Source organism: Spermophilus citellus, assembly GCF_964194105.1.
Source record: "Spermophilus citellus genome assembly, chromosome: 4".
Lineage (NCBI taxonomy): Eukaryota > Metazoa > Chordata > Mammalia > Rodentia > Sciuridae > Spermophilus > Spermophilus citellus.
In genome coordinates this window covers 99689731-99833909 of record NC_138185.1, presented here as the reverse complement: position 1 = coordinate 99833909, position 144179 = coordinate 99689731, and the positions used below count along the sequence as shown (strand labels likewise).

Below are 144179 nucleotides of genomic sequence, written 5' to 3'. Positions count from 1 at the left end.
GGAAGGCAGCCTCAAGGCCCTGGATGGACACTTTTTGCTGATAGATTGGACGTGGGAAAGAAGTCAAGGCTGACTCCCAAAATTAGAGAGCTCTGCAGGAAGATTTTTCCTCTGACTCTTGGGTCAAAATCAGGCATTTCAACGTGATCGCAATTATATTTCACCTTATTTTTTACTAAGTGATTTCAAACTCTCAAGTTAAAATTCAAAAGAAATATAAGCATTTGACTGCAAGATCAATTTAATCAAAGGACACACCCAATATTTAAGATTATATCACTATTAACATCTTTTTTTAAAATATTTTTTAGTTGTTGATAGATCTTTATTTTTTTATTTATTTATAGCTTGGTGCTGAGAATCGAACCCAGTGCCTCACCCATATCAGTCAAGTGTGCTACCACTGAGCCACAGCCCCACCCCAAGATTATATCACTATTAGATCTTTATACTTTAGTCAATCATCTATTTGTCTCTGTATGCCCAATCTGCCCATTCACTTGGCCTTAAGTTGACTTGACCATTAATTAGAGCAAGAGAGACAGAAGAGAAGGGAGGAAGGAAGGAAGGGAGGGAGGGAGGGAGGGAGAAAGAAGGGAAAGAGAGAGAACCTCTTGGCTTAACTCTTATGACCCAAGCTTTAATATTCTGGTTACTTGGAAAGCACCAACTATGTACATCTCTACTTTAAAGGGGCTTTCTTTTGGAGTTTAGTTTCAATAATTATATATCTAAACTTCTTGGACTTTCTCGTATAACCCTCATAGCTGACAGTTCACCAGGCACTTTTACAGAAATGTTTTCTAGTCCTTTACCTTCCCTTCCAAAGTAGGTACTGTCTTCATAATATACTGTATATAAAATATATTACTATGTTATAGCATATCATATTTTATTATAACATGCATTATTTAAGGAAGATGAGTCACAGGTACTTCAGTAATCTACTCAAGTTTATACCTGTGATAAGGAAAGAAAATTGGAATTCAAATCTCCTGTTCCAATATTAGGTCACTGATTCATTCCATCCACAAATATTAGTTGGGTACCTTCTATGCAAATGGCCCTGTGCTAAGCATGAGGTATGTAGTGATGCATTAAGTAGACATGATTACTCCTGTGTGAGCTATGGGCTGAGAATTCTTTCCACTCCAGGAGTACAGACAAGCGCAGAAGAGTGCTCCATTGAAAGGAGTGAAGGGAGGAAAGTTACCTGGCTCAAGAGGAAGGGTGATCCAAAGGGGCAAGACAAAAGTTGCTGTTCAAAAACATATTTTTTAAGATAGGAACTCGCTAGGTAATCCAGCCTAGTCCTGAATTCCTGGGCCTGCCCTGAGCTGCTAAAGCACATTCTAATGGCTTCTACAAACCAACCTTTTGGCTGTAGATGTAGTTCAGTGGTGAACTTGCCTGCATGCAAAAGATCCTAGGTTCAATCCCCAGCACCACGCAAGGGAGAAAAAAAAATTCTTCTCTCTCTCTCTCTCTCTCTCTCTCTCTCTCTCTCTCTCTCCCTCCCTCCCTCCCCTAGGGATTTAACCCATGGTTACTGAACCACTTAGCCACATCCCCAGTCCTTTTTATTTTTATTTTTGAGACAGAAACTCACTAAGTTGCTTAAGGCCTTGCTGAAGTTGCTGATGCTGACATTGAACTTGTGATCTTATTGCCTCAGCCTCCCAAACTGCTGGTACCAGAGATCTAAATGCTGAAGACAGCTAAAAAAATAACACTAACTCTTCTAACAGATCTTGTGAGAACCTATCCGTTTTCAGTACTCCAAATTAGCAGTGAGGATGGAAAATAATAGTAAATGTGAAAGAGGAAGAAAAAGAGAGATGAGACATCTGGAAGGAAAGAAGGAAGGAAGGAAGGAAGGAAGGAAGGAAGGAAGGAAGGAAGGAAGGAAGGAAGGAAATTAAAAAGGAAGAAAGGAAGAAAAGAAAGTAGGTCAAGCTGATTTTAAAAAAGAAACAATAAGGAATGAGATTATGATTCCTGTTATTGATACACTGGCCTTACTTTTTCCCTTTAGTGCACCTGTTTTACATGGTGGTTAATAAATAATTGTAGTTGGTCATATAACTTATGGAAACTAAATACATTTAATCAAATTCTTTCAATGGAAGCGAGCTAATACTACTACTGATAAGAGTAACTCAAGTTTTATATTGGGTTCTTATTTGCAGGATTCTTGCTTTGCATTAGTGATTTGATTCTTATATCAGTCCAGAAGATAAGCTGCAATATTCTCCTATAGTTTCACAGAGGAGAAAATAAGATTTAGGGAAGTCATGTAATTTGTTCAAGTCACACAGTAAGCACTGGAGTCTAGAATGAACCCATATGTGCTGAATCCGCTCTTACATGTGTGCTGTGCTCCCATACCACATTTTTTTCTTTTCTTTTCTTTTTTTTTTTTTTTTTTTTTGGGGGGGGGGGTACCAGGGATTGAATCCAGGGGCACCTAACCTCTAAGCCACATCCTTTTTTTTTTTTATTGAGACAGGGTCTCACTAAGTTGCTTAGGGTTTCCATAAGTTACTGAGACTCTATTTGAACTTGAGATCCTCCTGCTTCAACCTCCCGAGCCCCTGGGATTACAGGCGTGCAGCATCACACTCAGCCCCATACCACATTTTTGATCCAAGAATTTTCATAAAGTCTCTGGACATGTTTTAAATGTAATTAGTTCATACATTTTGTGTTTTATGATCAGTAGGGGTTTTTTTTTAGTTTTTCTCAGAAGGGAAAAAAGGGAGAAGTCAGTGCTCCCTTGATAAAATTGTGAATGCCTTTTTCCTCTTTTTATGGGCCACCTGTCTTAACTAGTGGTAAGCATGTGATTGCACATTTCCCATGAAATGAATCATTCAAGAGTAAATTCATTCATTTAAGCATATTTGTCAACAACACTATGAAAATAATATCAGTTTCCCATGTCTGTACGACTGACTCAAAAGAGCTCTATCTGTCATTAACAGAATCAATGTCTCCTGAGAGCTAGGAACAAAGTATCAAGATTGCTTTGAAAAGATCTCTTAGCAAGTTTATCTACCACATATAACACCTAAGCTACTCAGGTGTAAAAGTGAAGAGCTGGGAGCCTGCACAGAATGTTACAAAGGGTGAGTATGTGTGCAAGCAGTTATATATATTTATATCTCCAGTCGGGGGAGCTTTCTTCTGCCACATGTTTGCTAACCCCAGTACCACCCCCAAAATAAGAGTACATTTCTAGACATTCTAAGGAACCATTTTTAACATCCTCCATTCACTATGAGTTCCAGGAACTCATAAAATTCATTGTGAAAAAGTTAAATTTTTAAGTAACATGCATTCACTGTCTGTGTGTTGCCAAGTAGCATGTCAAGCACTAGGAACATAGTCCAAGCCTATAGAGAGAGCTTGCAGGCTCATATGTGGGCCTCTGTGCTAGAGAATAGTTGCCATCACTTGAAAGCTATAATAGTATGCTGAAATTTTGCTCAGCCTTTCAGTACAGCTTCCCACAGCCAGCTAGAAGAAAACATGGCTAAGCATCTCACATGATTCACCCAGCCTTAAGTCAGGCTGAGTTAGAAAGAAGAATTCCAGGAAAAAGAAGATGATTTAAAAAGAAGACTGGTTGCAGTAACACCATCCTTAGGCAAGAAGGCCTTAAATAAAACGGAAATGGTATCAAGTAAAAGATTTATCAATCTGATTACATCAAACTTTTTTTTTATACTGGGGAATTGAACCCAGAAGCTCTTTACCACTGAGAAACATCCCAAGCCCTTTCTATTTTTTATTTTGGACATGGTCTTGATAAGTTGATTAAAGCCTCACTTAGTTGTTGAGGTTGGCCTTGAACTTGTGATCCTCCTGCCTCAGGCTCCTGAGTCTCTGGGATTACAGGTATGTGCCACCATGCCTAACCTGAATCAAACTTTTAAATATTTATAATGACTAAAGACATGAATAGTTCATTTTAAAAGATACTCAACAAACTAGAAGATAACTGTCACATATAAAAATAAATAAAAAATATCCAGAATATTCAAAGAATTCCTATAGATCAGTAAGAAAAAGTCAAAATGAAAATGGGCAAAGGCTATAAACAGATAAATCCCTAAAGAAGAATTAGAAATTGTTAGTAAACATCCGAAAAGATGCTCAAAATGAAAAGATATTTAGCCTTATTAAAAAAAAAACAAGAATTAAAACAAGATGTGTTTAAATATATATCTATTTTAACCTGACAAGTTGGGAAAATTATGAAAGATTGCTACAATGTAATGTTAGTCTTCTGGTATGTAGGGAATTGTTGGATACTCTAACAAGCTCCTGATGGAGTGTAACTTCCCAGAACCACTTTGGAGGGCAAGGATCCAGTAGATTAAACAATAGACATGTACCACAGCTCAGAAAAGCAACATCCACCCTAGAAAACCCACACCTGCAGGAGGGAAGGTACACATAAAGATTATTCAGTGAAGCATTGTTCATGGTAGACAACTCTGGAAATAACCTAAATTTTCACCAACTAGACATGGCCAACTATTCGACAGCATTTACATACAACAGAATATATGACATACTTTTAAGAATACTATTTTAGCAGAACAGAATGGCACAGGCCCATAATCCCCAGGAGGCAAGAGGTTAGCAATTTCAAGGCCATTGTCAGCAATTTAGCAAGATCTGTCTCAAAATAAAACTAAAGAGAACTGGGAATGTAGCTCAGTGGTAAAATGCCTCTGGGTTCAATCTCCAGTATAAATGAATAAATAAATAAATCCTATTATAAATAGTCTTGGTTGAAAAAAGATAAGTTGAAAATTAAGTACCATGTAGAATTTTAACACACACACACACACACACACACACACACACACACACATAAATTTTTTAACAAAGAAATACTATGAGGCCGAGGGTATTGTGCAGTGGTAGGGTGTGTTATTAGCCTGTGGAAAGCTCTGGGTTTGATTCTCACCACCAAACAACAGCAATCTGTTAGCCAGGCATGCTGGGCCATGCCTGTGGTTCCAGCTACTTGGGAGGTCAAGGCAGAGAATTGCTTGAGGTCAGGAGTTCGAGGTCAATCTGGGCAAAATAATAAAACCCTATCCCTAGAAAAAAGAATGCTAGGTATTTCCTATATATATAGCATGTTTTGCATGTGAAATAATAGACAAGAGTAGTTATCACTTAGGATAGATGAGAGTTTGGATTGGGCCTTGAAGAGAAGCTCCATGGGCACATAGGTGCTTTTAAAAACTAAGAATGTAGTGTATTGGGACATAAAAGGAAGCATATACATCCAGCTGTAAAAGGCTTCTTTTCTGCAACCAGAAATTCTCTGCTCTTTCCTGCCAGAGAGGATGTATTTCCCAGTCAACCACTTGGACAAGGAGAGAGTTTCATTTCCACATATAACTTTGTCGAGGCATACTCTAAATTTTATATAATGGGAAGGGAGTTTTTAAGAAGCTCATTTATCTTCACTACCAGAAACTCATGTCTTAAACATACCATTTCAATCTCCTGTATTTGAAAGAGATCCACTAAAAAAATTAAAAATACCAAAATAAAAGTTTTAAAAAGGGTTCTTACCAACATGAATTCTCTCATAGGTCCCTACACAGTCTTAGCTTTTTGAGGTACTGATAATAATGTGAATTTTTATTTTAAAAATATTAAGTAATGGTTCTCTTTAACCACAGTCCAGAATTTTTATATTAGAAAACTGACAAAAAATTAATTTGTAAGTAATGAACTTGCAAAAATATACACTTATCTTTTTCAACATAATAAATACCTACATATGACAACATCTAATACCAAGTGTTTCTGTACTAATTCTACATTGTTGTGACAGCCCTAGCAAAAAGTAAGTTCTAGATTGCCTGTGCTGTTGATTCTGAAGATGCATTAGAAAGCTGCTTTATAGGTCCCCAGACCTCATTACTGTAATTCATACTGTCAGAAATAAAAACTGTAAGGGTTTTCCAGCTAAAAAGGTCTAGTATTAACTGGAAATGAGCCAGAAAGATGTTAGGTTTTTTTAAATTAAAAATTTCTAAAACAAACTATCCAAAGAAAATTAAATTCTTAAGTAGGTGTTTTGTGATGGTGGCTTCCATTAGCAAGGAAACTCTGAATTCCTATTTCATAGTACAAAGAATGAAAAAAATTTCCATCACACATACCCAGCCTCCATTTTGCCTTATCCATTCTCCTGCATTATTCATAATGAACTCAGCCACAAAGTAAGAGATCTCCTCGTCGGAATCCACAGCAGGGGCAATCCGCTCTCGCAGAAGTTTCTTGACCAGAACTCCTCCGAAGGCAAATATGGTCACAATCCTTCCCCAGTTCATGATGCCATCTTCAAATTCCTTTTCCATCACTTGATTGAATATTGTTCTGGCAGTATCAGCAGATACCACATCAAAATTGTCCAAGTATGGTTTCAGATTCTTTTCAACTTCTTTTTGGACTGAGAAAGCCACATTTTGTAACACTTTGGACGTTTTGCTGGGACTTGACCCACGTTGCGGTACCTGCAGGACGTGCTGCAGGTAGTCCTGAGCCAGCGTGTGGATGAACCTGAACTCACAGTCATTCATCTTCCACTGGTGCAGAGCAGCCCGGAGCAGGTTCCTCTGGAGGCCGTGGAGGCCAGTCGAAGCAAATGCTTACAGAGCTTGGCAGAGGCGTGACACATGTTATCTGGAGGCTGGTGGAATTTCTGTTTGCATCATGGTATAGTATCCTTCCTCCTAGTCACTTTCGAGTGTAGGCTGCATGTGAAAGAGAAAGTTCAAATGTGAAAGAGGAAAACATTTCAGAGAGGCCACTTCCTCATCCTGTGAATTCAGTTTTAAAAGTCTCAAGGGTGAGGATGTGGAGATATTAGGATCCTCATACATTGCTCACCGGAGTGGAGATTGAGTACATATCTTGTGAAAAGGTTTGGCAGTTCCTCAAAAAGTTAATTTTAGGATTACCAAAACAGCCAGAAATTCCATTCATAGGTATTGAAGGAGTGGAAGATGTGTCATCTCAAAATATGCCAAATTGGCCTGTTATTTCAGGCTGAAATCCCTTGAGGAACTAAAACTTCAGAAAAGGCCATTTGGCTTCTTTCGCTATATGCAACAAGCCATAAAGATTCTTTCAGACAGGATGTCCTTTCCATACCAAGGCCAGAAAATAGGTTTGACCACCAGAAGCTGGTAATTGAGGTTGCAGTGAACCTGAATAAACAAACTCTTTCAAGTATTTTCCACTATATCCCCACCCCACCCCTAAATACCTCTTAGTAACATCCCTACAATTTAATGTCCTAGTCTACATACTCATTTGTCCTGTCATTCCTTCACAAATTTATTTTTCTTTGTGTAAAAGAATAAATACAAGGCACTTGGACCATTTCTTCAGACTTGGTTCTCTTATGAAGATCCCCGAGTGTATGTGACCTAATTAAAATTTTTATGCTATTCTCTTGTGGATCAGCTCTTATAGTAACTGGATTCCTAGACCAGTCAAAGAGAGCACATAGAAATTAAGGAGAAAGTAGAGGAATCTCTCTGTCTCCCCCTATAGTATATACCCAAAAGAATTGAGAACAGGTATTCAAAGACTTATATATCAATGATCATGCAGTGTGACTCATAATAACCAAAAGTTGGAAATATAACAAATGTTCATCAACAGATAAATGTATAAATAAGTTATGGAACATTATTCAGTCATAAAAAGCAAAGTACTGGTACATAACAGCAATATGGCTGAACCTCAAAAACATTATGCTAAGTGAAAGAAGATAAGCAGAAAGTCACCTATTATATGATTCTATGTGTATGAAATAGGAAAAATAAGTAAATCCGTATATAATGGATTTATCAGGTAAATCTGACAGTGTTGCTATCAGAGAACAAACAGATGATAGCCAGAGATTGATGGGGTGTGAGAACAACTGCTTATGGGTATAGAGTTTCATTTTGTGTGACTCCAAATGCCACTGATTTTAAAATGGTCATTTTATGTTAGTGAATTTCACCTCCAAAAAAGTCTCAAATACAGCTCAGGAGGTAAACCAGATTAATTAGAACTTGGAATGGACATGAAGAACAGCCTGGCTGCCAGGGCACAGGGCCTCTGAACGTCACTAGGGCAGTACTGCCCTTGAGACTTTGGTCTGCCATGGGGAGGGAAGAAGATGGTTTTTTGGTTTTCACCCCCCATTTATCTTAGAATTTCTGATAAATAGAAAACAAAGTCTGGCTTTAAGCCTTACTTAATTCATATTTTTAAGTCAGGTAAGTTATCCAACGTATGGGTCAGAGATTGTGGGAGTGGAAAGAATACTGGCTTTAGAGTCTGAGAAACTGAACTTGGTCCTGGCTAAATCCCTCTCCCTGTCCAAACCATGTGTCCTGCTCTGAGGATTAATTGGTAAAAGGAATCAATCCATACTGATCACAGAGGGTTGAAGTGAAATTAAAAGAGATGATCAATGTAATACACCTATCACCATGACTGGTAAAGTATAGGCACTTAATCAATGCTAGCTCCCCATTGTTTCTGTATGGACTAGCAAGAAATTTGGCTTCCTAGTCATCTTTTTTCCAAGTAAGTGCATAACTTCGTAAGTGCACAGTTTGAAGTGAATAGCAAATCTGTCATTTTATTTAGCTTTGGCAGCAGTTCTGAGAAAAGCTTGGCAGAGATGGTGAAATTTGTGGCTAAAAGAAGCACTGGGGACTTTAGGGTGGATTTCAAGCCTCCTCACCCAAGAGCATAGCAATTAAGGCAGCAACCAAATACTTGGGGGAGGTGGGGAACCATTCCTGACTGACAGCTGCAAGCCAAATAGTCAGTGGTTAGAGAAAATTCATGGTCCTCGGAAAAATTGAATTCTCTTCCCTCCACCAGCCATACATGGAGTGATTTTATTCTTTGCAGTAGTGCCTATGAACAGCTGAAAAGAGGGGAGATTTTTTCAGATATAACTTATATTCCTGAACTATCACCACAGAGCTAAGGAGGAAGAAAGAGGGGCTACTTTGGGTTCTAGTTAATGGGGACTTTTGGAAGTCATGAAAATGCACCTCTCAAACCTCCTACAGGAGAGTAATTGACGAAGGGCCCAGCCACTGAGCTTTGAATCTACCACTGACTTTGCACTAAAGCCACATGGCTCACAGGCTGTTCCCAGCCAACAACAACTAGGCAGGAATATTGAGACACATTCCTTTGACAGGTAACTTTGATTCAAGGACTCTCAACCAGCTTGCAGAAACTCTGTGATACTGCACCTCAGTCTAGGACTCTTCCTACTCTTCCTTCCTTCTCTCTTTTCTTCATAATGGTCAGTCCTGTGTCGCTATCAGACAGCTCACCAGTTTCTTTTGCCCTTTCCCTATTTTCCCTCACAAGCATTTTCCTCAACAAAGAAATCTCTTATACGTCTATCCAACCTGCTCATGGCATTTGCTTCTTAGAAAACCCAGGCTGATATGGGATCCATATAGAACAAAGGAACACGCAGTTAGGTAGCCAAGTTACTTCTCCAAAATTTCCCCTGGAAAATTCCTCCTGGTCTATGCCTATTAGCCCACAGGAGCATGAAGCCAAGGGAAGGCTGCTTTCTCAACTCAAAACATCTTTGAGTATCATAGGAATCACCAAAGGACAGGAGGACATTCCCATGGTGCTGAGAATTTCTGAAAAAATAGTAGAAGCATGTAGCTTGAGAGTTGCAATCTAGCATTCGGAGGCCAAGGTCTATCTCCTTTCTCTTTCACTCAGTGTCCAAGGCTGGACCCGTGGAAGGCAAGTAGTTTATCTTTGTTGAACAAATGAAATGCCCTTACATCACAACTAGATTCAATTACAGTTAGGACTTTATATTTCTGATCTTCTAGATGCAAAAAGGAGTCACTTTAAAATTCTTAAATATTGTGGCCCACTTTACTTTATTTGGGGGAGTTTCCAAATAATCACTTTTCATGAATGGGTGGAAGAAAGAAAGAAAGAATCCTTTCACATAAAGTGCAAAAGGACTGGAGCAGAGCACGGTAGAGGGACATGTGGATCAGAGGTAAGAAGCTGACCAAGAAGCAGGTGTGAAGACCAAGGGTGTCCATTGTCAATGCCACTGCAATCTGAGTCTGTATTCACAGGGACCTAGTACAAAGGATCTCAGGGGTCTGCTTATGGGTCTTCATCCCCTGAGCTGCTCACATTACAATGTAGAATTTTGTATGAAAATGAGTCCCCCCACAAGTGCACTCTGAGTAAGTCAGTGTATGAGATCCAGAAAACATACAGGTATTCCATTACTCCATTAAGTATACAGTAAGGTGCTACTGTGTACCAGGGACAAAGAACTTTCAGTTTAGGAGAAAATAAGGCAATCAAAGGAACTGCCAACAAGAATAATTAGAGAAGGACACTGCAGTAGCTTTAAATGCAGAAACATTCCCTGGAATTCCATACCAAAGCCATGAAGCCCAATTTGAGGTCCCATAGCAACACTGAGGTTCTAGAAAATGCACATGTGTGACCCTAATCTAATATGAGCTGAGGTGAGCAGGCCAGCTAGAGACAGGGTAAGGATGGAAGATAATTTACCAAATCTTTCCATTCTTAACAAGAACTTATGGCTGGGCTGGGGATGTGGCTCAAGCGGCGCACTCGCCTGGCATGCGTGTGGCCCGGGTTCAATCCTCAGCACCATATACAAACAAAGATGTTGTGTCCGCTAAATACTAAAAAATAAACATTAAAAAAATTCTCTCTCTCTCTCTCTCTCTCTCTCTCTCTCTCTCTCTCTCTTTAAAAAAAAAAAAAAAAAAAAAAGAACCTATAGCCTAGAAGGTGGGAATGTAACTCAGTGGTAGGCAACATGCCCTGGGTTTAATCCCCACCACGCACGCACACACACACACACACACACACACACACACACCCAACATACAGCCTGTCCAAGGTTTTCTCCATGCTTGTTTTATCCAGAAGTTTCTATTAAATAAGCATGAAGTTCTGGCTAGGACTGAAAATGTCTTTCATGGGAATAGCAACAAGAAGAAATGTACCATCCTGATAATGAATTAACTTCTTCCACCTGTAAAGTGCTTTGGACTTCATTGTAATCATTATCACTTACATACATGTGAACTCATGGGTTTGCATTATGCTAGCCTAAGTTGCCATGCTTATATACACGTGTTCCAGTTACATACCACTTTGTGACAAACCACTCCCTCCAATCTCTGTGGCTTAAACAATAATCATGTATTTTTACCATGACCCTGACATTTAGGCAGGACTCAATAGGGCCTGCCCTAGGGCCTAAACCTAGAGCCTCAGTGGGGCCTGTTGCCTGTCTGGGGTTTATTTATTATTTTTTTTAAGAGAGAGTGAAAGAGGGGAGACAGAGAGAGAGAGAGAGAGAGAATTTTTAATATTTATTTTCTAGTTCTCGGCGGACACAACATCTTTGTTGGTATGTGGTGCTGAGGATCGAACCCAGGCCGCACGCATGCCAGGTGAGCGCGCTACCGCTTGAGCCACATCCCCAGCCCCCTGTCTGGGGTTTAGCTCGAAAGATTCAAACAGCCAGGGCTCTGTTCTGTTCTGACCAGTGAACAGAGAGCAATGACTGCCCAGGGATAGGTTTTGATGGAGAATGAGAGAGCAGAACCAGGACTAGATATGTGACCTCTGGCAGAGACCACTGACGTCAACTTCCCGTTTTGCTAAAGGTGGAACCTAAAGTTTGCTGGGTTTTTGGCGGCTTCCGAGGAGGTGGCTCGGGGAACTCCCACTCGGTTTGCTCTTTAGCTTCTCTGAACTTAGCATGCATACTTCCCTATTCTTCCCTATTCTGACCAGGGCTAATTCTCTGCAGAGAAAAGAATGGTCTTCAAGAGTGACACCATCAAAACTCCAAGGGGAGTTAGGAAATAAGCTCAAGAAGTCACTTGCATGCCCCCTATCATCTCCCCTGGTCCTGTGGGACAGAAAGCCCACTGAAGGCAAGTCAACTCCACCCGAAACTCCACCAAGAAAGCCTTCAGTGTATGGGAAGTCTTGCAGGGTCCTGAGCTTGTGAGCAGAAGGAGCCATAGCCATTAAAGTAAGTTACAGAGCTGGTAAGGGAAGACCACTCTGATTACACATTTGCACATACACATGTGTGAGAGGGGATATGGGAGGACAGATTGGTGACATTGTTGCCTGTTGCACTCAGTCTATCTTATATGGGGTCATCCATAATTTTCACCTCTCTCCTAGCTTCTTTTCCCCTTTTATCTCCTTTGTAGCCTCTTTATACTTAATTAAAAAATTATGTCCCACTAGCCAGGTTTCATGGCACTTTTCCCCCCACCCCTGCCTTTCAGCTCCCTTGGTTCACAACTGGTTGCTCACTCCTGTATACACTTAAAACTTGCTTCCGAATACAAAAGAAAAATTAGGAGGGCATGCTTGTTTGTTTTGCTTGTGGGGTTCCCTGGAGATTAATCTCCTTAGATAGAAACCAAGCTTCTACCAGAAACCTTGCCACATCAGGACCCTGCAAGACTTCCCGTTGCCTGTGAGATGGAGCCCCCAACTCCCAAAAGCCTCCAAATCAACCTAATCTCACCCCACTCCTGTCCCTGCAGCACCTGCCCTGACACTGCCACTTGCTTTCCTGGTGCCAGCAATTTATTCTTCCTGTTTTATCTAATTAAAATGGCTTTTCCCTTTCGTTTCTCTGTCTCCAAAATCTTCTCCATCTTCAATTGCCAGTCAAAGGAAGCCTTCCCTATTCACTATTACCCTAGGGGGAAAAATGTCTTAGTGAGTGTTCCCACAGGCCTCTGTGCCTGTGTGATAGCAGGTCTCATACTGCAGCTACTGTACTGACTCAGCAGGCTCCAGACTGCCAGCTCTCCAGAAGACAATGGCCTACTTATCTCTGATTACTCTAGAAGGCCCAGTCCAGGGACTGGTACATGCAAAGCACTTGATAAACATTGACTGGATTCTGTTCTTATCATTGTCTGTGGTGGAGAGTATTTTACAAGTGGAATGCTTCATAATCAGGCTGATCCTGTGAACAACACTACATTAGCTTTTCTGTTAAGTTTCACTCAACAAAGCAAAAGCAAAATTTTCTTCTTTCCCCAAATGTCAGCGTGGGGGAAGTACAAGAGGAAAGCCTATTCTAGTAAGAGAATGGTGACTGGGGCAGAGGGCCTTGGACTTTCCACTGCCCTGAATAGTATGGCAAAAGACTCAACCATATCCAAGAAGCAGAAGTACTCAGTGACAGCAAGTGAAACTGGGCCCCTTGAGGGCAACTCTGTAAAAGTCAAGGCCTGGAAACACACCCAGGAGCAAAGTACAGACAACTGACAGCAAATCGCTCAGTTAATAATTCAACTAAGTTACTGAGCACTGGCCATATGTCAGGCCCTGAGCTGGGCCCAGGGCTATGTATACAGGGGTTTTGTTCTATTAACACTGTACTCACAGTGTAACAGGGTGTTGCACAAAATACCAGAAAATTCAGCTGCAGAATGTCAAGGACCACAATACAAAATGACAGGAACGTTCAGCCTAGAGGAGACAGAGTCCTTTCCAGAGGCTACCCATACAAGCTGGCTCCTAGGGTCAGAAAAACTGTTGCCAGGCAGGGAACACAGTGTTGTAAATATACATTGGTGTGTTGCAAGAAGATGCTTCTGGTGTCACTAAAATATAGACTCCAGGGTGTGGATAAGTTGCAAGAGATAAGCGGAATTCAGGGTACAGCAACCCTGTACACTAGGTTAAGAGTTTGGAAATGATTCTGAAAGATAAGAGAACCATTAGAAGGATTTTAAGCAGGAGAGTAATGTGGTTAGATCTGCATCTTGGGAAGTTATTAGAAAGTACTGTTTCTAGTGAACTGGTTTCTGGAGACACTAAAGTCTGGAATAACATATTTTTCAAAAATCAACTTTATTGAGACATAATTTCTAAAAAATAAAATCCACCACCTTTTGGAGTGCACTTCAATGAGATTTGATAAATGTAAATACAAATTTAAACATCCCTATGAAGACAAGAACATTTCAACCATCCCGGAGTGTTTCTTCACACCCATTTGCAGTAGATTCCTTACTACCCACTGGCCACAGGCAAGCATTGATCTGACTCTCATCACAAGGGATTATTAGCAGTTTTTCCTATTCTAGAATTTCATATAAATGAAACCAGCCAGCACATACTCTTTTATGTCCAGCTTATTTTACTTGGCATAGTGATTTTGAGATTGATCCATGTTGCTGAGTAGAGCATGTTCCTGTATATAACCGAGTAATATAATATTCCATTGTATAGATATACCGTAATTTGTTATCCATTCTCCTGTTGATGGACCTTTGGGTTTTCACAATTATGGGCTATCATGAATAAAACTGAAATGAACATGAAACCCTAACATATAGGGCTTCTTATTGGTACATTAAAATTATACAAAATAGTGGGATCCACTGTGATATATTCCTATATGCACATAATTTGGTCAGTTTCCTTGCTGAGTATCCCCCCTTTCTGTTCCCTCTTTCCTTCCCTCACCAACCTCCCCCCTACTCTAGTGGTCTCCTATTTTTTTTTTTAAAGAGAGAGAGAGAGAGAGAGAGAGAGAGAGAATTTTTTAATATTTATTTTCTAGTTTTCGGCGAACACAACATCTTTGTTTGTATGTGGTGCTGAGGATTGAACCCTTCTATTTTCATGAGATCCATTTCCCCCCTTTTTTCTCTCTAATTTACACATTCATATATCCACTTTTAAATAAATGTAAGTATTTAGATGTCATAAATATGTCATAAATGTATGACAAAGTATGTCAGTTGACTATAGCTATAATATTTCCTAATAAAATTCCCTAGAAACTGAGCACCACATCCCAATAATCATTCAGTATTATGCCCACCATTTGCAGATCAATAGGGGGGGCAGTTTTGCTTAAAGCTCCAGAGCTGCAGGTCAGCTCATCTGCTCTGCTCCCATGTCTCTTGCTCCCCCAGCATGCATGGAACAATTTGTTTTTAGCTTTATTTTATTTATTTATTTTTATGTGGTGCTAAGGATTGAACCCAGAGCCTCACACATGCTAGGCGAGTGCTCTGCCGCTGAGCCACAACCTCAGCCCCTGGAACAGTTTTTTTCATGGGTATGGTGAAAGCACAGCGGTGAGAATCCAGCCACAAAACTCATGTCAGGCCTCTGCTTGTTACATCTGTTTACACTCTCTTGGACAAAGGAAATCACAGAGCCAATCTTTTAGTGAGGGGGGCATGAATATTTGCTGAATAATCCCAAATAGTATGCCAGCTACCTTGAAATTCCCTCTATTGGTAAAGAAAAAAAAAATAGATCTCTCCTGATCTGGTTATTGTAGTGAACATGTATTGTCTGTCTGCCCTGCAGACATCCCTTCATATAGAAACCACTTCTCTTTTTCTAATAAATTTTCCATTCTCCAACTCTAAGGTTCTGACTGGAGGTATCAGATTTACTACAAAATCTTCCAGAACACTGATTATATTTGATTGGTCCAGGAGTAGGTATCTGACCCAATCAGAGTTCTCCTCAAGATTTTTTATTTTGATAACATAATGCTATAGTTTGATGTGGTTTACATCCCAGGGTCCATGAGCTGGAAGCTTGGTCTTTAGTGTGGCACTATTGAAAGATGGTGGGACCTTTAAGAGGTGGGGCCCTGTAGAAGGTAATCAGGTCATGGGAGGCTCCACCTCATGAATGGATGAATACGACTTTACAGGAGAGGTCAAATCTGCTGGAGTGAGTTATTTCTCATAAGAGCAAGTTGCTATAAAAAGAGCAAACCTGGCCCTTCCGGTTTCTTACTTCCTTGCTTGAACTTGTGCCCCTTTTGCAGGTGACCAGTTCCCTTTCTGCTTCTCTGTAATGTTATAACACAGTCAAGAGGCCCCTGACAGGATGCAAGCACTGTGCTATTTGGAATTTCTAACCACCAGAATCTTCAGCCAAATAAATCTCTTTTCTTTATATATCACCTAGTGTCCGTTATTTTGTTATACTGATACAAAATGGAATAAGATACTCAACAGGAATAATTCAGTTCTCTTAGCATGCAAGTTCTAGACATGGGACCCAAGAGCTTTAGTGACTGTGTCTCTCACTTTGGGAAGGAAGTTGATAAAAGTCAATGAAGCTCATATGCAGAAGGAGAAGAGATGACAGATGAGGAAAGAGTCCTCATGGTCTCCAAATCCTTGGTTCAAATTGTTCCATCCCATATTAGGTACAGAAACATTTCAGAGCCCTTCCAATATATTCTTGTTTTTATCATTTCTGACTGAATAGCTTCAAACAAATGTATTTTCCCAAGTTGGTGCTGTTTCAGGTGAACAGGCTTTGGCTTTAGTGAGGAAAATCTTGAAAGAGAACAAAAAGTCCCTGAGAAAGAAACCCTATTCCTAGTAGATACAGTGATGAATGGCTACAGTGAGTTGAAGGTACAGTAAGTGAGCTCCAGGTGTTTCCCACTTCCAAGCACACCTGCTCCATCTGCTTGATAGAACTACACTTTCCTGGAGATACAACACCATGTGGCCCTGGTGGAACTGTTCTTGGCATTCCTTTCCTGATCCTACACTCCCAAACAGCAAACGCACTGAATCCTTCCACTTTTTGCTCAGAACTTTCTCCTGCAAGTATTTCTATAATCTACCAGACAAAAAATTTGCTCCTCACTTCTGTAACATCCCATGAGCAAGACAAACATTTTGGAATTCTTCTCATCATAAAGAGAAAAAACAAAATCTCCCTTGACTTCCATTTCCCAACAACTGCCACCATGTTTTTCTACTCATCACAAGATTTTCCTATACTTTTTTATACTTTTTTGTTCTCATTGTCTCCCATTCCACCCTTCCTTGAACCCACTCCAGGTAGCCCTTTATCTCTACTATTTCACCAAAACTGCCTTTGAAAGGCATGATTGGCCAATGCTGAAGTGGGAGGTGTCAAAGAAAGTTCTGGATTATCTCCTGACTCCCACCAATGAAGATGTAGCAGGTGTGCAGTGGGGTTTCTTCTTCCCACACAATCTGTATCTCCAGCATGTCTTTCCCCTAATTCTGGACTTGTATAACCATCTCTATTTAAATATCTAAAGGGCATCTCAAACTTAATATATCCAAACCAATCTTTTGGTTTCCCACCTGTCCCCTAACCTCTTACTCCTATGGTGTCCCTCATTTCAGAAAAGGCTGCACCCTCCATCCCAACCAAAATATTTGGAACACTTAATTGTCTTCACTACTTATGTCACACCCCATAACTCATCTATAAGCATGTCTACCTTCAAAATATGTATCAAATCTGACCACTTCCACTGCTACCAGTCCTTGTCCAAAACACCATCATCTCTTGCCTGAAAAATGCAGTGACCTCCTAAGCAGCGCCTCTGCTTCCATTCTTACCCTACAGTCTATGCCACTGAAGACCACCAGTCCCTTCATTCCCTTTACACACATGTGCCTCCCCAATCCCTCCTGTCATCACTTTTTCCCATCACCTAACCCCAAGACTAGTAAACTGCTTCTTTCCCTTGAAGAAGATCAGCCTGACAGATAAGGGATAAGAGCAAGAAGGAGATCTTCTAGGAATTTCCAGTGTCCATTAAAACGGAAGTAGCTGCCACCTGCATGGAAGATGAACCATAGGGAAGAGGAAAGAAATTCACAATTGTGCTCCATCTTTCCCATCCAATCCCATGATATTTGGCAGCAGTTTTTGTTGGACAGTGAGGATATCTCTCCCAGGATGTTCAGCACTGAAAACCCTGAAGCCTGTGTAGAGAGATGGGCTTTATATTCCAGGTTCCAGCTTCATTGCAACAAGTGACAAAGCTGGACCTGAAAACGAGGTGAGGCAATTGAATGAATGTCAATTTACAGAAGCATGCACTTCTATGGCTTCCCAGGTCAGTGGACAACATGCATCTAAAATGTAATCTATTGGCACGTGAAAGATCCCAGAGAGAGGGTCCTTCTCTTCTGCCATGAAATGATGCCCTGTGCAAAGAGGACAACAAAGAAGCTACTTGTGGAGAAGTCCTTGTAGCAGTGCAGAAAATCTCTTGCAGAGTTTTTGCACGGAACTTTGGCCTCAAGAAATGAAAATCTATTCCTGGACTTACATCTGCCCCTGAAATTATAAACAGAGAAGAGACTTGGTCTGCCTGATATCTGAACACCTGTTAGGCAGGCCTTCCAAGTGAAAAGTAAACAAAACAATTATCAGTGCTGTCAGGCATAGAACAAAGGTTCCTAACTGAGGCCTCCTTGAGGTTTGCTAGAATGCATTGCACTTTAGTGAGGTAGTATGTGGGATTTGTAGCAAACAGACATGCTAGAACTGAATTACAGTCAAAATTTTTGAGTAGAAAAACCATTTGACTTTTTGTGATATAATATACAAAACATAACATTTACCACAGTAGCCATTGTCAAGTGTACAGTTCAGTGGCATTAAGCATATTCACATTGTGCAACCATCACCTCCAGAACATTTTCATCATCCCAAAATGAAGTTCTATACCTAGTAAACAATGACTCTCCATGTCCCCCCACCCCAGCCCCTATAACTATTCTTCTACTTCCTGTCTCTGTGAATTTACTGATATAGACACCACAGGTAAGTGAAATAATACAATATTTTTCCTTTAGTGTCTGGAACACATTTTGTCCCTCCTTTCATCTGCTGATGGACACTTGGGTTGCTTCTGTGTTTTGGTTGTTGGGAATAGTGCTCCTCTGAACATTGGTGTATGAGTATCTGTTTGAGTCCCTGCTTTCAATTCTTTTGAATATATATCTGGCAGTGGAATTATTGGATCATATCCTTTTGACTTTATGAAAAATATTTCATGGAAAGCAAAAATTAACTCTCTGGAGAAAAAAGTAAGAAAGAGAGGTAAGAGAGGGTAGAAATAATGTCTAGTTCAACAGATAGCTCTTTTACCCTGTAAGATAAGCTTTTGGTTTTACTGAGTTTCTCTCTCTCTCTCTCTCTCTCTCTCTCTCTCTCTCTCTCTCTCTCACACACACACACACACACACACACACACACACACATACAGAGAGAAAGAGAGAGAGAGAGAGAGAGAGAGAGAGAGAGAGAGAGAGAGAGAGAGCTACTTTAAATGAATTAAGACCAAAATCATGAACTAAGAATATAATAGGAACAATCTGTGTTATTGGTATCTTTGTAACCACTTCAAAACCAACCCAGTGTGAAAAGCTAGATTGTTATGTTTTCATGCTACTTTGGAAATGAAAGTGTTGACAGTGTGAGCCTTGGCAAGCAGTCTGACTGTAGATCTTGTCTATAAGAGGAGAGACCCATAAGCTCATCTGATCGACCCTCAAACTAAAGATTAAATACTTGGTTACTACAAATTGGAAGATGTCAACTTCGTTACTTCAAAGCAGACTTTAAAGTCTGTTTATTAAATGAAGTTTACCTAACATCTATAAAGTTTGCATTCAAAAACTGGCACTATGAATACAAATTAATATTTTTGTACTGCCATAATATAATGTGTGCATATACATAGTCACGTGTTGTTTAATGATGGGAATATGTTCTGAGAAATGCATCAGTAGGTGATTTCATTATTTGGTGAACATCATGGAGTGTACTTACACAAACTGGGATAGTTACATCACTAAGTGATATAGCCTTCACCACCATATAGGCAGTCCATTGTTGGCTGAAATGTCATTATGTAGCTCATAACTACACTCTCTCCATCTCCGTGATGTTGGAGAAGTTTCCTAACCTCTTATGTCAGTTGCTTTGTCTGTAAACTGAGATGAATAATAGCAACTGTAAGTATGTCTTAAGATTACACACACACACACACCAAAAAATACCATTAAAAGCTAGCACAGTACATGGGACCACAGCTAAGCCTCAATCAGCACAGGGATCCCCACTCCCCACTCACACCTAAGAGCAAAGTAGAAAACATCTGGCTGTCTCCTGCAGGCTGTACTGATGTCCCCAGACCCTTTGAAAATAAAACATTTGGGACTTAGAGCAAGGGTGACCATACTACTTTACAGGACCCTGTGGGCAGAGTGATAGGCCCTTGTTGCAGCCTAAGTGCTAGTCAGCTCCTGCAGATCAAGAAGCCACCTGCCCAGCAGCCAGTAAGGGAAAGGTCACTCTGAACAAGCCTGCAGCCCTTCATGCCTGAAGACTTCTGGGATGCTCTAGCCCAGCTCTGCCTCTCTCACCTTCAGCAGATGTCCCTGCATTGTGGGAAACTCCCTGCTCCCTGCTCTGAGCCAAAGTCAGTAGCAGCTCAATGACTGGATCTTACCAAGGGGACATATTTCCTCCCTTCACAAAGCCCCTGTGTTTGTGGGGATTTTTTTCCTCTTCAGGATAAATCTGCAAGGGATGTTTGGGACTCCAAGGCCCCTGGATTTTAGAAAATTGGGAACTCAGATGTAGGGCACCCACTTTCCACTTTTTGGTGGGGATACTACCAAGCAAAGGAAGGACTTCAGGCTGGAAAGACACTCTGATTCCTGGTTCTGCCACTGGCTTAAACCCCTTTCCCTCACTGAATCTCCCATGATGTTTTAATGACAACACCTGCCAGTCATTTGAGAACATCAAATGACTTCATTTTGTCATTTGATAGCAAAAATGCAGGTGATTTATGAGCCCTAACACTCTGTGTGACAGGAGTAGCTTCATCATGCTCTTGGCATGTGGGGATCTTGCAGGGTTCTTGGACCGCTTCCCTTCGTGCAAGAGTAGGTTGTGCTGCAGCGTTGAGTAGCTGTTCAGGCCTGGAGTGGACGAGTTGAGATACTGGGCATTCTGAGGCCTGGTTTCAGCCCAGACTCAGCCTCAGGCGCCTGTGCTCATTCTCCTCTCTCAACTCCGTTTCTCTACCTATAACCTAAGAAAGCCCAGAATATCTCCAAATTTCCTCTCAGCTCTATAAATTCTTTGTTTCTAATTGTAGATTTCTATAAAGGCTTGGAAGTCTTCTAAGATAATGAGATATTTCTACTCTAGGGGAAAAAAGGTGGGGAGAGAGAAAATAAGAATGGGCAAAATATTGGAAATTTGTGAAATTGAGTGAGGGACATGTGAGGATTCATCATACTACTTTCTCTATCTTGTGTTTGTTAAGATTGTTCTATGATTTAAAAAAAAAAACAAACACAAACAAACAGAAGCACCTTTGAATTTGAATGTCTCCATAGCCTTTGTTTTCTAGCATTCTTGGGAGGCATCCATCTTTCTAATGAAAGGTAACTTCCAAAGGAAACCCCCTTCCTTGGCATCCCCATCTCCATCCCTGGTAACAGACAGCTTCAACAGCCATACTGCACCAGCATCAGAAAAGCCTGGGGGGTTTCCAGAATCTTCTATTCCCACTTCCCATTTCTCAAACTACTTCATATAAAGAAAAAAAGTCACAGACAGGAGACAGAAGACTCAAACTCATGGCTTGGCTGGCAACGTCAAGAGGCCTCCCCCCGAGCAAAGCCTCATCCCTAGAGTTGAGTCCCCATTGCAGATCTTGTCCAGGTGCAGAGGAGTTCATGGTCAGAGGTTAATTCTCCCCGTTTCATTAAATGGATTGTGCTCGGTAGCACTTTGGACGTTTGAAGGAAGTGAAAGGCCTCATGGCAGAGGTTTGGGCCTGTGCATAAAGCATCTCCTCACATTTCAAGTGCAGCTCCAGGTGAACTGTTCACAGCACAGGGTCCTTGCACAGGTCTTCCTTTAATCAGAGGAAACTTGGGGCTGCTCCTTTTCCAGCCTGGGTAGGCCAGCATTCTAAAGAAATATACTGATCATCCCAAGCTTAGGAAAAGCCTCTCTGGGAGATGTCTGAACCTCTTCCCAAAGGAACAGAAGGGCTGGCAGGATTATAGGAACTCAAACACAAACACAAACCAAGATAGGGCAATTCCAGTTCGTCTGCCTTATCTGTCTCTGTGCCCTTCCTACCAGCCATGCCCCCGTCTCCTGGCTTCTGCCCACAACAGGGGATTACATAGCCAGTCTACATAGCCAGTCAGCTGGGTTAGCCCCTGGAGGCCAGCCTTTCTAACCATGTGACTGCAGGCCTGCTGCCCAACTCTGTCCAAACTCTCTAGATGGTACATGCAGATAGAAAATCCTCTGGAGTCACAGAGGGCAAAAGGACCAGTTCAAGTTTTACCAGACCTTTACCATTGTTTGTTTTAAGCAAAAATATTCAAGAACTTCCACCAGAATAGCTCAGGTTTTTTTTTTCCTGGCCCAGGAAGAAGACATAGGGTGAAGGGTGCTAACTTAAGCTTAGTCATGCATCAACCTTTTATCAGATATTTATTTTTTGAATTTCTGTACTGAGCTAGATGTGAAGATAGAGAAAAATCAAGCAAGTCCTGTTCCCAAGGAGGTCCTAGACTAGGGTAAGTAGCAATGAGACACATGTAGAAACAATTATAAAACAAAATAGAAATCAAAATGTGTTGACATATATCAAGTGATACAAGGATTTTTTTAAGGAAAAATGAATATTTGCTGAAAATCTACTGTGTCAGGACTTATGCCTAGAAGTTTGCAAACCTCATCTTGTTTAAAGTTTGTAAAAGTTATTATTGACTGTTTCACAGAGAAGGAATCCAAGATCCAAAAGTTGACAAGTCACATAGTTAGTAAATAATACAGCTAGGATTAAAACCCAGAGCCATCTGATTCCAAAATACATAGATAAAATGCTACTTATATAAATTTTTCTTAAATCCATATGTGGACAGAAATGAATAAATGCAATCATTTAATAGCTCTGTTTATCCTAACACACAAATTGGGACTTAATTTCATCATTGACCCTGGAGTATTAGGGCTCCTGCTGCTGCTGCTGAGCTGGTCAAGCAGAGGGAAAATGTCTAGGGTGGACCTCAACAGGCCTCCACAGGGCGCCATCTCGTGTTGGCAAGTAGAATTGCAGCAGAGAAGCAGAAGCCTGTGTGGGCAGGAGCCCCTGGGTCTCTCTGTTTAATATGGGGCTGGGAAGTACTCAGTCACCATTACCAAAGGCTTAACAGAGACTGAGAAACCACAGACCTCTGGCAACTCTTCATAGGAAAACACCAGAAAATCAGAACAGCTGTGTTGGCTGTGCTTGCAACAAATGTCCTTCATATAATAAGGAGTTCCTTGTCTGTGTCATCCCTTAGCTGAGATACTGGGGATTGCGGAGGAAAGATGTGGCCCATGAGTTGCTCACAGTCTAATGAGGGAGACAGTAAGTGTATGGAAATCACAACCCCATGTTCCAAGTGCTCTGATAGGGAAGAACACAGAGGGAGTTGGAAAACCTCCAGGATGAGATTATAAGAAGCTGACACTTTAGTATGTGTAGGAGTTTGCCAGGCTGAGACAGGAGCACAGAGAGATGATCCAGGCACAGGGATGGGGGTGGAACAGTTAACTGGAGCTGAGAGAAACTGCAGCGTTTCAATTTCAGCAGTCTAGTCAACAACCAGGGGAAGAAAGGCTACAGTGGGCAGGGGCCAGGTCACAGTGTATGTAAGGCATGCTGAGGGCAATGGGGCATGAAGCAAGGCACTGACTCAGCCAAATTTGCATTTTTAAAATAATAGTACAGGAACAAAGGAGAATCTGCAACAGGGGAAGTGATACAGCCTGGTTAAAATGCTTTCATAATCTTGTAATGCTTTTGTAACTAGGAGAGACATGTTTAGGACCCAAATGAAGATAGAGAGCATAAGAAAGAAAGGAAAAGGTGGATTTAAGGAGTCAAACTCAGGGGGCTAGAGTTTTAACTCAGTGATAGAACACTTGCCAAGCATGAGTTTGATCCCCAACCCCTCAAGAAAAAAAAAAAAAGAAAACAAACCCTCAGTGATCAGTGGCATGAGAATAAGAAACTGGAGGAGTTAGGTAGGTAGGGGACATAGTCACTAGAGAAAGAAAACTGAGAAGAGCATGTTGGTAGATTGGGTAGAGAGAAGAGATGGGAGGGGAGGGGAAGGGATGGGGGGATAGGAAGGATAGTAGAATGAAATAGACATTATTATTACTGTGCATATATACTGTATATACTGTGTGTATATATGTGATTCTGCAACCTGCATAATCAGAAAAATGAGATATTATATCCCATCTGATTCAAATGTATGATATGTCAAGATCATTGTACTGTTATGTGTAACTAATTAAAACAAATAAAAATTTTAAAAATAAAATAAAATTTAAAAAAAAGAAGAGCATTTTGGGTGGACAGGAGAGATCATGCTGGATCCAAGGAACGAAGGGATCATTCAAGAGAGGCAGTCCAGAGGGTCTGGAACTTGGAAGAGATGTTTCAGGTGGAGATTGGGTGTCACTAATATATTTATGATCCTGGAGTCTTGGAAGAGGTTGAACTCAATTATGAGAAGGCTTGCATGGACTAGAAAGGAGCATGGGGCAGTATCCCAGGAATCCCTGATGTTATCTTCCAGCTTCTTGAAGTGGAGCCTGTATAAGACCAAGAGAGTGGGCCAAGGACATAGGAATAGAAGCCAGGCACAAATGGAACACAGACTTCTGAGGGTACTGAAACTTTCCAAAGGGTAGCAGACTCACACTTCAGGAGGATCCTTATCCATTCTCTCTTCCCTAAAATCTACCTGTGAATGAGCCAGTACTTGAAGGATTGAGCTGCTGGTTTTCTTTTCCTATTTCCTATTCCATACACCCTAGTCTCCCACTGTGGTGAATTTCCTTCAAGGGAAAGAAAAGGGTGCCAAGGCAAAGGGACAGCTCAAAGTTTTGGTGTAGATATTGGGAACATCACTAGGAATCAATTAAATAATCAGCTGATCAATTGTCAAAAGCAATTGTGATTATAGATCACTGAGTGATTTTTTGGCAGATCACTGAGTAACACATAATAAAATTTTCATTCCTATCTATTTAGTTTTTTTAAAACATTTTGCAGTGCTTATTGTCATAAAAACATAAAAGGAAAATTGATGCTGAACTCTAGGGAAAAAATACTTATCCATAGACATGTAAACAAATAGATCAAGTAATTTTTAAAATCCCATATATCTCATTAAAAGATGCATTTCCAATAAAAGTGTGCATCCTGGGCCTGAGATTTATAATATATTTGCTATCTTGTGTACTAAGAATGATGGCAATGATAACTGAAGCCAAAAGAAATTTTTGAGTTAAAAAGTTAAAATCATGAGAAATTTCAAGAATTTACCTCTGAGCTGAGGGTATCAGACCAAACCTGAGGGCAGAAGTTGAGCTGAGATATGGGTTGTCCAAGCCCAGGGCGACTTAGACAGCTAGTATAAGTGGGCAGTGACCTGTCTCAAGGGGCCCTGGGTAAATTGTGATGAAATAAGATTTCCAGAATCCAGAGAAACAGACAAAACATTCTGTTCTCTGAGAAGAGAAGCGTTACCCCAGCAATGGCTTCGGATATGTAGATGTTTGTACAGTTTGAGCAGAAACAATCCTGCCATCTGCCCACCCCCTTCCCACCGTGGCTCAGACAAACAGCCAGTCAGCTGCAAGCTCCAGACAGGAACCCCAGCATCCTGCCTCCCCGCACCGTGTGCCTCTCCTTGTGCCACCCTCTGCACAAATGCCACTTCTGCTCTGAGCAGGGCCAACGCCTCCTGCCTGGCTTTCAACTGCCTGACTGATGAGGACAGACAGGGTGTGGGTTTCAAACTTTCTTCCGAGCTCTTCTTCCTTTTTCTTTTAATCTCATCCTGAGCCTTTTCCCTCTCTTTTCATTGCACTCCATTCCTTCTCCATGGTTAATAGCGTCCTGACTCTCAGATGAATTGCCGTTTGCCCCTGTGGATCCCCAAATCTACAACTCTAGGCCAAATCCTTTTTCTGGGCTTCAAATCTGCCCAAACCAGAATCCTGCAGGGTGGGGCAAGAGTAGGGCTCAAACTCCACATCCAATTGGTCAAAGAGGAAGTCCCTCTCTAATTTCTCCACGCTCACTGGACTGAATTAGTGCCATGGATCTTTGGAAAGCCACCTCCCACCTCCTGTCTCTGGTCTCTTTCTGCCAGAGCCATCTGACCAAGTCACTCCCCTACGTGAGACCTTTTGGAGTCCAGAGGGAGGAGGAGGGATGAAGTCACCTCCTTGGCTGGGCATTCAAAGTGCTAAATGTTATACTTCTGGCCCTGCCCAATTACTTGTAATTCTCAAAACAATGTATCTCCTCTTTCAGGCCTTGGCATCTTGGCTCACCCCACCCCTTTCTCTCTATGATACCCTTTCTTCTTCTGGAAACCTACATTCTCTCCATTGCTGACTCAGGTTCTAGTTAGCAAAGGCTTTGCCAAACTACAAAGCAATTTGATGTCCTGCTCTTCTAAGTTTCTGTAGCTCATCATTCATTCAGTTCAACACACTTTTGTCATAGGACTTAACACTCTCTGCCATAATTGATCCCTGTATCTATTATTTTATCACCAACCAATGTCCTCTTTGAGGGGAGGGTGGAATCAAATCTCATTAATGTCTGTAGAGCCCTAGAAGGGAGAAAACGGCTTGCTGACCCCAGGGTAGCAAGTTTTTGGCCACCTGAGTTCCATGGCACTGCTCCAAGAAAAAAAAGCTTAGAGGGAAAATATAGATCTTTTAGTCAACTTTGCCACAATATGTAGAGGGGAATCTAAGGAACAGAAGTGAGACTATCATTGGGACAGTCATGGCTCATCCTGCCCTCAGCTCATGTGTGAAGCTGTGGTCCAAGTTAACACAGAGCATCACAGTACCACGGGCAGCCTGAGCTCAGGACTGGCAGTTTGATGATTTTAAAATGAGTCTGTGTCCATATCTACTTACTAGAGTGCTTTCTGCGTTTTAAAATTTTTAAGACCATTGCAAATTCATTTAGAAATTAATGTCTGCCTTTCTGATTTTCGATCTGCTAAATCAACACTTTGCTGTGTCACCCTATCCACTGTAAAGGATAAATGTGGACAATGGCCACACTACCCTGAGAAAAGAGAAAATGAAGAGGCTGGCAGAACAAAAGTGTGTCAGAGATTCTCACCAGCCCAGCCAGCAGCTGGAGGTCACATGAGTCATGGCACTCCCTCTTTCCAGGCTTCTGGGCTCAATCTATAAAAACAGATGACTGGACTAGATTCACTACTTGCAACCTGATCTTCAGGGCACTAAGTTTCCATAGAGATGCTTCAGGGACTCCTGTGGGAGGGAGGAGGGTTTGAAGGAATGGGGCTCTATGTTCCATGGATGATCTCACTTTTATCAGCACTCCTCCACTTTTATGGGTCTTATATGGTAGTTTCTGCATACGAGACCATTTGAAAAAAAGGTACTGTTGCTTTAAAAATATCTCAACAGGGCTGGGATTGTGGCTCAGCAGTAGAGCGCTCCCCTAGCACAGGTGGGACCCGGGTTCGATTCTCAGCACCACATAAAAATAAAGGCATTATGTTGTGTCCATCTACACCTAAAAAATAAATATTAAAAAAAGAGTTTTTGAAAAAAAAATCTCAACAAAGGATCTAGTGACCTCTAGGGCTTTTCCTGTTCTGCTGCTTTGTTGTTTTTTGTTTGTTTGTTCTTTGGGGTTTTTTTGTTTGTTTATTATTTGTTTGTTTGCTTTCTTGCTTGTTTTTGAAGAGTTCATTAATTATATTCACACAACATTCACTCAGCACACAATATTTAACAATATATATTATACAATATATATTATAAGCTCAAATAAACACAAAGATAACCCCACTGTGCCCCTCAAGGGCTTAAAATCCTGCAAGGGAGACAGATAAGAGAAGGAATTAAAAATAGAGTTTATTTTTATCTTTTCTTCTAAGACAGAAAAGGGTTTCAGAGAGGTGACTTTGAGGGAGTTGGGCTTTGAAAAATCTATGTTCGGTGATGATGGCTTAGGTGATTTAGACCAGTTCCCCTGCCAAAGATAGCTACTACAATACCTGCTGTAAGGCGGTGGGGAGGTAAGAAGGCAGCGAATATGATCAGGCCCAGATATGAAAGGAGGCAATCCAAAGAGGTGAGAAAGGCATTTAAGACCATTCCCACCAGGATACATTAATTGATTCTGGAAGGAGAAGAGTAATTCTGATGTCTACACATAAGTCTCTCTCCATTCCCGTCCCAAGTTCAAAGCTTCTTAACAGTCTTATCTGCCAGCCTTCTCTTTGCTGGTCTTACCGCTTGGCGGTATGACTTTTTGTGTCATAAATGTGTCCCTTTGGGTAGTGTTATAGTTTGGATGTAAGGTGTCTCCCAAAACTCATGTGTGAGGCAATGCAGAAGGTTTAGAGGAGAAATGATTGGTTTTGAGAGCCAAAACCCAATCAGTGAATTAATCCCCTAGTGGAATTAGCTGAGTGGTAACTAAAAACAGGTATGATGTGGCTAGCAGAGGTGGGCATTGGGGGCGTGCCTTTGGGGCATATATTTTGTATCTGGCAGAAAAGTCTCTCTGCTTTCTAATCATCATCTGAGCTGCTTCCCTCCACTACACTCTCTGTCTCGATGTTCTGCCTCACCTCTCACTCTAAGAAATGGAACCCACAGTGGATGGACTAAGAACTCTGAAACTGTGAGCCCCCAACTAAACATTTCCTCCGCTACAATTGTTCTCGTCAGGTCTTTTAGTCACAGCAGCGGAAACACTGACTAAAACAGGTGCAGAGCATTGAGACCTCAGGCCTGGAGTGAGAGGATGTGGGGAGCTGCACCACATTCCCAGTCCCCAGGACGGGGGTTGGAGTAAGTAGGCAAAGGTGCTCCTGGGAGTTAGGCCTCTTAGGAATTTCCAAGGGACCACAGGCTCTGCTTAGACAGGGTCTCCTGGGAGGTGTCTGTCCTGGCCTGTTGGAGGAAAATCAGAATGACAGACCCAGGATCAGGACTGTGAGGACTCCGTGAGATCTAGAAACTCTGCCAGCCCACGAACCTCTGCCATTTGTCACTACTTTCTGCTTGCAACAAAGATAGGAGGAAGCACCTAAAGCCCACATCTGGCAAGCTTGTCTCTGGAGGTGATGCACCAGGATGCTGGGGAGTGGTTCCCACCCCAAGAGAAACCCAAAAAGAAGGTTCTGGAGTTGGGCCATGCTTCCAAAGAGGGAGGAGCATCAGGACTCAGCAGCATCAGGACTTCTGTGAGCATTAGCAACTCATATCATCTCTTCCTGGGAGCAGGCATATTTCAGCACCACTTCTCAACAGGCCTCCCTCCACCATCCCCTTCCGTGCACACACACACATCACATACCACACACAATGTGGTCACCCATTCTGGGTGAAGGAGAAGACACAGGCACAATGATCTGGTCTCTCTCTGTCCTGAGTGAGCAAATCCCAGAGAGCACAGACTCCCCAGAGGTGAGCATGCCAAACCCCATGGATCCTGTTAGAACAAAGATGGCCCTGCTGTACAGCCTAGAAATTCTGATTCAACAGATCTGGGTGAGGCCCAGAATGTGTATTACTAACAAAAATGGAAATTCTTTCATGATGCTAATGCAGATGCTGGGGTCCTGGGCCTGTACTTTGTTTTCTTGGGACTACTACGGCCAGCCTGCAGGGAAATTGTTATGGGGTATTGACTTTGGGAGTGACCTTAAGAGTGCCTAGAGCTCCCCCAGTGGCTGGGAAGAGCCAATGAAAGTGGTGTGGGACACTGAGGCAGGGGCCTGGATAGAGATTTTGGTGGTGGGTAAGAATGGGAAGGTCAAACAGACAGCAATCTCCTCTGTCGGTAAAGGGTATCTCCTAGAAGCCCCTGAATCCTCCAACCACAGCACTTTCACACCTCCTAAGAACCTGCTTCTGCTTCTCAAAAGTCAAATTCAGTTATTGCAGGACTCAGGAATTCCACTATTAAGGATAAACCTAGAGTATTAAAGACACAGCTCAAACAAAAATTGGACATAGAGGACGTAGCCAAATGGGCAGAAATCTTGCTTAAAATGTGTGAGGCCCTGGGTTTGATCCCTAAACCTGAAAAAAAATATATTCTAAGTGGAAAAACAAAACGACTTACCAAAAAAAATCTTATAATTTCATTTATATGAAAGTACAAAACAAGCAAAACTAATCTATGGTGAAAAAATTTAGAGGGGTGGGAGGTGAGGATTGACTATAAAGGATATAAGAAAACTTTCTGGGTGACTGCAATATTCTAAACATTGGTAGGGGTTTGGTTATATATCAACACTAGTCAAAATGGAGTTAATGCACACACATCATGGGAATCCCATCCCAATTTAACTGATTGTAAATTTTATATTGAAATCAAAACTATAAGCAGGGGAAGTGTACTAATATCTATAATTTACTTATAATTTAGTTCATCAAAATAAAATGCATAAACTAATGGATAGAGGATGAAAATATGTGTAGTTCTGTGATGAAGCCAGTATAGTAAAATATTAGCAGCAGAATCTAGTTGATGGGCATACGTTTTCATTCACTATAAAATGCTTTCACTTTTGTATATGCTTAAAATTTTTCATAATAAATGTTAGGGAGGAAACACTTTGACCCAGCAATTTTATCCCTATGCATTAACATGATCAAAATGGAGATATATGTCCAAAAAAAGGTCTGTGCAAGATTTCATACCTGTTTTATTCATTAGAGCCTAACAAAGGAAACAACTCAAGCTGCAATTCAAAGGTGAAAAGGATGATCTTTTAATTAACTGGTAGTAGATAAAGTGGATACTGTACGTGGAGATCAAGGGAATTTTAATTCTTACCTCACAACATACATAAAAGCTACAACAGAAGAATATAGAAATAATGCCGGGGGGCGGGGGTTGGGGTTGCGGCTCAGGGGTAGAGGGCTCGCCCAGTATGCGTGAGGCACTGGGTTTGATCCTCAGCACCACATAAAAATAAAATAAAGATATTGTGTCCGCCTATAACTAAAAAATAAATATTTAAAACAAAAAAGAAATAATGTGTGGTATGTCTAAGCAATGTAGTATGGTTTGGATATGAAGCATTCCCCCCTCAAAGCTCCTATTAATACAGGAATACTCAGATTTGAAATGATTGGGTTATAAGAGCTGTAACCTAAAAAGCCCATCTTGGTTTGAATGGACTAATGGGGTGGTAACTGTAGGCAGGTGGGTCATGACTGGAATAGGTAGGGATATGTCCTGGAAGGGTACATCTTCATCTTCCCTGAGGACCCTTTCCTCTCCCTCCCCCCACCCCCTTCTCTCCTTCTCTTCTCCTTCTCCTTCTTCTTTCTCCTTTCTGATCCCACCATGAAGAGAGCAGCTTTCCCCCACTGGAAGGTTCTCCTGTGATTTTGTGCCTCACCTTGGGCCCAGAGCCATGGAGTCAGCCATCTATGGACTGAGACCTCTGAGACTCATGTTTTTCCTCTAAGTTGTTCTGATTGGGTATTTTGGTCAAGCGATGTCTCAGAAGCTGACTAAAACACTATGTAACTCTCATCAGCAGTCAAAAATAAAGGACTACTGATACATACAACGAAAAAAATCTAATGGACATTTGCTGAAAGAAAGAAACTGAACATAAAAGAAAGAGTCCATGCCAGTATGATTCCATTTATGAGAAGCTCTAAAACAGGCAAAACTAAGGTGAAAAAGAAATCAGAACAGTGATTGCTGTGGGTCAGGGAGGCTGCCTGGGAACTTTCAGGAGTCTCTAGGCTCTTGACATGGGACCCTTTACATGAGCATATCCATCTGTAAAACTTGCACAGAGGAGACTGTGCATTTCAATGTGGGTAAATTCTATCTCAAGACTAAAGAACTCTAAGAAAATAATGACTGAGTGGAGGTAAGGAGAGTGTAGATGAAACAAGGGACAGAAAGTCATAAACAGAAATAGAAGAATATTGACTCTTGTTAATGCTGAGTGATAGGTGTTTGGGAGTTCATTGAACTCTTCTGTTTATTTTATATGTGTTGAAATTATTTCCAAAATAAGATACTTTTTCTACAGATATGATTTATAATTTGTTAGCTTCAAGAACGTCAACTATAGGGCAATAATCTAACACAAGATATACAAAAACCTCTCTGCAGGACTGGGGATAGAGCTCAGAGGTAGAGCACTTGCCTATGGGCCTGAGGCCGTGGGTTCAAATCCCAGCACCACAATAAATAAATAAATAAATAAACCTCTCTGCAGAAAATTACTTAATATTGAGACAAAATAAACTCAAACGGGGATATATAATGTGGTCATAGATTGGAAGACTGTATTTTAATGGTGTGTATTCAATGTAATTTCAATAAAAATCCAAATTGCTTATTTTCTTATGGAAATTTTGACAAGTAAATTCCAGTACATACATTCACATACACACAAATGACCTAAATAGCCAAGATGTGGTTGAAGAAAAACAAAGTTGGAGAACTCGCTCTACCAGATTTCAACACTTACTAAAATGCCACATTAGTTAGTGCAGTGAGGTATCAGTAGAAGAATAGGAGATTGACAAAGAGAACAGAACAGAGCTCCAAAATAGATCCGTATGTATACATCCCTTGATTTAAAATAAATGTACCACCAAAATAAATAAATAAATAAAATGTACCACCACTCCAATGGTAGAAAGAATGATCCTTTAATTGGATGGTTTAGATACAGTGAATGTTGTTTCCGGGAGTAAAGGGTGAGCTTTGATTCTTTCCTTTAATATACATGAAGATAACTTGAGCTAGGTCACAAACCTAAATGTGAAAGGTAAAACAAAGTTTTTAGAAGAAAGCATAGGAGAGTCAGGTGTGGTAGCACACACCCAAATCCCATCAGCTCCTGAGGCTGAGGAAGGAGGATAACAAGTTTGAAGCCAGCTCCGGCAAATTAACAAGAACCTGTCTTGAAATAAAATAAAAAATTTGATGTAGCTCAGTGGTAGAGTGTCCCTGGACTCAGTCCCCAGTACCACCCCCCAACACACACACACACACACACACACACACACACAGAGCATAGGATAATATTTTCATGAACTCAGGGTAGGTAAATATTTCTTACACAGTACACAAAAGGCTCTATGCATGAGGAAATAAATTGATAAGTTATACTTTATTAAAATTAAGAACTTGTTTAAGGGCTGGGGTTGTGGCTAGTGGTAGAGTGCTCGCCTAGCATGCATGAGGCACTGGGTTTGATCCTCAGCATCACATAGATGTAAAAATAAAGATATTGTTTCCATCTAGAACTAAAATTTTTTAAAAAAAAAAAGAACTTGTTTAATCAAAAGACACTATTAAGAGAACGAATAGACAAAGCATGGATTGGGAAAGGATATTTGCAAAACACATATGCAACAAAGAGCTCATAACTATGAAATATATAAAGGATTTCTAAGGATCATTAAGAAAAAATGAGCCACATTTTTAAAAAATAGATTTGGTTAGGAACTTCATTATAAAAACCACATGCAGCTGGCACAGTGGTACACACCTGTAATCCCAGCAGCTTGGGAGGCTGAGGCAGGAGGATCTGAATTCAAAGCCAGCCTCAGCAATTTAGTGAGGCCCTAAGCAACTTAGCAAGACCCTGTCTAAATAAAAAATTAAAATTAAAAAATGGGCTAAGGATGTGGCTCAGTGGTTATGTACCCCTGGTTTAAATTTCTAGTACCAAAAAAAAAAAAAAAAGAGAACAAGAGATGCAAATGGAATGGTCAATAGATATATGAAAAAGTGCTTCACCTCATTACTCATTAGGGAAATGTGAATTCAACCATAATATGATATTGTTATATACTCAGTAGAGTGGCTAAAATTTAAAATGCTACACGTGTAAAGGTAAACAACAAATAAAAAATAAAAGCCTGGCAATACCAAATACAGAGGATATATGGCAACTGGAATTCTCTTACATTGCTTTTGGGGTATAAAATAATGCAATCACTTTGGAAAAGGTTTTGCATACAAACAGCGTGGCCTGGCAATCCCATTTTTAGGTATATACCCAAGAGAATTTGTGCCATGTCCATCAAAAGACATGTTTTTAAAATGATCATAGTAACTTATTCATAATAGCCCCAAACTGAAATAACCCAAATAGCTAATAACAGACAAAAAGGTAAATAAAAGTCAGAGCCTTGTTTGTTTTAGAGCAGGGTTTTTACTAACTGGGAGATTTCTGGTTTGCTATATACATTCATCTTGATCTAAGTAGTGGGCATGTACACACATAAAAATCCATTGAGCTGCACACTTAAGCTTCATGCTTCTTATGCACCTTATGCATATTACATCTCAATTTTTAATATTTTCAAAAGCTTCTACCAGATATTATAAAAGAATATATTCATGAAATTTTTCTTAAGTAGGACATTAAGCATCAATGATATAGAAAAAAATAGAGATTTAAGAATGTAACAATTAAAAACTTCCTTTATCAAAGGATGACATTAAGAGAATGTCAAGGGGCTGGAATTGTAGCTCAGCAGTTGAGCACTTGCCTTGTACATGTGAGGCACTGCATTCGATACCCAGTACCACATATAAATAAGCAAAATTTTTAAAAAGACCATCAACAACTAAAAAAAATATTAAAAAGAAAAGAAAATGACAAGCCTCAGAGTAGTACAGATATTTGCAATTCATGTAACAGGCAAGGCATCATAACTATATTACATAAAGAGTTAACTAGTGTGTATGTGTATTGTGTGCGTGCGTGTGCGCATGCGCGCATCTTTCCAGGACAAGGAGAGAAAATGACAGCATATACACCAGATAAGTAAGCAAAAAACTAGAATCGGGGCTGGGGTTGTGGCTCAGTGGTATAGCACTTGCCTAGCATGTGTGAGGCACTAGGTTCAATCCTTAGCACCACATGAAAAATAAATAGACAAACAAACAAACAAATAAAAGTATTGTGTCCATCTACAACTAAAAAAAAATACTTTAAAAAACTAGAATCAGCACTTTGCAATAGAATATACTAAATGGCCAATAAATATATGAGAAGACGCTTAATTTCCCTAATCATTAGGGAAATGCAAATTGTATTTACACCCACCAAAATTACTAAAATTTAAAAGATCAACAATATTAAGTGTTGGTATATGCACAGAGCAGCTGTAACTTTCTTGTACTGCGTGTGGGAATGTAAATTGTGACTATCATTTGTTTTCTGTATTTATTAAAATTCTAAGATCCAGAAAATCCATGCCAAATTTCATACCTAGCAGAAATGTATATACATATAGTGCAAGTGATATGCAAAAGAATGTTCATAGCAGCACTATTTGAAACAACAAAAAAAGAAGAAGTAACCTAAATGTTCATCAGCAATAGAGTGGATTGTTAATTTGAGGTATACTCAACAGAAATCTGTAGAACATCACAAGTTGTATTCATTGCACACAGCAGCTGCACATGGCAATCTAGATGGCTCACAAATACAAAATTGAGCCAAAGAAGTAGAACGTGAGAGGGCATTCTGTATGATTCTATGTGCAAACAGTTCAAAGCAGACAGAACTTGCATGCAGAAGTTAGGGGTACTTCCTATGTAGTAAAAAGAAAAAAGCAGGGACTGAATATGGTGGCACACACCTATAATCCCAGAAACTCAGGAGGCTCAGGCAGGAGGATCACAAGTTGGAGGCCAGCATCCTCAACTTAGTGAGACCCTGTCTCAAAATAAAAATAAAAAGGTATGGCGAGGGGGCTGCAGTTGTAGCTCAGTGGTAGAGCGCTTGCCTAGCATGTGTGAGACACTGGGTTTGACCTTCAACACCACAAAAAAATAAATAAATAAAATAAAGATATCATGTCCATCTTCAACCTAAATAAATAAATAAATAAAGGCCTGGGGAAAGAACCCCTGGGTTCAATTCCCAGTACCAAAAACAAGAAGGAAAAGCAGGTAGAGGAGAAAAAGGAAAAGAAAGAGAAGGGAGAGAGAGAGAGAGAGAAAGAGAGAGAGAAGGAAAATGGTTCTATAAAAATTAGCATAGAAATACAATAGAGAAGGCCTTTGGGGTGAGAGAGAGCTTTTAAAGTGAGAGGGGGAAATAGTTGAGTTCTGGGAATGTTCTCTTTTTTGTTTCAAGGGTTGGTTACTTGAATATTTGCTATATAATTCATGGAGTTGTGAGTTTATAGTTTATGCACTTCTCTGAGTGCTGCATTTCATGATATTAAAAATGAGAAAGAGGCTTTACAATTATCGGGGGGCAGGCGCGAACCTATAGGACTCAACCAGGTAAACAAGAGAGAAGGAAAGCAGGGGTTTTCCAAACTGGGAGGAGAGCATGCCCACAGAACGAGGGGCATGGTGAAGGGGAGGATTGTCTAAGGGTCCCCCCACAACAAAGAAGGGAGCAGTGGGAGATGAAACCAGGGGGACAACTTGAGGCCAGGTTCTAAAGGACCATGACTAGAGCCACCACATGACTATGAAAATTGAACTGCACATGGGCACCCACCCAAGAGGGCAAAGGTGTCTGCCCTGGCACATGCGGCATCTGCCAGAGGAAGAAAAGTCCCTTTCTATTTTGCACAAAGCTCCGTGTCCTGGAAGGGATAGTATCTTCTTGTATTGTCTTTTTCCTACAATTTGGAAGCTTCTTTTTTGGTGAGAGGACATGGGCCTTTACTCCAGGGGCACTGCTAAATAATAATATGTAGTAAAAATCTCCCAAATCAGACTCAAGTCTGTGTAACATTTCCTTCCCTACCCTGCCCAAATTAGAGGGCTCTGGAAGAGGAGCCACTACCCAATCTTTGGCTTCTTTGCCATATGTCTGGAAGGTTTCCCTAAATATCGCAGACTGCCTGGCTCCATGCCTCCATTCAGCACCATTACTGAGACTGGGCCAAGGCTGGCAAAGGATTCAGCAATTATGGTCATTAGCCGGATGAGGCCATCTCACAGGTGAGGCAGGTTCCAACTGCTTCAAAAAACAAAAAGGTCAAACAGTTGCCAGAGATTTTTACACAGGCAGGCTTCATGGAGTAAAGAGTCTCCAGCCAGATGCCAAAGGCCTGTGGTAGTCCAGGTGGGTTTCCTCCGTCCCTCCTCCTTCTCCACATCCTTGCATCTCAGTTCTTCAAGTCCATGTTCTTAGATTGGCTGACTACCTTAGAAAACCTCTTCCTACCTTCATTAGGTGAATAATAAAACTAAATATAATCAAGCGTCATTCAGTCACGCAGGAAGATGCACTAAAGAAGATACGCACTCAACAATAAGCAGGAAGTCCTATTATGTTGACCACTGGTCTATGAACAGATCAGCACCTGTCAGCTCCCTGCTGCCTGCCCTTCCTATACCTGTGTTCCTCAACTCCCAGCTGCAAGCTCTTTCTGTGCCCCAGGCTCCAGAACAGGGCATAATCACGGGTCCTCAGGCGTATTAAGGTGCTTCAGTAATAAGGGAGACTGGCTATTGTCTCTGAGTCATAAAGACCTGAATCTCTTTGCCTGTCTTTCTATCCTAATAACCTGCCAGGCCCCTAGCCCTCCTGGAACATATGGACCTTTCCTGGGTTTCTGGATACTGTCAATCTGAACTTCCCATTCCCAGGCACTTCACTGGTGAGAACTTCTGCCATTTTTTGCAGGCTCTTCTAGGAAAAAAAAAAAAAAAAAAGAATGATATCCAAACTGGGCACAGTGATGCACACCTCTAATCCCAGTGACACTAGGAGTGGAGGCAAGAGAATTGCACGTTTTAGACCAGCCTCAGTAATTTAGCGAGGCCTAAACAACTTAGTGAGACCCTGTCTCAAAAAAAAAAAAAGGAATTGGGGGCGAGGAGCCAGCGATGTGGCTCAGTAGTTAAATGTCCCTTGGTTCAATCCCCAGTACTCTCCCTGCCAAAAAGAAATGATACCCACACAGACTTTATCTAGGCTTTTCATCTTAATCCTGACTGAACTAAAGCAAAAACACTGTAGCTAAACAATGGAATCCAGCTGCATATTGATATTATCATGTTTTATATCTAACCACATATTTCAACTATATATTCCTTCCCTGTTTTGAAAAGTCAGATATTGGTATGACATGCTGAAGTTAAGCTGAAATGTTGAGAAAGGAATGTTTTTACATGGACAGGGACATGTGTGGCCCCATCCATGCCACACCACTGCTCCCAGAGGCCAACCACTCATTCATAGGGAGCCACCCCCACCACTTGTAAACATCCTCTCTGGTTTCCACAGTCAGGCACCCAATAAGCATATCTAATTGCAGGTTCTTGACACTTTTGACCTGCTCCATTTAGGTAGAGTTAATTGCTCCATACCCAATCATGTCATAAGAAAAACCAGAGGTGATTGTTACTATAGTTCAAAAGCTAGGCCTTCCTAATTTGATGCACTAATACATTTTGCATGACATTGAGGAAAATGAGGCATTAAGAGGCTCAAAATGAAACTCAGTCATATATAATTACCATGTAATGAAAAGAAAATAATTTAAAACCATTAAATTAAAAAAAAATTGTCCACATTTAAAAGTTAAAAAGCTTCCATTAAGGATAAATCCTCTTAAAACATATGGATTATTATGGCCTAGGGGTCTCAGTTAAGCCTCACCTAAGGTGAGTTCAATTTAAAGTTCATCTCAGCTTCAAATTTTATGAAACCTTTGACTTCATTAATATTTTCCATAGCTTCTCTCTCTCATTTTAAGCCCTTTGGGCTTTGTCCCTCTTAAAGTCTTTTTGTACCTCAGATCTTTAGAGCAGTATTTTAATTATATACAATAATTTTCCAGTTCCTATTTTCTATCCCCTCCTCTGTTATTGTCAACTATGTTTAGACACACCCATTCTGTGAAGAAGAAATCAGTCACTGTTCTGACACTCTGAAGGAAAAATAATCTCAAAATATACATGTTTTTCTTACAGCTTAAAAAATTAACTGAAGGAGGCTGGGGTTGTGGCTCAGTGGCAGAGCACTTGCCTAGCACTTGAGGCACTGGGTTCGATTCTCAGCACTACATAAAAATAAATAAATAAAATAAAGGTATTGTGTCTGTTTAAACTAAAAATATTTTTTTTAAAAAAATTAACTGAAGGACTGAAAAAAAATTAACTGAAGGACTGTGGTGTAACTCAGTGGTAGAGCACATTCCTAGCATGCGCAAAGCCCTGGGTTCCATCCCTAGCACTGAAAAAAAAAAAAAAAGAAGAAGAAGAAAGAACAGAAAGTAAAACATTTTCTCTCTTCAAATGATCTTTTGAAGTATGACTCCCCCATGTGATGTTTTCACATATTTGTAAAGAAGGGAGAGCAACCCCACCTGCAGAAATGGAAGCACAGAATCTGCCCTCCCGTCTCACTCCTCCAGTCTCACTCCTCCAGTCCTTCTCCTGTGGGGAAAAAGCAGTGGGATGGAGAGCCCCATAGAAGGGCCCCTCAGAACTGGACACAACAAGGTCAATGAGCCAAAATGGTATGAAAAGGCTGGAGGTGGAGAAGGAAAAAGAAGATGCACACAGAGGGGCGAAGTCCCAGACTGAGGGGGGTCCCAAGCTGGAGTGGAGATGGACTTGGGGATGTGGGGAGATTTGATGTAAAACCCCGTGAGAATACTCCTGGGAGCTCAGGTCAAAAAGCAAGATCAGAAGCCTCTGCTCGCTCGTTCTCTCTCTCTCTCTCTCTCTCTCTCTCTCTCTCTCTCTCTCTCTCTCTCTTTCTCTCTCTCTCTCTCTGCTGTTTTTTGCAGGAGCTTTATATTTTTGTGTGCCACAAAAAGTTGCTTTGAATCTGGTAGCACCAGAGGTTTGGTTTAGCTCCCCTTTAGGGGGTACCCGAGCGGCTTATTGACACAGAAGCCTGACTGGTGCTCTGATAAGGATACAAACGGGCATTCAAGCAGTTCCCCTGCAACAGGTTTTGGTCAGCCTACTGCCTGATACCTATCAGTCAGCACCCCTACTTGACCTGATTCAGCAAAGCACGATGGGTAAAAGCCATGAGCCCAGCCATATGGATTCAGTTCCTGGCTCTGCCACTTAGTGGTTGTATAACTTTGGGCAAATTCCTTAATCATCATGTGACTCAGTTTCCCTCTATGTAAAATTGGGATAATAATAGTACAGGTTCCACAGAGTTGTTGTGAAGATTGTGTGAGTTAATACATTTAAAGACATTACAACAGGAACAAGAACATAGTAAGCATTCCATAAATACTAACTACTGTTATTATTTCTACTGTCCTAGTTCAAGGTCCTGACCTTTGAAATCTCCCGCATGTTTTCTTCTTCCCCAGGATCCTTCAAATTCCTAACCCACATTTCTTTATCTCTGGAGAGCAAAAGTCCTCATTTTATCATTTTATCTTGCCCTAGAGTTCCTATCAGGAAGAGCCTGATCACTTTACAAAAAAAGTCAGCCCATTTCATAAACTACAAAAGAAAAAAAATCAATAAATTGGGCTTCATCAAAATTAAACTATTCAAAGAGTATTGTTAAAAAAATGAGAAATTGAGACATTGTGAGAATGTCTATGTCTGACAAGAGACTTGTATCAAGAATACATAATGAGCCAGGCATGGTGGCTAATACTAGGGCTTGGCAGGCTGAAGCAGGAGGATGTTGAATTCAGAGCCAGCCTCACTCAGCAACTTAGTGAGGTCCTATGCAACTTAGTGGGATCCTGTTTCAAAATATAAAAAGGGCTGGGGATGTGGCTCACGTGGTTAAGCACCCCTGGGTTCAATCCTCAGTACCACAAACACACACACACAAAAAAAAACCCCTAGACATAAACTTATCAGATACCTTACAATTCCACTGCCAATATTCTACTCAAGACAAATAAAAATAAGTCTACAAAAGAAAATTTACTCAAATTTCATAGCAATTTTATTCATAATGACCCCAAACTGAAAACAATCCAAACATCTGTCAATGGAGAAATGAGTAAACAAAGCAGTGTATTCATACTTGGGATCCTAATCAGGCAAAAAAAGAAAAAAAAAAGGCATGAACTGCTAGTACATGCAACAACATAGATGCATTTTTAACTTCTTAAAAGAAGCCGGATAATTAATTTCATACCACATAATTCTATTTATGTGAAATTTTTTAAAAAGGCAAAACTAATCTTGTAAGAGCAGAGAAAACAAATTAGTGGCTTACCAGGGGTAGGATTCGGGAACTGACTGCACAAGGGTAGCAGGGGACTTCTTGAGGTAATGGAAATACTCTATATCTTGATCATGCTGGGTTACCTGGGGGGTTTACGCTTGTGGTTATGTGGGGGGTTTACACTTGTGAAAATTCATTTAACTGTACAACAACAACAACCAAAAAAAAAACCTATATGAAGTGTACACTTAAAATGGGTGTATTTTATTGTATGTAAATTTTATCTCGACAAAATAATTTTTTAAAACAATCAGTCCCTTTCTTTAGAAACAAAAATAATCTGTTCTTTATGCCTGGGGTAGCAGTTACAGGATAATCAGAGGCAAGAGAGGGAGTCAGTTGTTTCTTCTTAAAACAGACTTCATTTTTTAGAGTATTTTTAGGTTCCCAGCAAAATTGAGCAGAAGGGTCAAAGACTTCCAATTTTCCTTGACCCCCACATAACAACCCATACCCAAGTGGTACCTTTGTAACAATTGATAAATATATGGACAGATCACTTTCATCCAAAGTCAATAGTTTACATAAGACTCATATTTGGTGTCAGACTTTTTGTGGATTTGGACAAATAAGAGTAGCATACAGAGTGTATTCACTGCCCTAAAAATCCTCTGGGCTCTACCTATTCATCCTCTGTTCATTCCTTCCTATCCTCTAATCCCTGTCAATGATTAATCTATACCTTTCCTTTTTCAGAGCATGGTATAGTTGGAATCATACATGGTAATTAGCCTTTTCAAATTGACTTCTTTTACTCAGTAATATTTGGTTCCTCCATGTCTTTTTGGGGCTTGATAAATCATTTATTTTTATTATTGCTAAATAGTATCAAGTTGAATGTAACATGGTTTATTTATCCATTCACCTACTAAAAGATATCTTGCTTGCTTCCAAGTGTTGGCAATAATGAATAAGGTTGTTATGAATATTCATGTGCAGGTTTTAACTTGTTTGGACAAATACGTAGAAGTGCAGTTGCTGGGTTGTATGTTAAGTCTACATTAGTCACATAAGAAATTGCCAAATTCTCTTTCAAAGTAGCTATACCATTTTGCATCCCCATTAGCAACGAATCAAGAGTTCCTATTGCTCTACATTCTCACTGGCAATTGGTGGTGTCAGTAGTTTGGATTTTGGACACTCTAATAGGTTTGTAGTGGTATCTCATTGTTGTTTTCATTGGCAATTCTCCAATGATATATGATATTGACACTCTTTTCATATGCTTATTTGCCACCTGTTTCACCTGAGGTGTCTGTTCAGGTCTTTTGTTCAATTTTTAATTACACTGCTCATTTTCTTCCTTTTATTTTTTTTAGTTGTTAATGGATCTTTTATTTTATTTATTTATATGCAGTGCTGAGGATCGAACCCACAGCCTCACACATGCCAGGCAAGCGCTGTACCACTGAGCCACAACTCCAGCCCACACTGTTCATTTCCTTATTGTTGAGTTTTAAGAATCCTTTATATGTTTTAGAAAACAGTCCTTCATCAAATATGTATTGTACAAATGTTTTCTCCCAGTCTGTAACTTGTCATCTCATTCTCTTAAAGGTGTCTTTTACATGGGCTGGGGATGTGGCTCAAGTGGTAGCGCGCTCGCCTGGCATGCGTGCGGCCCGATCCTCAGCACCACATACAAACAAAGATGTTGTGTCCGCCGAAAACTAAAAAATAAACATTAAAATTCTCAAAAAAAAAAAAAAGGTGTCTTTCACAGAACAGAACTTTTAAAGATTTAAGAGTCCAGGTTATCAATTATTTTCATGGATTGTGCTTTTGGTGATATATCTAAAAAATCATTACCCGACCCAATATCACCTAAGTTTTCTCCTGTTATCTCAAGTTTTATGGTTTTAGTTTTACATTTTATATTTAGGTTTATGACCTGTTTTGAGCTAATTTTTGTGAAGGATGGAAAATCTGTGTCTATCCTCTTGTTTAGTTTGGTTTTGTGCGGAGATTGGACCCAGGATGTCAAGAACATAAAGCATGTACTCTTCTACTGAGCTACACCCCCACCCCCACCCCTCCCTCTCTCTCTATATATATATATATATATATTTTTTTTTTTTTTCTGGGCTCTATTTTGTTCCATTGGTCTATTTGTCTATTCCTCTACCAACACAACACTGGCTTGATTAGTGACTTTTATAATTAGTCTTAAAGTTGGGTAGCGTAAGTCCTCCAATTTTGTTCTTCTTCAGTATTGTATTCATTTTTTGTCTCTTTATATAAGCTTTACAATAGATTTGCCAATAGAAAATAATTTGTAGGAAGTTTTATTGGATTGTATTGAAACTATAGATCAAGTTGGGAAGGACTGATATTTGGCAATTTTGATTTTTCCTGTCATGAATATGGAATACCTCACCATTTATTTTATTCTTTTTTATTATATATATATATATATATATATATATATATTCCATTTATTTAGTTCTTTTTGTGTGTATATACACACGTATACACACACATTCATAGATGTGTGACATATACACATATTTGTGGGGGTGGGGGTCGTACTGTACTGTACCCAGAGTACTTTACCACTGAGCTACACGCACAGCCCTGTTTTTATTTTTTTTTTTATTTTTCATTTTAAAACAGGGTCTTGCTAAGTTGCTAAGTGTCTCATTAAGTTGCTGAGGCTGGCCTCAAACTTGCAAGCCTCCTTCCTCAGATTCCCATGGTACTGGGATTATAGGCATGCACCACCATGCCCAGCTCTTCTTTATTTCTTTCATCAGAGACTTTTATTTTTTCTCATGTATATTTTAATCATATTGTTAGATTTGCACATAATTATTTCATCAGGGGGTTGCTAATATAAATGGTATTGTGTTTTTAACTTCAAATGCTACTCGTTCATTAGTGGTATATAGTAAAGTGATTTGACTTTTTTTGTATTAACTTTTTATCCTTCAACTATAATTGCTTATAGTTCCAAGAGGAATTTTGTTGATTCTTTCAGATTTTCCACATAGACAATCATTTCATCTGTAAACAAACATAGTTTTATTTCTTCATTTCCAATAACTATACATTTTATTTCTTTTTCCATTCTTATTACATTAGTTAGGTCTTCTAGTACAATCTTGAAAAGGAGTAATGAGAGGGAATTCCACATCTTATCCCTGATTTTAGAAGAAAAGTTTCTAGTTTCTTACCATTAATATGATCTTAATTGTGGGGTTATTATAGATCTTCTTTATCAAGTCAGAGAAATTCTCCTGTATTCCTAGTTGGCTGGGTATTTTTATTATGAATGGATGTTGAATTTTGTCATGTGTTTTTCTGCATCTATTGATTTGATCATGTGGTTTTTCTTCTTTAATTTGTTGATGTGATTGAGTACATGAATTGATTACCACTGCTTCTGCCCACCCCCATACTGAAAATTGACCCCAGGCCCTTGAGCATGCTAGGCAAGTGATCTGCCACTGAGCTATCTCCCAGCTCCTTTTTGCTTTTTTTTTTTTTTTAATTTATTGGATGTTCACAACATTACAAAGCTCTTGACAAATCATATTTCATACATTAGAATCAAGTGGGTTATGAACTCCCATTTTTACCCCAAATACAGATTGCAGAATCACATCGGTTACACATCACATTTTTACATACTGCCATATTAGTGACTGTTGTATTCTGCTACCTTTCCTATCCTCTACTATCCCCCCTCCCCTCCCCTCCCATCTTCTCTCTCTACCCCATCTACTGTAATTCATTTCCCTCCATGTTTGTTATCCCATTCCCCTCATATTGCAGGGAAATGGATGGCACTAGAGCAGATTATGCTTAGTGAAGCTAGCCAATCCCTAAAAAACAAATACCAAATGTCTTCTTTGATATAATGAGAGCAACTAAGAACAGAACAGGGAGGAAGAGCAGGAAGAAAAGTTTAACATTAAACAGAGACATGAGGTGGGAGGGAAAGGGAGAAAAAAAAGGAAATCCTTTTTACTTTTATTTTGGAATCTCATTAAGTTGCCTAGGCTGGCCTCCGACTTGTGATCTGCCTCAGCCTCAGCTGGGATTACAGATATGTATCACCATACCCACACACATCAATTGATTTTGTAACATTCAACCTTAGTACCCCAGGTAAATCCCACTTGGTGATGGTATTATAATTTTGTTGGTAGTAGTGGTGGTGGTACCAGGAATTGAACCCAGGGGCACTTTACCATTAAGGTACATCCCCGGTCCTTTTTATTTTTTATTTTTTTTTAATTTTTTTTTATTTTAAGACAGGATCTCACTAAATCACTTAGGTCCTTGCTAAATTGTTGAGGCTGGCTTTGAACTTGTGATCCTCCTGTCTCAGCCCCCTGAGTTGCTGGGATTTCAGGCTTGTTCCACAGTGCCCAGTTCTTTTACACACTATTGGATTTTATTTGCTAATATTTTGTTGAGTATTTTTGCATTAATGTTCATGAAAGATGTTGGTGTATAGTTTCTTGTAATGTCTTTGTCTGGTTTTGACATGAAGGCAATACTGACCTCACAGAATGAGTTAGGAAGTATTTCCTCTGCTTCTATTTTTTGGAAGAGATTGAAGAGAATTGGTATAATTTCTTTCCTAAATGTCTAGTAGAATTCACCTATCTGGACCTGATCCTTTATGTTATATAAAGCTGTTAATTGTTGTAATAGATGATAGACCTATTCAGATTGTCTTTTTCTCCTCATGTGAGTTTTGCACATCATATCTTTCAAAAAATCTGTCCATTTCACCTAGACTATAAAACCTGTGGGCCATGTTGTTTACAATATTTTTTATAAGTTTTGTAGGACTATAATAATCTCCTTTCTTTCACTTCTATTATTTATAATTTGCCTTCTCTCTTTTTTGCTTAGTTTGACTAGAAGCTTTATTGTTTTACTCATCTTTTCAAAGAAACAGCTTTTGATTTTGTCAATTTTCTGTGTTGGTTTCCTTTTTTTTTTTACTTCATTGAAATAAAATTCATTGATTTCTGCTCTAATTTTTTTAATTTTTATTGATTTATTTATTTTTTAGTCATACATGACAGCAGAATGAATTTTGATATGTAATACATACATGGAATGTACTTACATCAATCATATTGTCTATTCTGTTCTGCTGCCCTCTGCTCTAATTTTTATTATTTCTTCCCTTCTGCTTACTTTGGACTTAATTTTGCTCCGATTTTTCTAGTTTCCTAAGGTGGAAGCTTAAATTACTGACCTTAGTTTTTTCTTCTTTTTTCACATATGCATCCAATGCTATTTTCCTCTAAGCACTGCTTTCACTATATTCCACAAATTTTAGTAAGTTGTATTTGAATCTTTATTTAGTTCAAAATATATTTTAATTTCTCTTGAGATTCCCTCTTGATTCACAAATTATTTATAACTATATTATTTAATCTCCAAGTGTTTGGGGGCTTTCAAGCTATAATTCTATTATTGAATTCTACTTTAATTCCTTTGTGATCTTAGAGCAAATATTGCATGATTTCTATTCTTTTAAATGTTTTAAGATGTGTTTGATGGCCTAGAATTTGGTCTATCTTGGTAAATGCTCATAGAAGCTTGAGAAGAATGCAGATTCTACCATATTGTAGTCTGTAGATAACAAGTATATCTGGTTGATTTATAATGCTGTTGAGTTCACTTATGTCCTTACTGATTTTCTACCTACCGAGTCTGCCCATTTCTAAAGAGGGATGTTGAAGTCTCCAATCAAAACAACTGATTCATCTATTTCTCCCTACAGTTCCATCAGTTTTGGCCTCGTGTAATTTTACTCTCCATTGTTAGGTGCATACTCATGAAGGAGAGGATTACTATGTCCCTTTTTACCCCTGCTAACTTTCCTTGCTCTGAAGTCTTCTCCATCTGAAATTAACATAGGAGCTCCTACTTCCTTTTGGTTGGCGGTAGCATGGTATATATTTCTCCATTCCTTTAATCTATATATGTGTTCATATTTAAAGTGGGTTTTCTGGGCACAACATATAGTTGGGTCTTGTTTTTTGAACCAAACTCTGTCTTTTAACTGGTATATTTGGAACATTGGTGTTTCCAGTGATATAATTGAATTAATATCTACCATATTTGTTACTACTTGTTACCTCTGTTCTTTGTTAATATTTCTGTCTTCCATTCTTTCCCTACTTTTTCTGTTTTAAAATTGAACATTTTATGATCCCATTTTCTCTCTTATCATAAAATTTTAGCTTTTAAAACTTTTTAAAAGATTGCCCTAGTGTTTACAATATCATTTTGCAATTAGTCCAAGTTCACTTTCAAATAAGAGTATATACAGCTGGATGTGGTAGTGCATGCATGTAATCTCACTGACTCAGGAGGCTGAGGCAGGAGGATAGCAAGTTGGAGGCCAGCCTCAGCAACTTAGTGAGGCCCTAAGTCACTTAGTGAGACCTTCTCAAAATAAAAAATAAAAAGGGCTGGGGATATTGTTCAGTGGTTAAGCACCCCTGTGTTCAATACCTGGTACCAAAAAGAAAAAGACTATAAAGCTTCATGGGAAGTACAAGTACCTTATAATAATAAAATATTCCCAATTCCTCCCTTTTGTCCTACATGGCATTGCTGTAATTCATTCCTCTCAAATGTGTGTGTGTGTGTGTGTGTGTGTGTGTGTGTGTACACTATTACTTGAAGAGGAGAGATGTCTTTCTTAGTCATGGAAAAAATTCTGTGTTCCACAAAAGGGCAAATGATACCATCCAAGGAGCATTAAAGATATTTGGAGAAAAGAAGTAAAATTATGGCCAAACATTCATATCCTATTATCCCCTGGATCCTCCTCCCCTGAGAAACTTAGGTTTTGCTGGGGTTAAGTGGCGGCAGAGTTAGCTCAGAACATAGATAGATCTAAGGTCCTAGGTGCTGGAACCAATCAAGAAATGCCTTCCCACCTCTGCCAGCATTACTGAAACCCCTAAGAAGAGGAGCTGGGCTCAAGAGCAAAGCCTGGGGGCTCTTCAAGGGCCTGTTTCTCTAGAGGGTATAGAGCTGGTGGTGGAAGAGCCATCTGCTCTGAGTCCTATTTCTCATGTCCTTTTCTGCTCAATGCCAAGGGCTCTGCAGGTCCAGCTCTGTGCTGCAGAGGCTGAGATGGCTTCTGCTCTGCCCTCCCCAACACTTCACATTCAACCCGTTACCAAGTCCTGTTGATTCCAATTCCCAAACAAATTCAGGTTTATCCTATGTGGTCCCTCTTGCCCCACCATTCCTCTACATAGCACTATGCTCTTTGTAATTGTCTCCCTACTACTCCTCTTGCTCCTATTTTTTCCTTCCTATAATCCATTCATTGCAGCCAAGTGTTTTCTTTTTTTAAGTAAATTTTATTATCTAATTTCCTGCTTAAAACTCTTCCAACAGTTTTCATTACTTTTAGGAAAAATCCCAAAGTCTTTAAGATTCCCCTTTTAAAGCTTTGCAGGATCTAGTCCTCATGACCCCTCTGGAACTATCTAATGCCCACTTCTTACTTTTGATACTTTATTCACTTTAACTCTCTCCTCCAAAACAACCTCTTTCCTGCCTCTGGGTCTTTGCACATGGTATTCTTATCCAAATCATGCTTCAGGTTTGGGTTTAGAAACTACATCCTGCTGTTTTATGTTCATATAGTGCCCAATATTTTTCCATGTAATATCATATTTTTAATTATATTTGTGTGATTATTTGCTTCATGCCCTAATTAGACTTTGTAAAGGCAATGCCTGTGTCTGTTTTGCTCATCACTGGATTCCAGATGCCTGGAATGATGCCTGACATTTAAGAGATCTATGAAGATATTCTTTAAATGGATTGATGAATGAAGAAAAGTGTGTTTTTAAAGGTGTCTTATTATTAATTAGAACGGCAAGGCCAACAGATCAAGAAAAGATAGCTTGTTTTACTCAGATCCCAAGAGAATCTGTTCCCATGCCACACCACTGGGAACATTCAGAGAAGAACTGGCGTCAGTCAGAAGCAGAAAGAACAAATGGAAATGTGGGCAAGAGGTTGTATTGTGGTTTCCACAAGAAGGAACAAAGGAGGTAAGGTAAACAGGCTTAGGATTGGCTAGTTTGAATAATTTCTGGGGCTCTGAGATATAGGAGTTGACCCTAGTTGTCTGGTACCTGGCCTTAGAGTGATTAGGGTAGAGAGTATAAGAGCCCAGTAAAGAAAGAAGTCAGAGATTTGGGATTTGGATTGGTTGGTTTGCACTCTCAGCCAGAGGTCAGACCCTGCAGAGCCAGCAAGGCCCCCAAGATGTTAAAGAATCAGAATACAAAAATGAAACATGGTTATTATAAGGGATAAGACCCAGTATTTAATGTATATAAATTCCCCTGGAGATTTTCTTCTTCATTTACACACACACACACTCTATACCCAACCATAGGACTCTGAATCAGAGACAGCAGTCCCTGAGCCAGGGTTATTGAAAGAGGTGCTCAAAGTACAGCTCTTCACTTTCTTTCTGGGAGCAGACTGGACACTTCTTCCCTTTACGAGGGATTAGGAACAGTAATCATCCCCAATTGGAGGCTAAAGAAGACAGGCAGCCACTCATCTGGAACCAGAGCAGTGGCCCAGTCCTATCCTAGTGGAGGGCAGCAAGTCAGCTTCATGCTCAGAATGTGTTTCTTTGAAGGCCTGTGATTTACCAGAAAGAAGCAAGGTACAGGCAAACATGGGATGCCAGGCATGGGGTGTTGGTCAGAGTTTTTGGTTGCAGACCACAGAACCCACCCCACCTAGTATAAATAGAAAGGTATTTATTAAGGGACAGATCACAGAACCACTGGAAGCACTAAAGAAACCAACACTGAAGGGAGCCTCCCAGGACTCCCAAACCACAACACAGAAATGTGCAGCCATGAGACCTTCTGGTTCTGTATGATCAAGAAGCTTCAGAAGCAGGAAGCTGCCATGTCAGTCACCTCCAGGAAGCCACCTCCTAAATCAGGAAGCCACCAGCAGCCTTCAGCTCTGTACAGCCAATGCCACAATCCTTACCATGTTTCTCTCCTACAGACATCAACGTTACGAGCAAGTACATTTGGTTAGTACAAAGTAATTCATATCTTGTGCTCTAACTACCAGGGAATCTGGAAATGCCATTTGAAGTTCTCTTCTCAATCACAATGGGTGTGAGTAAACCAATGCAGGTATCCACCACTTTCACTGTGGCCTGTGTGTTCCTAAAAGACCAGAACATGTTTGCTTTTTAAAAAATTGTGAATTACTGCTGGGCATGGTAACACATGCCTGTAATCCCAGCAGGTGTGAGGACTGAGAGGCAGGAGGATTGAGAGTTCAAAGCCAGCCTCATCAATTTAGCAAAGTCCTAAGCAACTCAGGGAGACCTTGTCTCTAATAAAATATAAAAAAAGGTTGGGGATGTGGCTTAGTGGTTAAGCGCCCTGGGTTCATTCCCCAGTATGAAAAAAAAATTGTGAATTATTAGACACAATTCTGCCTCTAAATTTTGGTGGCTGTCTCTCTGCTCCCCATGGTCCAACTTTCCAGATGCTCAGTGGATGCTTGGATGTTTAAAAGCTACTATGTTCTTCCTCCCTCTTGGCATATACCCATGGTTTCTTAGACAAAATATTTGTCCAAACTCCAACTAGAGATTGAGAAGTTGCAGCCATTTTATCTAGAACATAAATAATACTCCCCAGCGACAGGAGCCATTCATTTTTTTCTGGACCAGCTCAGAAGGTTTAACAATTGGTCTTGACTTTCTCTTTTCCTTGAAATTCATTAAATACTAACCTATAATATACACAGGTGTCACCTTGTTGATATAGAGAAAGACTTAGGATTTATAATCAAGAATCTGAGTTCAAATCCTGACTCACATGATTTATATGTGTAATTTAGGTCAAGTCATTCAGCTTGTTAGATATCAGTTTCCTCATCTCCAAAACAGGCAGGCCTGGTAACAAACTGCAGTCAACCCTCCATATCCATGAGTTCCACATCTATGGATTCAACCAACCACAGGTCAAAAATATAGGCTTTCTTCCTTGTCATTATTTCTTAAACAATATAGTACAACAACTACTTACATTATATTAGGTATTATAAGTAATCTAAAAATTATTTCAAGTATACAGGTGGATATGCCAACACTGGAATACTTTATATAAGAGATTGAGCATCTGAGGATTTTGGTATCTTTAGGGGTCCAGAATCAATTTCCTGAGGATATCAAAGGATGACTATATTTCATAAAGCTGTTGAGAAAAGCAAATAAGATAATGTATATAAAAATGTTGTATAAGCTAAGAAACTATCTATCGGCCTGAGCTAGTAGACAGGCTACGCTTTATGAACTAACTTGTGATTTATTAGGGCTGTCTAAGCAACATCCCCTGAGCTACCTCTCGTGGATTTTTTAGGACTATTTGGAGAACTGGGTTGAAAACGACTCTGAGGCTGGGTTCATTAGGAAAAAGTATAATTGTTGGGTAGAAATGCCTGCTAAGATTACCAGAGGCTGTTGGTGTTGGAAGGGCATTGGTAAGGAGGATGTCACACATCTGACATGACCATGCCACACTGGAGTTGTAATGATCTGGAACACCCTTAAGAAGACAAAGCCATGTCATTAAAGCAGCAGTAGAGAATGTAACTTGAAGAAACAAGTGACTTACTTTGTTGAAACAGGAGTGGATTTCCCAAACAGCAAACCCCCAAGCAAGGCCTCACTGCCAGGAATAGAGCTCAACAGTTAGCTTCTTTTTTTTTTTTTTTTAAAGAGAGAGAGAATTTTAATATTTATTTTTTAGTTTTTTTCGGTGGACACAACATCTTTGTTTGTATGTGGTGCTGAGGATCGAACTTGGGCCGCACGCATGCCAGGCAAGCGTGCTACCGCTTGAGCCACATCTCCAGCCCACAACAGTTAGCTTCTTTTCTCTCCTTTGTGAGTTCCATCTCATCTGCCACTTCTCAAGTATCCATGAATCGCAAAGGCCCAGATCTTCTAAGCTCTATACCTGTGCTATACCAAATGTTATCTGTACGTTTTTACTTGGTCTATAGGAGCCCAAGTGTCCAGTCATAAGCTAGAAAATACAACTCAGGTAATTTAAACAGAAAAAAAACTATTTTAAAAAAATATTAAGTAGTTCATAGACTCTCTGAAAAGATGACCAGGTTACACAGCAAAGAACAATGTCAAGGATTATGCAACAAAACTGCCACCAGTGGACAAAACCACAGAATCCTAAGCCACTAACATTAGTAACATTGATTACTGGAGGCTGCAGCTAGATCATGTCCCTCCAAGTCCCTAAACACTGGAAGGGTGGATGTTGCTGTCTGCCTCAGCTGAATGGACTCTGAGAGGCTGCTGATTCTTTGAGTTTCCCGACCAAAAGTCTGGGGGGAAAGCACCTAAACGACAGAAGCTAAGGGCATGTACCCATGCCCTGGACTTAAAAAAAAAACAAAACAAAAAAGGTGTGTTTCAAATTTTAAATGTATAGGGAGATATAGGCTCTACTGCACAAAATCTGGAATAAGCTCTAGATGCTAGATGCACTTTGAGATTGAGATGGTACACGCAAGTATGGGTGGAGCCACAGGATGAGAAATCTGGGATCCCTAAACATCATGTCATCATGTTGCCATGCTCATGCTCACCCAGAGCACCTGCATTAGACTGTCATTTATACATAAACGAAAACAAAACAAAATCAAATCAAAACTTCTCTTGTATTAAGTCTCTGTAATTGTGGAGTTTATTCCTAAGGGTAACTAGTAGTGTTATCCTAACCAACATAGTGGCCAAAATAACTTGAAATTTCCACATCATTTCCTCCTCAAACAGATATCTCAAATTCATCAGGTCACCCTCTTTATCCCATACCTCCAAACTTGTTCTCTTTCATTTCCCATCTCTCAGGCCCTTGGTCAGCATTTTGGTTGTCACTTTGCATTCCTTTCTCTGCTTCACCCCTGAGGCAGGCCAAGTCATGAAACCACAGACCAAATCTAGTATGTTGTCTCTGTTGACCCCCTCCTCAGCTTTCCCTCTTCTACTGATGTGACCCATTCACTAAGTCTTATCTTGATCTTGCCCTGACTACTGGATCCATCTTTTAATCCACTCTGCTTCAGCTCCAATCCATTCATCCATTCATGCAGCCATCCATCCACCCATCCATCCATCAACCATGCATCCATCCATCCAGCCACCTATCCATTCAATTTGTATATTTGAATGCATTATGCAGTGTAAATGCTATAATAAATTAGTCCTTGACCCAGATGATTGGGGAGACCAACAATAATGAAACAGTCCCACTAACAAATATATAATTAGAGGTACTATGAAAGAAAATTACAAGGTGCTGTGAGAATATGATACTGAAGCCCTGAATTGGTGAAGAGGCCAGGGAAACCTTTCCTGAGGATGTGACCTTTGAGCTGAGGGTTAAAGGATGGAGGAGATAACTTGACCAAGGGGCGTGGGACTAAGATCCTCTTAGCTGAGGGAACAGTGAGAATAAAGGCTCTGACATATTTGGGAAACCAAAACTCCAATGTGGCAGAGGAGCCAGTCTTTTTTATCATGGTACCCCCTAGGACCTAGCAGCCTGACTGGCACATAATGGGTGTTTCAAACGTTTGCTGAAGGAGAAAATGAATGGAGGGCTGAGTGATGGAGACACATGGACAAGGAGGTAAAACTGTGATTCATAGCACAACCTACTACTAAGAAACAGAGCTGCAGCCTCCATCAGTATGCTGACTTCATGTTCACCCACCTCCAATCCCTACTCCACCAGAGAGCCACAGGTGTTTATGCCGTCCTAGCTCTTATCACGATGTATGTAATTGGATGGTTATTGTCTCCCTCCTCCCCCATAATGAACACCACAGGCACTCATCTTGTTTACCAATAGAGGCCCTGCACATAGTCCATTGCCTGTACAGAGGAAGCATTGCATATAAATATTTAATGAGATGGTAGACAGAGGAGGCAAACACCAAGCATCAAAGTCAGTAGGGCAGGAGAGGGTGGAGTTGATAGTGAGTAAAATACGAGTCAGCTGCCAGCGTCAGCCAGCACGGGAGGGGCTGGAAGCCAAGTAGAGCACATACATGCCAGTAGCCTTCTGCAGTCGTGTCTGGAGACAAGCCCAGAGCCTGCAGGTGTGTGAGGAAGCAGGTGCAGGGGACTCAAGGAGGAACCACAGGGCGGGCCCAAGTCAATCAGGGGATGGCATCCTTCTGGCTGCTCTAAGGGCCTGACTACCTCTGGAAGGTCACACTTAGCCTTCAAATGAAAGCCCCCTCCCCCACGCCTGACACTTCACTGCTTCTGCTTCTGCCGCACTCTGGCAGTGTTTGTGTGAGAGTGCACGCATGCATGCATATGTGCTCATGGGCCAAGTTCCCCTGATATGTGTACACCCCTATAAGGATGTCCAAATTATTTCTCTCACCCTGTGCACCCTGCCAGTGCTCAGTCCAGTGCCTTGAACCATGGTAGGAGCCAGAAAAAAAAAAAGCTGGAGGAGAGAACCCTGAACCTGGCAGCAACACAGGCCCGTGGAAGATTGTGAGTTGTTTTCTGAATGCTTCCTGTTTGCTTGCTTGAAACCAGACTTCCTACACAGTCTATTCTTGTCCTCTCATTTTGACTTGCCACCTTTCAAAATGATCAGTTTCACATATTTCATTCTGTCCTTTTAGCTCCTAGTTTCTGTAACATCTAAATTCAATCTTCATGTACTTATTCGCTGAACACTTACCAAGTCCCTATCATGTGCTGGACATGAAGTCACCAGACTCTGTGGGATTTCGTGGGAGAGTCTGGAAAGAAAGACAAAAAAATGAACATTCACAATCCAGAGTGATAAGAGAACAAAGACCCCAGGGCTCCTTGAGGAGCGGACATTCAAACCAAAATAATATATTATTTGACCTTATATGTTTTTCACAAATCCATTTCCTCATGTGTGACAGTAACTAATGAACCGGAATCAGAGGTATTTGGGTCAGAGATGCCACTAATTAATTGTTTCTCAAACACCCAGCTGCAGCCTCTGCAGCATTCAAACTTCCAGGGATCAAGCCTGAGGGCCTTGCCTTGGCGCCAGCAATGGCTCACTGCACCTGGTCACTCCTCACTCTTAGCTGGCACCTTGCCAGCCCCAGCTCCCTAGATCCAGGCCACACAAACCTCCTGCCTGCTGACTCAGCCACACCCTGGTTGCTGAGTCAGTTCTGGCGGAAGGGGAAGAAAAGCTTGAGCTCCACAGGAGGGTGGAGACCTACTGCTCTAGTTCGATACTATATACCTAGCAAGGAGCACTGTGCTCCTCAGAGCAAGGGATCAATAAGAATTAATAAGGAATGGTCCTGGTTTCTCTATTCAGAAGCCTCTGGCTCAGGCCACATGTCCCCCTCCTCAAGTTTCCTCAGTAGCAATTAAGCCAAGACTCCTGGGACCAGCCTGCAGAACCCATGTTGCCTGAAACCTGGCCCACTCTCATTTCCCACTCCTCCAAGACTATTTAAGGCTGCCCAGGCCCCTTTGGCCAGAACTCAACAGCTCCCTGTGGCCTTTGACCCTGAAGAGTTTTGCCTGGTGGCTGCCAGATTTCCTAGGGCCCAGTGCTGGGATTTTCACCTCCTGGGCAGATCTCCAGTGTATTGTCTGCTCCATCACCCATGATTTGAGGATATATGTCCCAGCCTACATCCCCACTGGGAAATCTGCATGCTGATACTTCTGAACCTCTGAGTTGGTAACTCCTATATGTTCTATTCCCACTCCCTCAGAGCCAGTTACAACCTGCCAGGTGAAGAGGTAAAGATGAGGCAGTCTTTCCTCTTCCATAATCTTTTCTCCTTCCAAATCAAAACATTTACCACCAGCTAGCAGCTGGGGTTCTGGAAAGATGTGAGGAGGGCGTAGGAGGAGCAAGGGGCTATTTGCAGACTCACAGCCTCAGAGCTGCAAAGAACTGTCTGGGTCACTGAACCCTGCCTCCCATCCATGTGGGAAAGAATCTTGCTGCACTTTGCAGACAAATGGACCTTTAGCTTTTACTTGAATCTGCTTTGATGGGCGGCTCCCTTCCTTTCAGGTGTTTGGTTGCTGGTTGGGTCTTGCCCATTTTAGGACGTTTTGCCTACATCTACATCTCTATGAAGGAAATAGCTCCTTAGAGTGCGTGTTGTATTCTGAGGTTGAACTCCTAGATTCTGGTGAACCACTGTGGGTGGGAGTAACATCTCCCCCTAAGGATATGACCGTTCCCTGGTTTATCAATCTGTATCTCAACAAGTGGTGTACCAAAATGAGGACAATATAAGGAAGATGTATATTTATGAAGAGACTTTTTATCAAGTTGTGGGCAGGATATAGGTGTACCTCAGGGATTGTGCAGTGACCTGCTTTAAGTAGCAATAGAGACTTTACTCCTTCAGGCTGAAGGATAAGGGAGGAATGCAGAAATGTTACTGGAATGCAGAAAATGGAGTCATGAACTGTAGACAGCCTATGAGCACCAACTGGGGCTTTCAGTACACTCTCTACCCCCAGACTCTCACAACTTAGACCCAGAAACCAATGTTAGAGTGGAACCTCAGTAGGAGCAAGCTCTCCAGGAGTGTTTTCTGGCACAATTATCTGGGAGTACAAGCTGGACACTAGAGCCAGCAGAACAGAAAAGCTAAATTTTATCATTGTATCTGAAGGCTGAGTTTGGGGCTAAGAAAGAACAAAATTTGAGGACTCAGGATTCAGACAGTCACTGGCTGGGGCAGGAAGCCTGGGAAAAGCATATAGATAGCTCGTGAAAATTCCAGAAGACATGAGTGCTGGCCTCTAACTGTGGTTTTTGGGGCCTATTTGGCTCCCCAAGATTAATTTGCTGTCCTAGAATTCACCTTCTTGAATGACAGACAACTCCTGCTCACCAGGAAACTCCTGTCTCACTGGACTCTCCTGTGTCCTTGTCAGTTCAGATGATGACCCTGATCAACTGAAATGTGTTGTTTGGGCCTGGATTCTTGTTTTGGGAGCCCACCCACTGCTCAAAGATCCAACCCTCATGCTCCTCAAACTGTAAGTGTACAAAAATTCCCTAGGGGCCTTGCGGCTTTATGTTGTCATTTCAAATACATGTGGGGTGTAGAACCAGAAAAATGAGAAGTTGTACTCCATTTATGTATGATGTGTCAAAATGCATTCTTCTGTCATGTATAACTAATTGGAACAAATAAAAACATTATGAATAAATAAAGCAAGCGCATGTGCATGCACACTCACACACTCACACACACACACACACACACACACACACACACAAATACCTGTATGAGGTGAGACTCAGTATATCCCCTCCCTTTGCCCATAACACAACCAGGAAAATCATCTCCTGTTGGGGTGTAGATTGCCATTGATCTCCTATTAACATTTGATTTGAGGGACTGAAATGTTCCCATGTGGGGCACAGGCCAGGCTATAGCTAATGAATCCTTCAATATCAGTCTCTGGAATACCCCTCCTCCCTAGGGGTCTGCTGACATCCTTCCTGCCTTCATCTCCCTTATCTATCTACATGGCAAGGAAAAGAGGACTGATGGACAAGCATCCAACAATTGTTTTCTATATGAAATAGATGAACATATTTTGGCTGCTGAGTGAAAATATTTAAAGGATCAGAAATGTAGTTTCTTGATTGGTTGAAGACTGGTGAAGGTTGGTGAGAAGGAAATGAGATAGCCGCTAGGGAAGCCCAGGGGAAGTGTGATGTGATATCTAACATCCCTCTTTTCTACAGCCTTTTAAACCCAAGTGGGACACCCAGGAAGACTATTAATGTTTCTTTTAGGCCTCTCTTCATCGTAGCAAAGGCACTGTCACCTAGTGTCACTGTCATAAGGGTCTCCTGTAACTTGAACACTTTGCAATCCATTGGATGACTCACTCATCTGACAAATATTTATTGAAGGCTCATGGGACAAGCACATTATCTGCCTGGTACCCAAAGCACTGGTGGGGTTGCTAGGCACTACAGATAAACTCTACCCACATAGTGCTGAGTGAAGGCTGTGCTTTGAACTGATAAGGGATGAAGGGAGGCAGCTCTGGAAAGAGCAGCTGGATTAAAAGGGCCACCGACAGGAGCTGTGGTTTTGGTATAAGAATATCACCAAACTTCTTCGACCCAACGGGACTAGAACCAATAATAAAGATCCCAATCTCATACTCTCCCTCTCCCTCTACCTTCTGATCATGTTTCCCATGGACAAAGCACACTGGAGGCCACAGGAAAAGGATGCTCAGTGAGGAAGTTCATGTGGGTCAACCTCTCAGGACAAGAAAACCCTGTATTTTGCTCATCCATATTGGATTCCCAGCAACAGATAGGCATCTATCCATCTTGCTTACTGAAAAGGACACACCTTAGCAATGACTGGCTGTAGAGTCTATTGGCCTAAGCCTAGGATCTCAACAAATGGTGTACTCTAGTGACATCTGAGGTGTCACTAGAGTAAATAAGTAAAAGAAATGCTTTCTTAAGTAAAATTTTTATTTTAGAATACATTATTTAAATTTTCTTTTAGAATAAATGTAGATTTATAGAAAAGCATGAAGATTGTACAGAGCTCTCAGCTTCCCCTATTATGAACATCTTATTGTTGTTGTTTTGATACTAGAGATTGAACCCAGGGGCAATCTAAGCCATATGCAGGTGCTTTTTACTTTGAAACAGGATCTCACTAATTTGCTTAGGGCCTCTCTTAGATGTGAGGCTGGCCTTGAACTTGGGATCTTCCTGCCTTAGCCCCCTGAGCCACTGAGATTACAAGCATATACCACAGGGATATGTGGGGGTTTTGTTGTTGTTGTTGTTGTTTTGTGGCACTGGGTGTTGAACCCAGGGTCACTCTACAACTAAGCTACATCCTCCCAAAGTTTTAATTTTTGTTCTTTTTAAGACAGAATCTGACTAAGTTGCTGACGCTACCTTGAATTTATAATCCTCCTGCCTCAGCCTCCTGAGTTGCTGGGATTACAGGCTATTTAAAATATTTTTTAAAGCCCAGGGCTGGGGTATAGCTCAGTGTTAGAGTGTGTGCTCTCCATACATGAGGCCTTGAATTCCATCCTCAGCACAACATACACACACACACACACCACGTAAATAAAAGACCAACTAAATAGTTAGGTATAAAATAGATTTATTGAATTCAACACCATGATAATATATATATAATCAACAACCAGTTTGAAAATATGACAAAAATGAAATTTCATCTATAGTATCATGAAAGTGTAATATAAGTGAATTATTAATAAGAAATACAATAGAATGTGGTGGAAGAGGCATTATACAACTTCCAAGAAAGATCAAGCTTAAGCACATATATGCCCAAAAGACCACATGGAAAGGGAGGGCCAGATCAAAAACCATCAGAGCTCAACTGTCACCTCAAGAGTCTTCCTTTAATATTTCACTGTTATATTAAGTTAAGGAACCAAAATGCTTGGGACATTTTATTAAACTGAATAAACAGTGAAAAGAAGACATATTTCTTAGTGGGCCATTCAAATACTGTGAAGATGTAAATATTTCTCCCTGCTTCCCTAAATTGTTTTCAGTAAATGCAATCCCAATGAGTACCTTGGCAGGATATTTCCTAGAAAATGGAAAAAAAATATTCTAAAGTTAACCTGGAGGCATAAGGAGATCAGAATTTCAAATAAAACACAGAAAAAGAAGAGTAAGGAATGGTGGAATGCTATTAAAATGTCCTGGGTGTTGAGTGAAAACACACTATTGAAGCAGATGAGAGGGAAAGCTCAGATCCAGAATCCTTATGTGTACAAGTTGATACAAGGTAAAGGAAGCCTCATACAAACCATGGGGAAGGGGAAGATTGGTATGTTTGTTTGAATAATTGGTTAGAGACTTGGAAATGGATCAATTTACACCCATATTTCACACCTAAATGAAAATAACTTTAGAAAACCAAATTTCTGGTCTAATTAGGGAAAAAGCAAATATATAGACTGACAAATTTCAGTTTAAAATGGTAGATGCTATTGTAGAAAGAAAAATAAAGTGTGTGAAAATTCAGAAGATAGGAGCCCTAATTTTGACTATAGATGTTAAGAAAACCTTCACCAAGGAGCATGAATGTATACTGGATTTTAAGAGATGAGTAGGAATTTAGTAGGCATAAGAAGAGAGTACATGCACAAAGATGAGGTCATAAAAAGGACCAATGTCCTAAGTGTAATGAAAGGTAAGAGATGAGCAGAAGCATATCCAGGAGTTGAGGGAGCTGCTTCTTCAACTGTAGTACCCTTTTAATATTTTAAGACAGTATGTCAACACAATGGTTCTCAAAGTATGGGACATGAACCTGTATGGGTCCTTGAGAACTACTCAGGTGATCTGAAATGTCAAAAGTTATTTTCATGCCAGGCATGGTAGTACACGTATAATACCAGCTACTTAGGAGGTTGAGGCAGGAGGATCGCAAGTTAGAGGCCAGCCTTGGCAATTTAGCAAGACACAATCTCAAATGTAAAAATAGAAGGGCTGAGAATGTAGCTCAGTGGTAGTGCTAGGCTATCTCAATCCCTAGCACCAAAACAAAACAACAATAACAACAAAACATTTTTATATTTATTTTTTAGTTGTAGTTTAGACACAATACCTTTATTTTATTTATTTTTATGTGGTGCTGAGGATTGAACCCAGGGCCTCACAGGTACTAGGCAAGCACTCTACTGGTGAGCCACAACCCCAGACCCCCCAAATCTTTTTCATTATAACATTGCCCTTTTCACTCTTATACTCTCAAGAGTATACAGTGGAGTCTCCCAAAGGCTATATGATTTGTGATATTACAACAAACTGAATGCAGAAGTCAGGTGGGCACAGTGGCACATGTCTGGAGCCCCAGGCATGGGAGGAGGATTGATTGAGCCCAAGATCAGTCTAGGCAATACAGACTCCATCTCAAATAACTAATAAGTAAAAGTAAAAACTTGCAGAAGCAAATGAGAATCGCGCTGTCTTGGGTTAAACCAATATTGAAGAGATGTGCAAAAAATGTAACACAATGCTGTGTGATATAGTCTGAAAAATTATAGTTATTTTTCATTCTTAAAATATTCCACGTTAGCATGTAATAAGTTTGTTATTGTTGTCTTTATAGGAATTTGTATCTTTAAATGTTTCACTTTAATTTCTAATAAAGAAAATATTGACAGATATAAACCCTATAAACAAAAGGCTTTATTTATTTATTTTTGGTTTTCAGAAAATTTTTAAGAGTATAAGGGGTCCTGCCAATCACAGTGGCACACACCCCCAAACCCAGCTACGAATTAAGCAGGAAGACTGGAAGTTGAAGGCCAGCCCGGACAACTTAGTGAGACTGTCTCAGAATACAAAACAAAAAGGGGGCCAGATGTGTTGGTGCACACCTGAAATCCTAGCAGCTCAAGAAGTTAAGGCAGGAGGACTACAAGTTTAAAACCAGCCTCAGCAACTTAGCGAGACCCTATCTCAAAATAAAATTGGCCGGGGATGTGGCTTAATGATCAGTGAGTTTAATTCCTGATACAAAAAAAAAAAAAAAAAAAACCACCAAAACCCCAAAAGGGATGTGAATGAAGCTCAGTGGTAGAGTGCCCCTGAGTTACTGGGATGGGGGTGGGGGGTGGCAGGGAAGGAAGGCCCAATAAGCACATGAAGAGATACTCAACACCATTAGCCATTAGGGAAAGGCAAAGCAAATCCAAATCCACCATACTCACTGGTTCACTGGGGTGGCTATAACAAAGAAGACAGATTATAACAAGTGTTGCCAAGGATTTAGAGATATTGGAAGCCTTATTGCTGGAGGGAGCATAAAATGGTAGAGTCCCTAAGGAAAAGGAACAGTCCGGCAGTTCCTCAAATGTTTAAATGGAAATTTACTGTATGACCCCAGCAATTCCACTCAAGAGAAATGAAAATATGTGATTCCGTAAAAACCTGGATACAAATATTTATAGCAGCACTATTCGAAGTAGGCAAAAAATGGACAACAACCCAAAAGTCCATACATTGATGAATGGATTATAAAATGTGGTATATCAGTATGATGAAATATTTTTGCTATATAAAAAAGAATATAGCATTGATAGACACTACTACATGGATGAAACTTGAAACCATTGTTAGGTAAAGGCAGTCAGTCTGCATATTATAATCCAATATTTATGCAATGCCTACTAGTTGCCTAGGACTGCTAATAATAGGTACAGAATTTCTCTTTGGGGTGATAAAACATTCCAAAATTGATTGTGGCATATTTGTACAACTGTGAATATTTTTGCAACTATGAATATACTAAAAACCATTGAATCGTATTCTTTAGAATTATATGACATATGTGTTAAATCTTGGTAAAACAGTTAAGAATATATTGTAAGAATGAGTTCCTAGCTTTAATAACTGGAATCATGATGTCACCATTAGCCCAAATTGGAACTACTGGAAGCAGAGATGAGAAAAATGAGATTGGAACATATACAGTGGCTGTGATGAACACACACTAAATACCCTAGTCTGGAACTCTGGAAAGAGGATAATAATGCAAATGAGCTGTGATTCATTGAGCATTTATTAGGTAGCTGGTGCTATAAGTATCTTGTTTATGTATACTGCCAGGTAGTATATATAAATACGTACACTATTTATTGTTTCTGCTCCTTCTCTTCCCTGTGTAAACAAGGAGAGGTGGGCTCTTACTGCTGCATCCTGATACCTACAACTGGCAGAAAGATGGTATGGAACATTCACTGGATGAAAACAAATATAGTTCTTTTAACCCTCCTAACAACCCTCTGAGGTAGATTTATGTTCCTATTTTACATGATTTTCCTAAGACCACAAAGCTTATAAGTGGTAGTGGTCTATGAAGTGTCACAATTTCTCAATTTCTTGGTATGGATTTGGAATGAAGAAAAGCAGTAAAGGTAATATAGACCAAATTTCTGCAAATTTATAACATATAGGAATACCTAATTGTATTGGTGTCAGTGTAATACAATAGTAAACAGGACAAAAATCACAACAAAAATGTTTAAATTTTTTTAAATTAAAAAATACATTTAAAATAAAATCCATAAGAATTTGCTCACATCCTTGCTAGTAAGGAAGAGCTTTCACAAATATTATCATAGAAAACCCCAACAATGCTCCTAATGGGACGGTACCATTACTACTCCAATCAGCCTTTTGCCTTCTACCTAAACTACACTCCCCAAATTGACCTCCACCTTACTAAAAGCAACTGAAGGCTTAGTCCTCATTGTACTTGTATCAGAAGCTTTTTACACTTTGATCCTTCACACATTTTCCCTTGGCTTTCAGGTCACCCTTACTCTGTTATTTTTCTCCTACCTCTCAGTTTCCTCCTTTGTTACTTCCTGCACGTCTGTATGAACTTTCAACTTCAGAGCCTCCAAGGCTCAGTTTTTGCTTTTCTCTATGCTCACTTCCTGATTATTCTATTGGTTTTAAGTACCGCCTATGTTATAATGACTCTAGAATTTATATCTCCAGCAGACCTCTGCCCTGAACCCCAGTCTCATACATCCAACTACTAACCTGACATTTCCACTTGGCTGTGCTATAACCTCCAGTTCAACAAGTGCAAAAATAGTCACTTGATCTCCTTCTTACCCCAATTCTCAGTTGCTCAAGCCAAAATCCCTTATTTTAACCTTTGACTCATCTTTCTGTCACCCCATATCTCATGTATCATCCCATATATCAGGAAATTTTGTTGACTCTCCTGAATTTCAGCTAGAAATATAGGTGCTTGACTAGTATGTGCAAGGCCCTGGGTTTGATCCCCAGCAGAAGGATTGAAGGACATATATAGATAAAGATAGATGGATAGATAAATAGATAGATTGGGAGATAGGGAGATAGGGAGATAGACAGATATGGAAATGGAAAGAAAGAAAAAAACACACATCCACTTCTCAGTACCTCCCTCATTGTTCCTCTGGTCTAATGCCCCTGGATTCAGACAGAACCTTCCTAATAGGGGTTCCTGCTTCTAAACTTATTGTCCTTTGGACTACTCTAAACATGGCATCCAGAATGATCTCTTAAAACCTAACTCAAACCACCAAAGTGGCTCTTGCTTCACTCATAGTTAAGAGTAATAGTATACAAAATGGCCCACAAGACCCTGAATAATCTGGTCCTCCCTTACTTGCTATCTTCCTTTCCTATTCCTCCCAGGCCCACTTGGCTATAATAACCCCAGCTTCCTTACTGTTCTCTACTTGAGACCTGTGTTCTAACAATTTTCTCAATGTGGAATGTTCCTCACATGACCCTCACCTCTTATGATTCTGCTCAAACCCCTTCCCAGTGAGGCCTGCCCTGACTACACTGCCTAACACTGCAATCTTCCCCCACTCCACCAGCCTTTACCATGCTCTAGTTTTTCTTCTCTCAATTCCACTTTCCACCTTCTAACTCACAACATATACAAATCTTGTATTAAGTTTATTATTTGAAGTCCTTCCATTAAAAATTAAAACCCTGTAAGGCAATGATCTTTGTTTTGTTCACTGACATTTCCCAAGTTTGTAGGAAAAAATGAAACCTGGGGAGGTTATGCTATTGTTTAATGTCACTGACTCAAAATGTGTCTGAGCAAGAATTTGAACCTCAGAGAAAACCCTAATTTTTTTTTCCATACAGTTCTATTACCCAATGACCACAAACTAGTGAATGAACCCCTGGTTGCAAAGTTATTCCTACTATCAAGCACTATCTATCAATAATCCACCACTTCTTTCCCTTCTCAGTTCTATAGTGGCTTCCGGATTACCACTAAGTCAACTACTCAGTCTGTTTTTTTGTTTTGTTTTGTTTTGGTACCAGGGATTGAACCCAGGGTCACTCAACCTTTGAGCCATATCCACAGCCCTTTTTTGTACTGTATTTGGAGAGAGGGTCTCACTGAGTTGCTTAGGGCCTTGCTAAGTTAAATTGCTGAGGCTGGCTTTGAACTTGCAATCCTCCTGTCTCAGCCCCCTGAACTGTTCGGATTATAGGCATACACCACCATGCCAGGCTTCAATTTGGTGTTTTATACCTGTCATAGCTGAATCTAAAACAACCTCTAGTCTCCATTATAATCTTGTCTCCATTATCAGAGATGATATCTTTAGGCAAAATCTTCTTTTGTTGGGTTAGCACATTGTTTATATGTGCATACTTTAAATAGAATTTGAATATTTCTTAAAAACACACTTTGAACACCTGTAGGCCCTGGGCAAGCACACTCTACAGTCCTGCTCCCATTTCTTGCCGTAGGTTTAGCTTCAGATGCTTCACACTTTCTAAGCCCTTGAAGCACCTATTTGTCACCTCACAAAATTAGACAGTGTTTTTCAAACCCAACTTGCATCTTGGGGCCTCTTTAAGTAGGAATTTCCGTCTTTCCCAGCGGGTGTCTTCACTCTTCCTAATCAGAAACTAATACCAACTACTCCTTGAGGGCCTTTCTGACCCTATCTCCCCTTCCACAATAGATGGCTTTTTATCCTAAAGGCCCAGGGCAAGAAGCCTAAACCCAATGCTGGTCTGCGATGTTGAAATCCCACCTCTCAAACTGAGCCCCCACTACTGGAAAACCAGTGAAATACTTCAGGCATAAAATACAAGGGTCATCAAAAACTCAGTAATCAAGATAAACTTTTTTTTTTTAAATGGGGTACTGGGGATTTAACCCAGGAGCTCTCTACCATCCTGACTCCTTTTTATTTTTGAGACAGGGTCTCTCTAAATTGCTGAGGGCCTCACTGAGTGGCTGAGGCTAACCTTGAATTTGAGATCCTCCTGCCTCACTTCAAATCCCTGAGTCGCTGGGATTATAGGCGCGTGCCACTTCGGCCAGCTTTAATGAGACCCTTTTTTTAAAAAAAAAAAAAATTAATATTAATGCAAAAAATCCATGACTAAAAAATATCAAAATCTAAAATAAAGGCCCAGCCTCCTGTGAACCGTATTCGAATTTCACCGTAGGATTAAAAGACCTCGAACTAAGTATCCTGTACTTCCTGCTTGTATTGCATGAAGTGCGAACAAAGGCTGAGAAATTTCGGAGGAGCCATTCTTCCGATCACCCCTTGCACCAGAGCAGCAGCACGGCCTGCTGCACGCACCTGGAACCCAGAACCCGTGCTTTAAGAAAAGGCTGGAATCTGAAGGTTCTTGTGGGGGCGTGTGCAACCGTGCAAGTGTGTGTTACATCTGTGTGCACGCTTCTAATCGCTTCTCTTTCCAAGTCCTGGTCAGGACAGGACAGAGGTTTGCCTCCTAGTATGCACACAGAACTCGGACTTTGGACTAGCAAAGACAGGGGCAATTTGGTTGCATGTGGGGAATGGAAGCTCAGGATTTCTTCTTTGACTACTGGCAGGTGGATCACAGCTCTTCCTGGCGCTTCAGTATGAGACAGGAACACGCCGCTCATTCTGAGGTACCAGAGGTACCTAACCTATATTACCAGACCATTTTAAGTATCTGCAGGACCCCTATAACTGTCCGCAGTAAAAGAGCGAGAAACTAAGACAGGAAAGGCCCCCCGAAAGCGCGAAAGAAAGGACAGTGGAGGTGGAAAGGGAGGAGGAGCGTCTCTCCTCGTTCCGTCCCGCCCCTCACCTCGGCTCCGACCAATGGTTGCATGCTCCGAGATTTAGCCCCGCCCCTCCCCGCCTCCTTCGTCCCGCAGCTCCGCCCTGGCCGGTAATAATTAGGCTGCGGGCGGGGGATGCCGCGTCAGCGCGGGGCACTGGCCAATCCTAGGGCTTTCCTAGGCGGTCACGTCATAGGCCGAACAACCAAACAGAAAAGTTTAATAAACAGCGGACGGAGGGGTCGGAGGCTGCGGGGCGGGAGCGAGCTGGGGTTCGGCGGCCTCACCTGTCCCCATTCACCGGCGGCGACCGGCGGCGGCGGGCAGCGCGTCAGGCGGAGAGAGCCGCCGCCAGGTGAGGAGCACGGCCGGCAGACCAGCGGCCCTGGGCTGCCCCTCCCCCGCCCGCTCCCTTCCCCCACCGGCCTGAGGCGAGGTCCGCCCCCGGCCCCTCCCGGCGCGGGCGAGCCGGAAGCGGAGGGCTTCAGGCGGGCGCAGCAGGTGGTGGGCCCGTCGTGGCCGCGCGTTCGCTGGCCCGGGCTCCGCGTTAGCCAGGGACCGGGGCCCGGGCTGGGGCGCGACGGGCTCTCGCAGTCCTGGGCCGGCTTCCCGTCGGTGGGCGCGCCGGGGTCCAGGACCCTACTACTTGCGGGCCGCGGAGGCGCGGACGCCAACCGCCCTGTCCCCATTCCGAGCAGTTGGCGGGTGGGGGTTCTGGGACCCCGGGCGTCCTCCGTTGCGCCCCGCCCTCCTCTCAGTCTGAGGTCCTCTTTGGAATGTTTTTCCACCTGCCGGGTTTTAAGAAACCTGTGAGGGGGTTAAAATGGAGCGTGTCAAACTCCCTTCTGTCTGCCGAGGGGTTCGGAAGTTAATCTTTCTTTTCCCTGGTCTTGTTTGGGTTGCTTAGAATTCCGAGTTTTCTTTTTGTTCTTTTGAAATAGTATTTTTCAAGTCTTTAAGTGTAGTTGCGATAAACAATTAACGAAGAATATTGTGTTTCTGATCATTTTAACTTTATTTTAGAATACTCTGCTAACCACACAGTTAAAACTCCTAACTTAACTTCACGACTCCAAAGTTGTTAATTGGCGTGAAGAAGCTGGGACCTGGGGTTACCTACAGACAATGTATATTAAGTTGTTCAGCGATAAAAACTGAGCAGCCTTAATGGTTTTGAATCCTCCGAGAAGAGAAACGAGATTAAATTCCTCTTGACACCCAAATTCGGAATTTGATTTTTTTTTAAAATGTAAAATACTATAAACTGTGTGTGTGTGCGTGTGTGTGTGTTTTCATCCTGTACTGGGAATTGAATCCAGGGACACTACCACTGAATTACGTTGCCAGCCTTGTGTATTTTCTATTTTGAGACAGGTTCTTGCTAAATTGCTCAGGCTGGTTTGGAACTTGCAGTCCTACTGCCTAAGCCTCCCGAGTCGCTGGAAATACAGGCAGGAAAATACCATAAACTTTTAAGATATGTAATAATCATGTCGCCAGTTTTAGGGCAGTTGCAAAATTAACATACAGTCTCCAGAGCATTAGTAAGAATATTTTGTGGAGTGTACATATTTAAATTTCCAAAACAGGTTTTCTTAAGGGTTTTTTGTTGTTTTGTTTGTTTTTGTTGTTTGGGGCTTTTTTGTTTTAAAAATGTTTTTAAAGAAGACAGGGATCACAAATGTACAGGAGGAAAATTTAAGAATTAGTGGATTTATTATCTTCATTGTAGCAATGATTTCCTGCGCAAGTATACATATGTCAATACATCACATTTTACCCTATGCAACTTATTGTATGTCAGATATTTCTTAAAAATTAAGTAATCAAAGCATATTTAATATCACAATTTAATATCACAATTCTTTTCCCTGGTACATGAAACGACATAGTATAGAAAGATATACTAAAAATGCATGACTCCTCCCCTTAAACCAAGAACTGGAACATTACCAAAATTTGCATCTGCTTATGAGTTTCTATCTACCCTGTAACCCTGCTTCTTCTTACTGAAGTAAACATAGTACTTGCATGAATTTTCTGTTTATCATTCTCTTGCTTTTTAAAAATAGTAGTTTAATCACATACTTGCTGCAAACAATGTGGCCCTTTAGTTTTCTTGTCTTTTAAACTTCAGCATATTAGTATATGACTGTGGTTCATTTATCTCATTGCTTTATAATACTCTTGTTAACTTTCCATAACTCAAGGGCATCTAGATGGTGGTGTTTTTTATTTTGTTTTGCTTTTGACAGCTGTGCTATATGAATATTTCTTGTTTCCAGTTCGTGTTGCACAAGTACAAGAGTTTTTCTAGAGCAATAATAAATATAGATTGTATTAGAAACTTTTAGATAATCAGAAGTAGATTAAACACTTAGAAATAAAATGAATTTTAAAAAGGATTCTCTGTTTAAATGAAAGATCATAACCATAGTGATCAGTTCCTAGTTGAACATTTGTATAAGAAACCAATATTCCTGTTCATCTTTATATAATGAATCTTTTCCTTAAAAATTACATTATAAAAAGTTTGGCACAATTTGATATCCTTTTTCATTCAAAAATAGTGTAGTAGAAAAAACACTGCATGTTGTTCTGTCTTACTTCCCTTGCCTCAAATCTCAGGCAAGTTACTCTTAAAAACTTCTTTACTTTTGCATACTCTTGTAACAAAAGAAACTTCCTTAAGTATATCTTACCAGATTCTTGTGGACTTTGGTTAAGGGAAACACCTGTCAAATGGCAGAGCCTTTAAGGGAAAGCATTAAGACCAAGGTGCTACTCTATGCAGTCACATTGTGTGTCTTTGGAAAAGAAAAAAAATATGTGGTATTTCAGGATTTATAAGTATTTTGGAGGTTAGATAATGCCCCAAAGTGTGCTTCTAGTGCAGTCTTTGTCATTCTAAGACACTGCAGAGACAAATGAGGGAGCAATAGTTCCTGAATTTCTTTTTTATCTATTTATATTTATTTTTTAGTTATAGGTGGACACAATATCTTTATTTTTATGTGGTGCTGAGGATCAAACCCAGTGCCTCATACATGCGAGGCGAATCACTCTGCCTCTGAGCCACAACCCCAGCCCTCCTTAATTTCTTGTGTGTGTGAGAGAGAGAAACATGCATGTATAACTTTGAATAACTTGTTTTTATTTGAAGGCATGAGAGTAGAGCATTTTTATTATATGTAGCTTACAGATAAATATCAGGATGTTTTACTTTGTTTTGGTAGAACTCTATTGCCCTGCTTTTAAAAAAAAAAAACAAACCTCATTTTTGTATTTGGTTATAAGGGAAGTAATAATTTGTGTGTTCCTTATTTCCACCCCAAGCTTTAGAAGAAATAGAAAGATAACAAAAGCTACTCATAACACCACCATAGATGACCATTTAACATTTTGTCAGGCATTCCCTTGTTCTTTTTTTTTTTTTAAAGAGAGAGAGAGAGAGAGAGAGAGATTTTTAATATTTATTTTTTAGTTTTCGGCGGACACAACATCTTTGTTTGTATGTGGTGCTGAGTATTGAACCCGGGCCACACGCATGCCAGGCGAGCGAGCTACCGCTTGAGCCACATCCCCAGCCCTCCTTTGGTCTTTGAATTTTTTATTTCCTAAACTAAAAGTTAATTTGAAACAGTGTTAGGATGTCTATATCTTCAAAATTTATTCCAAATATAATTTGTCTCAATACCATTGTTTTATATAAGATGATAATAGTAGTCATGTAATTGGTATCTTTGCTTTAACTTTTCCCCTGGCTGCTGCTCTGGACAACAATAATTTAAAAATATGTATATTAGATTATCATCTTCCCAGGCTCAAACCCCGTCTGTGGTTTTTAAAAACACAAAATAAAATTCAAACTCTTTATTGTGGTTTGTATACACTGGACTGGTTGAGCCAATAAAAATAGTGCAAACTACACATTACAAAAAGAAAGAGGTTAAATATATTTTACTTAACCCAAAAGGCAATGTTTTTACATATGATCAATATAAGAAATTATTAATGGAATATTTTACTTTTTTTAAAATTGTTTTTATAATCTGATGTGTGATCCACTTGCAGTACATCTCAGTTCAACTAGCTATGTTTCAACTGCTCAGCAGCTACATGTGACCAGTGGTTACCAAATTGAACAATGTGACTCCAAAACTGTGTTGTCCTGCCTGTTTCTTAGACATCCCTCCTACCATTCTCACTCTAAGTCCTACGTCTTTATCTATCCTGGCCTTTTCAAGATTCTTGAGTATGCCAAACTTTTTCCCTTAAAAATGTTCCTTCTTCCTGGAGCACTCAGTCATATTTCTCTCCAGTAATCACTCCTTCATAGATGGCTTTCATTGACTACTAATTACCCTGCTTTCTTTATAGAACCTGTCATCTGAAATAATTATTTGTTTTTTGTCTATTCCCTGTTCAAATGTAAATTTCTAGAGGACATGTTTACCACTAAATAATCATGTATTAAAAATACAAATTTTAATTCAGGTACAAAATGGTTCATGCCTGTAATCTCAGCAACTTGGGAGGCTGAGGCAGGAAGATCACAAATTCCAGGCCAGCCTCAGCAATTTAGCAAGAATCTGTCTCAAAAAATAAAAGGGTGGGCTGGGGATGTGGCTCAAGCGGTAGCGCGCTTGCCTGGCATGCATGCGGCCCGGGTTCGATCCTCAGCACCACATACCAACAAAGATGTTGTGTCCGCCGAGAACTAAAAAATAAATATTAAAAATTCTCTCTCTCTCCTCTCTCACTCTCTCTTTAAAAAAAAAAATAAAATAAAAGGGACTGGAAGTATAACTCAGTAGTAGAGCCTTCTTCTTCCCCCCTCCCCTTCCTTCATTCCCTAGTTCTGTTTTTAAGAATTTTTGATTAATACTTTCCTTTTATGGCTTAATAGTTACCCAATTATTGCAGCCCCATTTAAAGAATATTATTTTCTTCTTTCCCTGAAATAAAACCACCTTTTTCTTACAAAAATGCACATACACTTGGTACTTTTTTGCTTATTTAATACTACTGAATTCCGCCCTGCCAAACCCCCATTCCCCAAACAAATTCTTGGTTGCTGGGGATCTGACCTAGAACTTCACTCATGTTACTCAGATATACTAACACAGAGCTACTTTATATATATACACATACACACATTTATGTAATTAATATATTTATGCATTACATATAATTGTATATATTTAATAAGATATATTATTTTAAAAATTCTTGCAGTTAACAATTTTTATTGTTTCGACAACATAAGCACCTGCTTCATTTCACAGTGTGCTAAGTGCCGAGGATGCAACTTTGAACAAGACAGGGTCTTTGCCTTCATGGAATTTACAGACCAACAAATAATTTTCAGATTTTGCCAAGTGCTAGAAAGTAAAGAAATGGAAGGTACTAATTAGGTGTCCTGAGAATGTCTCTCATAGGATGTAATATTTAAATTGATTTATACTACCAGTGTGTTTGAAAATTTCTTTATCTTCCCCAATTGGTTCAGAACATTTTAAAAAAATTTTCAGTTATAGATGGAACATAATACCTTTATTTTATTTATTTATTTTTATGTGGTGTTGAGGATTAAACCCAGTGCCTTAACCTGTGCAAGGCAAGTGCTCCCCTATTGAACTACAACCCCAACCCGAGAACAGTTTTAATAATTTTTTTTGGCAAAAAAAATCTTTTTTTTTTTTTGGTAAAAATTGCTTTACAGTTTTGAACCACACATCCATTTTCCAACTATAGTACTGCCTTCAAAGCTTGTCCTGTGTGGTAAATTTGGAACTCTGATTCTGAGTTGTAAGATCAAGAGGGGCTGGAAGAAATTGCCCAGTGTTGAACTGATAGCTCAAAGGGTACACAGAGTACGTGGCTTGATTTAGAACTTAACAGAAAATTGGAATGACTGGACTTTATTGAGGGAGGAGAATGGGACAAACTTTATTGTAAGACTTATTTTGGACACTTTTATTATCTTCAAGTGGTGGGACTGCTTCCACCTCTCCTCCACCATCCTGTCCAGTTTATTTGGATTCAGTGATTCAAATGGAGTCCTACACATAGTTCATTTTATTTTGCCCCTTTGTACTTTTCATCACTGTTCTACTATATTTTCACTTTTCTCTACTTAAGACTTTTGCATATGCTGTTTGTTTTTTTGTTGTTGTTGTTGGGGTTTTTGGTTTTTTGGGGTTTTTTTTGCTTAATTGTGACTTTCTTGGGGAATCTTCCTTAATACCACAAAATAGGTTAGGTCCTGTTGCTCTATAGTTGTATTTCATATTGGGCATTTCATAAACATTTGTAACAGTTGAAATTCATTAAGTATGTGTGATTTATTTTACTGTCTGTTTCTTCCTCCAGAGCTATGTTTTACAGTCTGGTAGTTACCAGGCACTTATGGCTATTTAATTAATTAAAATTAAAAAATATTAAAAATTTAGTTTCTCACTGGTATTAGTCCCATATCAGGTGCTCAGTAGCTATATGTGACTTTTGGCTGTTGTACTGAATAGGAAGGATCTGGAGTCTTCCACTATAATAAAAATTAATCTTTGTTTATATAGTTAATGGCTACCATGCTTTATTTAAATTAAAATAGTCACATTTTAATCATGAATTGAGGTGTCCTATAAGTATGAACTTGACTTTTAGTACAAAACAGGAATGAAAATATCTCAGTTTTTAAAAATAATTATATATTGAAGTTAAAATTTGCTATTTTGAGTTAAATAAAATATATAATTACAATGAATTTAACATATATCTGTAGTTATATTTCTTTTGGACAGTACTGATCTGATTCTAGAGCAGAAGTTTTTGTTTTTTAAATTTTTATTTGTAGATGGACCCAATGTCTTTATTTGTTTGTTTGTTTTTATGTGACACTGAGGCTCCAACCCAGTGCCTCACACATGCTAGGCAAGTGTTCTGCCAGTGAGCTACAACCCCCACCCCCTCTAGACCAGAAGTTTTTACACAGGTAGAGACTGTTTATTTTGTTGACCATAGTATAACAGCAAATTATACCTAGCACATAGTAGGTTTTCAAATGATTTGGTAAGTGAATAACCTGCCTTTGGTAACTTTGAATGCCATTGTTTAATTGACAAGAGACTCTTATCAACGTTTACTTTGCAGAATTGTTAGTTTTCTTTGTGAGTGAATTTTTTTTTTATTGGTTGTTCAAAACATTACAAAGCTCTTGCCATATCATATTTCATACATTAGAATCAAGTGGGTTATAAACTCCCATGATTTTTTTTTAATTGTCAAGACGCTTTCCTTTTAATATATTTTTGTAAAAATTAATCTTCCTTATCCAATCTTTTAATTGCTTTTCTTCTGGTTTAGGGAGCTAAGGAGACAGAAGGAAATAAAGAAAAGCCTACCAGTCTATTTTTTGTACATTTTTCTATGTCTAGCAGTTTTACTTAGATATCTGTCATATTATTTGGAACGTGAAAAATATTATTTGAGGATTGTGAATACTTTTTCCTTTACTTACACTTTTGTCTCATTATTATCCCTGTTTCTTTTCAGTTTGCATTTATTGGTGACCTTGTTTATTCCTTTAGACTGAAAACAAAGGGCCTTACTGTCTCTTTTACAGAGATCTCTTTTCCTATCAATTTGGTTTATGCTTTCTTATCTGTATGTTGCCTTAATGTTTCCTTTTTATTCAGTGTTGCCTGAATGGACCATAACTACCCTCTCCAACTCCCCAAATACGTGTTGTATATTTTTTTCCATTATGGGTTAGAAGATTTACACCAGAAGTTTCCAAGTTCATATACCTTACTCTTGTAGGAGGAGAATATTTGCCATGGAGATATTTTTTTGAATGGTATTTCTTAAAAAATTATCCCTTGGATGGTGGTTTTCAAACTTCATTTTTATTGATCCAGTCATGTTTTGCTGATGTCAGGTTGGTCCTTTCATCAACTACTGCATAAACCACCAATTGTGTCCAGGGAGAATGCCCAGGATTAATTTCTTTTGTAGGAAGAACAGTTTGAACTATTTTAGTCCTTTAAAATTCAAAGTTTTTGCCTTACTCTGTATGTATCCCACTGAAATTTCTTTCTAATAGTCTCTTTTTTATCAAAAATAAAATGGGACCAACTTGTTCAGTGGCTTCTTCTAACTTGATTTTAGCTGATATGTTTGGGGAAAATCTCTGGGCTCCTGCAAAGATTATACAATACATTCTTTGAATACTTGATGTTAAAAAAAAAAAAAGTGGCATGCAAGCTGGGAGGGAACTTTTGTGGTATCTTATTGTTCCTATGAAGTAATGTTGTTTCGTACTATACAATTTATGGTCTTGATATTGCTTTCTTTTATTTAGTTTTGTTGTTTTCGTCTGTTGCTGATTTAGAATTGGAGTAAAACACCCTTAGTTTTCATCTGCAAGCCACCTAACATAATTATTACCTCAAAGTTCTTTCAAGTAAGTCCTAGACAATCTGAAATCTCTAAGCCCACATCTCCCATCCTTTTTCTTGGTTATAGATTGAGAGTGGTCTTGGTGTTATATTAGTATATAATTTGTATCTGTTTCATGCAAATAATTAACTTTGAAATGAAAAATAGACATCAGAGCAGAGGTTTATTTGGTTCCCATTGACTCTCTGCTAATTTTATGCTTGCTACATTTTAAGAACAAAACTTTTGCCATCTCTTTCTATAATCTTTTTTTGGGGCTGTTTTCCTCAAGTTTTAGACTATAACTCAAATTATGTATTCTTTCTGCTGATTGCTTCTGTACCTCTTTTACCTCCTCTATGTTCTTTTGTAGAGTATGCACACAGCGGGAGGAAAACCTGAACTTGACTCATGAAGTGCTGGGCATTCAAAGCAGTGATTCCTTGCAAAGGATCTTGGGACTAGACCACTGTGAATTGGCTCTTTCAATTTGTCCACTTAAAGGGCATAATAGATTGCGCAGCTGTTTGGGCTTTAGCAGGGTATTGCTACATATTCATGTCAGGTTGCAATTATGTGAATTTTCAGTTTGTTACAAAGACTTCTCTTTGTATTCAAAACAATTTTGTTGATTTTGTGTTTTAATATGTGAGTTTTCTTTCTGAAAAAAATGGTTGCAAGATTTTGAACTTTGAGACTAAATCTAAATTAAAATTATTAAATATATAAACATTAAAAGCATGCTTTAAGAAGCCATGTTAATTCGCTTTAATTTTCCATTTTTATGAATAACAGAACTTTTTTTTTAAAGATGCAGATGGACACAATACTTTTATTTATTTTTATGTGGTGCTAAGGGTCGAACCCAGTGCCTCACACGTGCTCTACCACTGAGCCACAACCCTAGTCTGAGTCAGAATTTTTGATAGAGGTGAAAATTATACTTAACACATTAAATACTTTTGACCTAATCAGAAAACAATTAATGTCAGAGTGATGCTTGATTGGGTCAGGCTACTAAATCATAGCAGTTCTAATGAAAACAAATTTATATCATGAAATGTAGCAAACTAAGTCATGTATAAAGTCACAGCAAATCTTTTTTGTTTAAAAATCAAAGTACCTGTATGGTCTCTTTAGAATCTCTGTAGTAAAAATACCATTTACTGTAGCTTATTGAGTAGTTTAAAAGGAATATGTCTTTCAGCTGCACTTCAGGATATCCATGACACCTTGAAGTGGGTACACAGTAGTTTCCATCCTTCTTTTAAAAAACAACCATGAATGTGAAAATACTTTGTGTACAACCAGTGACTTGAAAAATTGCACTCTATATGTATAATATGAAATAAATTGCATTCTGCCATCATGTATAACAAATTAAAATAAATAAGTAATTTAATAAAAACAACCATTAAGGGGCTGGGGATGTGGCTCAAGCAGTAGCGCGCTCGCCCAGCATGCGTGCAGCCCAGGTTCGATCCTCAGCACCACATACAAACAAAGATGTTGTGTCTGCTGAAAACTAAAAATAAATAAATAAATATTAAAATTCCCTCCCTCTCTCCCCCCACCTCAAAAAAAAAAAAAAAAAGAAAAGAAAAAAGAAAAAAACAACCATTAAGCCTGGCATAGTGGCGCATGTCTATAATCTCAGTGACTGGGGAAACTGAGGCTGGAGGATCACAAGGTCAAAGCCAGCCTCAGCAACTTAATGAGACCCTGTCTGAAAACAAAAAAGGGCTGGGGATATGGCTCCATAGTTAAGTACCCCTACTACATTCAATCCCCAGTTCCAAAAAAAGAAAAAGAAAAACCTTCTTAAACTTTATACCTGGGCCTGAGGGTATAGCTTGGGTAGAGCATTTACCTAGTATGTACCCTGGGTTTAATCCCCAGCACTGCAGAAATAAATAAATAAATAAATACTCTATCCCTGAACTTGTGATTAGAACAAATTGTCTTTTCCTTTTAGAACTCCATTTGTAAGCATTAACCTTGGCAAAACATACAGTGTCACTTTGTTAAATGTACTAATATAGAAATAATATTTCTGCCTAGTTTTTCTTTCAGTCTTAGATGGAAATTATCAATCTTTGATGTTGTTGAAAATTTTACTGTGTTATATTTATTGAGAGCTTGTCAGTGAATTTGATCACTTAGAAATGAATCTTTTGCATTCAGTATTTTAATGCATATTTTCACTCAAATTATCATCTTTAAGTCTTAGAGAACATACTAATACTCTTAGCAAAATTTTATAATGGGTTTTTGTATCCATTTTAAAATTTTCAGACAAAATGTGAATTCTATTAATAAGAATCTGCCTTTTAAAACAACGCAGTCATCTTCATGGCTGTGTAAAAATAAATGATTTAGGTTAAAACTTTTATTACTAAACTTCATGTCAAACGCTCTTCTGTGGGATTTTTCATTGATGTTATTTAGTTTATTTTTCACCCAGACAAAAGAGAAAGCAAATAGTATGTGATGGGAAAACTGAAACATTACTTACTGTTTCTTTAAGAAACCAGCTTATCCAGGGGGTTTTAGTGTGTTTAACCTAACCTGCTAGCAAGGAAAAGTTCTTTAAAATAATGGATATTAGCCGTATCCAATCACAATTATCAGTTTCACTAACAGGGAGGAGATTTTACTCTTCGGCCACTAGAATTGGAGAAGGTGGAGCTTGGTATTCAGGTTTGGTTGCTTTGGAGTACAGCTTCAAGTGAAGTTAATCTGAGGTGAAGCAAACAGAAAATTGTGGAGGTTTTGTTGGTAGGATTTTTGTTCTAATCTCTTAATAATCCTATATTTTGTACTTTTGCTCCTTTATGCTTCTGTGTATGCTAGGTGTTGTTATTTCTATTTTCTGATGCAAACTGAACATTAAAATTAAGCAGGGAAGCAGAACAAAAGGGCTGTTTGGACAGGAAATAGGTGTTCAGAGAATCAAACTTGACTTTCTTTTATCATTATTTTTAGTTCAGAATTAGAGTGACATAAAAAAAAGTCTTTGAATCAAAATCATCTCCAATAACAGGCTTTTCTTTTTGATTGGATGTTGGAGCAATCAATTTTCAGTTTTTATGAGTGACATCTTATAAAGGTCTATTTGGTGTCATTTTCCTTAAACCTAAGATGTTAAGTTGCTAAAAGACAGATAAGTGTGGCAGGTTTAAACTTGTTTTTAAAGGATTGAATTGCCAGCTGTTTAATTTTCTTTTTTTTACCCCTAGAATGTCCTCCTTCTTTTTAACTCCAGTGTATTTTAAATTTAGCAATATGCTGACATTTTTAATATGTTTACAATTTTAGCTTTGGTTTTAAAAAGGTCATTGATATATTTTTATATAGAACAAAGTAAAACTGCTTTCTTCTCCAAATTCTTCATTTCTTTCAAAGGGGGAGATAAGTAATTAACACCTTTTTGAAACAGGAAGTGGATGGATTTGTATTTTTAAAAAACTATAGGTAAGCTACCAAAACTTGAAAAAGAAAGTATCTACAAATCTGTTGACATTTCTTATTTATGAAATAATTGTATATTTCAGTACTATATTTTTTTCTTGGGAAAAACATATGTTGCCCTTTGCTCTCATAGATAAAGATATGAAAGTTCATTTCAATTATCAGTTCAAATGCCAACTGAGCATTTTCAGCCAGTGTCTTTGTATTTACTGTGCTGTTCATTCCTAAGTCAGACAGAGGTTTTTAAATTAATGCTTTCTACTATCTCTGTTGCTTAAACAATAATAATAAACAAGTCACCCATATACCCACAGTATCATTATGTGGTGGCCTTATTTTCTCCATCTTTCCTTCTATATATTATGGCTTTTCCCCAATAAATGTGAATAAGTACAGTGTTGTATATTTTTTCACTAAGCTGTATCCTCTCTTATTAAAATTGTTTTAATTCCAGTAGATATGCAATGAAAGTTGATTTGACCTTAACCTAGTCTTTTGCCTGTTCTATTTTTGGGTTGTTCCTAATTTTTCATAATTTTAAATGGAATTACATTGAATACATTTCTATAGATATCTTTAAAATATTTCCCCTTTTAAAAAGATTTATTTCTTTTGGAACAAACCCCTAGAGTGTGCTTATCTAGATCAAAGGAAATGAACAATTCACTGGCCAGATTGCTTTTCAAAAAGGTTATACCAATTTATATTACCATACTTCATATTTTCTCTAATGGGTAGCCCCTTAAATTTTTTATTATCCTTTGCCTCTGGAGCTCTCTGAGTTATTCATTTAGTTTTTCCTTAAACAAATAACCTATTTAAAACTTCATTTTCCAAGATAAAGATGGATCTAAATCAATTTTCTGGATATTAAAATTAGCTGAAGGAAATTGGGGAAATTTTTACCCACTTAAGTGAACAATTATATATCTTTGTTGGGTATTTTATTTATTACATGTTATTGCTATTAACAAGTACAGGGCTTAATATTTTATCCTGGCTTTGTCGTTAATGCCAGCACTCCTTAGTGTGTGCTGCTTCTGGTAAGGACACAACAGAAGAAATATTTCCTTCTAAGAAAATATATCAGAAACATTTTTAGAGAAGGAGCTGGAATAGTTTCAGTTAACATTACCTGTATCCAAACATGTATGAATAGCCATTGTCACTGTGCATTTCTGAATTTTGGGTTTTTAAAAATACACTTTAGAAACAGAATTCGTATGCATAGTTCTCAGTATTAAATGGTATAATAGCACCTTTACAGTATTTCATAGGTTTTCAGTTAAAGGTAAAAAGATACCTGTACACAAAGTGGTGCTAGTCATGTTATTTCTGTTTCTCTGAGAGCATTCTTTGTTTGGCATTAACTGCTGATTATGTATGCTCTTACTAACTATTCTGCTAAATGGAATAGGCCTTAACTGTTTAGCTTATGAACTAGCTAAAAAATGTTACAGAATAAACTTAAACTTAAAGCAAAATTTGAGACAAAAATACTAATTTAATTAATGGGACAATAAAAAGCCATGGGCTAAGCTGCAACTCATTGGTGCGAGCTATAGTTGAATGTGTGTTATCTTAAATGGTCTAGTCATTTTCCAGTTTAAATAATTTAAACTTATTTTCTGTAAATTTATTTATTTTTTATTTTTTTAAAAAATATTTATTCCTAAGTTTTAGGTAGACACAATATCTTTATTTTACATTTATGTGGTGCTGAGGATCGAACCCAGTGCCTCTAGCATGCTAGGCAAGCGCTCTACCATTGAGCCACAATCCCAGCCCATCTGTAAATTTATTTTAATTAACTGATAATTTAGTATCTCTAACTTTCATAGTTAATGTTGGTATGTTTTTCACTGTTTGTTTTCAGTGGGAAACAATTTTTTTTAAGTCTGTTTTGTTTGTTATGATTGAAGAATGATTTTTCCAGATACTTTGGTTTTTTTAACATTTGGAATAGAAGAGAAATTTTAATTAAATTAAAATTAATTAAAAATTTCCTTATTTACATCACAAATATTTCCTTTATTCCGAATTTGAGAAAATGTAATCTATTTTCTTTTTATCAAATCATTGCTACCAGGTAGAGATGAAGATATGTAAATATAATTTAAAATCATGTCAAATATGACTGTTGATTACATTTTAAGGGATACCCAAGTAAAGATTTACCTACTCTTTTACTCTGGAAAACACTAAAATTTTGAGAAATTATGATCTTTAATGGATTCTCTACTGCAATTCTACTATATTGGCTTGGTTGACAGAAGTAGGGAGAATCCTCTTAGTTCATTGCTTTCAGTGGGAAGAATAAAAATGAGCTTTCTACCTGGAAAAGAGTACTGTTAAATTGACATAGATGTTGGGGCAAGATATGAATAGTGATAGCTCTGTTTTATCCTTCAGAATGGAGGGAAAAAAAATGACAGAGGGGATATGGAGTGCAGTCAGAGTATCCATTTTTAGATTATTCAGGGGAATGTAGTGATACTTTCCCTCTTAATAATATAAGGAAAATTCTTAATAAGCAGTAAGTTGAGAAAACTTGAAAGAACCTAGAGCCAGTGGCTTAGCATTTATAAGGTCTCTTTGTTCTCTGTAATAGGGGAGCTGCACAGTTACGAAATGCTTTTCCTGTCTACCTTCTTTATGAAAGTAGGTAAATGTTCGAAGAGGTGACTTTTGTTGATAATGTAAGAGGTGCTTATTTATGAACTGATGTCTGTGAGCCTGTTTGAATGAATTTGGATTTCTGTTTTTGGGTGTTATTGGAAATAATGAACTTAAAACAATTTTGTGGTTAGCAGTGGTTGGGTAGAAGAAAGCAGATCCATACATTTAAAAAATTTTTTTAATTGTTTTTTTAGTTATATATGACAGTAATATTTATTTATCATACATACATGGAGTATACCTTACTATTTTTGTTGTTGTACATCATGTGGAGTTACATTGATCGTGTATTCATATATAAATATAGGAAAGTTATACCCGATTCATTCTACTGTCTTTCCCATTCCCATCCCTTCTCCCTTCCCTCTTCATACATTTTTTTCTTTCTTCCTTAAGCCCATAGGTCCCTTCTCCCTCTTATATTTTTCTGAGCCCTATACTTGATTTCTCAGTAACATTTAGTGCTCTTGACAGCTTTTTCCTTTTTGAAACTTTTCCCATGAGTTTCATGACATTGCTGTGCTTCTTCCTGTTTATGATTCTTGTGTCCTTTGCAAATGTTTCGTCTTTTCAACTATTACATAATGGAATTAATAGAATTTTTAACACTGCTTACTCTCTACTTTTCTTGATAATCTCCAGTCCCATATCTTTAATTAAAATCCTATGTGTGGTAATGGTTTCAAGATCTGAATTTGAGACCCATGTTCATCAAACTCACTAAATGTACCATCCAAGTAAGAACCTGGGTGTCATTCTAATTATTCCTTCTTCTTCGCCCCCAATGAGCAATTTTTTTTCTTTTTTAAAGATGAGCATCTGCTATGTTGTCTAGGCTGGCCTCAACTCCCAATCTTCCTGTCTAAGCCTCCCAAGTAGCTGGGATTGCAGGTATGTGCTACCCCGCCCTGCTTTCCTAACATTTATAACTCCAGTATCTCTAGCATTAGTCCACTTCTTCTTTTTACCCGTTAGTGCAGCCACATTATCATTTCTCAATTAGATTATCAAAACAGACACCTAACTGATCTTTGCTTCCCATTTTGACTCTGTATAATACATTATTTACTGTATAGTCATGTCTGGTTTTTCTCTGCTCATAATTCATTAATGATCATTTGTTGCCCTTTGAACTTAACTGCCTAGGGTGCATAATGACACCAGCTAGTTCTGGGCTAAATATTCTCTCAGGTAGTCCCAAAATAACTTTAAGTGCTAAGTTTTGTTGGTAAGTTAACAATGAGACAATTTAAAAAGGCTAACTGATTTGTCCAAAGTTGCCTTTGCTCCTAAGTAGCAAACTTACTTTGAACTGAGGTTTGACAAAATCCCCTTCCCTTAAGGTACTGAGCTATGTATCTTTCTTAGCTGAATTCTGCTTTTTTCCTCATACCATTCTACTTCATCCTTTACCCAGCAATTGACAGTTTTTCCTTCCAGAGTGTGCTCAAAATTTGCTAAGTCTAAAAATGCCTTAAGGAAAACAAACATTTTTTTAATATTTATTTTTTAGTTTTTTTTAGGTGGACACAATATTTTATTTTTATGTGGTGCTGAGGATCGAACCCAGTGCCTCACAAATGCCAGGTGAGCATGCTACCACTTGAGCCACATCCCCAACCCAAAACAAACATTTTAAAAATGCATTTCCGGGGCTGGGGTTGTGGTTCAATGGCAGGGTGCTTGCCTACCTAGCATGGGTGAGGCACTGGGTTTGATTCTCAGCCCTACATATCAGTAAATAAAATAAAGGTCTATTGACAACTAAAATATTTTTTAAAAATGCATTTCTGACCATTTTTTGGAATGCTCCATCCCCAGGTTATTAGAAGTTAGAAGGAGATATAGGAAAAGTAAAGGTAATTTTCCATATGTGATTATGGAAAATTATGAATTTCAAAGCTGATGAATTCCTCACATTTAATAAAAGCTTTTGACCAGTCTGTCTTAAGAGGAAGATTAGGCAAAGATTGAAAGCACTTTATCTGAGCTATTTGAAATGCTGATGACCTCCTTAAATGGCTGTTAGCCTGGAACTTGTGTAAAAGGTTCATTTGTTTCCAGGTGTGTAAAGTATCTACCTGTGAACACAAGTTAAATAACATGCTCAGTAACTTACAGGTAGGGTACAGAAGCTACATACCTATATTCTCTGTATCAAATATTACATCATTAGAAAAGTTAAATAACGTAGCCAACATCACATAAAAAGAAAATTAAAGTATGTTAAAAAGTTGATTTAGAATAATTTTTATTTCAAATATTTCACTTCTTTTTATTTTCTCTGCTATCCCCTAACAGTAAAATGTGTAACAACAGCTCATTTAATTTTGAATGTTATAATTTATAACTTGAAAAGAATGTGTTTTACTTACTTTGATAAAGAAAATGCACGACTGTTTTTTTCAAAAGAATTTAAATAATTGCTTAAAGTATATAGTGCATCTTCTCAATGAGTACTAAATCTCAGCAGTTATGAAACTTTATAAAATAATTTACTTTTAGTAGGGAAATTGTTCTTTGAAGATTATTAAAAGTGAAAAACTACACTGAAGTTGTTCCATTAATTGCTTGAAATTGTTGCTTCAATACCAAGTTCTTATTGACTTGCATGCACAGACTCTAGTCAGATAGCTGTAGTAATCTAGTCAGGTAAATTTACAAAGTGTTGTAAGGTGATCCTTTTCTGAAGGAAGCTCACATTCAGTTTGGTGAAATTGGAGGGGTACGAATATTTACTATTCGATAAATCAGTGTTATATATTACTCAGGTTCAAATTATGGTTGGTTGTAAATTATTGCTGTTGAAGTTCAGCAGGGAGAAAGATTACTATAAACCAAGGTAATCAGGAAATTGAAAAGTAAGATCAGAGATGTCCTTGGTAATTTATTTTGATATGTCTGAGTCTGCCAGTGACAAGGAACTGCCATCATCTTATAATTTTGGGTGTAGATCAAAAGCTTAATTTGACTCATCTGAAAAGGAACAATCCTGAAATGTTAAAAATGGAGAGAATAATAGAAATTGTAGATACTCCAACCACAATTTTGCTGGTTTAGCAAGTGCTGTATAATTTTCTACTTGTCAAGTACGCTCCCACTTCCTGGGATTCTCAAGGTAGGCAAAGAGGCCTGGTGGATACTCAAGAATGGTGGGAATGGCATAACTTTGAGTAGCAGTGAACTGTGAAGGCTTCTATGGAAAGAAATAGTGAAAACAGTGTTAGGATTAATTTAATAATTGCAACTCATTTATTGAACACTGTATCAGATGCATTAACTTTCATTCACTAATTTTTCCAGTGCTAAAGATTGAACCCAGGGCCTCAAGCATACTAAACAAGCACTCTACTGCTTAGCTCCTAAGTTGTTTTTAACTAGACAGTTTAGTGGCATCAAGTACACTCATATTGTTGTGCAATCATCACTACTATCCATCTCCATGACTTTTGTTTTTAAAGATGGGAACTTGATGTGTTGCTCAGGCTAGCCCCAATTTTATGAGCTCAAGGGATCCTCCTGCCTCAGACTCCCAAGTAGCTAAGACTGCAGGCATACCGCCATGCCTGGCTTCCAGAACTTTTTTTTTTTTTAATATTTATTATTTTTTAGTTGTAGTTGAACACAATATCTTTATTTTATTTTTATGTGGTGCTGAGGATCGAACCCAGGGCCCCACACATGCTAGGCAAGCCCTCTACCGCTGAGCCACAATCCCAGCCCCCTTCCAGAACTTTTAAAATCATTCCTACCTGAAACTCTGTCCCCGTTTCCTCCTCCTCCTGTCCCTGATAACCAACATTCTATTTTCTGTCTGTAAATTTGACCATTGTAGTTACTTCATATAAGTGGAATCATACAATATTTGACCTTTTGTGTCTGGTTTATTTTCATTTACATTAATAATTTCAAAATGCATTCATGTTATATAGCATGCATCAGAATTTCATTCCTTTTAAAGACTACATAATTCCCTGGTGTGTGTGTGTGTGTGTGTGTGTGTGTGTGTGTGTGTAAGTCTTCGTGTGGTGGATGTTTTATTTCTCTTTGGTAGAGATTAGGAATGGATTGCTGGGTCATGAGATAGGTTTCATATTTAACTTCATAAGAATGTTTTACATTCCCACTGATAGCACATAAAAATTCTGTTTTCTCTTTATGCTCACCAATACTTAGTGTGATCAGTTTTTAAAATTTTAACCTTTCAAGTGGATGTAGAGTTCATTGTGGAGTTAATTTACATTTCCTGAATGACTAATAACAATTTGTAATGAATGCTAATATTCTCCTTTGCTGGCTACAGACTCTTGTCATTCTATTTCTCATTCTCATTTACCCATCACATTTACTCTTAAGCTTTATCAAGACCTCAAACTCCAAATCTCTTGCTTCATCCTTTCCTTTCTCACCAGTTTCTTTTTCAGTCACTGTTTTCCCCAGTATTCTTGGCTCTTAATCTTTGACCAATTCTTCCATTTGCTCTGCTTCTAAACCTAAGCTATTGAATGCTACCAGAAGAAAATCACATTGGTCTATGTTTTTGACACTACTATGAATTTTTCTGTAACTTTTGACTTAATTTCAAGCTTTTATGTAGAAGTTGCATGAACAGTAGTACAAGGAACTCTCTCATGTCCTTTTCCTAGATGCCTAATTGTTGCACTGTCCCATTTGCTTTATTATATTCTGTTCTTTTTCTCTCAGAATGTGTACACGTACACACACACACACATGCACGTTAATTTTTCTTAATCATTGCATGTAAGCTGGAGACTTTTTATCCCTAAGTACTTCAGTATGTATTTCTTTAGAACAAGAACATTATCTTACATGGTGAGACTAAAATCAGGGATATAACATTTATGTAATGTATTTTTAAATAATACTGTCCATATTCAGTTTTGTTAGTTGCCCTAACAATATCCTTCATACCTTTTTTTAACTTTACTACAAATGTTATAATTTATAACTTGAGCTTGTACTCAGCCATCCTTTTCCTATGTGGCTATTTTAAGATTTCTTTATTCTTTTTGGTTTAGACCCCCCTTTTTGTCTCATATTTAATAATTGAGATTACCATGTGAATTTTCTCAACTTGCCGCCCCTTCTTTTCCTTAATTTACATTTATATATTTTCATTTATATAGTTATCCTGGGTAAGAGTTCTACTTACATGTATAGAAGACTAGTACTTTCTAATATGATAGGTAGTAGTAGCAATTTAAATTTAATTAAGATTAAGTGACATTAAAAATGGAGCTGCCACTAACTGCATTTTAAGTACTCAGAAGCTAGATGTGATTAATGGCTACTGTATTTGCATATGTCTAGGTTCCTATCATTCCAATATTTGAAGGGTTTTTCTTTATTACCACCTTGATGTTGGTGTTTCTCATCTATATATCCTTATGAGTCACCTCACCCTACATGTACCTTATGCTTCAGTCACAACAAATTATATGCATTTTCTCTAGATATTCTCCTTTTCACCTTTCCATGCCTCTCTGTCTTTTCTCACATCTTCCTGAGAGGCATATTCCCAACTGACAACTTCTTTTCTTCCCTAATCATACAAAATCATAATATCTTAACAAATTTACGATTTGTACTAAAGTTGTGAGATCCTTAAAGTGTAGGGACCATACATATCTTTTGCTCCTTGTGTCCTAGCATTCCAAATAGATGTTGAATTGAAACAATGATATAGTTTTTACCCTCTGGCTGTTTACTCTGGGCCAATTATACTTCTTGTAAATCTCCATGGAAAATCCATGTCTATCTATGAAAGAAGACTAGTCTTCCCTATAACACTGTCTGAGCTCAGTTTTTCTGTCTCCAGTCCTTTAAGAGTATCAGTTCACTTGTGGTTCCATGAGCATACTGTGTGGAATTATGGTATCATGTTTTATTTAGCTTGGAATGTCCTTCATTCCCAAAATATTAACCAAGCAACATTCATCATAAACAAAATAATCCTTTCCCTGTGACAAAGCAAATCACACTGTTCTACTACTTCACTTGTTTATATTGTGATGTTTCATATTATATTGTAATTTGTTAACTTGTCTTTCTGAGAGTCGTAACCATTCCTTAATCAAGTCATGCAACTCAGAAATTTTTTCAAGATATATACCCATTAAGCGGCAAAGCAAGATGTTCTCTGTATATGTGTGTGTGTGTATGTGTGTGTCTGTGTCTGTGTTTCCCCAGTACCTGGCACATACTTATTGCTTAGGAAAGCCGGTTGAATTGATCAATGACCTAACTTCATCCATCAGAATCTATAACTCATTTTTTTTTTCTTTTTGGTACTGGGGACTGATTCCAAGGGCACTTAACCACTGAGCCATATCCCCAGCCCTTTTTTGTATTTTATTTAGAGACGGGGTCTCACTGAGTTACTTAGGGCCTCGCTAAGTTGCTGAGGCTGGTTTAGAACTCTTGATCCTCCTACCTCAGCCTCCCGGTCTGCTGGGATTACAGGCATGCACCACCACACACAGCTATATCTCATTTCTTACATGTTTTAGCTTGCTTAAATGCTTGGGCTTTGAAGACAGACTTTTTGGATTCAAATCCTTCCTTTACTACTGTTATGTTTTGGATATGGTTTGAGTGTAACCCTAAAAGTTCAAGTATGAGAAGCTTAAGTGTCCCTGATGTGGTCATGTTGAGAAGTGTTGGAAAATCTTCAGGAAGTGGTTTAGCCAAGCATATTAGTACAAATGTATGATCCAAGCAACTCCAGAGGCTGAGGCAGGAGGATCACAAGTTCAAGCCAGCCTCAGCAGCTTAATGAAACTCTGTCACAAAATAAAAAGTTCGGGGGATATAGCTCAGTGGTAAAGTACCCCCTGGATTCTATCCCTAGTACAAAAAAGAAGAAGTAGTGTTTAGTCAAGGTAGTTAGGTCATTTGGAGGCATTGTCCTCAGAAAGGAGTAATGCTGGTCTGGAGGAGTTGAGTTCCTCCAAGTGTGGGTTGTTGTAAAGGAGCAAACCTGTCCCCAGTGTCTATCTCAGGCTTACTGTTTCACCACCTGATCTCTTCTGCTTGGGTTCTGCTGTTGTGTTATTTGTTATGAGGCCCTTGCCAGAGGCCAAACCTGTGGAGTCATTTGATCTTGGACTTTTAGGCTCCAAAACTGAACCAAATAAACATCTTTTCTTTATAAAGTACCGCACCTCAGGTATTTTTTACAGCAGCAGAAAACAGATTAATATAACCACTTACTAGCTGTTTGACCCGAGCAATTTCTGTAATCTCGCTAAGCATCATCAGTTTCCTCATCTCTAAGTGGTTTCTCCTTCTACGAGATGTTGTGAAGATTAGAGGAGATGGTGTAGTATCTTATTTTTAGCAATCATGGGAGCTCTCAATTCTGATCTTATGCTGCTATGACTTAGCTACTATCTTCTGTTAGTCCATTCTGCCCTACTGTCACCCCATGGTCTTTTTTACTGGCAGAGCCAATAAGATCTGATAGGAAAAAAGAGAACCCTGGAGAAAAGTCTGAATTAGAGTTGTATTTGGGAAACAGTTGCTCAGAGCTGCTAGGTAGAACTTAAGAAACCTGGACTAGTGTGCATAAAAAGACAAATAGTAGGTGATAGGATTATAAGATACAGTTCCAGGAACTATATATATCTTGGGGGCAGTTAGGATTTTCAAATATTTTTATTGGCTTTCTTAACTTTTGGAATGGTTAAGAAATAATCAGCTTTTTTGGCATCTAAAAATTACTGGGTCACACACTTTGAAGCAGCAAAGAAATTTGAAATGTCCCTTTGTTGGAACTCACAAAAAAGTTTATGATTTTCCACTAAAATATTCTTTCTTGTTAGATCACACATCCTAGGTTTTTATTTAGAAGATGAGGTTGTCTTCATAGGTGTGACCCCATTTGGCAAATAGGAGGAAGCTAAGTCACCAAAGGAAATACTTGCAAAGAAAGATTTCATTAGTGAGCCAAGCATGTTGTACACTTTATTTATTTACTTATTTTTATTAGAACTTTATAGTTATGTAGTTGGGTTCTTCCCGACACACTCATACATGCATGGAAATCTGTTTAAATTCATGATCCTCCTCTACTTTCCCTCCTGTTCTTCCTCCCCTCTTCCATTCTCCTTTCTCTACTCAACTAGACTTCTTTCATTGGTCTATTAATTTGTGTTTGATTGGTTCTTTATGTTATCCTATCCTTCTCTTCTCCTTTCCTTTCCTTTATTTTACTGTAGCTTCTGCATATGTTTCTGAGTTTGGCTAATTTTACCTAGCATGGTGTTCTCCTTTTCCATTCATTTACCATATGCCATAATTTCATCCTTTTTTATGGCTGAGTAGAACTTCATTTTATGTGTATGTGGTATGCTCTTGTAGTCCCAGTACTTGGAAGGGTGAAGCAAGAGAAGCACCTAAGTGTAAAAATTCCAGACCAGCCTGGGCAACATTAAGATAAGACCTTGTGTAAAAAGGGGGTGGGAGGAGAGAAAGGAAAAAGAAAGATTGTATTAGTATTATATTGTCCTTTTAGTTTAGAACAGGTATATAGTTTACCACTTTTGTTAGGTGATTTTGTATTAGAGAATGGAATGGGGAAGAGGAGAATGTAGGATGTAAATGAGAAGGAGTACTGCAAGAACCATAGATGAATGTAGATGCTTAAAGGCTAATTTGTCTGTGATTAAACTCTAAGCCATGTTTTATTCTAATGTTTTTTCAGAATAATCAAATGTCCCCTTGAAGGCAACGGATTACTAAGAGTTTTTGTCCTTTTGCTTTCACATAGAGTGCATTTATATAAATTTTTTTTGTTCAACCTCATTTTTAAATAATGCTCTTTCTGTGAAAATCAAGAGTGAAATATTTTAGAGGAAAGTAACATCAAAAATTACTGATTTGTCATTAATATCCTTGATTTTTATTAATTGACTTTAATAAGAAATAAATCTCAGCTGGGCATAGTGGTGCTCATGTGTAATCCCAACTACTTGGGAGACGGAGGCAGGAGGATCACAAGTTCAATGCCAGCTTGAGAAACATAGCAAGACCCTGTCTCAAAATAAAAATAAAAACAAACTTGGGGGCCATCCCAGTCATGCATGCCTGTAATCCCAGTGGCTCAGGAGGCTGAGAAAGGAGGATCGCAAGTTCAAAGCCAGTAACTGGGTGAGATCCTGTCTCTAAATAAAATATAAAAAAGGGATGATGATGTGGCTCAGTGGTTAAGTGCCCCTGGTTCAATCTCCTGTACCAAAAAAAAAAGGCTTGGAGGTACAGCTCAGTAGTACAGTGTCCCTGGGTTCAATTCACAGTACCAAAAATAAAAGTAAATCAAAGTTTTTATACATATATTTAATACCTCACTATGACCATTAGTATTAATAGCTGATTACATTCTTGAACTTTTGCTTCCTGATAATACAGAGCTCTTATTTCTCATAGTAAGAGCAAATCATTTGCAGTGATTATCCAGTTGACAAATTGGAAGTTGTTTTATATTTTCAATCCTTTAATTCTTTAAACAAAAGCACTACATAATTTAGAGTGTGTATTAGTAGGGAGAGGGAGAGAACAATATCCTGACTTGGTAGTTGTGGTCATTTGATTCAAATTTAAGGTACCTCTTAGAGAGAGAGAGAGAGAGAGAGAGAGAGTGTGTGTGTGTGTGTGTGTGTGTGTGTAAGAGAGAATAATTTTAAGAGGACAAACATTTTATACTAACCAGAACTCTTGCATATTAAATGAATCTGGTAGTTTTTTAGAGAAAGGGGAAAGTGTTGATTATCAGGAATAGGTATAATACTTTTGTACTGCAGGTAAAATATTTTGTATGCTGCCTGTCATTTGTTAGACCTAGCTTCTTGGACAGTTAAAATAAAAAAGATGAAAGGGTGTTAAATAACATTCAAAGTACATAGAATTAGGTAGTAGGATAATTGAGCCCTAGGGTTTCTGAAAGATGTTAGCCACAGCTGGGCTTTTTATTCTACTTTTTTTTTTTTTTGGTAGTGTCTTGGGTGTCTCCCAGGGACCTCCCACATTCTAGGCAAGTGCTCTACCACTAAGCCACATCCCTGTGCAACTGAGCATTTTTAAAAGATCAAACTCTCAAGAGGTCTAATTATTTTATAATTTAAACTGGTATAGTCAGAATGTTTTCTTAATGGGCATTCCATCTTTCCAATGGAAATCTTTATTTCGTTTACATATTCTACCTTGAAGTCAAACATTTATATGTTGCATATGCTACCTATTTTATGAAAAAAGGGAAGAAATAACTGAAAAGCATATAAAATTTGGTTCTATATGAGAGATCTTGGCAGAGAACTAATTTGGTCTCTTGTTAGAGTATCCTTTATGGTATGTGGGTCAGATTCTCACCCTCTGAAAACAGTCAAGTCAAAGAGAATGAAGCTACGAGATTATTCTTTCAGAAATAGTTTTTCTGGGCTGGGGTTGTAGCTCAGTAGAGTGCTTGCCTAGCATGTATGAGGCACTGGTTTTGATTCTCAGCACTGCATATAAATAAATAAATGTCCATCGTCAACTAAAAAGAATAGTTTTTATTTTAATCTGTTATATATGACAACAGAATGCATTACAATTCATATTACACATATAGAGCACAATTTTTTATATCTCTGCTTGCATATAAAGTATATTCACACCATTCGTGTCTTCATACATGTATTTAGGGTAATGATATTCATCTCATTCCACCATCTTTTTTACCCCCCATGTCCCCTCCCTTCCCTTCCCACCCCTCTGCCTTAGCTAGAGTTTGTCTAATCCTCCCAACCCCATTATGAATCAGCCTCCTTATATCAGAAAAAACATTTGGCATTTGGTTTTTTGGGATTGGCTAACTTCACTTACCTGCAAATGCCAAGATTTTATTCTCTTTTATTACTTAGTAATAATTCATTGTGTATATATACCACATTTTCTTTATCCATTCATTGATACGGCTGTGTCCCTGTAGTATTCAGTTTTTAAGTCATTTGGGTATAAACTGAGGAGTGGGATAACTGGGTCAAACTAAAAAGAATATTTAAAAAAAAAATAGTTGTCATCCCCACCAGCTACCACAGCTTTTCTACTTTTTCTCATCTGTGGTACCAAAACCGGAGTGAGGGCAGTGAGTACTGGCTTTGCCATTTAGATTATATGGTAGACATTTTTTTTCATGAATTGAATGAACTAAGTGATATGGATCTAAGTAGTAAGAATCTCCAAGATTTTAAGAAGTGTGTATTGCATATATGCTTTAAATGTGATTTGCTAAAAATTACAATTCTTTAAACTTCCAAAAATTTTAAAAAGTATGCCAAATACCTAATAGAAATAGTGGGTTTTGCCTGTTTCTGTCAAATAAATATCATCTATTTTCTCCCAAGTGGCTGATTTCTTGATCTTATTATTTGTAGATTTTTCCTTCTTGGGTAATTCATTGCAGTTTCTTAAAAGTCTGTTTCCATGCCCTTTTTTTGCTTGAAAAACTTCTTTTGTTTGCTGTTTAAGTCCCTCATGTGGGAAGAGGGTTGATGAGCAGAGGGGAGATCTAAATTGTCTTTATATCAACTTATTTTCCTGCAAACTTCTCTATTTCTCTAGGGGAAATGGCTCAGGCATAGTGGTACTTTTCTTTTCATCTAGTTACTTAGATTTGGCTTTTCTTCCCTTAACTAAGTCATTTGTCATTCTTTTACTCTCTTTGTGGTTTAAGGTTACAGTTGTCTCATGTTTCATTGAAGATAGAATTCATGTTATTTTTTATTGTTATTGAGTTTTGAGACACACTTTTTTACTATGCATGCTTGAAATTGGAAGTCCTCGTGTTGTTCTTTCAGTCACAGTGTCTCTCCAGCAGTTCAGAATGAAGCATATAGACTGGACCATCACGATCCCAACAGGAGAGAATCATATTAGTTCAAGACGTACCATCTTGATAAATTCTCTGTATGTACTTTAATCTCCACCTTCTCAAATTTTACTTTAAGTTTATACTTCAGGATTTGAATATTATTGAATATTAATATAGAGGTTTATTTTAGTTATCATCTGTCTCAAAGATAGAAAGATGAAATCACTTGGTGCTTATTAGCTACTTATTATAGTTAGTACTGACCACCTTTTCTTATGTCAGGCCAACAAAAATATTTGCTAAAATTGCAAAAGGTGGTTTTCCAAAGTTTATAATGGAAAATAACTGCCTTTTGACAGGTTTCTTTTGGGATGCATGATTCAGAATATCAAGAAATAAAGCCCTGTGTGCTAGTGCATGCTTGTAATCCCAACTACTCAGGAGGATGAGGTAGGAGGATCTCAAGCTTGAGGCCAGTCTCAGCAATTTAGTGAGACCCTGTCTCAAAATAGAAATTATAAAAGGGAAGTGAGGTGTAGCTCAGTGTTAGAACATTTGCCTAGGATGGGTAAGATCCTGAGTTTAATCCCCAGTACCAAAGGGGGGGGGGAAACCAAGAGATGAGGAAGTTTCCAAAGTCAGTTTTCTTGAAATAATTACTAAACTTGGATTTCTGTGGTAATGGCTAGATTAGTGTCTCTTAAAAACCAAGGATTAATAGGGCCTAAGGAGACTGGGCTCAAGGTTGGAGGTGTGTGCTTTGGCCTAATTTTAATTATCCTAAATTATTCTATAGCTACCATCTTTTTCTTTTCTTTTGGAATTGACCCTCCAGCCCTTTTGATTTTTGAGACAGTCTTGCTAAGTTTCTGGCCCTGAACTTGTGATCCTCCTGCTTTCAGCTTCCTGAGTCTTAAGAGATTACAGGAGTGTACCACTATACCTGGCCTTGAAGTTACCACCTTTACAGTAGTTTTAAACCATCTGATTTTCTGCTGTAAATATGTATTTACTGTGTTCTGTGCTAAAAGTGATATTTCCTATTATGTATCCAAGAATCTTAGAAACTCCGGGAACTAGTTAGATAGTACTAATCCTTGGCCCTAGTCTCCAGAAATTGATTCATTTTGTATGGAGTGGGCCACAGAATTTGCAGTTTTCTGATGTTATTAATCGTTGGTTTTGAGAACCATTAATCTAGAAGTTATATGGGGGAAATCCTTGTTTAGTGATCTTTTCTGGAATATTACATCTTAAAACTTTGTCTCTTGACATTTTGAATTATACTGTCCTTGATTTTTTTTTTATTCTAGTTGACAGAAAGCCAGGTTTTTGAGTCTTTAACTTCCTAACACTATATTGGGGTCAATGTTGAAGCTGGTTGGATTTCAGTCAGCAGAGTTAAGACCAATAAATAAGGAGCTATCATAGGGGCACATTATTGATGAAGTAGAAAAGTAGAAAAGTGGGTGCTAGCTGGCTTCAAAAAGTATGGTACCTACCAGTTTATTTTGTGACTTTGGTAACTACACCTGGATACAGAAAAGGCTGGTCTTGGAATGACTGATTTACACTGTCAAGCAGGTCAGTTCTCACTAATACAGGAAACTTAAGTTATCAAGGTGATCTCTGTGTGATGTTAAAACCAGATTAATGCAGACTGAGTTTTATTGACTTCTAAGTGTTTCATAGCTAATATCCTTCTACTTTTTTTTCCTAATTAAGGAATAATTGAAAATTGGGTCAAATTGCCAGTGATTTTTTTATCATTAATACATAGTGAAAATACACATGTACTATGTTGTAATAATGTGAAAAGGAGACTACTTAAATTGTACCTTATATACAGTTATTATTGATTTGTTTTTCTTAAGTAACGTATAGGTGCCATTAAATCCTTTAAGAGAATATAATACAAATTAGAAAATCTTCCCAAACACAAGGACTTGTCATCTGGCATACTATTTTTAGATTGTCATAGATTCACCTACTGCTGACTATTTGATGGTCTGGAAGGAAGAAAGAAGCTAATTTGGACTGGATTAGTATGTTTTACACCGTTAAAGCATTCCCTAATTTATTTTACAAATTAAAGGTGGATAAAACTTGGTAATTTGATTTTCGCCTAGGTGATTGAATTTCTTATAGTTGATATGCAGGGGTTTCAGGGTTTGTTTTTGTGATGTGGATAAATGCAAGCAAGTATTAATCTATTATATAAGCATTTGAATGTTTCTGGTAGGTGTGCCAGAAACTAGAAATACTGTACAATGATGAGCAAGACAGATGGCTCCTAAATTTAGTGTTATTAAATTGTAATAGGCTGAATTAACATGGCTTAATTTCAGCCAGGGAAGTGACTTGTGTATTAACATGTGAGTTTTTTTTTTTTTTTTTTTTTTTTTTTTAGTGTTCAGTTTTCTCCACATGAATCTATCCCACTTCTAACAGTATCTACTGATTGTTATCTAGGAAAAAAAGTCAGTTTGATGATGGTTGGAAACAACTTTTTTAGAACTGAACATGGAATTTAAGACACATCAGTTATTCAGTTTTTAACATTTTTATTAGATAAATGATAACACTTTATTTGAATATTCTAAGTTCTAAATAGTAAGAGAGAAGAAAAGACCTAACTTAGACTGATTTTGTATCTTTCAATACTGCATATAATAAGTAATGACTGTGTTTATCCTCAGTATTGTTGTAGCAATATTGATAAACCTATTATGTTGATAGAATTGAGAAAAATTGCTTAAGTTGAAAGGACATTCTTTTTAAAATAGCTATTATTTTGAGCATTTTAATTTTTGGTTAACAAGTAAAACATTTTAAAAGTACTATATTTTTCTTAATTTTAATTTTTTAAAAAATATAATTAGGCTGGGGTTGTAGCTCAGTGGTAGATGCTTACCTAGCATGTGTAGGGTCCTGGTTTTAATCCCCAGCATTAATTAATTAACTAATTAATTAATTAGTTAAAAATTTAAAGTGTAATGCACATTAATTATATGTATATCATTTTTAATTATTTTCAGTTTCCTGAAGTCTCTTAGCCTCAAATTTCCCAATTTACTAAGTTAATCTTTATATTTTATTCTTAAATATTGGCAACTAAACTTTTTTGAAAAGAAGGATATCCTACCCCCACTAGGGATTGAACCCAGGGATGCTCTACTACTCAACTACATCCTCAGATCTTTTTACTTTCTTTTTGAGACAGGGTCTTGCTAAGTTGCTAAGGCTGCCTCAAACTCATGATCCTCATGCCTCAGCCTCCAGAGTCACTGGGTTTATAGGCTATGCCACTATCTGGCAAGAAAGACATTTTTAATGTGGATGTTTTTACCAGAGAAATTAAATTCCTTAGGAACATGAATTATTTTGTGATATAAATTTAATGAATGAGCAAGGAAATTGCATCTGAAATATGGGGAAGCTGCTTTCTTTCTCATTTCAAAGAATTCAGAAACTTCCAGAAGTGATTCCTAATTGAAGGAATAAGCTATGTTGCCTTTATTTGGAAGATAAGATGCATTTTGTTGGACTGCAATAGACTGCTTAATGTCAGTTATACTTTAAAGTCTAGGATTTGCAAATCATGTTCAGTAGAACTTGTCAGAATTATAAGCTCTCTGACCCCCAACGTTAGTGATGAGCTGTGTTTGGTGCTATGCACCTGAGAACTCTCCAGGCTGAGTTTGAGGCTAGCTGGGCAATATCATAACTCTTATTTCTTAAAAATAAAAAAAGAAAGAAAAAATGGTGATGAACATGTGTAAGTTAGAATTCATGTTTTATGTTTATTATGGACTAATAATAAGTGCCAGACACTGTGGCACACACTTATAATCCCAGTGATTTGGGAGGCTGAGACAGGAAGATCGCAGGCAGTCTTGAGGCCAGCCTTGAAAATTTAGTGAGACCTTGTCACAAAAAAAAAAAAAAAAAAATTTTAAGAAAAAAAAAAAAAGGCTGGTGATGTCACTCAGTGGTAAAACACTCCTGGGTTTGATTCCTGAACAAAAGGAAGGAAGAAAACAAACCATTTTAGTATTTAAAATATAATCCAAGTTGATCTTGTTCAAGATATGAAACCTTTTTTCAAGATATTAAAATGATATAAAAAGTGGATAAAGAGCTGGACATGGTGGTACACATTTTGTAATCCTAGCAGCTTTGGAGGCCAAGGCAGGAGGATCACAAATTCAAGGCCAACTTGGGCAATTTAGCAAAACCTTGTCTTAAAAAATCAAAGCAGCGGAGGTTATAGCTCAGCGATAGAAGGTATACTTAGCAAGCATGATGGCCCTGGGTTCAATCCCCAGTGTGGGGTGGGGGTGGGGGGTGTACGTAGAGAAAAGGTAAAAAAAAAAAAAGGGGGGGGAAATTGCTTCTTTTCTAACTAAATGAGGACAATTATTTAGAAAATTATTTTAGGTATTATAAAAATTCAAAACTGCCTGGTGGGAAACTAAAATTTGCAGAATCTGGATTATCAGTTATTATGGCTTTGCTTGGTATCACATAAACTTAGTAAACCTTTACCTACGTAAGTTGTATGACAAAGTGTGGAGGATTAGGAGAGCTGTGTCCATAGAACCAATGAGGAAGAGGAATGGACAACTTATTTGCCATTAATAAAAACATTTAAACATCTGGAAAGATAAAACAATCTTTACCCAGCATAGACTTAGGTGTCTATGCTTAATAAATTTAAAATAATAGTTTGAATCAAATGACTTTTGACTGTTCCTATACTATTTTGGTCTTTTAAAATCAGCTTTGAAGAAAAGTATGCAATTTTAGTTTTGGCTTGCATGGTTTTCTAACAACTATAGTCATGTAAAACATTTTCATTGCCTCAGAAAGTTTCCTTGTAATTACTTTGGAATAAATCCCATCTTCCTACTCTGGTTCCAGGTCTGTGGTCCCCGATCTGCTCTCTTGTCATAGTTGTGTTTTTGTAACATTTCATGTAAATAGAAACATACATTATATAGTCTTTTGTTTCCTTTTGCTTTCATTTAATGTAATAATTTGGAGATTAACACATGATGTGTTCAACACATTCCTTTTTATTGCTGATATTATTCCATGTGTGGCTATATCATTATTTGTTTGCGCATTTACCTTTTGATGTATATTTGGGTTTCTAGTTCTTGCTGTTACAAATGAAGTCATTTTGAACATTTCTGTATGAGTCTTTGTATGACTTGTGTAAATGAATACCTAGGAGTGTGAACTTTGTTTTACTTTAAATATAATGTTTCTTAGTTTTGGTAGGGAGGATAGAAAAGTGTGTGTTAAACCAAAAGGGGGAAAGAACTGAATCCACAGATTAACCCACCCTCACAAAAGCTACTACTACCTTTTCCATTAACTAAACCTCCTTAAATGGCATTTCTTACCTAAAACTTTTATTTGCAAAAATGTGCTAGTTTTAAATGGGCTAGTGCAATCTTGACTCTACTTGCAACTCCCTACTCCATAGTATTTCTACCTTATACTCAGCTTTTTCAATCTGGAGCCTTTTTCTTTCTTCTTTTTTTTTTCTTTCTTTTTTTAGTATTTATTTTTCAATTGTAGTTGGACATAATACCTACCTACCTACCTTCCTTCCTTCCTTCCTTCCTTCCCTCCCTCCCTTCCTTCCTTCCTTTCTTTCTTTCACTAAGGATTGAACCCAGGACTCAGATGTGCTAGGTGTGTGCTCTACCACTTGAGCCACATCCCCAGCCCCTCTGGAGCCTTTTTCTATGTTTCTATGCTATCTCCTTTATTCTCAGGAATAGGAGTTAATGCCATTTAAGGTAAGGGAAATACAGAAGAAGCTACAGATCAAAATTTGGGATATGCTAGATGTTCAGCTATATGACAGTTTTTTTTTAATTTTACTGTTTTAAAATTTATTTAATGATATAAAGAGTAATTAGACCATGTTAATTTGACTAATAATAATGAAAGCCTAAGCTGTATTTGCTGACTCTTGTGTAGATGTTGTAATTGCCTTGGGCAGTACAGGTATAAACATCAATTCAGAAGATAAGCTCCTTGTCTTCCTAAATATATTATGTATGTATACACACCTGTGTGTTCTATATTTCTTAAATTTTGTATTTTAGGTTTAACTTGACCTAAATTTGGGGGTTGAATTGGTCAAGTTTCATTCAGTATAAGGTTTTTTTGTTTGTTTGGTTGGCTGTTTTCCAGTATTGGGGATTGAACCCACTGAGCTACATCCCCAACCCTTTTTAACTTTTATTTTGAGACAGGGCCTCAGCCTCCTGAGTGTCTGGGATTATAGGAATGAGCCACCATGCCCAGTAATATGAGTTATTCTTTTATTACAACATCATCTACCTGCAGCAATCAGAGAATTGCAGTTTAACTTTTGTGAGAAAAATTTGCAAAGCAAATGGTTCTGGCAGGGGTGAAGAGTGAACAACACACTACCTGAGAAAATGGACAATAAGGCAGGGATTGGGATTGGAATAAAATAGTTTGCTTGTTTTGTAATTGGGCATTCTACAAGAACCTATTAAAATGCCTTCTTTAATCAAGGCGCAGTGTTCGATACTGTGGATTTATAAAGATTAATCCGACAGAGATCCTACTTGAAAGAAGGACACAGCTCAGCAATTAATCTCACAGCCTAGAATTAGCTAAAGTACCAGCAAATGTAGAATCATAGTTTGCTATCTTTCATCAGGTTTCAGCAATCTATCCAAATTAATATAGGAAGCTAAAATTCATCCCATTCTTCCCAGGTCACATTTTCCCAGCCCTGACTCCTCCTTAACCCCTCTCCTCCTCTGTCAGATTTTACTTTTTTCCAATGTGAATTTTTTTTTGTGAGAATTTTCTAGTAGAGTGCTTTTTGGGCCTCTCAATGAGTTTAAAAATATATTTTAAAAATTGAGTGTTAGCATAAGATTTGACCATAGCTGTGCTCACAGTGTCACAAAGATGGACTCTTAGGTGAGATAATAGGTAGAAGATAAATTAAAAAGTGAAAGAAAATGTTTTAACCATTGGAATAGAAGGATAACTCCAAATTGTGTGATGTGTGGCCATGAGAATTTTCTCCTTTCCTTGCATGTTTTCTTTTGTATTCTCTTCTCCCACTTGCCCTCCCCACTTTGATACTGGTAATTGAACCCAGGACCTCTTACATGCTAAGCAAATACTGTACCACTGAGCTACACCCCAGCCCCTCCCTCCCTCTTTTAATTCTACTCTTTTGTTTTTGCCACTGAAATATTTGTATATTATCCATGTATGTTAGTCTCTCAATGATTAACATTCTGTTATCTTGTCTTTCTTTTCCAGGTGCTCTGTAATGAATGTGTGCTTCCACAACTTTTTATTGGCAGGATAGACTTTTGTTTAGGGTGAGAGGTTTGTTGTAATATTTTCTGTGTACATTATTGATTACTTATTAGCTCTTGCTTTGTTCTGCATTGCTACCTGGCATAACCAGAAATTAACTTAATTTGGAGTTTTCAGCAAGGAGACAAATTCCCCTACTCTATTCCCAATTAAAATGGGAGGGGGGGAGGAGTGCTCTGGTGGAGAAGCTTGTTTTTTTAACAGTGTAGTTTTTGAGAAGGTTGCAATAATGTGATAAGGTTGGGAGGCAGACATTGATCTAACTCAGATTGGTGAGTCACACCTGTCATCAGTGGAATGTAGTCATATTAGATGTTTTAAACCAGACTACCATTTCTTCTTATTCATTGACTAGATAATCATAAATAGGTTTATACTTCTATTAGATGACAGTTTGAATGTGGATATAAGATAGGAAATTTGGTTTTGTTATTGTTAGATATTCAGAATATTTGAAAATATTGGGTTCGAATATTTTTCAGGTTTTATTTTGAAGTAGTTTAAGTTATAGAAAGTTATAATAATAATATAAATAATTGCTACATACCAGAGTAAGATGCACCATTGTTGACATTTTACCATTTGTTCTGTCATTCACTGTCAGATTGTTTTTTTCTGAACCATTTGAGAATAAGTTACATGCATCATATCCCTTTACTATGTAAAAGTAATACTCCAATTTTAGATTTTTTTCATATTAATGAAAAAGATTAAATTTATTAATTAAAGCATTATATCAGTGTTACATTCTGAACAAAGCAGTAACAAAGTGCAATACCAGCTAAAGTTAGTTAAATGTAATCCTCAAGAAAAATGCAAATACCAATAGTTAAAATGTACTCCTCAAGAAAATGATTTTTTCCCCCCAGTGCTGGGGATGGAACCAAGGGCCTCTGCATGATAGGTAGTCAACAAACAGATTCTAAGAACAAGGACATTCTCTTATACAACAATATTATCTTATCAAATTAAGGAAATGTAAACTGATGTTATCCAGTGAGGATTTCACTAGTTTTCCCAATAATGTTATTTAATAAAACTTTTTTTCAGTCCAACTTGGGATCATTCATTGCTTTTAGTTGTCACATCTCTTTACTGTTCTTTAGTCAGGAATATTTCCTCAGTCTTTCTGGGTTTTTAATGACATTGACACTTTTAAAGAGAGTGATAAACCACTTATTTGTAGAATTTCCTCAATTTGGTTTCATCACTGTGTTCATGACTAAATTTAGGAAATGTAGTTCTGACAGGAATATTACGTTTTAAGTGCGTGCTTCTCACTGTATCCTTTTAGGAGGCACATTTCCTCTTGTCTCATTATCAGTTAATACTAAATTTGATCTGGTCAATGTGATATCTGCAAGTTCCTCCACTTAAAAGTTATTTTTCTTTTTGTAATCAGTAATTTGTGGAGAGGTACTTTGAGACTTGACATTTAGCAATTCTCATCAAACTTTTATCCACAAAGTATTTAACATACTTTGGTAATTTTGCCTGAATCACTTATTACTCTGATGGTATTAATTCAGATATTCCATGCACAAGCTTCATAGTACTATAGGCAGTAACCTGTTCCTTTTGTTGTATTCCTTAGCATTAGGAAGTGTTGAGTATTTAACCAGAATACATTATTTTGGGTTTGTTTGACAGCTTTATTGAGATACAATTCAGATAGCTCATGTAAGTTCCTTTGTTTATTTATTTGTTTATTTAGCACTGCAAATTAAACTCAGGGGTGCTTGTCCACTGAGCTACAACTCCAGCACTTTTTATTTTTTATTTTGATACCAGGTATCCCTAAGTTGCCCAGGATAACATTATACTTGCTGTCCTCCTGCCTCAACTTCCCAAGTAGCTGGGATTACAGGTGTGCATCACCATGCCTGGCTATAATTTCGTTGAGAACTCTTGTGGCATGTGAAATAAACCAGCTTTTCTTTTCCTTCTTTAACATCTCTTTAAAATATGTCCCTTTGCCTTTTCTCTATATCACTCATATTGCATGAAGTTGTTTTTAATAAGAGATGGCTTTTCTGAATTTATAACCATTCTGTTATAAAACACTCAGTTATCAGTTTCATATTTAGCATCTGATACCCTATTCCACATACTAATTCTAGATGTGATTTGATCTATCAATACAACAGATCACTATTTGCCTGTAATCTAGCTTGATGCTAAAGTGTGCAGGTTTTAAACATACGTAGATCTGGCCAGGTCCCAACTATGTCACTTAACTAGCTCTGTGAACAAACTCTTCACAGTTTGATAATCTGTAAAGAGTTGGTAATTATACCAACTGCTTTTTAGGTGGAGTAAGGATTAAGTGTTCATGTAATTCTTTATATGAAAGATACAAGTTAACAACTTTTATGAGATGTTGAGTTCTTAAATCTTTTGTTTATATTTGCACAGTTTGAGTAGATTATAAAGAAATGTTTGTTATTTTGAATAAACTCTAAAACATTTGGTTACTTTTATAGCACAGCACATATGTAGTATTTTCAGCATTCAATAATACTTTTTAATTATTGAAATTAGAGTGTTTAGATGCTGTTTTTCCTGGTGTTCTTATAAACCATGTTGCTAGTATAAATAGTACATTTACTATGTTCACAAAATCTTAAAGCTTTTCCCAAAATTTACTATAGAAATTAAGGTCAATATAAACACACATATCGAAGTCAATGTACATGTAGGGAAAAAGATATGTTTTTTCTAGGACATTTTTATTGAAGTATACATGTATCTCCTAAAGTTTACTTACAATTGTAGGGAAAAATACAGGTGAAAAAGAAAAACTGTTGAAACATGTAAGACGAAAATTCTCCTTGTCTATAGCTTTCTGATGCAGTTAATTTTGCACTAAAGTTTACATATAGTAATAGTGCTAAAATATTATTTAAAAATTAGATTGGCTAAGAATATAAACATTAAGGCTATTAAGAATAACCCATGACAAATTTTTAAATGGCACCTCATTTTTATTGGGGAGTATAACTTAAAAAAAAGTGAATCCTTTAAGTTAATTAAAATCATTTTACAGTTTACTTTGGAAGTATGGACTATCATTGTGACTGTATAATATGTATTTGTTAATGGCATAGAGAAATTATTTACTTGTGTATTTAGTTATTTATTTGGTACTGGAAATTAAACCCAGGAGTGTTTTATCACTGAATTACATTCCCAGCCCTTTTTATTTTTTATTTTGAGAAGGTTTCACTAAGTTACTTAGGGCCCCTCTTAGTTGCTAAAGCTGGCCTCAAACTTACGATCCTTCTGCCTCAGCCTCCTGAGTTGCTGGAGTTACTGGCACGTACCACCACACCAGGCTAGAAATAAAGATTTTTATCCTATTGATATTTATTTTGTGTATGTGGTTCTGGGGATTGAACATGCAAAGCAAATGTTCTACCATTGAGCTTCGTCCCTAACCCTTACTTCCTAGTATTTAAATCTTTGGGGTTTTTTTGTTTGTTTGTTTATGATTTGTTTTGAAAGTTCAGTTTGATTAGGATAAATATTTCTTATGGAAATGTTTATTTTTAGAGAACCCTTCTACCACTTGATTAATCTGAAGCAATAATAGTACTATAGAAATTTGAATTTGTAGGGAAATGTACTTTTATAAACCTTTATGATAGATATGAAAAATATAGCTCCTTCTGTTAGGAGATATAACAGGGTTATACTTGGGACACTGAGACACTCTACTATTTATAAAGGTGTTATTAATTTTGTTGCTAATTATTCCTTAAAAAACTAGCTAAGGTTTAGGAAAATAGAAAAATGTCTAGTTTTACTTTGTGTGCAAATGATTATAAGAAAAGCTCCTTGCCTACCAACTCTGTGGCTGGATATAAAAAAAAATCCATGGGTTAAAGTTATATTTGTTACATTTTTACATTAGTGTCAAATACCAAATGGAAGGTTTTATTTTTTAATTTTAACTCATCCATTTTTATATAGCTTTAATAATGAAAGCACTCCTTAAGATTTTTAGATGATTAAAATGTGGTACCTGATAAATTTCAACTGTCTCAATTCTGTTTCATGTTAAATGTGTTACAGGAATGAATCTGAAGTCTGCTGCAGTAAAACACTGAAGGCTTTAAAATGTTTTCTTGCATAAAACTCAAACTTTAAGTAGCTGCTTATGAGAATAGGGAAGGCAGGAAGCTAATGTCTGTCTCAAGATACAGGACAGCTGTTTGCTCATCAACCTCAACTGTGTGAGTAGAGAATTAAGCCTGTAACCATGTAACTGGGCATAGAACTTAATTTTTTAAAATCTGAAGTGCTTGAAGATATACTTAAGTCAGCATAAGACATTTTTATAGGTCCATTTTTTTTTCTGGTGGGCAGGATACTAAGGGTGGGGTGGATGGTAGATTTTTATTTGTAAATTATTTTTTGTGTAATATGCAACTAATGTAATTAGTGACCATGTGTCTTTTTCAAAATTATTCTAAGCATTGAAACCTGTGTTATCAATTTTAGCAGAAGATCATCATTCTTTGGATTGCTGTTTTTATCCTTTTTTTTTTTTTTTTTTAACCAGGGGCACTCTACCTCTACCACTTAGCTATCCCCAGCCCTTTTTATTTTTTATTTTTGAGACAGGGCCTTGCTAAGTTGCCTAGGCTGGGCTGTATCCTTCTGCTTCAGCCTCTTAAGTAGCAGGGATGGGTGTGTATAAGTATTCATGGATGATTTAAGCCTTTCCAAATGAGTATTTTGACCAGCCAACCATAAAGATATATTTTAGTAATATGAAGTTTGATGTTAATGCAGAAAATTGTTCCTGAAAATAATTTAATAATACAGTCAGAGAGAACATATACTTCAAAATAAAGGAACTCTTATTCCCTAAATGCAATTGAGAGTTTTTTAAACTTGACAATTTTTACTTTTAAAGGTACTTTAAATAATATAAATCCTTATTGAAGAAATAGAGGGAAAATTTTTTTTCTTTATTACTAAAAGCTATCATCTCAAGAATCCATTTGGGAAGGTGTCTGGGTTTCTCTCCTTTTTTTTTCTTCCTGGACTTTAGGAATGAGACTCTAAATTGAATTCCATTCCCCTTTAGAGCAGTGCATGGTCTATACGGATGAAATGATTTTAAAAAAAATGTTGTATTAAACAGAATGATGAGCATGTAAATAATAATTTACAAGATTTTGTTAACTGTTTAGTGAGGCAGGGAGTAGAAGGGATGTTATTTGCATGGTGCATTTACACTTAGGTGAAACTTATCTTTACTATCACAAACTTTTATCTTTAATATCACAAATGTGTCGACTGAAAGAAAATAAAAACAGATGCTCTTTAGAATCACTGAATGAGAAGACATTTAGATGCATATTAAGAATGTACATTAAATATTGATGTTTTATGAAAGTAGTCAAAGGGTATGTGGCAGCTGCATTGAAAAAGTCAAAGGTTTCTGTTTACCCCATCTTTGCCTCTCTGGATTGGTCAGTAGATACACAATACTATGTGAGTCTCCAGAGGTTATCTAGTTCCTAATCTTTCTGTAACCCTAAAAAAGAAATATTGTAATCTTCTTGTTTAATGATGGCAAGCCTCACTTTAATGAAGTTTTTTAAGGTCTGTAATATGAGATTTAACTCTCTGTTCACAGACATTTGGCATTTCACTTGTAAAGCCAAGTTTAATTTTGTGCTGCTGTTTTGCTTATAGTACTTACCAATATTCTTCCCTCTCTTTTTTAAATAGTGTCAAAAATAAATAAAATTCAAGGTGAAAGAAGCCTTTGGAACATATTCATGAAACTTTGATTTTAAAATGAGATTAGACAGGATATACAATGGAAAAGTGAAAAGCTTTTATAGCTTTGGGACATTTGGGAGAAAATTGTATGATAGTAAATTGGTACCAAATTTCCCTTTTCTCCTTTTATCTCTTTTGAGATGATTCCTGTGTTCTATATTACTCTTCTATCAAGGGTGTGGAGGAAAATGCTATGAAGGTAGTTAACTGGGATAGAAGTACATGTGAGAGTGTGTGAGCACTAATATGTAAAACTCTTCCACTTTGACCCCTGTTGTCCTGTCCTACCGGGTACCTTAACACATAACTTAGACTTCTCATTCCTGGGCCCATTTCTATGACAGAATTTTACCTGTTTTTATAAATGAATTTTAGCTTCTTTTTCTGTTGTTTCTGCAGGATGACTAAAATGGAGTTCCTAAGCTGTGGTAAAGCTCAGGACATGGTTAAGTCAGGCTGCCTGGTTTTGGACCCTAGGTGTTCCTTTTAACAGCCAGATGATATTGAGCAAATCATGTAAAACTTACTGTGCCTCAGTTTTCTCATCTGTAAAATAAATACAGTAATAATTTACTACCTGATAGGGTTGTTGTAAACTTGTAAGCATCAACACTTACAAACTATGATTAATATTGTTAAACCTATTTTCTTTTAAGAGGAGGAATACTAGATTGCATTTTATAAATCCTCGAAGCAACAGATTATAATTAAGGCTTCAGGATTAAGAATTTGGAAATCACAAAGTAGGGTATTTTCAATTAAAGCATCTTGAGAAACTTCCTCAGCACAGTAGAAATTTTACTCCTCTGCGCTCCTGTTCTCTATTTGATACATGCATTAGTCCTATTTCACATCCTCCCTAGCCATGGGTGGCTAAATGGCTACTGTGTTGGACACTAGATAAAGTATATATATTAAGCATGATGTTTCTGTTTGTCTGGAACATGAAAAATGGACTCTTGTATTGGCTCTAACTCAATAAAAGAAGAGAAAGGGAAGCAAAAGTACTTTCTTCAGGAATTTTGGAGAAAGTTAGGTCTATTTTCTCTGGGTTTTAATAAAGTGATTTTTAGGCAGTTTGTAAAATTCATTGTAATGTAGTTAAAGTTATTTTAAGTAAAGTATTATTAACAGATATATTGCATGTATTGATATCTGTCAGTGACTGCTTTTTGTATTAAAGTGAGCAGTCTGTGTGCTTTATGAAAATAAAAATTGTAATATTTAGATGTCAGAATTCTTCCTAATCTAGAAGTACCTTTGAAAGTTGGTCATGTTTTGTGTGATGTATTAGAATCTTTCTAGAAGGCTGAAATTTCAGTTAGAGGTCGTAATTGTAAGAGAATCTTACCTGTTTTGAATGATCCCATTAAGGGCTAAAAGTAGTCAATTTCACCATGATAATTCACTTTATGTTTAGAACTTTGTACATATTAAGGAAGTTACCAAGGGTAGAAACATGGTCTTAGGTTCTGGAAGAAATTGCTGTTTACTAGATTTTTTTTTTAATTTTTTTATTGATTATTTAAAGCATTACATAGCTCATGATATATCATCTTTCATACATTAGACTCAAATTGTGTTTTGAACTCCCATTTTCACCCCAAATATAGATTGTAGAATCACATCTGTTACATATTCACATTTTTACATAATGCCATATTAGTGTCTGTTGTATTCTGCTACCTTTCCTATCCCCTACTATCCCCCCTCCCCTCCCCTCCCCTCCCATCTTCCCTCTCTACCTCCCCTGCTGTTATTCAATTCTCTCCCTTTTTTTTCCCCTCCCCCTTGCCCCTCATAGCCTCTTATAATTTTATGTATCCTTGAAGGTCTCCTACCATTTCCATATGCTTTACTAGATTTTAATCAGGAACCAAACACATGGGAACAGAAATCCATTTTAACTGAAGAAAGAAAAAGGGGGAGTTATTAAAAAGAGTTATGTGTCTGGAATTCTGTCTTTTCCCTGCCCCAGTCCTTGATTGTAGGTTGCTTCATTGGGGCAGTTATTCACTAGGTCTAATTAACTTTTCTAGAGGGATTATCTCTGGTTCCAAAAGGACATCAAGAGCAAATAGGGTTGTTGTAAACTTGAGTAAGCATCAACACTTACAAACTTCTAATGGATTGTATTAGAAGGGAATGTTAGCAAGGAGGCAATGAATAATTTTAACTTCTTAAGTTGTTAAAAAGAGGGGTGTGTGTGTGTGTGTGTGTGTGTGTGTGTGAGAGAGAATGAGAATGAGAATATGACCACTCTCCTATAGACTTGGTAAGGGCTTAGTTATAATAATGATGAATTGACATTTTCAATGAGTGCTTACTAATATATATAATTGTGTAGTATCCTGATCCTATTTTTTAATTTAGGGGAAAAGTTTGAAGAATTTAGTGAGATAAATTAGTGATCTTTGGGTACTCAAAGAGTATCTCAATTCAGAAGTGGGGTGGCTGTTTTAGTCACTGACCTAGTGACCTTGTTGTATTCTAAAAGGTTCATGAAAATATATGGACTCTACTTTAAGACTGGCTTACTGTTAATTGTTACTGGTGTGCTCTTTCTTTGGGGATTTCAGGGGTTGGGGGGATTGGTGATTGAACTCAGGAACACTTGACCACTGAGCCAAATCCCCAGCCCTGTTTTGTATTTTATTTATAGACAGGGTCTCACTGAGTTGCTTAACACCTTGCCATTGCTAAGGCTGGCTTTGAACTCAATCCTCCTGTCTCCTGAGCCACTGGGATTATAGGTGTGCACCACTGCACCTGGCATGGATTTGCTCTTAATCAAGGACTTAAAATAGAGTTTGAATTTTGAACTTGTTTCAAATTAAATCTCTTATGGAAAGCTGGTTTGTGAAAATACTAAAAACGAATGTATTATTTGAAGCAGAGGTTTGTGGCCCAGTTTACCCAGTTCCCCCCCCCCCTTTATGAAGGATTGCCTAAATGACGTATGTAAGTGTGTGCATATCCTTAGATGCTTTAAGATTTTATTTGTAAGCCTTGCTCCTTGTAAAGTGTTACCTGAAGTTGGCCATGATACTGTTGGTTTATATGGAAAAGTGGTACCAGAAACAACACTAGAAATTCATATTTTACCTTACAGATATTGTAGACCATATCCATATTGTATTCTACCAATGAACTCTTAGGTGAAGTGTTGTTCTGCTACTTAGGTCAAGATTTAATTGTATTCCTCCTAAATAATTGATTTTGTTGTTCTTAGAATATTGTGCCTTCTAACCAGTCATATCTGTCTTTGTGTTAGATGCTAAGAAGAATAACGTCAGCTGAATAGCTTCTAATTATCAAATAGACCCCTATGGGCATATTACATTTTGCTTATTGACAATATTTCTAATATCTTTTTTACCATTTTCCCTTGGATTGACCATTTTTACTGACTTTTGATGTTGTCATGCAGCATGCATTTTAAAGTCACTTTGAATTCTTTGCAGAACAATATGAGGTATATAAAAATGATAGTATGTGTAGAGGCACTTGTTGAGCTCTTCTTGTTTAGGTGATGGGATTTCCTCTTGTCTGCAGGTTAAAATGTAGAATCCTTATCATGGATACTAAACTTTCATGATGTGGCTTTATTCCGTTTCTAGGATCATTTCTTAACCATACTATATTCCAAGCACACAGAATTCTCCTCAGATAGACTATATTTACATGTCACCTAACGATTGGGATATGTTCTGAGAAATGAGTTTTTGGACACTTTCACTATTCAGCACGAGCAAAATATACTCACACAAACTAAGATGGCTAAGACTTCAACAGGTGATAAAATTTTATGCAACCACCCGTTATACTTGGAGTTGGTCATTGACCAAAAATCATTATATAGTGTATAGCTGTACTTGCTTTCATCCTTTTACAATTATAAATGCTGAGTATGAGCATTTAGAAAAATTTTTGCTGGCAGTTGTTCAGAGTAATTGATGTATCATTTTATAAACTTTTGAGAAGAGGATGTTAGTAATCATTCCCTCATACTTCATCAAGAAAGTGGTATGATCTCAGATGAAAGTGAGACATTTTCAGAAAACTCCTAATAAGTGATATCTATCTTTGTGGCAAAGAGGCTTTTTATGTACCTGCCCTTGATGAGCAATGGGTAAATAAGGAATCTTGGATTTATGATTGCAACTATTAGTAAATTCTTGACAGTTTGCTACTTTCTCTCTAATTATAAACTGCATATGTTTGACTTTTCAGCCACCTAAATCTGTACTAAGCTTCTTATTGCTATTTGTCATAATGTGTTTTCTGCCAATACTGCCCCCACTTGATCTTACTCAAATTCCTATGAATTAGAAAAGGCAGGTATCACACTTATCTTCATATGAGAAACTTAAGGCTGACCATTTATTTATAGTAAGTGATAGAATTGAAACCAACTTTTAGTCCTTTATTTTTTTCACTGTGCCATATATCAAGATGACCCTATGTGTATGAAAGTTGTTTTGTAATGACTTACAGTTATGCCTCTTTTCAAGATGTTTATTATCCATTTCCCAAAGTATTATATTTTAACTAATAAAAGAGAAGTCAAGTTCTGGAATATCTTGCAGTCATTTTGAAGTCCTTTCAAAAATATTGCTATGAAGTTAGAGTGCTGTATTTCAAACTTTGTAATTTGGTGTTTCTTAGTTAGCAGTTTAGCATTTTGTATTTTTGTGATTTGTAATTTTGGAATTACATAGATACCCGTACAGGTACATGAAATCAGACATTAATATTTCTGTTCTAGTACCTACATTGATCCTTTTTTTGAGCTAAGGATTGAATCAAGAGCCTGGCACATGCTGAGCACGCATACACTCTACCACTGTGCTACATTCCCAGGCCCCTACATTGATCCTAGAGAGCAGAACCATGTGTCATAAACTTCTTTTATAGTGCCTTGCAGAACAGTAGACATCACAAAGAAGTCTATTGAGATATCCTTGAACAAAGAGCTCTGTATTAAAAGACAGTGAAACTGGCTTACAGCCATGGAATTTTGTTATGTTTTTCCTGATATTTCTAACCAAACTAATTTTGAAATCTTTCGTTTATTCGCCCAGTGTTTGAGTACCTTCTACATGCCTGGCACTGATCATAGAGGAGGAATTGCCAAAACCTGTGGTCTGCTAACCAAATCTTTTCAGTTACATTTTATTGTAGATAGAAGTTTTATTGGAACACAGCTACATCCATTTCTCCACAATTGTCTGACTTCTTTTTCACTACCAAGGTGGATTTGAGCAATTGTAACAGAGCCAGTTTGGCCCACAAAATCTAAAATACTTACTGTTTGGTGCTTTAGAAAAGGAAAAATTTACAGACCTAATCTAGAATGCTGCAGTTACAACTCTTTCAAACTAGATAATTGTTTTTTGTGTTAAATTCGGTGTTTTTGTTTTATATTACAGTCTCTCTGGCCTTAACAGACTTCTTATTTATTCATTAGTCATATTTCAATTCACAAAAGATGACATTTATTATTATAAGTAACTGATAGTTGTTTACTTCTCAATTTGTATAGATATTTATTTCTCTAAAATGGGAGAATGATTTAGTAGCTATGAGCCTAGAATCTGTACAAAAGTAGACTTCAATTTGTGGTACATAGATGGGAAACTAGAATGAGGAAGGATTTTTTTTTTTACTCTGGGGTACCAAGATCCCAGAGTAGATCAAAGAGGTAAAGCAGAGTGTTATCTGTATCAGGATTTAATAAAATTAATAATTTTGTTTCATCAAGAATATGCCTGTATGAAACTTTCTGTGAGGGTATGGTAATAAAGAATATAATGACTACTAGTATAGTTTAGTGCTCTGCCTTCATCCATGCTAAGGTTCCAACTCTTTTTTTTTTACCCTCTTGTTTTAGCATAAATACCAACAAAATGAAAAAGATAAAGTTCTTGCTATTATGAAAAACACTTTGACCTCCTGGATCTCTGAAAGGATCTTAAGAATCCCTGGGGGGTCCAGAGAGACCTCTGGAGTTGACTTAGAGGGTATACTCCAGCCAGACTGCTCCTGTTAAATCCCAGCTCTATCATTTACTAGCTGAATGACCTTGAACAGTTTCCTCAACTACTCAGCCTCAGTTTTCTTGTTTTTGAAATAAAGATGGTGATAATATTAACATCATAGGATTATTATGAAGAAACTGATATTTATAAAGTGCTTTTAGAATAGGGCTTGGTACACAAGGCACTATGTAAATAGTGTGTTTTATTGTTACGTGTTGGGGATTGAACTGAGCCTCCTGTATCCTAGGCAAGCACTTTGCCACTGAGCCACATTCCCAGCCCTGTAAATAAGTTAAGCCAATTATTTCTGTTGAAAGTTTTTACTGAATTTCAAGGGAGCAAGAAGAGATTTAAATTTGGAGAATGACAGTATTAAACTAAAAAATCTTGAGAGAGAATCATTTACAAATGTTGGAAACCAAGTAGGAGATTTGCCTTAAAGGGTAGAAGAGAGATTCCTTAGAATGGTTAGGTCAAGGAGGTGAAGCATTGTTGAACGGCTGCATGAAAGCCATGGTTATGTGGCTTACAAGCTTTAAGGTCAAAGAAGAAGAAATTAAAGAGAAGGTTATGTGTATAGATCTTATGTATTACAGATCTTATTTTATGTTGAGTTGAGTTCTATTTGGTGTTTTTGAGAAGAAATTTTAATGAATGTCCATGGATATGGAAGCCAGTGGGAAATTTTGAGTGGGTTTCCGTCCTTTTTTTGCAAAAGATATTAAGTAGCCTTGTGTAGGTAAAAACTATGTCTTATTCTTCAAGGTAAGCAGTACAGAACCAAGGGCAGTTTTGAGAACATAAAATTGACTTACAACTTAAATTTCACTCATAAAATTACTCTTTGAGGGCTGGGGACATAGTTCAGTTGGTAGAGTGCTTACCTCGAATGCACAAGGCCCTGGGTTTAATCCCCAGCACCACAAAAAAAAAAAAAAAAAAAAAAATTACTGTTTGGTATGTGCTAAATTAGGCAGATTGCTAAATGAACCCATTTCTAAATGAATTCAATTGAAAAAAATGCTCAAAAGCTTAGAGCATGAGGATAGGCATCTTTGTCCAGTGTACAAACTGTGTAACCATATGTTATTCCAACAGATCCTACTAGCAGGGTCTACTCTCTTAATAGCAAATTCAGTTTCTTTAATTTTATTTTTGTGGTACTGGGGATCAAACTCAGAGGCACTTTACCAATGAGCTATATCCCTAGCCCTTTTCATTTTTTTTGTTTTGAGACAGGGTCACACTTAAGTTGCCAAGGATGGCCTCAAACTTGTGATCCTCCTGCCTCAGCCTCCCAAGTAGCCAGGATTAAAGGTAAATGCACTACCATGCCCAGCCAAATTCCATTTCTTTAAAATGATTCTTTTTAGTTTCTTGCCTGTTAGCGGCAGTGTGCTGGCAAGGTGACAGAGCAGTTTCAGTCATGCATTCAACAAATATTAAGTGCCTGACATTTGCCAAGCCTTATTTTAAGCACCAGTGAACAAAATTGTCAAAAACCCCTTTCATTATGAAGGTAATGTTTTAGAGGGAAGACAGAATAAGTTTAATAGTAAATTAAGATAAAGGCATTAAAGAATAGTAATACTGAGAAGGTTTATAAAGTACAGTGGGGGTAATTTTAAATAGGGTATTGAGAGAAGGTCTACCTGAAAAGGTGATGAGCAAAGACTTAAGGGGAATGGAGAGAGTTTAGTCATAAAAATTTTGGAGAATAGAAGGAATCAAGTACAAATGTCTTGAGATAGGAACATACTTGGCATGTGTTTAATAGAGACAACTAGAAGGGGGAGGGGTGCTGCAGATTGTGAGGATCCCTTTAGTCATGGTTAAGAGTTGCTTTTACCCTATGTGAGTTAGGAAACCATTGGAGGATTTTGAATAAGAAACCATTGTGATTTGGTTTATATTTTACTCCAAATCACTGGCTGCTCCATTGAAAATAGACTATTGGAAGGCAAGCACAGAAGCAGAGACATATACCAGTAACTATATTAGTCATCACTTGCTGCATAACAGATTAGTGCCTGGAAGCAACTAAGTTTAAAACAACAAACATTTTGTTAAATGTTTTTAAAGATGCTTAATCTCTTCCTTTCCTCTTCTTTTATCTTTCTTCCTTCCTCCTCTTCTTTTCCCTGATTAAATTCAATAGAAATCTAAATTAACATATGAAGTTGTTTTTTTAAGTAAAATTTAGTAAGCTAGTGGGGTGTGGTGGTACCTGCCTATAATCCCAGTGATTCCAGACATTCAGAAGACGGAGGCAAAAGGATCGCAGAGTTTGAGTCTGGGCAACTTAACAAGACACTTTTCTCAAAATAAAAAGGGCTGGATGTGGCTCTGTGGTAGAGCACCACTGGGTTGAATCCCTGTTACAGCCTGCCCGTCCTCCCCACCCCCCTTGCTCCCAAGATGAACTTAATCTAAAATTTGTGTGGAAGTACAAAGAGCCAAGAATAAGAATAACCAATGAAATCATGAGTAAGAACAATACCAGATATCTGAATCTTGTACTAGATATCCTTAGCAGACAGTTTGATTTTTAGTAATTAATTCTAATATTCCTAAGGATATTTTTAAAACTCTAGTAATTTAAAACAGGATAGACAAATTGATCAGTTAAACAAAACTGAGAACCAAGAAAAAGAGCCATTCGTGTGTGATACCTGGGGATGGAAAAAGATGAGAATGGGTTGTAATAGGAAAAGAGTGATCTTTTCAGTAAATATTTTTTGGTCAATTACATATCCTATGGGGAAAACAGTGAATCTTAAACACCTGTTTCGTTTCATACCAAAAAAAAAACCTGATAGATTATGTATCTAAATATGAAAGATAAAATTAAAAAATTGAGAAGAAAATATAGAATGTCTTTATGACCTTGGAGTAGGCAAACGTTTATTTAAAATAACATCTAAAAGCACCATTAAAAAAAAAAAAAACATTTGTTAACAAAATCTAAATTAGATTACTTTAACCTAAGACACCAGAAGTGGAAGACATAAGGAGCAGAAGGGAAACAATACAACAAAAAACTTGCATAATTTTTTTTTTTTTTTTTTTTTTTTTTGGTGCTGGGGATAGAACCCAGGGCCTCATGCATTCCAGGCAAGTATTCTACCACTGGGCCACATCCCTAGCCCAGAAAACTTCAGGCACTTAACAAAAGAGGATACAGGTGACACCAAAATGGCTCATAAATATATAAAAATGTGCTTAGTTGTATTAGACTTAATGGCAGGGAATATCAGTAAGACTACATTGATATATCACTGTTTAGCCACAAGAATATTTAAAAATAAAAAGGCAGATATGTTCATTTCTTAGGGCTCTTGTAACATTAATATAAACTGGATGGCTAATTCAAAGAAATGTCTCTCTTGATTCTGGAGCCTAGAAGTCAGTATCAAGTGTTACTATGTGTCTATCTTAAACCACTCCCTCTTCTTTGGCTCTTTATTCAAAGGATACATATAATTCCACTTAGAGCTCACCTGGATAATACAGATAAATCCTCTTCTCCAAATTCTAAATGGCATCTTTTGCTTTATGAAGAAGTACTTACAGGTTCTAGGAGTTAGGACATGGACATGTCTTTAAGGCCACCATTCAGCCCAAAATAGCAGATAATGCTAAATATTGGTGAGATGTGGAAGAACCGGAATGCTTATACGTTGCTAGGAGAGTACAAATTTGTGTAACCACTTTGGAATGAATGAATAATATCCATATAGTGTATGACCCAGTGTTTTTACTGCTAGATGTGTACCGAACCAAATTGTGTATTTTTTTCAGCCAGAAGATACATAAAATAACATTCACAATTGAAATATGAACTAGAAATTTCCAAACTTCCCATTAGCACTAGAATAGATTGTGGTTTCTTTGTACAGTAGAATGTGCTGTATACCAATAAGAATGAATAAATTACTATTAGAAAAAACAGAATGGTTGAATCTCATGAATAATTTGAGAGAAGTCAGACACAAAATGTGTATATGTGGTATCTGCCAATAGGAAAGTGAAATTGGTACTTACTGGAATTAACTTTAGGGTTTCTTATTATGTGACCTAATATGTTGGAAATGATGCATTAATTATTTGCTAGGAAAGAATATGTAGTATCCCCATAGATATTGTCCTCATGTTAGCCAGACTCGCGCCTTTTTGTCTTTCAGCCCAAGCAACAGCAGGAAAGAAAATCTGACATAGGGAACTGGGGACTGCTATACAGAGAGAACTACAAAGCATCCTCAGTACAGTAAGAATCCTAATCCAAAGTCCCTATTCTTGTAACAGAGTGAGTAGCATTTCTCCCACGTGTTTTATATCAAGATGTATTTTGTTATCTATTTACTTTATGAACTTTCCTAGATTTTTTGTTATCTCTGAAAACAAACTATTATATGGGCAATATGTGTATGTTCTTGGTGCCCCCTTTACCCCAAACATAAAAATTATAGAAGGATGTACCATAAATTGCTCCCTTTGGGATCTCCATTTGCTACAATTACAGAGAATTATCCAATTTAAGTGGTTAATTTTCTGTGATTAAATAAATGCAGAGGGTAGGAGAGGCTTTTCTTACCTCTTCCAGTAGTGATTCAGATTTTATTTTTCAATAACAATTTTTAAAAAATTTATTATGTGCTGACCATCAAAACATGACTGAGCTAGATTTAATCCAAGTTGGCCAGTTCACAGTTTCTCTGGACTAATTCATCATTGTAAATTATGTTTCCTGCAGGAGAAGAAAGCAATGAAATGAAAAAAATATGCATGTCAGGGCTGGGGTTGTGGCTCAGCAGTAGAGCACTTGCCTAGCACATGCAAGGCCCTGGGTTTGATCCTTAGCACCACATAATAATAAATAAAACAAAGGTATTGCGTCCAACTACAACTGAAAAATAATTTTTAAAAAATGCATTTTATAATTGCCTTAGGCTATTAGTCATTCTTACTGAATAGCTGTTTCAGTATAGAAGTTACGAGTACTGCAGAGTAAAAACGGTTTTTCATGATGTTTTCCTCTCCTTTTCAATGGAAACTAATCATTTTTTGCTTAACATGAAAACTTTTAACAATAATGAAGTATGATTAGTAAAATATTTTGTAGGATTCATGTTAGGCATAAATGGGATTTGAAGAATAGACCTAACAGTTTAGCTGGGAAATGAGTTGTATACTTAGTGAATTATACTGAGTACCCCAAGCGGTGGTTCAGGCAAGTTCTTTAGGAAGATAGAGCTGATTTCCTGAAATAGGATTGTTATAGGCAGAGAGCAAAATGGACAGCATTTACTAAGAAAGGAGCCATATGAGTTAAAAACTTGTTTCTTTTTTGGGGCCTGGGGTGTGGGTACTGGGGATTGAACTCAGGGGCACTTGACCATTGAGCCACATCCCCAGTCCTATTTTGTATTTTATTTAGAGACAGGGTCTCACTGAATTGCTTAACGCCTCGCTGTTGCTGAGGCTGGCTTTGAACTCGCAATCAATCCTCCTGCCTCAGCCTCACGAGCAGTTGCATGCACCACTGCACCTGGGTAAAAACTTGTTTCTAGGAATGAGCATGAGTTGGGTGGGAACCAAACATCCTCTATTTTCAGGCAGAGCAGAATAAGAGCTATTCTACTTCTTCTATGTGCTAGGCACTACGTTGATGCTTTCTGTATGCATTCTTTAATCCGGTTACATAAATAATTTAAGTGCCTTCTTGGGGATTTGAGGCTAGAGTATTTTAGTAACCTGTCCAAGGTAATAAAACAGCAAAGCTGGAATTCAGACTATTGCCAGCATGACTCACAGGCCATTCCCTTTTCACACAGTGTACTTTCCAGGGAAATTTGGCTGGTTGGGGTTAATTATGGAGAGCATGTTTGATATATTGACTATTCCTCCTGGGGGCAATTATTATAAAATAACAGAAGTAGTATGATGAGAACTGGCCATTCCAGGAGAAGGTTAAATAAGTGGATTGGGAGAAAGGATAGTAAAACAAAGGGAAAAAATAAGTAAAATAATACAGGAGTTACACATACAGCCTCTGGGTTCCATCTTCAGCACAAAACAAGCAAACAAAAAACAACAACAAACAAATCTTGTAGGTGTAAAGTAAGAAGACTTAAAAGTTGGAATGGGAAAGAGCATAAAAATTACTAGAACTTGATGACTGACACTAGGAAATGGAGCAAAGGGAAATAAATTTAATTGACATGTTGCCATTATAATTGAGGTTATTTATTTGTATTCATTCATTGCTATTCTTTTATCAGAATTTTAAGTTGGTAATAAATTTTCTTAGCAGTCTTAAAATATTTAATTTTGAATTTTTCATACTGATAAGAACTTCTTTGGTAAAAAGATGTAAAGCAAAAATAAATTTTCTTGAGTGGTTACAGCCACTCAAGTGTGGGTGGTGTACACTTCTAACCCAGTGATTCAAGGATCATAAATTCAAGGCCAGCCCAGGCAACTTAGGGAGAACCCATCTCAAAAAAATAAAAAAGGCTGGGGGTGTTGCTCAGTGATAGAGTGCCCCTGGATTCAATCCCCAATACTGGGTTGGTGAAGGGGAGTGGTTACAGCTAATAAAAGCTGTATAATGTCTTAAGGCTAAATAAATAAATTTTAAATAATAAGACTTCATGAATGCTCGAAGATTAAATAAATAAATTTTAAATAATAAGACTTCATGAATGCTTGAAGAATTGTAGATTCTTTAGAGATATGGACAGTCATTTTCTTATTTTTAAGTTCAGTAAAAAGATACAGACGTAGCTACTTGCTAGATGTGTGATTTTGGGAAAATTAAGACTTTTTGAGTATCATTTTTCTCATTTTAAAATGGTGCTCAGGCCTGTAATTCCAGCTACTGAGTAGGCTGAGACTGGAGGAGCAGAAACTTGAGGACAGCCTGGGCAATTTGGAGAGATCCTTACTCAAAAAATAACACTAAAAGGTCTGGAGGATGTCACTAGGTGGTAGAAGGTTCCTTTGTTCAATTCCCAGTACTTATTGGAGGGAGGGAGAAGAAGGAAAGGATATCAATAGCACCAACATGGAGTGTTCTTGAGAGGATTAAATGATAGATAAGTAAAATAAAAACAGTTCCTGCCCCATAGTAAACTCTGAATAACTACTTTGAGTGTTTCTAGGTTGTTAGAGGGAGTAATGAGTTATGAATTTATGTAATAAAGTATCTGAACTCATTTTATGAATTCACTTCCATTCACAGAATTTTTAAAAATTATGCTATGCTGATCCATTTTCTTCTAGCAGAGCATTTGCACTTTGTCTTCTTAGATTTGCAGCTTTAGAATCCCACTGCAGCAGTTATGGAATTGTTCTGCCTTCTCCTTTTTCTCTCTGATCATTTGAATGCCAACTGGTGTGTTCTGCAAGTTGTTTACTTACCAAAAAGTTACACCACCAAGGGCCGTCAGGATTTCCATTTTCTCCATAGCTATTCTATCCATAGCGTTATACATTCAGATAAACTAAGTCACCCTTTTATGGCTTTGGATCTTTCAGAATCTTCTTAAAAGGTACTGGTTTTTTGTCCTAAATGATGAATAAACAGGTTAGTTTTGAGTTTTTATTTCGTTTTTTTTCATGAAACCCTTTGTGCCTTTTGAGTTATAATCATTGTTAATTTGTTGCTATGCAGGGCATTTTGGCTTGGGAAAAATTGCTAGAGTTACATGGTTTTGAATTTCATTCTTACAAAGCAAGTATTATGGTAGAAAAGCTTTTTGATGGTCTTACTGTACTTTTTATCTTATTTTACTTTTTAAAAAAAAAATTATTTTTTAGTTGTAGTTGGACACAATACCTTTATTTTATTTATTTATTTTTATGTAGTGCTGAGGATCAAACCCAGGGCCTGGTACATGCTAGACGAGTACTCTACTGCTCAGCCACAATCCCAGCCCTATCTTATTGTACTTTTTATCTAATGTTTACTTGTGGTTTATATAGAAGTAGAGTATTTATCTATTACCCATCCCCTCAAGGAGCCCTTTTAGACTTTTTTTTCCCTTAACAACTTGCCCCTACATCTCCATAAAATTTTCAATCCAAAGATAATACTGTGTATCTATTTATATATAGTGTATATGTCTATGTTTTATATATAAAGAGGAAGGGATATTTTTTGGTGTGCCTCCTTTCCTCAAAAAATTAGTGTTTGCCTCTTGGAGGTGCTACTGCCTATATTGAAAATGCACATTTTGTTGCAGCAATTAATTCTCAAAATTTTTGGTTTCAGGACCTTTCGTTCTCTAAAATTAGTGAATAATACCCTAAAGAGATTGTTTATGAGGAGTGTATCTAGTGTTATCCATCAGATTATAAATTTTAAATACTTCTTTACTTTTTAAAAATTAATGGAAAATGTCCCCATCCCCAAAATACACACACTTTTTAGTGATAAGAATGGCATTACTAACACATTTTAGCAACTCTCTTTAAGGTCTGGCTTAATAGCAAGATTCTCATAGTTACCTTTGATTCAATCTGGTACAGTATTATAAAGCAAATCTGGTCTCATATGTAGTTGGAAAAGTAAAAAGTTTTTCATATAATAGAGGTAGTTGTTTGATACTACACTAAAACTTGACAGCTGCTAGTTTTGTAAAGAATAGTTACATTGTGGAATCTGAAACCACATAAAACCTTTTTGACCTATCCTTGACATCTTTTACTTCAAATGGATTTTGTACCATCACACATTGGATACTTTGAAAATACTACTTTACTGACTTATGCAAATCTTGCATATATTGATTTAATATTGACTAATTGCATTTCATTAATATCACCACCAATATCACCAGAAACATTCAAAATGTTAAAGACTTGTCAAGCCTTTTTTCATTTGAATGCTTGAATACTGTCCTTGAAAGTGAATATTATCAGTTTTGACAGGTGCACTTCATTCGTTATCAAGAATGTTTCCATATACTGCAGTCCAAATAACTAGTTTAACATTATTTCCATGTGAAAAGGTAATTCAGCCAGCTCACAATATAAAGAGTTGTACAAGTGTTTTTTTCTTCAGTCATATTTCTCTGTTCAGCAGTAGTGGTTCATGCGTGCATCCCAGTTAGCTACACAAAATATTAATAAGACTCATGTGTTCAAGACAAGATTTAAAGAAATTATTATATGTATTTTTGTATCAGTACTGAGGATTGAACTCAGGGGCACTGTACCACAGAGGTACATCCCCTGTCTTTTTATTTTTTTACTTTTTGAGGCAGGATTTTGCTAAATTGCTGAGGTTGGCATCAAACTTGGAATAATCCTGCTTCATCCTTCCAAGTAATTGGGATTACAGGCAATCACCACTGTCCCTGTCTAAAATTAATACTTTTTACTGTTGACTGTAGTGGTGAAGAAGACTACTAGTACAGTTTGATGCCACTGACTTGTTTGGGCTCCTTGATAAGGAAGGCTCCAGCTGTTTTATCCACCTTGCTTTTATACCACTAGTGCACATGTCAGTATGGTGAGAAAGATAACTTGTTATTCTGAAAAGTTTTGACCTTTGTAATCGGTTGTTAACCACACTTTGAATGTGGACTTTGGTGTATCCAGATTACCTGGATTGAAACCCAGCTCCATCACTTATTATTTGCTTCATAATGACCCAGTTATCCTGATAATACAACTAGGTAAACATTATAAAAAAGAAAGCTATAGGGTCTATGGTTGTGGCTCAGTGGTAGAGCACTTGCCTAACATGTGAGGCACTGTGCTAAATCCTCAACACCACATAAAAAAAAAATGCATAAATAAAGTATAGGTATTATGTCCATCTACAATCAAAAAAAAAAAAAAGTAAAAGAAAGCTATAGACCAATATCTTTTAGGAATATGGACCAAAAAATCAAAATATTGGACATTAGCTTTTCTATACCACCATCATTATCTTTTAATTTGATAGTTATTTATAGGGGTGCAGGATAGGGAGGGATCTGAAGTAGCATAGGTATAAAAAGATTGTATGAATTCTAAAATGACTTATTCATGGAGTAAGAAAGGTGCTTGTCAAAATCGCAAATTAGGCCTGGGGTTGTAGCTCAGTGGTAGAGCGCTTGCCTAGCATGTGTGAGGCACTGGGTTCGATTCTTAGCACCACATATAAATAAAATATACATTGACAACTAAAAAAATATTTTAAAAATCTCAAATTATATTCCTACTCTAAAGATCTAAATACTAAACAGTTTTAGGACATTTCTTTTTAAAGGCAAATATTAAGCTTATCATTTTTTCCTTTTGTAATCCAGTCAAATGCTTTTATTATTCTTGGTTCTGAAATTTGCATTAAATACCCATTACCCATCAGCTGTATTTTCAAACAATTTAGGATAAAGGTAAACCTGATAACAGTGAATAGTGAATTCTTTCCTTAAGAGTTTATCAATTCAAGAAAATTTCAGTTGCAAAACATTTTCCTCCTTTGGTTTTTCTCATTCTTCATGATCTTTGAACATAATACTCTCTGCTATATACGTACACCCATTTTGGAGTAACCTTCATTTAGAGGGTGGTTGTTTTTTAATAAGGAAGAGCTTGTTATTACCGTCTGTCATGTTATTCATGCCAAAGAACCAATTGCTGTATGGGAGAAATAGCACATGGGGTTCTTCCATCTGCTATAATTGATTATTGCCTTCATGTGGTTCCCAAATATTTCCTGAGTCACAGCATCACTTGACTGATGCCTCTGTCACATTAACTTTAATTTTAGTTTTTAAAATTTTAAATACTTAAAAAAATAAATTTTATTTCTAATTAGGCAAATAGTATATTCATTTTCGGGAATCATGAAAGTACAGAAAAGGTATAATCGGGGGAAAAAAGTCGTTAGTCTTGCCATCTGTGGATATGTTCTTACTACCTGTTTTGATGATTGATTGATGTTCCTTTCATGCTAATTGGAAACATATATATGTTTATTTTTGTGGGGAGGGTTACTGGGGATTTAACCCAGGGGCTCTCAACCCCTGAGCCACACCCCCAGCCCTTTTTATTTTTTATTTTGAGACCAAGTCTCGAAAAGTTGCTGAGGCTGTCTCAAACTTGTGATCCTCCTGCGTCAGCCTCCTGAGTCACTGGGATTATAGCTGTGCACCTTGCTTAATTGTATATATATTTCATATTGCAGCTTTTCATTCATTACCAACATTTTCCATCAGAAAATATTTTAAAATATTAATGACTGTATAACTTATCACTAATATGTATCATGCTTTTTAAAAATCCATTCTAATGTTGAGCATTTAGGTTATTTTCAGTTTATCAATATTGTGAATATCCTGTGAAGCAAATGCCTTGTATATCATTCTTTGTTCTTTTTCTGATTATACTCTAGTTATTCTATAGAATTGATCGTTAAAGGAGAATGATTGAGAGCAATATTTGTCTTTTATAGGACTCATGAGGTGAATTGCCACATGCTTTCCAAAATGATTGAACCTATTTCTGATTTCATGAGCATTCTGCCCTATTCTCCATTTCTTCACCAGAATTGATATTATGTTAAATGCTTTCTAAACAGAATAAAGTATATAAATTAACAAGTGGATTTTGATCCAAAGTTTAAATGTTTAGAGATTAAATAGTGTAACATATAGCAAAACTTATGATGTACTTTTCTCATTACTAGAAGAGTCCAACTGAACTATATTTAAACAGTTTTTCTTAACTTCAGATAGGTCTTCAAACAGGTCTCTCACAGATTAAAAAAAAGAAAAGTACAGGGGCTGGGGATGTGGCTCAAGCCCTGGCATGCGTGCGGCCCGGGTTCGATCCTCAGCACCACATACCAACAAAGATGTTGTGTCCGCCCATAACTAAAATAAATAAATAAATATTAAAAAATAAATTTAAAAAAAAAACAAAAAAAAAAAGAAAGAAAAGTACAAGTCTGTGCCAGAGTTGCTGATGTAGAAATAAATGATCTGTGATCAAGGAAATAAAAACAAAACCAGTTCTCTCTCCTAATGTAGAGTTGATTGAAGATAAAAGTTCAGTGTGCTGTTTGGTTTCTATATTAACTTTTGCCCTAGGTCTTGGGACAATTGTATAGAGTGATTGGGAGGGAGGGGTGCATATGTGGGGTTTTGTCCTTTATTGTATAGAAAGCATATTAGGATAATTATGACTGAATTCTTGTGTCTGAGTTCTTTATTCTATATAAATTGCAGGTGTGCAACAGAGGAACATGGCTCAAGAAACGAATCACAGCCAAGTGCCTATGCTTTGTTCCACTGGCTGCGGATTTTATGGAAACCCTCGTACAAATGGCATGTGTTCAGTATGCTATAAAGAACATCTTCAAAGACAGAATAGTAGTAATGGTAGAATAAGCCCACCTGGTAAGTAATTCTGTAATTCAGCATATCATAATTAAAATACACTTGGGGGCTGGGGATGTGGCTCAAGTGGTAGCGCGCTCGCCTGGCATGCATGCGGCCCAGGTTCGATCCTCAGCACCACATTCCAACAAAGATGTTGTGTCTGCCGAGAACTAAAAAATAAATATTAAAAATTCTCTCTCTCTCTCTCTCTCTCTCTCCTCTCTCACTCTCTCTTTAAAAAAAATAAATAAATAAATAAAATTAAAATACACTTGGTAGTCTGTTGTATCCAAGACCATTTTCACTGTCACATTGTACTTGTATTACCATATTTATCTCAGTAACTTTTCTTTTACACATTTTAATAGTCATGGTGGAAAGTCAGGAATAAGAGTATCCTTACTCTGTAAATAGTGTAAAGCCATTCCAAGGTCTTATTTGCTGTGCTACAGAAACTCTTAGTACCTTATGAAAACAGATGCATAACTCAAGTAAATATAGCTAACTTGGAAAGTAAAGTAATGGAGGAATATGGGCTATACGATATAAAAGAACTTTTTTTTTTTTTTAAGATCAGTTATTGGGCTATACATAGTATAGAACCACTAACATGAATTGTGGTCTGTTACAGCAACTTCTGTCAGTAGTCTGTCTGAATCTTTACCAGTTCAGTGCACAGATGGCAGTGTCCCAGAAGTTCAGTCAGCATTAGACTCCACATCTTCATCTATGCAGCCAAGGTAAGGTGGACTTTCCAAATTGTAGTTGAAAAACTTATGAAAAATAAGGAACAAATTCTATTTTTAATCAACTTTATTAAGGAAACTATGTAAGTTACTTGAGGATTAACTCTCCTAAAATTATATCTGACTAATTAGAAAAAGGTTTTTATTGTTTTCACTTGGGAGTGAGATCTTTTAAGTCAGATTTCCTTTTCAAATATCTTTTCCTTTATTCTTCTTTATACTATATCCTGACCCATCCCTGAAGTCCTTTTGAAGACTTTTGAGTCAATTCTTTAAATTATAGTCTTAGGAGAACCGGCCATGGCAGCAGCAGAAGAGGAGGACGGGGCCCCGAAGGGCCAAACCGCGAGCGGGGCGGGGCGGGGCGGGCGCAACCTTCGAATGTAATATATGTTTGGAGACAGCTCGGGAAGCTGTGGTCAGTGTGTGTGGCCACCTGTACTGTTGGCCCTGTCTTCATCAGTGGCTGGAGACACGGCCAGAGCGGCAAGAGTGCCCAGTGTGTAAAGCTGGTATCAGCAGAGAGAAGGTTGTCCCGCTTTATGGGTGAGGGAGCCAGAAGCCCCAGGATCCCAGATTGAAAACTCCACCCCGCCCCCAGGGCCAGCGACCAGCTCCAGAGAGCAGAGGGGGATTCCAGCCATTTGGTGATACCGGGGGTTTTCACTTCTCATTTGGTGTTGGTGCTTTTCCCTTTGGCTTTTTCACCACTGTCTTCAATGCTCATGAGCCTTTCCGCAGGGGTGCAGGTGTGGATCTGGGACAGGGTCACCCGGCCTCCAGCTGGCAGGATTCCCTCTTCCTGTTTCTCGCCATTTTCTTCTTTTTCTGGCTGCTCAGTATTTGAGCTATGTCTTCTTCCTGCCCACCTCCAGCCAGAGGAGAATCAGTATTGGGGGTCCCTGCTGACCCTTCCTTACTTCTGGAACCCCATTCCCTGACCCCTCCATTTCTGTTGGCTGAGACCACTCTCCAGGAGGGCATGGGAAGGAGTAGCAACAACTGTGCATAGGATGAGAGACCAGCCTCTGAACTCTCTCACTCCCTTGCTGGGTAGTAACTCCCAGCCCTGTGGAAGGAGGGCAGACTGAAAAGAGTGCCCTTTTTCCTCTCACCTAATGTTTTGCTTCCCCTGATTTCTTGATTTGATGTTGAAAGGTGGGCAATGCTCCCTCTGACTTTCCTCCATTCCTCTTGTTGATTTAATTTTTCTCTCCCCAGTGCCTAATATGAGTTTTGACTTTAAATACCCACTCCCCCCCCACTACCTCCTTTATTACAAGTTCAATAAAAAAGGTAAAATGTAAAAAAATAAATAAATAAATAAATATAAATAAATAAATTATAGTCTTAGTCTGAAAGTATTAGTACTTTGCATTTTAAAAATATTCTTGTTGGCTGGTTGTGGTGGCCCACACCTATAATCCCAGTGACTCTGGAGGCTGAGGCAGGAGGATCACAAATTTGAGGCCAACTTTGGCAACCTAGTGAAACCCTGTCTTTAAGTAAATAAGTAAAAGTCAATAAATAAATAGAGGGCTGGAGAGTGGTAGAGCACCGCTGGGTTCAATCCCTGGTACTGCAAAAAAAAAAAAGTCTTAGCACAGGTTCTCTTTAATACCATTATTGGGTATTATATTTGATACTTATAAAGAAAAATATGTTACAAAACAAATATAAGTCTGAAGTCAGAGTTAGAAGCCTGCCTACAGAAATACTTGTTTCAGTTTTATTCTGTTAGGAATCAGTACGTAAAATCTGTGCTCTGTTTCTTTTTTGTAATTCATGAGTTATTCACTTGTGCTATGCCATAATATCATTTATAATTTTGCATTAGGATTCCTTGAACACATCTTTATCTGCTACTTTTTTTAGTAGTGCATTTACATGGAATTGCTTTGTTTCCAAAACACAAACTTCTAACCCAAATTAGTCTCCCATTTCAAAGCTCTATGGTTATGGTATAAACAAGTGTGTTGGTGTTCTTAGTGATCTACTTAGGTAAGTTGACTTTTAACTTACTATGTTACTTTAGTTAATATTCATGTGTGGAGATCATTTTTTAAAACTGAAATAATGCTGGGATATGATGGTACACACCTGTAGTCCCAGCACTTGGGAGTCTGAGGTGGGAGGATTGCTTGAGCCCAGGAGTTTAAAACCAGATTGTACAATAGTGAGACCGCATCTCAAAACAAACCAAAAAAAATATATTTTTTCCATTAATAAAATAAAATTTAAAATATTTTTGCTTTTATAGCCCTGTATCAAATCAGTCACTTTTATCAGAATCTGTAGCATCTTCCCAAGTGGACAGTACATCTGTGGACAAAGCAGTACCGGAAACAGAAGATCTGCAAGGTTTGCATATGAACTACTAGCATGTAGTTTATCATTTATTAACTCTTTGAGTATTATATGCCAAACTCTAGCCTAAGCATATGTATTAAAAATTCCTCAAAATTTTTATATGCTTTCATTATGAAGAGTATTTTAGGGCTGGGGTTGTAGCTCAGTGGTAGAGCGCTTACCTGGCGTGAATGAGGTACTGGGTTTGATCCTCAGCTAAATAAAGTTTTGGGTGTTTTTTTGTTTGTTTTTTAAAGAGAATATTCTATATTCTCAAGTAATTAATTGAATGAAATGTTGGGAATTTCACTTACATATAATTATATCAGCATAAATAGAAGATTCAGAATTTGTTTAGTTTGAAAAATATAGGTTAATGACCATGTAAAAGTGTTATTCTCTTTTATTACTTTGGCCAGTTGAATTTTTAAAATATTTCTTCTCCAAGCAAAGGAATTTGATTCTTTTGGGTTTTGACTTAGATTATTTGAAAAACTATTCTACTTGGTTGGCAGGCACCCCTCTTTCCCCATCTGTGACTTACAGTGCAGTAGTCACATTTAGTTACTTGTATTCACAAGCTGTGGTGCCTCTTGTTCTTTCCATGCTCTTTATATCCCAATTACATGACTCAGAGTAATATGAGGAGACTTGAAAGTTTGTATGAAGGCTTTCTTAACAGGGAGACACAGTACAGAGGAGAGGTCATTTAGGAGGCTTTTAAATAATCTCTTTTTAATTGTTTATGTTCTCCTAATGTGTTAGCCAAGGGTGGATACTCTGGAAAGGCACCCAAAGATGAGCAGTGTGTCTGTGTGGCATGATTTAAAGAGAAAAAATGCCTTGACCAGTGACGCCCATTGTACATGGTGTTGGGACGATAGTGACAGATATATCAGGCAACATTTGTTAAAGTTTGTTGAATTTTAAATTTAAATAAGTTAGCCAGTTCTCCTTGTTTTTATTTCATGCCCAACAAATGATTGACATAACTTGCCAATTTGCAAGATTTTGCTATAACAAAGTCTGATCTGCCTAGCATATTATAAATTTATAAATATGAATCATAAGTGAAAAATTTTTGTTTTTTAGTTAAACAGAAAAATTTAAGCCAAGTGTGATGTCACACATCTGTAATCCAAGCAGCTCAGGAGGCTAAGATAGGAGGATCACAATTTTGAGGCCAGCTTCAGTAACTTTGCAAGGCCTTCAGTAACTTAATGAAACCCTGTCACAAAATAAAAAGGGTTGAGAATATTGTGTAGCTCAGTGGTAAAGTATCCCTGGGTTAAATCGCCAGCACCAAAAAAGTAATTTATTAAAGAAGGAAGGACAGAGATGGGGGATACTTTGAAAGCAGAAATAGGAAAAATGTCAAGATTCAGTTATTCACTGTATCAGAGAAATAAGAGAAGGGGGTCTCAAAGCTCCTGGTTTTATCATAATGGCAATGGTATGGTTTCTTTTAGACAGGGAAAACAAAAAGTTAGTATGGTTAGAGAAAATTTTAAGAAGTGAGGTGGAAATGATTAAATTTCAAACTTGAGAGAGCTCATTTGGAGGTATAGAGAGAGAAGTTGAGAAGGAAGAAAACAGGTTGCTAATCACAAAGATGTTGTTATATCCTATGACAGAATCAATTTTAGAATTTTAGCTATGAAAAAAATTTTAAAGCTTAAGGATGCAATAGTAATTGCTATACAGTTTGACAAAGAATAAAGACTGTAGGTTGGTGAACTAATAATATATGAAGTACTTTTATACCATTCTAGTGTATGGAAAACATAGTTTATTCCAGCTGTCTCTGAGTACAAAGGTGATCGTGATGCCATATTAAAAGAAACTGTAGTCTTTTAAAAATTTAGGCTTGTTTTCTTCATGTATAACTTTTAAGTTGTATTTAACATTTTTTGTTGTTTTTTGTTTGTTTGTTTTTTGAGACCATGGATTAAACCCAAGGACACTTAACCACTGAGCCACATCCCTAGGCTTTTCTTGTATCTTATTTAGAAAGAGGGTCTCACTGAGTTGCTTAGGGTCTAAGTTGCTGAGGCTGGCTTTTTTTTTTTTTTTTTTTTTTTTTTTTTTTTTTTTTTTTTTGAGAGAGAGAGAGAGAGAGATTTTTTAATATTTATTTCTTTTAGTTCTCGGCAGACACAACATCTTTGTTTGTATGTGGTGCTGAGGATTGAACCCGGGCAGCACGCATGCCAGGCGAGCGCGCTACCGCTTGAGCCACATCCCCAGCCCGCTGAGGCTGGCTTTTTATTTGCAATCCTCCTGCCTCTGCCTCTCAAGCAGCTGGGATTATAGGTGTGCACCACCACATCAGGCTAAGTTAAACTTTTAAGTGCCTTTTTTAAAAGAAGTCGGTCATTCATAATTTCAGCATAGCAAATACACAGACAAATCAGAATAATGAGCTTGAGAGATAAATATATTTTATATGCTGAAAACTAATAATAGATATCTAGGTATTAATATACACACATATATGCATGATTTCCCTGTTTGATAACAAATTCAGAGAATGTTTCTTCGTCTATTTTACTAGGTAGCTGAAAAGAAACATAAAAAGTCTCTTTGACTTAGTCAAATGATCATTGGAACTGAAAATGGACCCCAGGCACCCGACTAGGCAGTATTCTTTCCACTAGATAGTTGTGCCTGTTGGACTGTGATGTGGATATGTTGGGTTATTGTTGATACATCCAGTCCCCTCTCGGTTCCCAGGACAGGATCAGCCGTTTTGGCAAGCTACCCAGGTATCTGTTCTTTTCACTCCATGTGTCTCCCACAAGAGAAGTTTACTTAAACAGGAAGACCATCCCTAATAGAGTGCGGTGCATATATGAGTAGCAGCTATGTGCCTAAACAAGAATTTCCTAACATTTTTTTTAATATTTCTTTAGTTGCATACAGACACAATATCTTTATCTTATTTATTTTTTTTTTTTTTTTTGTGGTGCAGAGGATTGAACCCAGTGCTTCACAAGTAAGAGGCAAGTGCTCTACCACTGAGCCACAACCCCAGCCCCAAGAATTTCCTAACATTTTTTTATTGGGGTTTTCAAAACAGCTTTTTTTCTCTACTAGTTTTCTGCTTATAATTAGGAAATGCTGCCACCAGGTGGGTGGTACTACTTTCATTTTGGCTTTTTGGCTTCGAAGATTTTTTCTCAAGTTTAAATGAGAATTCAGCATTTGCAACATGTTTGTCATTTAATTATGCTTTTAATTTAAAAAAATCATAGTATCTCAGGTGGTGTCACTTAGGAATGTAGGTCAGATTTCTAGTTCACAAAAACTAGCTTTTATTGTTGTTTAAATACTTTAAAGCATTTTGACATACTCAGAACTATCACATTTGATTGGCTGCCTTATTAAACAGTATGTTTGACTTTGATTTTCCTTTCAGTCCCTCAGATCTTGGGTCATAACTAAAAAGAATGGAATTGGAAGTAGAGGTTCTGTTTTCATATCTTGATAACTTCTCTGAGCCTTGTTTTTTATTATTTTTAAATGAGAGTAATAGCCATGTCCACTGTAATAGGATATTAAAAGTTTATTAAGCAACAAAGGTAAAATGAGCTTTATAGATTGCAAAGGATATTTTAACTTCATATATTATCCAAGTAATTTGGAGTTGTAGGAAACTTAGAATTAAGGATTTAAAAGCTTTCCAACCGTAGAATAAAGTAATATTAAGGTGTTAAGCTATAAATCACTGAGGCATTCTAGGAAAACTATTATTAGTTAAGGTCAAGGCATAGGGAAATGCTACACTGAGTGAAGGGTGAACTGGAATTTTCAGGCTCTTTCCAAATCTGAGAATTCCTGATTTCATACAAAGATGACTTGTTAAATCATCAGTTCACAGCAAAGGAGAATAATCCCATTAGACTAATTTAGGAAAGGCTGTATGGATTAAAAATCAGGGATTTCTTCTGATTTTGAAGAATGAGTAAGAATAGCCAAAACAAGTCTTGAAAAAGAAAACCAAAGTTGGAGAACTAACAATTCCCAATTTCAAAATTTAAGGTACAGTAATTGAAACTGTGATACTTGCATGGAGATAGTTATAGATCATTGGAACAGTATTGAAAGTACAGAAATACCCATATTCATGGGCAGTTGAGTTTTCAACAATGGTGCTAAGATCATTCAATGGGAAAAGAATTTTTTTTTCCAACAAATGATGCTGGAACCACTCATCCACATTCAAAAGAATGAATTAGGCCCATATCTCATATACAGAATAACCCAAAACACATCAAAGACTTAAATAAACATAAGAGCTAAAAAAATAAAAACCCTTAAAACAAATATAAATTTTTGTGACCTTTAATTAGGCAGTGATTTCTTTACAGCATCTAAAATAATAACAACAACAAAAGAAGAGGATATGTTGAGTTATATGTAATCAGTAAAAATAATAAGTATTGTCAAAGTTCTAATAGAAATTGGAACACTCATATATTGGTGGGAATGTGAAATATGGTACCAATGTTTGTTTTTAATTTTTTTAGTTGTAAATGGATACAATATCTTCTTATGTATTTATTTTTGTGTGGTGCTGAGGACTGTACCCAGTGCTTCACACGCGTGAGACAAGCACTTTACCACTGTGCTACAGCCCAAGCCTACCAGTGTTTTGGAAAACAATCTAGCAGTTCATCAAAAAGTAAACTTGAGCAGGCATGGTGGTGCACACCTGTAATCCCCAGTGGCTAGGGAGACTGAAGCAGGAGGATCACGAGTTCAAAGCTGGCCTGAGCAAAAGTGTGTGCTAAGCAACTCAGGGAAACCCTGTCTCTAGATAAAATATAAAATAAGGCTGGAGTTGTGGCTCAGTTGTCAAGTGCCCCTGAGTTCAACCTCTGGAACCAAAAAAAAAAAAAAGAGTAAACTTGAGCTGGGGACATTTCCTGTAATCCCAGGTACTTGGGTGACTGAAGCAGGAGGATCATAAGTTGGAGAATAGTCTGGAAAACTTAGGGAGACCCTGATTAGAAAAGGCTGGAGATGTATGTAGCTCAATGGTAGAATGCCCCTGGGTTCAGTCCCCAGTACAGTGGGAGGGAGAAAAAAAAAGATAAATAAAATTTACCATATGACCAAGCATTTTCATTAAGTCCCAGGAGAATTGAAAATGTGTCCTGGGCTAGAGGCCAGGGTTCAGTCCTCAACACAAAAGAAGGGGTGTGGGGTGGAGGGTGGGGTGGAGAAAAGCAAGAAAGAAAAACATGTCTACACAAATACTTGTACATGAATGCTAATAGTTAGCATTGTTCATAATAACCCAAAAAAATTAGGAAACAACTCAGATGTCCATCAACAAATGATTGGAGAAACAAAATAAACTATGTCCATATACTGGAATATCATTCAGACAAGGAAGAAAATTCTGATTTATGCCACTCATGGATGAATCTTGAAATATTGTGCTAAATAAAAGAAGCCAGCTACTAAAGGCCACATGCCATCTCCTGCCAATTTATATAGAATATGCAGAACAGGCCAGTCTGTACATGCAGAAAGATTAGGAGTTGCCAGGAGCTGTGGGAAGTGGGGAGTTAATATGTATGAGGTTTGCTTTAAAGTGATTAAAATGTTAAGGAATTAGGCAGGGGTAATGATTTTACAATCTTGTTAATATATAAAAACACTGAATTTTATGTATATTTTAAAGGGTGAATTTTATAGTATGTGAATTATAATACCCACACATACTCATAAGCCAGCAAACAAGAATTTTGCTGAGGAAAAGTATATAGGTAGGAAAACATGAAATTTAGGAAATAGAAAACAACTTGCTAAAGTGGCTGGTGCAAATAGTGTATGTTAGAACTAAAGCTGGAAAGGTGATTATAGTCAGAAAATGGAAAATCACTAGTAAAGAGTCATTTTAAAGTTTTGGGGTTTTGTTTTTTGATTTTTAAAATTTTTTTGGTACTGAGGATTGAACTCGGGAGCCTCGTGTAGGCTAAGCATGTGCTATACCACTGAACTACAAGATTAATGTACCAGTTTTTATCCCAAATAGCTACTAAGAGAAACTGATCTCCTCTGTAGGGTGCTCTGTACAGTATGTTGACCACTAGCTTCATGTAAACTATTGAGCTTTCTTTCCTTCTTCCCACCCTCCCTGTTTCTGTTCTTCCTTTCTCTTCTCTGTCTTTTTGATATTGGGATTATTACCCCTGACTACTATTGAGCTCATGAAATGTATCTGATCAAAATAAGATTTTTTAGTGCATAATGTGTTAGTTATACTGTATGATGTGTGCACTGGGTTTTGAAGACTTAATACCCCTAAAATGTAAAATATTTAATACTTTTTTATATGGATTACATTTTGAAATGATAATGTATTTTATCTCTTTCTACTTTTTATTGTTGTTTCTAGACAATATTAAATGTATAACACTCATTTCTTTTTGATTCTACTTCTAATACAGGCCTATTTTTTTCTTGAATATTGAAATTGTTTCATTTCATAAAGAAATTTCAAGTTAGGTGTATCCTACAGTTCACTCAGTCTTTAAATCCTCATTTTACATGAAAGAAAAATGAGGTTTAAAGAGGAGAAATGCATTTTATCCCAATTGGTTGCTGTAAAAGTATATTAATTCAAAGAATCTATGGAGCTCTTGCTCTGCCTCAGCACTGAGTGTACAGAGATAATCAGAAGTAGTCACAGTCCTCAAAATACCTCTAATTCTGGACCTGGGATGTAGCTCAATGGTAGAACCCTTGCCTTGCTGGGGATTGAACCCAGGTCCTTGTGCATGCGAGGCAAGCACTCTACCAACTGAGCTCTATCCAGCCCCTCTCTGATTCTTGAATGAGGAAATTTGTCATGACTCTTTGAGGAAAGGATATGTATATTATAGATAAAGGATATATATTATATCACATAGATATAACATCTACTGCCAAGATAATTATTTACATTAAGATAATGTTTAGGCGTTACCTATTAATACCTTAAGTTCAGCTTTATTTTACAGTGTGTATATGAATATGCCCCATTCAGAAGTAGTGTTTAGTTTTATATACTTGTTATGTATTTGTATACTTTTTTTCTTTTCTTTTTCTTTTTCTTTTTTTTTTTTTTTTTTTTTTACAGGACCCAGAGCAGAGGGCCTTGTTCCTCTTGAATGTGATCCTCCATGTGGGTAGTTAAAACTATTTTACCTGCCCATTGCTTTCTGAAATATCTTAACAGTAGTGGCCAGTACAAGTGCCATCCATACATCTTATTTCACAGCCTTTATGCCATCTCATAGCCTCCTTCCATATAGACCTTTAGGACCAGTGGATACAACATAGTCATTTGTCTATTTTAATTATTAATAAATAGTCAGTCTGTTTCCAATTCTCATTTCCAAATGTGAAAACTACCTAGTTCTGAGGAGACTCTCCTTATTTTGGCTTTAGGTTCAATAGGATTATGACCCTGTGACCTTTTGGCCACTGTATATATAGCTCTTAGCGATTGAATTATTTCCTTTTACTAGAATTTGATAAGATATTTTTTCATCTCAAATGCAAACTGAGGAAACAGGGTAATTTCTGGAAAGCATAGACTTCTACAGAGTACTATATCATCTTGCCCATGTTTGGTGTTTAAATTTGAGCTATCAGTCACTAGTTTCAATAAGCTGGAGTTAACTTTCATCTCATGGAAATATACTTTAACATTTATTGGACCTAACTTTGAGCCCTAGCTTATTTGCTTTTAGATAGCCTACTAATCTTTAACTTTAAAAATTGTACGTTTTCCTCAGTTGAAAAGAAACCATTTGAGATGGGTTCAATGGCACACACTTATAATCCTAGCTACTTGAGAACCTGAGGCAGGAGGATCACAAATTCAAGGCTAGCCTGGGCAATACAGTAAAACCCCTTCTCAAAAAAAGATGGAAACTATTTGCCTTAAATCTTTAGTGTCAATATTGTGAAATGTCTTTGCTGAGGTATGTAATAATAGCATTTGTATGCATTTCCAAATGCCATTTTTAGTATCAGTAATTAAAACCAATTTTGTTAAAAATTATAATCTGTGACAATAGTACTGCCATTAGAGTATTTTGTCTATTAGTTTATTTGAATAATAATTTTTTGGAAAACAAATTCGCTATTATGTCTGTAGATTTCAAAGACAATAAATATAATAGTCTCATTTCTGATTGCAGGTTAGATTATTTTTGAGTTTTCTCTATATACCTGTTCTAGGTTCTCGGGGTAAAACATGACATTCAGTTCTTGCCCTCATAGAACTCACATTCTAGGGATATTTGTTACTGAAAATAAATGGTTTTGCATGTTCATATTCTGTTTCAAAAGTAAAATGTTTTTATTACTAGAACTTTTTCAAGTCTAGCTTTAGTGTGTTTAGGTGGAGTAATTATGCTATGGATTTCTTCATTAATGCATATTTACTTATTAATTTGTAGTTTTATGTCATATTTTGTTAAAATATGAGATAGTATGTTAACATAAGCAGGTTAGAAGCCAAGTGCAGTGGTACACGCCTGTAAGCCCAGTAGTTTGGGAGCTGAGGTGGGAGTATCAAGAATTTAAACCAGCCTCAGCAACAGCGAGGCACTAAGCAACTCAGTGAGACCCTGTCTCAAAATACAAAATAGGGCTGGGGATGTTGCTCAGTGGTCAAGTGCCCCTGAGTTCAGTCCTCACTACCAAAAAAAAAAAAAAAAAAGCAAAAAAGTTGGAATCCATTATAACAAATGTGCATCTACATGTAGTTCACTGTAAGAGGTGCTGTAGATTCAAATAGGGAGTAAGATTTCATCCCTCTCCTCAAGGGGATTACAGTGAAGCTGGGGAAACAGGACACATAGATACAAAAGATAAGTACCTTGTAATTCAGTTCAACAGATATTTATTTATTGAGTGGTTGGAGGCACTAGAATTCATAAGAAGCTATGTTAAGTCAAATGGGCAATTAGTGTGAAAAGTGATGTGGGAGCACAGGATAGGGTGTTCCATTACAAGGTTGTCAGGGAGGCAACAGAGTAAGAGTTGATTATGTAAGCTTCAAAAAGAAAGACAAGTTGGAGTTAGCCAGCTACAAAGAAGTGGCATGGAAAAAGACATGTTACATGAAAAGGACAACTTGGACAAAAGCCCAGAAGTGAGATAATTTGGTAAGTGTAGGGAAACTAATATTTCAGTATGGCTGAAGCATGCTATATCATTGAGGATTGGTGAGACAAGAATAAAGAAAATCATGAAGGACCCCTGGGCCTTACCCTGACCTTTTATGGGAAACCACCAAAGAATTTTAAACATCAGAGAGGGCTCATTAGATTTTCACTAATGGATGCATTGTGGTAATCATAGTTGAAGAAGAGGGCTTATATAAAGTGTCCAGTATGTGCTAAGGGTACTAAGTGTAATCGTAGTGAAAAGCTGCGAAGAACTGAAATGAGGAAAGGGTACTTGATAGTCTTAAAAAAAAAAAAATAAGAGAACCTAGATTGAATGAAGAAAGTGGAAAGCCCTATTGAACAGTTCGCAGCATATTCCTGGTATTCATGGGTTGAGCAGTGGATTCCTGAGGAAGGCTTAATTATTGGAGGAGGTTGAGTACTTGACTCATGGCAAGTCACTGTTTCAAAACAAGATGTCATGTCTGCAGGGTTTTGTTATAGACTCTTGACTTTAGTGACAGCACTCAGGAGAGCCAGAGTGGTTAGGGGCAGGAGTGGAGCACATTAGTTAGGATTTAGGAACACTAATTTTACCTGAATCTTAATGCATCTGATCTTGGTTTCAGTATTTAAATGCATTAATTTATTATCTTATTTTAAACATTTTAAAATTTTTTGCACTAGTTTATCTTTTTCCTAACATTTTAAATGCTTTTATGTGAAACATTCTGAAGACTGTAAACAAACTTAGTGTTTCACAAGATCTCACTGAACACTATTTTCTTGTTCTTTGAGAAATTCTGACCCCAAACAATATTAAGAAGTCTGCATATAGCCATTTGTTGCATGTCCCTTTAGGATACCCAGGTAGTGTTTATCAAATACATAAATAGAAAAATTTAAAAATAGTTTGAACCAAAAGAAGAAAATCTATAGTTCATCTTCTAGAGTCACTATTAACATGTCAGTTATATATTCTAGATTATTTTCTACATGTGTATGCACAAACACATACATTTATAACCAAAAGGGAGCCATATTTTATAAATATTTTGTAATTTATGACCATCTTTCCAAGCTAATAAATAAGTAATCTTCTGAATAAAGATTGGTGGGATAGTTGAGTGAGGACACAACCCAAATATCAAAATCTTACTGAATAATTAAATTTTACTACCCTCCTATTTTTGTCAGCTTCAGTATCAGATACAGCACAGCAGCCATCTGAAGAGCAAAGCAAATCTCTTGAAAAACCAAAACAAAAAAAGAATCGCTGTTTCATGTGCAGGAAGAAAGTGGGACTTACCGGTAAGGACCTAAACCAAATGGTTTTTAATTATGTTTTTAAATAATACATGTCTTATTATTACTAACTTCAGTTAAGATTATTTCTATTCCCAGGAGAGTTTCCATTAAATGTACTTCAGCTTATGAATTTTTTCAAAGAAATAAAAATAGCTTTAATTATGCACCTGAAAGTAAACTGAATAGCTTTTCCTTTAAAATTCATTCCAGCTGAATTTGAGAGTATTAGACAAGTAATTCCAATATGCCAGGTGCTATGAAAAGGCTAACATGTAGTTCTGTCTTCAAGGAGAGGATATTTTAAAGTATGTGGTGAACCATGAAGTGCTTTCTATATATAAAATGGGGCTAATCATAAGTTGTGGTGCAGGTTCAGTGAGTTGAAACATGTAAGTAATTAACTTCGTGGGTGCCACACAATGTGTAATCAATATATGTTGGCTACTATAACAACATATCAGTACAGTTGAGAGAGGGAGAATAAAATGTTCCAAACTGTTTAGCAAAGAACATTACATTAAGTTCAGTCAGATTGCCACTGGGAAGTCAGAAGACAGGAGTACCGCAATTAATTTTTATAAAAGGAGTAAAGACCTGGCAAGGAAAGTATCATGAAGATAGGCTGTTGCCCCTGGGTCTGGAACCATGAGTAGGAATTACAGGTGACGGGAATAGGAACATTTCAGGCAGAAAGAAATATTTGAACCAAATCCCCAAGAAGCAATATAGGGGCCTGTTCAGGGACTGTGAATTGGGGAACATAACCATAGTACAGGATCTGTGAAGAAGGGTATTGAATATCGAGACAAGATAGAGCTAAAGATTGAGGTTTTTACTGAGGTTAATTAGAAACTGGTTACAGCTATAAGTACGTTTATTGTTTACCATGGATAGGCATTATGCTGAACACTTTACATAAAATCCTGACTTATGGATTGAGATAAGATATTGAGTAAAAATTATGCTTTAGGAAGATTACTTCTGGCTAAGGAATGATTAGAGACAATGAAGAAAGATTAGAGTCTGATCAGAGATGTCTTAAACTGCCTCATACCTTAGCAAATAATGTATTTATTTAAAGACTACAACATAGATAAGAAATTCTAAAATATATTATCAAATAGGGTCTTTTAAAATCTTGTCCTCTCTCAGACTTCATGATTACAAAGCTGAGACTTCATAATTTCTTTATTGTCCAATCTGTCAGTCTAACCTAGTGTTGTTTGCTTCGTTTCTCTTTCATTATTTGAAGTTACAGAATGTTTCTGAAGTAAAAAATGTGATGAAAGAAATTAATGTCAAATGTCAGTGTTTAAAATATTGATTCCTATGCTCCATTACAAAAATTCCATCATAACATAAAATCTTAATTTGGGGGAGCAAGACTGTCCACACATGTCAGTCTTTATTTTGATTTCAATTCTTGGGCATTTCCCTAAAAATAAGTGCAATTATTGCATGTTTTCCATATGTTAAGCACCTGATCCATTCCTCATTTAATCCTTATTGTTCCAAAATTACAGATGCAGAAACTGAGGCCCAGAGAGGCTAAGTAATTTGCCTACGTTAGTAAGTAGATTGATACTTAGGCAACCTAACCCGGATCCCATGCTTTTAATCACTCCACTCTAGTACAGTTCACATCTCCACCTGAGGTTAGCAAAAGAAGGCTATTTTGAATACTGTGTTCTTTGTTAACAGTTCTCTCAGAGATTTTATTTTATCTTTCTTAATTAAATGTTAAGATTGGTTTCTTGAATAGGCTTATTTTTACATTGCAGCATTTGAGTTTTTAAAAATATTCCACTTTGCTGGGTGTGGTAGCACACACCGATAATCCCAGACTCCCAGAAATTAGGGAGACTGAGGCAAGAGGTTCGAAAGTTCAAGGACAGCCTCAGCAAAATAGCAAAGCCCTAAGTAACTGGACCCAGTGGCAAATGCCTGTAATCCCAGCAACCTGGGAAGCTGGAGTAGAAGGATCACAAGTCGGAAGCCAGCATCAGCAATTTAGCAAGGCCCTAAGCAACTTAGTGAGACCCTGTTTCAAAATATAAAGGGTTGGGCATGTAGTTCAGTGGTAGAGCATCCCTGGGTTCATCCCTAGTACCACAATTTTTTTGTTTGTTTTAATAGTTTAAAAGTAAAATTAGGGGCTAGGATTGTAGTTCAGTGGTAGAGCACTTGCCTTCCACATGTGAGGCACTGGGTTTGATCCTCAGCACCACATAAAAATAAACAAAATAAAGGTCTACAACTAAAAAAGATATATTAAAAAGTTAAATTAAAAATTTTAACATTTTCAATTTAGAAAACATATTTTGATAAGGAAGTAACACTGATCATGTCACAAGTGAAGAAACTTGAACTCAGAGAAGTGTTTATGATCTGATCCTAGTACAAACCTATATTTATAGATAGGACAAGAAGTGAAGCTCTCAGCTAGTGAACTCTGAGAACGTAGTTCGTGAAACCATTTTTGTAGAATGTTTAGATTACTGCCCTAAATACATAATGCTATTTAATATTAATTATGCCAAAGAACTTAATATTTCACCTTCCATCCTGCTCATTTATGTGTATTAATCCATTTTTAGGGTTTGAATGCCGGTGTGGAAATGTTTACTGTGGTGTGCACCGTTACTCAGATGTACACAATTGCTCTTACAATTACAAAGCTGATGCTGCTGAGAAAATCAGAAAAGAAAATCCAGTAGTTGTTGGTGAAAAGATCCAGAAGATTTGAACTCCTGCTGGAATACAAAATCCTTTGACCATCTGCAAACTAAAAATTGACTTGAGGTTTTTTTTCCTAGTCATTGGGAATGTAGAGCAATGTATCTTGCATAGACCTTTTAATCATGCATGTCATCAGAAGAATAGATTTTTGTTTTTGTTTTGAAAATGACTCTGAACATTTATTTCCATTGCAGTTTCTGTGGCTGAAGAGACTTAAACTTTACAAGTATTATCCTTTTAAGATCATTTTAATTTTAGTTGAGTGCAGAGGGCTTTTATAACAAACATGGAGAAATTTTGGAGGGCTGTGATTTTTCCAGTATTAAACATGCATGCATTAATCTTGCAGTTTATTTTCTCATTGTGTATGTATATATAGCTTTTCTCTGCAGCACGATTTCTCTTTTGATAATGCCCTATTGGGCACAACTAGTTACCAGTAACTGAATGTATCTTAATCAATATGGCTGCTTCTGTTTTTTCATTAACAAAGGTTATACATATGTTAGCATATACTTTCTTTGCACCCACTATTTATGTCTGAATCATTTGTCACAGGAAAGTATGTGCTGATGAGATTCCAAGTTTGTGTGTTTTTAATTTTTTTTTTTTTTTTTTTTTTTTTTTTTGGCGTGAGGGAAGAAAAAAGCTGTGTGCATTTCATTGCTGACTGCAGGTTTCTTTCAGATTACGTTCATTGGTCTGTGTGTATACAATATGAAGAATGATCTGAAGTAATTGTGCTGTATTTATGTTTATCCACCAGTCTTTGATTAAATAAAACGGAAAACCAGAATGCTCTTTTGTATTACTTTTTCTCTTACTCTTTCTAATAGTTAATTTTGTCTTTTTAATCTTACTGTTTTTCTAAGTGTACTACTATTATTTGTCTCATATAGATTTATGGCTAATCTTATGAAGATAAATTTTATTTTTTTTTTAATTTTTTATTTTTTTTTTTTGGTATTGAGGATTGAACCCAGCCAGGGGCACTAAAACTCACTGAGTCACATCCCCAGCCCTTTTTTAATATTTTATTTAGAGACAGGGTCTCACTGAGTTACTTAGGGCCTCCCTAAATTGCTGAGGCTGGCTTTGAACTCCTAATCCTCCTGCCTCAGCCTCCTGAGCCACTGAGATTACGGGCATACTCCACCGTACCCGGCTAAAATCTCAGCATTTTTTCAAAGCCAAGAATTACTTTCTGTCACTTAGATGTTGGATTTTCTAACCCTTGTCAGAGTTTTCTGTTCTGCACTCTGTCACAGTGAATTAACATTTAGTATATGCTGTTTTTTGGTAGGATTAGTGAAATGGAAAAAGCACAATTCAAACAGGGCAGTTGGAGAATTTTGAGTAGAAAGACCCTCAAAAAACAATTTTTTCCTATGGTGGTTTCCATATTTATCTAGCAGCCAACCTTTTTTAAGCATGAAATAATACATTTAAAAAAAAAAAAAGGTTGAACAGATGAAGATAGTAGTTAACAATACAAATTTCTCAGTTTAAAATTATTTGCTATTTTACTTACATGTTCTATTCACCTACTAAGGATGGTTTAATGTTTAAATCTATAAATTTAAATGATCACATTAACAGAATAAAATGAGAGGAAGCCACTGTGACTGTCTTAATAGATTCATATATAAAGTATTTAATAGTTAAACACCCATTCATGATTAACAAAATTTCTTGATAAATCTAGAAAGGAAATTCTCTAATAGTTTCTACATAAAACCAACCAAAGAAAAACCACTCAGGGGCTGGAACTGTGGCTCAGTGGTAGAGCGCTCACCTAGGACATGCGAGACGCTGGGTTCGATCCTTTGCACCACATAAAAATAAAAAATAAAACAAAGGTATTGTGTCCAACTGCAACTAAAAAAAAAAAAAAACTTATCAGAACCAAAAAGAGAAAAGTCGTTTCCTTTTAAAGTCAAAAACGGACTATGGGTGTAGCTAAAGCATTTGCTAACATGCTTGAAGCCCTGGGTTCTATCCCCAGTACTGGGAGAAAATTATATTTTTCTTTCAGAAACAAATGAAGGCTGCCCCTCTCGTGGCTTATATTTAATTTTGTGTTGGAGAGCCCAACCAATGGAACAAGACAAATAGTCAAAAGAAGAAAGGAAGCACTCATCATTTGCCTGTCACATGATTGGGGTGTGTTTTTGTTTTTGTGGTACTGGGGATTGACCCTACGAACACTGCCACTGAGCTACTCCTCAGTCCTTATTAATTTATTGGTTGGTTAGTTGGTTGGTTGATTTAAATTTTGAGACAGGGTCTCTCTAAGTTGCCCTTGAATTTGGCCTTGAATTTGGCAATCTTCCAGCTTCAGTCTCCTGCGTAGCAAGGATTGCAGGTGTGTGCTGCTGCACCCAACTACATAATTTTTATAGAAAATACAAATCTGGAAATAAATTACTAGAAATAATACTGTCTAGTTATCTAAATATAACATTAATTTTTAAAGAAATATTTTTTAGTTGTATGTGGACACAATATCTTTCCTTTTTATGTGGTGCTGAGGATCAAACGCAATGCCTCACGCATGGTAGGCAAGCTCTCTACCTCTGAGCCACAAGCCCAGCCCAAATACAACATTAATTTTTAGAAGTCACTTGGATTTCTTTATACTTATTAGAAAAACAGAAGATACCATTTACTAATAACATCAGTGTAGTACCAATTACCTTGGACATTGACTATATGCTGATCTAAATGATTCTAAAACATTGAGATAAATAAAATCTCAATAAATCCACATGATGTTCATGGATAGAAAGGCAATAAAAAGATGTCAGTCATTCCAAACACACCCATAAATTCAAAGTAATTCCCATTAAAATCCAACCAAAT

At 37.5% G+C, this 144179-nt stretch overlaps 2 protein-coding genes and 1 pseudogene across 33 annotated transcripts in view; 2 read left to right on the top strand and 1 right to left on the bottom strand.

Annotated features, from left to right (window-relative positions):
• The window catches only part of BCL2A1 (BCL2 related protein A1), an 11481-nt gene extending 4706 nt beyond the window's left edge, over positions 1 to 6775 (bottom strand). Inside the window, exon 1 of the mRNA XM_081293319.1 lies at positions 6198 to 6775. Within this exon, the coding sequence (XP_081149445.1) occupies positions 6198 to 6617 (420 nt within the window). The 5' untranslated portion in view covers positions 6618 to 6775. The remainder of the gene's footprint in view (positions 1 to 6197) is intronic.
• Positions 6776 to 67143: 60368 nt separating this feature from the next.
• ZFAND6 (zinc finger AN1-type containing 6) lies at positions 67144 to 142113 on the top strand. Of its 31 annotated transcripts, none has more exons than XM_081291674.1 (11): positions 67163 to 67287; positions 100723 to 100784; positions 104857 to 105017; positions 113862 to 113939; positions 116807 to 116889; positions 117376 to 117509; positions 124847 to 125017; positions 125631 to 125739; positions 128006 to 128106; positions 138468 to 138581; positions 141176 to 142113. In XM_081291674.1, exons 7-11 carry the CDS (start codon positions 124864 to 124866, stop codon positions 141322 to 141324), a joined length of 627 nt encoding a protein of 208 aa, XP_081147800.1. In that variant the 5' UTR covers positions 67163 to 67287; positions 100723 to 100784; positions 104857 to 105017; positions 113862 to 113939; positions 116807 to 116889; positions 117376 to 117509; positions 124847 to 124863; the 3' UTR covers positions 141325 to 142113. The 31 variants fall into 31 exon arrangements, with proteins under 31 accessions (XP_081147816.1, XP_081147807.1, XP_081147805.1 ...); XM_081291688.1 differs by lacking the exon at positions 117376 to 117509 and adding an exon at positions 82333 to 82412 and having other exon boundaries at positions 67167 to 67287; positions 116807 to 116928; XM_081291695.1 differs by lacking the exon at positions 117376 to 117509 and adding an exon at positions 82333 to 82412 and having other exon boundaries at positions 67167 to 67287; positions 100723 to 100791; positions 116807 to 116928.
• Positions 126046 to 126770, top strand: LOC308647525 (E3 ubiquitin-protein ligase RNF5-like; annotated as a pseudogene). Its single transcript has one exon. The product of its transcript is annotated as an E3 ubiquitin-protein ligase RNF5-like (transcript).
• Positions 142114 to 144179: the final 2066 nt, after the last annotated feature.

Excerpts from the sequence above, each read along its gene's own strand:
- ZFAND6 (XM_081291690.1), top strand. The coding sequence starts at position 124,864 with ATGGCTCAAGAAACGAATCACAGCCAAGTGCCTATGCTTTGTTCCACT. Across the intron at positions 125,018-125,630 it reads TGGTAGAATAAGCCCACCTG|CAACTTCTGTCAGTAGTCTG; the intron begins GTAAGTAATTCT and ends GGTCTGTTACAG. Across the intron at positions 128,107-138,467 it reads GGAAACAGAAGATCTGCAAG|CTTCAGTATCAGATACAGCA; the intron begins GTTTGCATATGA and ends TATTTTTGTCAG.